This window comes from Callorhinchus milii, unplaced genomic scaffold (assembly GCF_018977255.1).
Source record: "Callorhinchus milii isolate IMCB2004 unplaced genomic scaffold, IMCB_Cmil_1.0 Scaffold1, whole genome shotgun sequence".
NCBI classification, from domain to species: domain Eukaryota; kingdom Metazoa; phylum Chordata; class Chondrichthyes; order Chimaeriformes; family Callorhinchidae; genus Callorhinchus; species Callorhinchus milii.
This window is the reverse complement of record NW_024704742.1, coordinates 108,215,045-108,338,443: the sequence shown is the minus strand read 5'-3', so window position 1 is coordinate 108,338,443 and position 123,399 is coordinate 108,215,045. Positions and strand designations below refer to the sequence as shown.

The following is a 123,399-nucleotide window of genomic DNA, read 5'->3' as shown; positions in this document are numbered from 1 at the left end:
CAGCCCAGCCTTGCCCTGCCCGCCCAGCCCTGCCCAGGGAGGAGACCTCCACACTCGCACACTCACACACACACACGTGAGTGAGGGCCTCGGCTCGCTGACAGCTCGTAACTAACGTGTAACTCACTCGAGAATGTTCTCCAAGAATAGGAGCCCGGACCTGCCCCAGGTACAGCTTCCTGCGCCCCCCCATCTCTCTCTCTCTCTCTCTCTCACACCTACATCTCCTGCTCGTGTTTAGCTTATTTATCCCATTAATAACCCCCATTATTATTTGGGTGAATTTGTTGTTCGGTTAATCGTTGAGGGACGCGATGGTTGTTGCTGAGTGAGCAATGACGTTTGAGTAATTTAAACATAGGTCCTGCCAGTCCTGGGGGGGGTTATACCCCACCCGAGTCTCCACCCATTCATTTACTCCCTTCCAGAACCTTCTGCCTGCGGGTGCTTTTGTACACAACTGGGAAACGTTTTAGCTTCTAGTGGATTTTCACTCTGTCCTTTCGGTATTCCACGCTTCCTTCTGGAGGGAGATTGGTTTGGGAACCAGTGTCGGTTATCCCAGCTTTCAGAGGCAATTCTCACTCCAGAACTTCAGAAGGTGGATGGAAAGAACCTAATGTTTGGAGTGGCTAACCCGTTACCCTGTAACACATGGCTGTGGAAGGGAGCCCACATTTAGGACCCAAAGCCAAAAGGAATCTCTCAATTTCATTCGTAATTGGGTCAGAAAATAGTAGGCTTAAATTTCGGTTGGAGACTTTGAGCTTATGGTCCTAGACTGATGGACATGTTTCCTGGATGTGGGGGTATATAAGCAGTGGTCTCCTTGGAGTTGACCTGGCTATAAGGTGACCTACTTGGCAATTGAACATTTGAGTCGAATCAACCCTCTGTGGTTGTCTCAGCAGTCCGGTTTCTGAACCAGGCAGTTCCGCAGTACTTCAGGGTATTACTGATGACACACTGGGTAGTCTAGCTCTTCGGCAGGACTTGGATAGGTAGACTGGGAGCGGGGATTCTTCCCATTCAACTATCATCCCTGCAAGTCAAAGCATTAATGGGTAGCATTGCCCTAGCTGCACAAGCCAGTGGGATACTTGCCAGAGGGTGCTTTCAATGGCAACCACACAATCGGTTCAGATGAAGAAGGTCCTTCGGCTCATCTGACCTTATCCTTCCAAAAAGCCCTTCCATCTCAGCATCAACCTTTTTTTTAAATGAGTCCAGTGTTCTGACCTCTGACGTCCCTTTCCACGCAATGTTTTCCAATTGTTAATTACCTTCAAGGTATGCAAATAGGACTCTAGTTTAACGTCTCATCTGAAGGATGGGCATCTCCAACAATCTAAAACAAAAACGTAAGTCGGAAGGCACACTCAGCACGTCAGGCAGCATCTATGGAGAAAGGAAAGTGAGTCAACGTTTCAGATCCACGACCCCATGTGGTTTTAGCTGTTTGAACAACAACAGAACCCCAACACACATTCTGGAGTTCCCAAGCAATGGCTCTTGCCAACCTGTGCCTAATACTCTTTGTGTTGGGTAAGCAGGGTGTGTCCCTCCAGGAGAGGATATCCCATTCCAGACAGGGAAATTTCCATGTAAAGGTCGTGTACATAAGTCGAGCTCTCAGTCTGTTTTAGGTACTCTTAAGCATGATGATGGGTTTCTGCATGTGTCAGACACCTGGATGACAAAAACAATCTAGGCTGACAACACACTGCAGCATTGGATTAGGGTTGACATTGTTGGAATTGCCATCATTTGAATGAAAAATTAAACTAAGGTCCCATCTGCATGGTCAAGGACATTAAATAACTCATGGAACTATTCAAAAAGAGAAGAGTATTTATCCTGGCTAACAATCGTCCAGTTAAATTGGTAATTCACTTCTTGGTTATTTTTAAGGACATTATTGTGCACAAATTGGCCACCCCATTCACCTGTAAATACAGTCATTACCCTTAACACCAATTACTGTGAGGTGCTTTGAGACATTTTGGCGTGATGATAACAGTGATCCTTACATTTGATATAGCATCTTTCATGTTGGGAGGACATCTCAAAAGGCTTATAAGGTTGTCTATAAAGTATAGTGACTATTTTAACAAAATGTAGGCAAATGTGGCAGCCAGTTTTGCAGTGCACTTCAATGTCCCACACATATCAATGGAGTGATAAGGCGCTCTATATCAAATGCAAGGATTATTTATTTTATCTGATTTAATCTACTTTGTTATCTACTGGCTTTAATTAAGACTAAATTTATGAATTTCACAATTATAATAACCTTTGTATTTGAAATAGCGCCTTATCACGTCTCAAAGCACGTCACAGGATATACAGTAAAGTGGATTGACTGTATTTTGCAGGCAAAATGCAGCAGCCAATGGCACATAGTGATATCCCACAAACAGCCACGGAGTGAGCAACCAATATTATTGCCCTAATGATTGTTGATCAGGACACCGGGAGAAACTCCTTTCTCTTTTTGAATAGTGCCATGGGATCTTCAACATCCACCTGAATTGCTTAATATCTCATCCAAAGGACAATTTCTGAATGCTCTGAAATGCTAAGTAAATAGTGCAAATCTGGACTCAAGATGACATTTCTTCTAGGTCTTATTTCTTCGAATTTGAAGCAAACGTCATATATCGTTGGACCATGTTATAAGGTGCCTTTTATAAGGCAGGTTTGCTTATAAGCTGGATGCCCTGTTGCCTTCGATTCACAGACCGGCTGCCTTCACATGTGTTGGGTAGCTGCTAAAGATTGGACGACATCCATTGTCAGGGTGCAGATGATGTCAGTTACATTGCGCTGGAATTTTATGGATCGCAACTGTAGTCTTATACAGGGATTCTTCTGTATCGTGTTCCTGCCCTTCTTCCCTACTACAGGCCTTTATTTTATTTGCAAAGAAGGCGACCTTTGTTGTATCTCATGCAGTTCAAGGTCGGAAGGTCAGCTGGTCACATCTATGGCATGGAAGGGAAGAGGTCACATATGTGACCTCTCTGCTTCAATGACATCAATGTTAAAACATCTGAAAGAACCTCAATCTTTCATAATATCTGTTTTTAACCCACAAGAAAATTATTGGCTAGGGAAATTCCACTGTTACATGAAAGATATGTATACAGTATTCAAGGATTTACATAAATTGGTAACCTTTTTTTCTCTTGTGAATTCCTCCCCCTCACCCCACCCCATTTTGTTAGATTATTAATATTCTTGCAGGAATTTAGCGATGCAAGAAACAGCATCTTGCCCTTTCCCTTTCTCTCTCATAGGTAGTTAGGTAATAAAGTTCCCTTTCTGTTGAGCGCACGGTATAGGCAGTGCAGTGCTGGAGAAGGTGTTGTAAGGATGAGATGTTAAAACCAGGTCCCATTTGTCTATTCTGGTGGACACTAAAGATTCCATGATACTATTTGCAAAGAGAAGGGAGGTTCCCCTGGTATCCTGGCCAACAGTACCCCAGATAAATTAGTGATTCAATTCAAGGCTGATTATAGGACACTACTTTGTAGAAATTGGTTGCCACTTTTGTGTACAAATATACAGTCACTTCACTTTACAGCAATTGCCTATGAAGCACTTTGTGACATTTCAACATTATAGGTGTGATATCGAATGAAAGGATTCTTTTTTGCTTTAACAGGAAGGAAATTGGGAAAATACTATTGTCACTTTTCTAGTTGTACATTACTTATTTGTACCAGCAGAGGGAGGTATGACGTTTGCATAATTATCAACATCCTCTGGTGGGTGAAAGCACAGATTGGATTTGTCCATTTTCCCTAGGATTTGAATATTTTCACAGTGATAGATCAATATACAGAATCATCGACAGACCTCTTCAGTTTTGTAAATCATGACATTTAGATTTATTTCACTTGCTAGTATGAAGTAGGGATTGCAAGGCAACCCACTTTCACTAAAAAATAGTAGAAAACAAATCACAAGGAAATTGACACAGATCTTGAGTATAGTACTCATTGTTATCCAATTGAAACAGTGAACAATAAATCAATATATTATTGTAATGTACACAGGGATTCTTCATTAAAATGAGTTGTTTGAGAGACATTGGAGTTGGAAAAGAACCCTTTAGGAAATGAGTAACATTACTGACATCTCATCAGTGGAAAAGGCACCTTACAATGTAAACTGGGAATGTGATGTAGGTCACTCTGACTTATGACAACTCAACTCTTAAATTGGAGCTGAGATCTTGAGAGTTGACGTGACTTATGGATTTCCTATTGGGAGCTCAGTTTACGTCTCGAAGCACCAGTAGAATTATTATTTTCCTGAGGAATACCTTTTCAACTTCATCGGAAAAAAGACTGCATCTGCCAAACAAGAGATTAATATTTCTTCAGTTGAGTATGTTTCCTGACCTTCGTAAATTCAAGAGGACCAACAGGTATGCTGAAATCCAAGCTTTAATGATTTGATGGATTTGTTATAGATATGGGTAGGTCTTTAATTCCAGGCTTGAGCATTTGAGTGGATTTGAAAGAAAATGGCTTTGAACAACTACTTATTTGACTAGAGAACATAGATTATGGTTGTCTAGTGTGGTTCTACCTAAATTTATGATCTTCATTCTATTTATTGAACTCAATGAGTATAATAATCTTTGCATTTGATATAGCGATTTATCATGACTTTGAGACGTCTCAAAGTGCTTCAAAGAATATACTATAAAATGAATTGACTGTATTTTTTGTGAACATTCCCATTATCACTGTATCCAGTTTGGAGATAAAATTAGGAACAGATTACCTTCCCTCAATTACAATATTCACTCATGCAAAGATTTAAAAAGTGGGATAAAAAGATAGAAAAAGGATGAGCAACATATGAAAATGTTAAACGTGTCGAAAGCAGTTTATTAGATATGACCTGGCATTCTGCCCATTTTGTCAAAGAGAAACTGTCTGTAGGAGTTTTTCTTTGTGATTTTGAAATAAATCATGAGTTGAAAACTAGACTTTTGTGTGGAAAGCAGGATTTGCCAAAGAGAGCAGTATTTACACTGAAATTGCTTTAAGTAGATCTTATTTATGCACTTTAGCCATTGTTTTCTGCAGCTGGAAAGAGGAATGTAGCAGTCTTGTGTGCAGGATATGAATGCCCACTTGATTCCACCCAGTACAGGATCTCTTTTCTCTGCTTGTCCCTCACAAACCTTCTGTCTGTTCATAGTTGGGGGGGGTAGAAGAGAAGGAATACAGACGTGTGTGTGTATATACCTTTTTCTATGACTCAATGCACACAAGGGAAAAATTACCCCTTTGGTATGGAGGCTGTATTAATTTTGTGCTTTTTTGTATTTGTAGTTAAATATATTAGTTAAAATACTGGGAAATTTTAGTAATTTATTTGGCCACTTCTTAAATGGCCCATGCTGACTTTTGTCTTTACAGTATTGAGTATATATGTCAATTAAACAAGAGATTCGTTCTGAGGGTGCGAGAGACCTGGGTTCGATTCCCGGTAGGATGAAACCTTGGGCAAGTTTCCTTACTCTACACTCTAGGTAGCACAGAAACCCGACTGGATGGGTTCATGGAGGGAGTGGGAGGAGAGGAAAGAGCGAAGCTGGGAGGCAATGGCTCTCTCAAGGACTTTGGATAGGAAAGGGAGATTTGAGATGGGCCAGTAGCTGGATAGCTGTGATGGGTCAAGAGAAGGTTTCTTCAGGGTGTGGGTGATAAAGGCTGTTTTGAGGGGAGAAGGAACAGTGCCAGATGACAGGCAGAGGTTAATGATGTCGGCGAATAGTGGGGCAAGGAGGTGGAGCTGGGATTTAAGGAGAGGGGTTGGGATGGGATCCAGGGAGCAGGTGGTGAGCTTCATGGAGGTGACGGTGGTGAAGACAGAGGAGGGGGTGGAAGTTGGGAGGGCAGTGGCAGCTGAGCGGATTTCCTCGATTTTGGACTCGAGGAAGTCCAGCATTTTCTCGCAGTGAGAATCAGAGGAAAGAATCTGTGAGGCGTGAAGGAGGGCGGAGGAGTTGGTTGGTGGTGAAGAACAGGAGCCTGGGGTTGCCCTTCACCTCCAGGATTAACCTGGAATAGAAGAATGATTTGGCTGAAGCGAGAACGGAACGGTAGGTCTTGATGAGGTCCAGCCAGATGTGGCGGTGGACTGTTAGGCCGGATTTGAGCCAAGTGCATTCGGCAGACCGCACCTGGCCCTTAAGCGAGTGGAGGTGGCTGGTGAACCAGGGTGAGGATTGGGAATAGGAGGCAGTTCGGGAGGTGAGAGGGGCAAGGACGTCGAGTGTGGTGGAGAGGGTGCTGTGGAGAAGAGTGAGTGTAGCGAGTGGGTTGGTGCAAGAGGTGGGCCAGAGATAAAGGAGATCAGAGGACTCCAGGGAAACGGAGAGGGATTGCAGGGAGATCTTCCACGGGCGGTAGAAGGTGGTGGTAGGTTTGAAGGCAGTGGGGAGAGGGATATGGGAGTTGAGGGAGATGAAATAGTAGTCAGAGATGGCCTTGTCAGTGATGGTGAGGCCTGGGTGATAATAATAATAATAATAATAATAATCCTTGCATTTGATATAGCGCTTTTCACGTCGGGAGGACGTCCCAAAGCGCTTCACAGAATATACTGTAAAGTGAATTGACTGTATATTTGTGGGCGAACGCGGCAGCCAATTGCGCACAGCAATGTCCCACAAACAGTCGTAGATTGAAAATGACCAATTTATTATTGTTTTTGGTTTTGGAGGGATTATTATTATGATTATTATTATGATCACCAGGTTGAGCGCGTGACTGTGGGTGTGGGTAGCAGAGTGGATGTGGATGTGGAGGGAGAGGTTGAGGGAGGAGAGGAGAGAGGAGAAGTCTGAGGAGGTGGAGCAGGAGGGGGTGAAGTGGAGGTTGAAGTTGCCTAGGATGATGAGGCGGTCAGAGCAGAGGCAGAGGGAAGCAAGGAGGGTGGAGATGTCAGAGATGAAGGTGGGAGAGGATTTTGGGGGCGGTAAAGTAAGAGAATTTTTAGAGAAGTGGGAAAGATGGCAGAGGGTAAGGTGTTCGAAAGAGGGGAACGAGCTGGTGGAGTAGGGGGATAGGGCAAGTGACGGCCTGGATATGAGGGCCCCACCACCGCCACAACGGTCGGGGGTGGGATATGGAGGTAGGTGTAGCTGGGTGGTGTGGCCTTAGTGGGGGGGAAGGTGACACCTGGGGTGATCCAGGTATCTCATCGAGGATGAGATCATTGACAGCCAGGGTCTTGTTGGAGATGGAGCGGACATTTTGAAGACCAATGTGGAGTGGACAGTTGGCAGGGGGATGTGTGGGATGGGAGGGGGTAGTGGGTTGGTTGGGAGGGAGGGTGGGGATGCGAATGAAGGAGGAGAGGTTAGCCCCCGGGGTCAGGGTCCGGGGTGGCTGTTGCTGGACAGCCAACGGCGAGTGCCGCGATGAGACCGGCGAAGAATTCCCAGGCTGGAGCAGAGGGAGGTGGTGGGGAGGCGGTCAAGCAGAGATAGGAGGCGGGGAGGGCGGGGAGAGAGCAGGACAGAGGGGTAAAGTTGCAGGGAGGGGGGCATTTTAAGGGCAAGGCCAGCTAGGGTCAGGAGCAGCAGCCAAGATGCGCACGCTGGGACAAGAGGGCATGGTCGAAGGCACGGTCGAAGAGGAGGGTCTTGAGGTGGTCTTGAAGGAGGCAAGGGAGGGGGCGAGGCGGAGGGACTGCGGGATGGATTTCCAGAGGGTGGGGGCAGAGTGGCTGAAGGTTCGCGGGCCAATGGTGGGGCGGATGAGGCTGGGGACATGAAGCAGGCTGGAGCCCACTGAGCAGAGGGAGCAGGCAGGTTGTTAGGGGGTTAGGAGGTCACAGAGGTAGGGGCGACCAAAGCCATGGTGAGGACCAGGATCCTGAACTGTATCCTCTGTGTGATGGGAAGCTAGTGGAGTTAGGCAAGGATGGGGATGATAGGATCACGGAGTCTTGTGCAGGAGAGGACACGGGCTGCAGAGTTCTGGATAATCTGCAGCCTACGGAGGGAAGAGTTGGGAAGGCTGACAGAGAGTTTGCATAGTCAAGCCTGGATGTTATGAACGGTTGTATGAGAGTTTCGGTGGTCTGTGGTGCGAGACAGTGGCAGAGCCGGGTGATGCTGCCGAGGTGGGGGAAGGCAGAGTGGGTCATGGCGCGGATGTGGAGTAGAAAGGATAGTTGAGGGTCAAACAAGACTACTGGCTTAGGAAGGTGAAGTGTGTATCCTTGGATGGTGATGCTCTCAGCACCTGAGGTGAGGAGGCGCTGACGGGAGCCAATCAGGAGAGCCTCGGTCTTGTTGACGTTCAACTGAAGAAAGTCATCTCTCATCCAGGACTTGATATCAGGACAGCAGTGGTCCTGGAGTCAAGGGTGAGGCAGAGAGATAGAGTTGGGTGTCATCCGTTTTGCACGCTCAACTATTCCTGGTTTCTCATCACACTGCCTCATCAGCTGAGGTCTGATTTTCTGTCAGGCACTGTAATCAGTGTATTACATTTGAAATTGAAGTTGGGATTGACAAGGTAAAGAATCTGACTGTTGGAGAGATGCAGCGTTCTGCTGATGTGTGTTATTACAAGATCAATAAATATTAAGTAGAATTACTACTGTAAAAAACTGCCTTTTCAATTTTAGAAAGCTTAATGATAATCTTAAAGATTCTTTTGGGTTTAACAGATAAACCCATTTGCAATTACTATGTTTGTGCCTGACCAGATAATTCCTGGTTCGAGTCTAAACTATGAGTACTAATTTCTAGTCTTTAAAGGGACAATTTTAGCCCCTCAGGCCAAAAATGTAGTTATCAGATATTCAATAATGGTTCCATCTGCAGTGGCAAACAGATCTGAATAATGCGTTATTCTGCTCATGTTTGCTGTGACAATTTGGCTATCCGTCACCTCCAGTTATGATCTCATGCTTTAAAAATGCAGGTCACAGGCAGCCTGGGATATGCATTTTGTTTAAAACTCCATTTGATGAGAGCTCGAGTTTTGTTCCAGTTATTTTATAAATGTGAAACACTGTCCAACGGCCGCCATTCCCATGATGTCACTGCAGGGATTTCTGCAGAGCATGTCGTTCCCAGGCTGCTTTTAACAAGCAAATTTGAAACATAAAGCAGGAACAAACGGTGACTAATAGCAAGTTTATATTTTTTGCATTTTGCCACTGACAGCACCTCTGAAATCAGAAGCTGCATGTTCCACCATAATGGGATCTCTTGGCCCGCACTTCTGACAGAAGCATTGATGAGCAGCTTGCAGTCAGAAGAGAGGGCAGTGCTTTTTGACTACTGGTGGACTGACCAGCTGAAGCACTCCAGCTTGCCTCCTTACAAGCCAGTGAAATGATTTTGCTGTCATTGGCCAGTACACATCTTCTCCAACATTGAGGAAGGTACTGAATCCCAAAAACCATTATTTTTTCTGTAAATCCCCAATTTGGTCATCATTTCGAGTCTAAAATTGCCCTCTCTATAGTGCAATATTCGCAATTGTCTGCCGGGTTTCGCCCACAAATATACAGTCTGTGAAGTGCTTTGAGATGTCTAGAAGACGTGAAAAGCGCGATTTCAAATGGAAGGATTATTATTTATTATTATTTTGTTCAGGTTACAATACATGCTGTGCACATTACTGTATTGTTATGATTAAAGCACAGTATTTAAAAAGTTCATGCACTTTTAATTTATTACTTATGTGTCCAAGGCAATTAAGTGGGTGACCAAATGTTAGATTAAATGTTAGAAAATGTTATGTGGAGAAGGTAGTTTTTTGGCTAGGGTGGTTCCATTTAATGATTTTGCCCCATTCAGAGGTAGCTTGTTTTTGAGCAGTACAGTACTGTTTGACGTTGATTTTATTGTGTATTATAAGTTGTCTTTCCAAATTTCCATTGTGCCAGGTGCACTGCATGGTTCAAAATTGTCCTTAAAGCTGCTTTCTGTCAAAAGTGAATAATGAAGTGTGAAGGTGGTGAGCTGTTTGTTTAGTCTTGTTACATAACTTTGGCAGCAGTCTGGCTTGTTCTGTTGACATCACTGATCGAAGCCAATTAAAACATGTCACAGCCTTCCAGGGTGCAACAGGGTTATTCTTTAACAATAAATTAAAATGATTTTAAAATACAGATGTTAAAATACAATTGTGGCCACTTAAAGGAACCTCCTGAGAGCAACTTGGGAATTCTGTTAAACTTTAGTGGTTGTTAAATTTTGTAAGACCCCACAATTAGTGACTGTTTAATTTCTTTAAACTACTTTTTACAAATGTGCAGAACGACAGCTGGATCCTGTTGGTAGATTTACAGTATATGGAATCTTTAATGTAAGTAAAAGATTTGGAGAGTTACATTTACTCAATGGTGCATTGCAAATCAAATACAATACTCTGTTTATCCTGGCAATCAAAGGGTAGAGTGGATCTTGCAAATTCTGACCTCCTACTGACAATATAAATATGGCATGTTCTGAACTGTGAATAAACTGTTGAGTCTCAATGTAAATTAAATGTGGAGTAAGCTTTGTGTTGGAACCAATTCAGAGGCAATATATTGTAAACTCTTTAACAGATTTGCTGTTGCATCAGCTTAATTCTGGCCATGGCTTCATTCTGCTTACCACATAAACTGAGTAAATGGTGGAGAGAAAAATGCACAGAACTTTTGATGTAGGAGCTGCTGAAATGTGTTGATGTGTCACTCCTTCCTCCCCCACCTTGGCGTCTGTGGTGATGGAGGTGCTTCACTGAGTCAGCAGTAACTCCACTCCAGTTACAGGTTAACTCCACTCAATATAGTCTCATAAATTGAACTACTGACTACAGATGACGGCTATATTAACATGTTGCCTGAGACATTATCACTGGTGTATACATTTTAGACGGAATGCCTGCAATGGCTCATTCTGCACAATTCTTAATGGAAGTGTTATATTTGTAACCTATAATTGTTCTAAAAAAAAGTTTGCTTACATCTGACCCAATGATCTAAGGCTGCTTTATCTTTCTCTTTTAGAAATGGAATTGACCTATGAATTTGTGATACCATGTAAAGTTTGTCCCTGATATTTTACATAGAAAGAAGAGTACATGTTGTGACAACCAATTAATATTTAAAATGTTTCCTAACTTCTTTAGTTTAACAATGACAATGGCAATTAACAGTTACTAAAGAAACCAACTTTACAAATGCGAATTTTGAATAAATACTGTAATTTCATAGTGTATTTGTTAACTCCATTCCATTAATAAAAGGTGCCTTGCTTTTTAGTTTTAATGCTGTTCATAGATGGAGATTTGTTGCAAATGAAGCATAATGATTTTGCTGCAAGTTTTTATGATTTTTTAAAAACAAAGAAATCAATATAGTACAATAACTAAAATAAGCCAATAATTTTACTTCATAACATATCTATTCATCCATGTGTTACCTATAAAGACAGTCATTTACCTTGGAATATTTTAGCAAGTACTATTGATGTGGATTTTGGCTGTTCCAGTATGTTTAATATAAATATTGGGCTTTCAGGAGTTACTAAAGTTCAAGTAAGTTAAGAGCTTTGTAAAATATCTGAAAGACTGAAGATATTTTACATTTTAATTTTTTTGCAATTTACAAACTGTTTTGCATTTAATACTGTTTCCAAGGTAAGTTTAAGAGTTGTGGTGGCCAGTTCTGGCAAAATTCTGTTCTTTCAGAGCAGAAAATCTTCACTCAACACCTTGTGAGAGTGTATTACTTTCTAGTTTTGGCCATCTGAAAAACAAAGCCACTCAGCAGGTTGTGAGTAAACATTTTGAATTTATGTCTTCATTTTTTCTTTCCTTGCTTACCTTGCTGTGCCTGATGCGCTATGCTCTCTTAAGACTGCTTTCATTCTTTATACAAAAGATAAACGCTTAAACTCAACTAGAATTCTACAACAGTATTTTCTTCCGCACAAGGTTCCACTATTGACCCTCATCCTCATCAACTTCTATTGGCCCTCAGTACCTCAGAGAATCAAATTCATGATCCTTGTCCTGGACTTCAAATACTTCCATGGTCTGGGGCCCACACAATCTTTTCCACCCTTACACTCCTGCCACTCTTCCAGTCTTAAGGTTTTCGCTTGTTCACCACTCAGTGTCGTCAACCATCAGTGAATGAGCCTTACATAGAAGGGTTACTCAGCCAACATGGCTCTGTGATGTTGAGCTCTCTTAAGTTCATGAATGTTAGCTGAAGTTAATTCATTTGTTGAATGGAAAGTAAATTTTAGGTTAGTTCAAAAACTTCAGTAAACATTACTGAGTAATTTTAGATATGTTTAAGAATTTTAAATAAACCTTTAATTTTGTATTCACTTTAACAAATCAGTTATTTTTATAGTTGTCTTGATCCTGTGTTTCAAAATCATTGACAGAATTGCTAAATCTCCAAAATGTGCATGTTGGTTTCCTAAAATGTTGTATTGTTGTGACATGTAAGGTTCTGTAGGTGGCAGAAGCATCTAAAAATAATTCAATGTAAGCATTTACCAAATACCAGGAAATGGTCTTGAGCTTCTGTGATTTTAAAATGTTTACATACTTTATATGATATGTGGTTTTAGTGTAAGTTGAGCCTTCATAGTTTTGAATCTATAGAAAGATTCCTTAAATGATCAAACATAATCCTGAGATTCCTTCAATATCAAATAGAGGAGGGTTCTTTGCAGAGGATGGTTGGAACGTGGTATATTCTGCCACAAAATGTTGTTGAAATCAATAGTTCACAAAGTTCAGAAATTCTTTTACAATGCAGTAAAATACAAATTTACATTTTGAAAAAGAAATTGGATAGTTGCTTGATAAATAATAATATTAAAAGGGAATGGAGAGTGAGCAAGATACTGGGATTAATTTGCTGGTTGGTGCTAAGAAAAACATTGGGTGCAAACTTGTTGGACGAAATGGCTGGATTCTGTGCTGTAAGTGAACTATGAAATTGAATTATTTGAATGTACTGGAGGCAATCCTCCGCCCCCCCACCCGTGCACACACGATCATTCTCAATGGCGACTTCCTGAAGACAAGTTGGGCATTGTTTGTGGATTCAGGATTTTGATTGCTGGCTTGTAGGATTTCAGCTTACGTTAGCTACGTTCCCGCTAGCTGCCAGCGGACAGTTGAAAGATGACTTCATCTTCTCCATTCTAACCCCTGTGCCTTTAGCCACTTATACCTGTTCCACAAACTTGATAAATATTCAGCGTGTGGTTCATTTGCATTTATATAGCACCTTTCACATTGGAAGAAGGTCTCAAAATGCTGACACCTATTCATGTATTCAACAATTTTGATTTTCTCTTTCAAAAACATTTTCTCTCACTTTTGGCCCTTTTGGAACTTGATTCGAGTATGCCCTTAGGCTTCTTTTTAAACTCAAAGCCAGAAATTCCAATTCTGAACAGGAGTCTATCAGCAGTTTTTAACACCTCTGGTGTCCTATTATTTACATGAAGGATAACTAAGTGCAGCAGCACAGAAAAGAGAGCATGCCTAAAGAGAAACATTTTTAAGTGAGTTATAGTTTTGATCTAGTTTCAAAATACAGTAGAAGCAACCAAACCAGAAATGTAAGCAAATATCTAGGACAGGCAGAAGTGGTTGCATCAACAAGCAAGGATGTTGGCAGCCCCAACAGAAAGATGTGCCTAGGCAAGTGAACTCATCTGCAGATTCATGCATTAAGAATAATTGTTCATTAGTATGTAGTACAGTCTATGTAGTGTATCCTACTCCAATAATATGATAATATTATATCATAATATGATATATTATATCATAATATTATTTGTTTAAGTACCAATATATATCATAAATTTAAACCGCTTTTTATTGGGCAATGGTGTGTTTTATATACATTTATTTAAAAAATATATAAATATTATGGAAAATCACTTCTAGGAGTTCACTTTATTTATTTTGTCTCATAACATGACATCCCATTGGGGCTTGAATCTGCAACTTAAGCTTGCAGGTTTTCTGTGAAAGAGTTCTGCTTGAGAGGTAGACTTCAATGTAATCTGAAATTAGTTATTCAGCATTTATGGGTACCATTTTTGAGATTGTTGTCTGGAATCATCTTTACTGAGAATGTTTCATTCAGAGAAACAGAGGTAACTAAAGGAATAAAACTTTGTGAAGAAATCCAAGTGTTGATGCACTTCAGCCTTATTACATTTTTACCTGAATCCTAAGCACCTCCAATTTATATGGCTCGGATTTCTTTCATTACCAAAATGTGTATTGTTAGAGACTGAATCCCCAAATACAGGTTCAATATGTTACTCATATAAACAAATTGTAGGGATTTAAAGCCTTGAATGCCAGATTTGGTCTAAGACCAATGGATGACTGTGGTAAGGTCCTGCATAATTAAAATAAATTTTAAATCATGTAAATGTGGTGAATAAAAATTTGGTTTTGGACAAGATTCTGTTATGCACTGAAGAACAGCACCTGTGCAAGATATGTTTTGATGTTTGGCACCAATAAAACCACTTCATCAAGTTGAACTCTGTATTTATCCGAAGTAACCATAGAGGCTAGACAGGATGTTCTTCAGCATTCACCGCAGTGTAAACGTTTCCCCAAAAGAGTGTGGGCTCAGTCCAGTTTGTTTTGTGTACATTTCAATTCCTTTCGTTTTGAAATAACACAACATAGCAATTTTCCAGATGTATTTTCAGTTATTTTTAAATGTCTTTTACAGTGTATCAAAACTACTGGTACTACATGAAAGTATTGCTTTTTTCAGCACAAATTGACATGCCTAGGAGCTTAAAAAACATGCAGTGCAAATTACTGTGTAGGTATGACACTTGGGTGTAATAACTAACAACTCAATGACCTTTCTCTGTAACTTATTGCAAGCATGCAATGTCTGTTGGAAACCTTAGTTGATTTATAAGAATATATTCTATAATCATGTAGTCTTAATGATAGGATATCAATTACTGAACTTGTATGTAGGTTTTTGGAAACATTTTAAAAAAGTAACTAAATGTTATGGAATTAGAGAAAACTGTTTGTTTTGTGTTTGCAGCATCTGTTGATGTGTTTTTTTTGCTGATCAACATTGAGAACTCTGTAATTTTATCAATTTAGGGTTTCAGGGGCAAATTTCTTGTTCAAAATGTTGTTTTGCTAAGAATATCTACTGATGTGGAAATGTCAGCTTTGTAACTATAGCTGTCGATTCAGCTTCCCTCGTCCAAATCCTGCACAAAAAGAGACAGATCTTGAGGTCAGACAATCCTTGGTTTGCACTAAACAATTCACTGCACAATGCCAAGTGTACAGTTCACAGCTCGGTCACCTGCATCCCTCCCGCTTAACACGTCTAAATCAGCAATCAGCACCCTCCTTGTTCTCGAAAGCTGCAGTTTGAGGCACCAAACATTGCCTGGCTCATTATTCTGTTTAAGGGTCAAGGCCCTGACTGTTAGACCGGAACTGCTTACTAATTAAGACCCTTATTTTGGCACTGTATGTGTCATGTCAGGAAGCCATCCTGCTGGGATAAATAGTGTGTATGTTCACTTTCATAAATAACAAAGGAGACTACAAACTTTATAGGAAAGAATGTTTTTAAATTGACTGACGAAAATCTGAGCCTGTACTTGTCCATAATACAAATGATGTAGATATTTTACTATGGTAAACTAGCGAGGCCTTAAGGAAGCATGAGGGGAAATAGGTGAAAATCTGGTTAATATTTTTGGGAACTCTGTAAACACCCGAGCTTGTACCTAAGGCCTGGAGGATAACAAGCTTTATCTTGTAATTTTGAGCCTGAACATTGTAGAGCAGTTAGCCTGACTATCATTAGTGGAGAAAAACTTTAAGGACTTTGCACACAGTGCTATCAATGGTCATTTACCAACAACAACAAGATTACATTTGTAAGGAGAAAAATGCTATAAAAAGTACTCAACATGGATTAAAAAGTAACTGGGCATGCCTTCGCAAATGTACTGAAATCCTTTAAGATAGTGGGTGAGAATTATCAAGTTATTTACTTGGATTTTCAAATGGTGCTTGATAAAGGTCCACATCAGAATTTCTATTAAAACAGATTAAAGGTCATCGAAAGCAATGGAAAGTTTCTGATTGGATTATAATCTTTGCATTTTTGATACAGCGGCTTTCCACGTCTTCTGGATGTCTCAAAGAGCTTCACAGAATATACTGTAAAGTTAATTGACTGTACATTTGTGGGCAAAACGCTGCAGCCAATTGCGCACAGCAGTGTCCCACACACAGTTGTGGATTGAAGTGACCAATTTATTATTGGGTTTTTTCTTGAGGGATTATTATTAGGTGTGTGGAGTAAGGAAACTTGCCCAAGGTTTCGCCCTGCCAGGAATTGAACCCATTTCTCTTGCTTGCAAGGCAGGTGCTCTAACCACTGAGCTACAGGACTCCACAACTGGATTAAAACTGGTTTTAATATCATATAATATACATACCATTTGCTGCTGATGCAAGGTTAATAACATCAGAATAAACAGCAGATGCTTAAGTGGAGTATATCTGCTGCCTACAATCTAAATGAGATGTACAGTCTGGTGTATGTGTACAGACTTCTTGTAATTCTCTGCAGTATTGCACCAAAAATTGTAGAGAAAATTCTCCCCCGCGTACAGCGCTGGCTGTCCTCTGGATGCAAGTTGGTTCAAAACATTTGTGCTAAAGTCTCAACATCCAAAACTCCTTGCTTCAAGAAGTTGAGAGCATATCTGACTCCATTTACCTGTCCAAATTGAAGAGCTCTTAACAAATGGCATTGATTAGTCCATGTTGTGCCTACATCGGCAGACTCTCTCTGATCTGGTATCAGTCAAGATTGTTGTCAATGGCCCCAGTGGAGACTTGGGACATGCTGTCCCAAAATTATGTGTGTAAAATAAATTCAGTTGGCACAGGGAGTTATATTGTCAGTACAGATCCTCTTGTGCTGATCCGGTCTGCCTTGTTGCATCCCTATTCTATGACATGCCAGTAATCCCAACGGATGTGGTTGAACCACATGATGGCACTTGGTTTAGCATCTACGCAGGGTGAACAATGCAATAATTGATTCATTAAGTTTTTCAGTGGTTGATCAGCATGAATGGATGATCAAGAATATTTTCAGGACTTAGGGTAACACACAAATAAACATTTTGGCATTGCTGGAGAATTGCTAACATCCACAAAATACACAGTCAATCCAGTTGACACCATATCATGTGAATTGCTTTGAGAGTCTCAAGTTGGCCTTTTGTTGAAAAATATTCTCTGGACCCAGCTCTGCCTATCCTCCGATTTGCAGAATCGGAAATCTTCAAAATTTTCAAAATCTAATATCAAGAAGTTTGACAGTACATACTTGATCTTGCTTCACCACAGGAATGATCTCTGACCCAAGTGTCAGGTCAAATTTTTCATCCTGATACATTTGAGTGGCTGTTTCGATTTAGGTTGGGAGAGAGGAAGGAAAACATCCTCTGGCCTCAAGATTTATAAAAACAATTTGGATGTTTATAGTAAAATTCTAGAACTCTATTACGTTTTGCAAATACATTCATTTGATAACTATAAACAATAGAGATTATAAGGTTTGTATATGCAGGTGTATAAATATAAAGTTTCCTATAAAGGCATGGTCAATGGTGCATGTTATAAAACCAGATGTTACTGGCAATAAACATTCAAATCCATGAATGAACGTTTGGGAAAAAGCACTAGGTTTCAGTGAAATGTCACTGTTAAAATCAAGAGGGCTAGATAGTAATCGGGGTGCAGTAATGTGTTGTGCCATAAAATAATGGAATGGAATTTTGATTCTCTCACTCCATCCACATGGGAGTAGAGAAACTGGGAATAGAATGGGCCATCATCGAGTGCTCTAACCACTAAGCTACAGAAATATACAGTGGAAGCCGGTTAAGCTGGACGCATCGGGGCCAGACATTTTGTCTGACTAGAAAGGTGTCCGAGGTTAGCCGAAATACCATTCCTGCCCAGCAGAGGAGCGTCGCCGATGCTGTAATAATATGTAATAATGTTTCACTTGAAGCAATGTTAACCAATTAGGTAAAGCTAAAATAGTCTGACAGTATTCAGTAAAATACATTTACCTTTGGTCGGCTGCAAAATACAGTTCAGTACTTTCCCTCCCAGCCTAGGAGGGTGGGGCTTCCTCCCTCCTCTTGCCATTCCCATTAGATCAGAAGGGGCCCAATTAGCGCAACACTGAGGTGATTGGTAGCCTCCAGGCGCTTGTGAATGGATGAATATAGACTGGTGTCCTGCTCCCAAGCTCTGCCAATACAATCAATAGTTTGCTTTTGGAAGTATTTGACTTCAGATTGGGATGGTTTGCTATCCAATTTTTTGCTCCATCCTTTCAGCCTCAGCCTTGCACTTCTTTGTGATGACATGGTCAGATTAGAACATCCCCATATATGGAAGCACAGAGGTGATCATCTACTACCATTTAGTTCCTCAATGAGTTTTTTGGTCAGCTGAGTGTCTGATACGTTTGGAAACCCATCACCATGCTTAAGAGTATCAACAACAACAACTACTTGCACTTATATAACGCCCTCCACACAGGGCAACGGCCCAGAGCGCTTAGCTTTGGCGGAGCCTGATTCTACGCCGGGGGGTGGTGGGGGAGGTGACCTTAAGCATGGTTGAAAAGGAAGGTTTTAAGGCGGGAGTTGAAAAAGGGGAGAAGGGGGGCAACGCGGAGGGATTGAGGGAGAGTGCTCCAAAGTTTCAGGACGTAATGGCTGAAAGCACGACCTCCAATGGTGAAGTGGAGGATGCGAAGGACAAGCAAGAGGCCAGTGCCAGTTGAGCGGAGGAGCTGGGTTGTGAATTGGGGAGTGAGGAGGTCGGAGAGATAGGGAAGTGCGAGGTTCTTGAATTCAATCTGTTCAGTGATGGGGAGCCAGTGGAGCATGGCCAGAACTGGTGAGATGGGGTATGGAGTTTGGTCTGGGTAAGTATGGGGGCAGCAGAGTTCTAAATGTTCTGTATTTTTTGAATAGTGGAGCTGGGGAGACCGGCGAGGAGTGTGTTTAAATAATCCAGGCAGGAGGTGACAAATGCATGGATGAGTGTTTCGGCTGCATTTGGGGTAAGGTATGGTCGGAGGCGGGCAATGTGGTGGGGGTGGAGGAAGGCTATCCTGGTCAGGGACTGGATGTGGGGGAGGAAGGACAGCTGGATGCCTAGATTGCGCACTAGTTCGGTGAGTCTGAGGAAGAGCCCAGGGAGTTGAGTTTAGATCAGCAAAAGTGAAGAAAGCAGTTACTGAGATGAAATGGAGGCGGTTGTTTCGGTAGGAGTTGAACCATACCGGTGCGGTCCCACTAAGGTGGATGAGGGAGGAGAGGCAGTGGATGTCGATGCCGTGATCGACTGTGTCAAACACGGCATAGAGATTCAGGAGGATGAGGAGGCAGAGGGAGAGAGGACGTCGTTTGTGACTTTGACAAGCTCTGTCACTTTGCTGTGGGCAAGGCGAAAACTCGACTGCAGGGGCTCGAGGAGAGAGACTGGTTCACCTTATTGGCCAGCAGGGGGAAGAGGAGGGGGAGTTGGGTGACCAGCAGCTGGGTGGGGAGGGGATCGAGGCAGCAGGTGGGTGATTGTAGTTGAGAGGGAGGAGGGAGAAATGGGGCCAAAGGAGTGTATGGAAGGGGGAGTGGCAGGAGCCAAGGCAGAGGGAGAAGGCAGTGTGGATGGTCTGGGTGAGGTGGAAGGAGACATGGGGGTGGGGAGGGTGATGCAGCCAAGTGGATGTATTTAATCTTTGAGGCGGAGAAGCCGAGGACCTCTTCGTACTTTGCGTTTGATGTGAGGATAGAGGGGGCTTGAAGGGGTGCATGGAAGAGGTGGTGGACGGTGGAAAACATTGTCTTTGGATTGTTGTTTGCCTCCAGGATGACTTTGGAGTAAATGTCAGTTTTAGCTTAAGAAAGGGAGAGACGGTAGGTGCAGAGGTGCTCAGGCCACAGCTGACGGTGAATTGTGAGGCTGTATTTCTGCCATCTGCGCTCGAGCATCCGGGTTTAAGTGAGCGGAGGTGACTGTTGTACCAGGGGGAGCGGGTGGATTTGGAAACAAACCTGGATTTCAGGGGAGCCAGGGAATTAAAGGTTGTGGAGAGATGGTCATTCAGCAGCTTGACGGCTGCATCAGGATCACTGCGGGTGGAGGGCCAGAGGGAGAGAACGTTCACAGAAGAGAGAGCATTTGTGAGGGACTCAGGGCAAAGCTTTTTCCAGGGGCAAAAAAAAAGGTTGGAGCGCTTGGAAGATGGGAGGGCGATGCGGGAGTAGTGGGAGGTGAGGAAGTGGTCCAAGATGGCCTTGTCCGTGATGGACAGGTTGGAATTGTCAAGGTCATGTGTGATGGCCTTGACATTTGGTATCCAAACCAAGCTGAGAATTCTATGCATTCCACCTACACATGGAAATCCTAGAGATATATTGTTAGAATGGAATGTGCACTCTCTCCCTGGAGGGACGTTGCTTTCCTAATTCTGGAAAGTATTAGGTGCAGGTTGTCAAGAGCCAAGGCTTGGGGACCCCAGACTGTGGTTGCGTATTGCTGGAGTCTAACCGGGCTAAAACCGCATAGCTTGCCATTGATATCACTGTCTGGCAAGCTTTCTCACAGGACAATTCTACCCATTAAGGCTATGGCTTGTGGGGTTAGCAGGAACTGAGTGGGATGATTCCCTGCCCTCCAGTGCCTGGTCTGCCCTTTCAAGTCCTGCCAACGTGCCAAGCTGGTTGTGCTGTCTTCAGCAGTGCCCTGAAGTACTGTGGACCCGCCTGGCTCAAGAATCGGACTAATGAGACTGCCACGAGGGCTGGCTCAATTCCGATATTCCATTCCCAGGCATGTCACCTTGGTGCCAATTCAGCTCCAAGGAGACCCTGCTTAGCCTCCCGCGCCCCCACCCAAAGGAGGATAGCTCAATGAGTTAAACTACAAACATGCTCCACCACTCTAAAACATTCTTATTCATTTCCATCTTAGACATCTTTTCCAAATCTTTCTTTTAAAGGTATATTTTTATTGTTATTTTAGCATTTTGCCAGTGTCAAACATTCAGCAGTGTTTCATGATCTATAGCAGATGTATCTGGACTTATTCTTTTATTATATATTGATCCAAGTGTAATCCTATTCCTGATCCTAGCATGCAGTGACACGCCTTGGCAAAACATTGCAGTTATCCATTTACTGTGATTCAGCTGAATTACAAAGGGATAAGTGTAAATGTGTGGTTTGTACAGGTGTGCAGCATAACTGAGATGTTTTAGTGTCGGCAAGTAAGAACTTTGTGAACTTAAGAGGTACTGTTTATCCAGGAGGATGGAAAATGAAACCCTGCTCTGCTGATTGTGAGACATCTTTATTGAAGGCTCAGTTATGTTGCTTCTGCAAATTTTGCTGGATCTCTGTCGCTTATTTTGGAGTATGCACTTAATCACCTGATCATTTCTGATGGATTGTCATCTAACATGTTTTACAGAGGTGGCATTTTAATTTTGTTGCACTGCAGTGTGATTATGATTTGCCTTATTAGATCCAATCCTGTGGAGTTGAACACTAAAGAGATTTGAAACATAAAGCATTTGTTTTCACACAAGTATTTTTGCCCATTTAAAGATATCAAAATTGCATAGAAAACTGCTAAGTCATGATTGCAAAATAACTGGTTCCAGTAATATACATTTTAGTGAAATTCATTATTTCATGGTCAGCAGGTTACCATAGTTCCATCCTGTTTTCTTGCATGCCTGTATCCACACAACTTCCTCTAGGGGTCTCTGGATGTAGATCAAGAGCATGAACCATGGTTGATACTTTTTTTCCCTCTTACCCAAGGTTGCCCAAACAGCAATCCAACTGAAATCAATTTAGCATTAACTGGAGTTAAAATCTGCAAAGTTCGAGTCTTTATTGACCAAGTGCTCACTGGGTGATTCTGTGGGAAGAGGGAAGATTTTTGTAAAAAAAATCCCTGATCTAAATTTAGTCTCTTCATTCAGTGGCCCATAACACATTCAAAATATCATATTTTATTAAAGTTAATATTTATTCTGTTGCTTGTCTCTTACTGTAGACAAGCAACACAAAGGATGACCATATTTCAAAAGGTATTGTGCAAAAACTGATAAAATAAAGTATGAGCTAAGGAGTTTTTTTTATTTTTACCTGAAAAACATCCTCTGTTTACTTTGCCATTACCACATACTGTACTAGATTTCTGGATTTACTTGATGAAGAACCTAAAATGAATCTAACTTTTTAACATTCAGAAATGGGGTTCTGTTCTCTAATAAGAGATGTGTAGTAGAAATCTAAATGAGTTCAGAGCATTTTTTCATAAAATATAATGTCCCATTATTGTTTTTTTTATTTCTCCTTTTTGGCATATGTGTGAGTGTGCAGGGGGAGAAACCACTAAAGGAGACAAAGTGGTGATGGAGGGCCAAGTAGAAAGAATTAAGAACCTCATACATCTGCTGGAAGTGTTGGAACTTGCCAAGCAGCTTTCCAGTCTCAAAGTGGAGTAAGAGCTGATACGATCCCTTAATTTTAACTGTGCATCATAAATACTAAAGATATTTGAGGATAAGCAATATGTGTTCAGCTATTTATTCACCACACAGAGAATCATTTTTCCATTTGGAATCAAAGGATTATTATTATTAAGCTTTAATGAAGAAAAATATGTTGATAATATTTCAGAGAAATAGATCTAGAATCTGAACTTCTGAGGAGCCAGACCATCGACCTGAATGTAGATTTATCTAAAATAACTATTTTTGCTCCACTTCAAGAAACAAATAGTGTGTCTGAGAAAATAAAACCAGAAGAACAGCTGTGTTGAGGTGACCTCTTTTCTGATCAGCAATATTTTTTGTGATCCCATTATTTAATAAGGATTGTAAGTGCCAGTAGTAATGGTGGTGGTTTGTAGGAACCAGATTACACACACTGAATACAAATATAAATAATATACATCAAGTATAATCACGTGTTACAATTAGTAGCTTAAAAGACGGCATTATTTTAAAAAGCTACCACCTCCCATTAGAACTGCTGACCTATCTATTTCACAAATGAAAGGCAAAAGACAGACTGGTTTAATTCAGTCACACAGCATCCTTGTTTTTGATTAAGGTTGTCTTTTTTTTGAATAATGGAGTGCTACACCCCCTCCCCCATTATGTCTTTAGCTGCGGTTGATGCTGAATAACCAACAGAATGGGCAGTAGGGGCAAACCAGTTTTAAGTCTCGGTCTTAACCCATGGAAGACCTTTAGAATTTATGCCTATGTCCTCTGATTCAACTTGCTCTACCTATGAACAATGTTAGCGCTAAGTTTATGTGAATTGAAACATTGATTTTCTTTGTCTTGAGAAATACTTTATTTTTCTATATAAAAGAATCATATATCTTATAGCATCATAGGATCATAGAATATTACAGCTCAGAAGGAGGTCATTCAACCCATCGTGCCTGTGCCGGCTCTTTGGAAGAGTTACTCAATTAGTCCCACTCCCCCGCTCTTTCCCCATACCACTGAAAATTATTCCTTTTCAGTACCTATCCAATTCCCTTTTGAAAGTTGTTATTGTATCTGTTTCCGCCACCCTTTCAGGCAGTGAATTCCAGACTGTAACAATTCTCTGTGTAAAAAAAAATTCCCCTCATCTCCCCTTTTGCCAATTATCTTAAATATAATAATAATTATCCTTGCATTTGATATAGCACTTTTCACGTCTTCTAGATGTCTCAAAGCGCTTCCCAGAATATACTGTAAAGTGAATTGACTGTATATTTGTGGGCGAACGCAGCAGCCAATTGCGCACAGCAGTGTCCCACAAACAGTCGTAGATTGAAAATGACCAATTTATTATTGTTTTTGTTTTGGAGGGATTATTATCAGGCGTGTGGAGCAAGGAAACTTGCCCAAGGTTTCGTTCTGCCTGGAACTGAACTCAGGTCTCTCGCTTGCAAAGCGAGTGCTCTAACTACTGAGCCTCAGGACTCCAATGGAAACAGTTTTTCCCTATCTACTCTATCAAAACCCTTCATCCTTTTGAACGCCTCTATTAAATCTCCCCTTAACAACAACAACAACAACAAGATTATAGTTGTATAGCGCCTTTCACGTTGGGAGGATGTCCCAAGGCACTGGACAGAGTACAGCATTTCAGACCCGGGTTGAGGGGTAAGGGAGTGGAGGGCAAGGGGTGTGGCCGATGGGATGGTCGAAGAGAAGGTTCTTGAGGCGGGACTTGAAGGAGGCTAAGGAGGGGGTGAGGCGGAGTGACTGGGCGATGGAATTCCAGAGATTGGGGCAGAGTGGCTGACCTTCTCTGCTCTAAGGAGAACAGTCCCAGCTGCTCCTGAACCCCCTTTAAAACTGTACCATTTATTATATATTGTCTCTCCTCATTCTTCCTCCCAAAATGCATTACCTCACCACTTCTCTGCATTAAACTTCATCTGCCATGCCCATTTCGCCAGTCTGCCTATGTGCTCCTGCAGTCTGCTACCATCCTCCTTACTGTTTACCATGCTCCCAAGTTTTGTGTCATCTGCAAACTTTAAAATTTTGTTTTCTATACCCAAGTCCAAGTCATTTATGTATATATCAAAAAGAGAGGTGGATCTAATACCGACCCCTGAGGGTCACCACTGTATAATGCCCTCCAGTCTGGAAAACAACCATTCATCACTACCCTCTACTTTCTGTCTCCCTGCCAATTTCATATCCATGCTGCCACTGTTCCTTTTATCCCATGGGCTTCAATTTTGCTAACTAGTCTATTATGTAGCACCTTATCAAATGGCTTTTGAAAGTCCATGTACACTACATCAACTGCACTACCTTCATCAGTCCTCTCCGTTATATCATCAAATAACTCAATTAAGTTTGTCAGATATGATTTGCTTTTAACAAATCTGTGTTGACTGTCATTAATTAATTTCCAGGCAAAATCAAATCCTCTTCCTAGGAATTTGGTTTTGAACTTAAATTTTCTTTCATAAAATGATGGTTCAGTAAAGGTAACTTGTTTTTCAGTGAAATAAGTTAATAAGCTATTAAGCATGATGATGTTCATGCTGAAGAAGAGCATGAATGGAGATGTCATTGAAGGTTGTAAAGATAAACTGAATCCTAACACTTTTGTCCAGAAATACAGTCACTGTATTTTAAATCACTTTGAGATAACCTCCTGATGTGAAAGGCACTGTATCAACAACAACAAAAACAACAACAACAAAATTACATTTATATAGCGCCTTTCACGTTGGGAGGACGTCTCAAGGTGCTGGACAGATAGAGTTTCGGACCCGAGCTGAGGGTCGGGGTGGGGGAGGGCAGGGGGGAAAGCACAATTGAAGAGGAGGTTCTTGAGGTGGGTCTTGAAGGCGGTGAGGGAGGGGGGAGACGGAGGGACCACGGGATGGAGTTCCAGAATGTGGGTGCAGAGTGGCGGAAGGTCTGCCTGCCGATAGTGGGGCGAGCAAGGCGGGGGCTGTGAAGCAGGCCGGAGCCTGCTGAGCGGAGGGAGCGAACAGGATCATAGTGGGTTAGTAGGTCGGAGAGATAGGGGAGAGCAAGACCATAGAGGGCTTTGAAGGTGAAGACCAGGATCTTGAACTGTATCTCCTGTGTGATGGGAAGCCAGTGAAGTTGGACAAGGATGGGGGTGATAGGGTCACGGAGTCTAGTGCGGGAGAGGACAGGGGCTGCAGAGTTCTGGATGATTTGCAGCCTGTGGAGGGAGGAGTTGGGAGGCCGACAAGCAGTGAGTTCGCGTAGTCGAGCTCGAAATAATGAAAGCGTGTATGAGGGTATCGGCGGCCTGCGGTGTGAGACAATGTCGGAGCCGGGCGACATTGCGGAGGTGGGGGAAGGCAGAACGGATCATAGCGCGAATGTGGGGTAGAAAGGATAGTTGAGGGTCGAACAAGACCTCAAGCTTCTGGACTGGCTTAGCAAGGTTGAGTGTGCAACCATGGATGTTGATACTGTCAGCGCCTGAGGTGAGGAGGCTCACAACATTCTGTCAGGACAGCAGTGGTTCTGGAGTCAAGGGTGGAGGCAGAAAGGCAGAGTTGGGTGTCATCCAGATACATGTGGAAGTTGACCCCATGTCTGCGGATGATATCACCAAGAGGGAGCATATAGATGTTGAAGAGGAGGGGACCAAAGACAGAGCCCTGAGGAACGCCGCACAAGACAGTTCGGGGACTTTGAGGAGATGAAGTGCAGGCGGTGTGAGAGGTACGATCTGAACCAATCAAGGACAGTTCCGTTGAGGTGAGAGGAGAGGCGGTGGATGAGGATAGAGTGGTCGATGGTGTCGAAAGCAGCAAAGAGGTCAAAGAGGACGAGGAGGCAGAGGGAGCCCTGGTCGCAGATGGACAGAATGCCATTTGTTACTTTGACCAGAGCGGTTTCTGTGCTGTGGGCGGCACAGAAGCCCGAGTGGAGGGGTTCGAGAGGGGAGTGGCGGGAGAGGAAGGAGTGAAGCTGAGAAATAGCAACTAGCTCCAGGACCTTGGAGAGGAAGGGGAGGTTGGAGATGGGGCGTTAGTTAGAGAATAGAGAAAGGTCCAGGGAGGGTTTTTTAAGGATAGGAATGATGACAGTGTTTTTTAAAGGGGTCGGAACAGTACCAGAGAACAGGGAGAGGTTAACAACGTCAGTGATTAGAGGGACAAGGAGGTGGAGCTGGGAGGTAAGGAGGGGGGTAGGGATGGGATCCAGGGAGCAGGTGGTAGGTTTCATACGGGTTATGGTGGTGATGAGAGAGGAGGGGGAGACTGGTTCAAAGGGGTGGAGAGAGGGGTGGGTAGGGGCTGGGGTGAGAGGAGGAGATGGGGCAGAGGTAGCAGTTGCAGTGGCAGAGGCAGCTGAGCGGAATCCCTCGATTTTGGATTCGAGGAAGTCCAACATCGCCTCGTAGTTGGCATTAGAGGTGAGGATGGGTGAAGAGTGAGAGGGTGGGCGGAGGAGTTGGTTCGTGATGGAGAAGAGGAGCCTAGGGTTGTCCTTAGCCTCCAAGATTGTCTTGTAGTAGAACAACGATTTAGCGGAAGCGAGGTAGGATTTGGTCCACTAAATCTGCCGGTGCACAGTTAGGTTTGATTTGAGCCAGGTGTGCTCAGTGGAATGCACCTGGGCTTTAAGGGAGCGGAGGTGACTGGTGTACCAGAGTGATTTGCGTGAATAGGAGACGGTTTGAGAGAGGGGAGCGAGGGAATCAAGAGTGGAGGAGAGGGAGCCTTGGAGAAGGGTGACTGAGGAGGATAGGTCATTGCGGGAGGACGCCCAGAGGGGAAGGAGTTCAGATGACTCCAAGGCAACCGAGTGGGAGGGTGGGAGATTTTTTTCCGGGGGGGTCTGAGATGGAGTTGGTTTGGGTGGCGGTGGGGAGAGGGATTGAGGAGTTAAGGGAGATGAAGTGGTGGTCTGAGATCACTTTGTTGATGATGGTGAGGTCTGAGACGGTGAGGCCCCGAGTGATCACCAGCTCGAGGGGGTGACCGCGGACGTGGGTAGCGGAGTGGATGTGGAGGGAGAGAATGAGGGAGGAGATAAGGGAGGAAAGGTCAGCAGAGGTAGAGCAGGAGGGGTGAAGTGAAGGTTGAAATCGCCGAGGCTGAGGAGTCGTTCAAATGCAAGGATTATTTTAATTCTGGATTATTTTAATTCAAGGATTATTTTAATTAATTTAATTTTCAGTGCTTTGGGACGTCCACCCGATGTGAAAGGCAATCTATAAATGTAATTTTATTGTTGTTGTTGCACATTCCTGTGTTCCTAAGCATAGCATTGTAAAACAAAAACAAATTATGTGCTTTTACAGTTAGGTGCCCAATGAAGAAAATCCATTGCATTGAAGTTCCTATCGATGCCAGAATCAAGACCGAAGGATGAATCGCCAGAGTTCATGGTGTAATCATACAAAGCAATTCAATACTCGCATTAATGCCTGCCATGAATAGTTAAATATCTTCAAAACAGAAGTCATGAGAAACAAGTGTTTAGCCCTTTTTAGAATAGATGGAGGGATGAATATTGTTAAAAGGCAGTAACAAAATTATAAATCAAATTTGTTTTAGCTATTTCCAGGTTTGCCTTTCTAGTTTGAACCCTTTAAACCCATGCTTTGAACTGATAATGAATCCATTAACTTTATTAATAATAATCCTTGATTTGATATAACATTTTTCACATTAGGAAGGTATCTCAAAGCTCTTCATAGGGTTTACTGTAAAGTGTAGTACATGTATTTAGTAGGCATATTAATGTAATTTTGGGAGCAGGACAATACTACCTTGAGTTGAAATTTGGTTAATGAAAACAATAGGGATATATCATCTTGAATAACTCAGCTCAACTTGTAGTATTTTGAAAAGCAACAACTTTGTAGACAATTTTCAAGATGAAAGTACTACAACAACAACAAGATTGCATTTATAGAGCGCCTTTCGTCCCAAGGCACATTAATAGTACAACTTCTCACCATTGTATTTAGTTTCTATTTCCTTAGAATATGTATGTATGGAAAACATGGTTGGCATACAAATACAAGACAAATAACTTCATCCATTTCTGATGTTAAGTAATGAATGACTTTTAGTTCAACATTGTGATTCAGTGGAATGCCTTTGCTTCAGTCTTAATAACAAGTTTGATAAGGATTGATTTCTTCAATTTTTTTATGATGCCCAAGGGTGGTATTATACAAACCTTTGAACACCGTTAAAAAAAATGTGGATTAATTGACTCATTCCCCCTAACTAGAGCAGCCATTGTAAAATTAATTTAATTTTCCAATTTGAGTGGTTCCTGAAAAATTTTGAACTAATTTTTATGATGGACATGAAAATGCTCATGGACATGAAAATGCTTTCAACCATAACTTCAAAAGTGGATGTTATTTGGTAATTCTTGAAGTCTCTTCCCTAATTACATATCTATCAAAAGAGTTAAAAAATAGGTCAGCTGATTGTCTGACACATTAATTGATTCTCATTCCCCTTCACTAGAACAGCAGTTAGTAGCCAAATCAAACAGAGTTCCATGCATCCCGCCTATTAATGGAATTCCAGAGATATTTATTGGAATGGATGCACACTCTCTCCCTGGAAGGATGCATCCTGCTTACTTAATTCCGTAAAGTATTTGACATAGGTTGGCAAGACCCCCCTGAGTCAGAACTGGACTACCCAGACCGCCACACAGGGTGAGCTTGATTCTGACATTCCACTGCAAATATGTCACCTTGGAGCTAGTTCAGCTGCAAGGAGACTCCGCTTCTTGATAACCAGCTAGTTGAAGTTGTAATTCGATTAGATTATATTGAAACTGTTAGTTTTCATGTAGCGCTCTATCTAAACATCTGAAGAACTTGCTAAACTATAACATTGGCAAGTTTGAGTAGTTGTTATAGGATTGAGCCCCACAACCTCTTGGGTGATAGTTTAGAACTGGACCATTTCAGCTGCTAGCCTGTGTTATTTTGAATTTTTAAATAAAGGTAAAATTTGTTTTTTTGACAATTTTTTAAAAATACAGTACTTCAAGTATATTTTAATGGTTACTGTAGTCAGTGTTGTAATTAACAATTAGAACAGGTTGCCTAGAAGAGTGGTGGAAGCTTGAGGTCAGGACATTGGACTCATTTGAAAAGCAGCTTGGATGGTATGATGGGAGGGAGGATGGTAGGGTGATTTTTTCTAGAGGGATGAGATCAGATAGGATTCTTCACCCCAACCAATCTTGTGGTTCATGTGTAAAATTTCACATTGCTGTGGTAATTATTTTGTTGAATCTATCAAGAAACATTGAAAATTCAATTCTGGAAGCAATTCAGTTATGTTTCCATGATTGGAAGCAACTGTTACAAAGAATTGGGATTAGAATTGTTACCTCCAATGGATAAACTAGTACCTGCTCGGTGGCTGTGCCTTCAGTCACTACACCCCGAACTCTGGAACTCTCTACCAAAATCCCTCCCCCCCCCCTTGCCCCCTCCCACCCCACTTTCGAATCCCACCTAAAGACCTTCCTTTTTGATTGTGCTTACGGTCGCCTCCCTCTCCCCCTGCAAATAACAAATGCAAGTTGTTATTGTTGCTCTGGCTTGATGGGCTGAATGGACAGTCTCTATACTGTAATGGGAATCTTATAGTCAGTGGTTAGAGCACTCGCCTTGCAAGCGAGAGACCTGGGTTCGATTCCCGGCAGGGTGAAACCTTGGGCAAGTTTCTTTACTCCAAATGCCTGATAATAATCCCTCAAGAAAAGAAACCAATAATGAATTGGTCACTTCAATGCATGACGTCTGTGGGACACTGCTTGCGCAATTGGCTGCCGCGTTTTGCCTACAAGTGTATACTTTACAGTATCTTCTGTGAAACACCTTGAGCATCTAGAAGATGTGAAAAGCTCTATATCAAATGCAAGGATTATTATTATTAATGTTTACGATTTTACCATTCTATTGCACTGGAGTTTTAAAGGGTAATCAAATTATATTTTTCTAAAGCTGGTCAAAAACTTTGGGAATAGAAGTTAACTGAATGTAGCTACATATTGCTGTAGCAATGTTTATCTGTTATGAACTCTATTTCAGTAATTATGACAATCATAAAGACTGAAATAGTGTTTCAGCTTTCTAAGATCTCTATGGTTTTAATTGATGATAATTTATTATTTAAATCTACATTTTAGGTGGGAAACCATTTACCAAAACAACTTGCAGGGAGTCGGCTTTCAATGAGTTCTAGCTGCTCCAGCAAATCGTTTCTGAAAGGTGATCAATACAGAAAGTCTACAGAAGCAGAGAGAGAGACACAGGTATGTGAAAACGTCTGAAGTAACATGATGAAATTAATTCATGACGCCACATAAACTAACTTGACATGTTGGGATAATTTTTATTTTGCGATTATTTATGTTTTGCCTAATATTCAGGTTAATATTCATATCTCAGTTTATCTATTTCCCCTTGTTATTCCCTATTGTAGCAAAATGGGATACATTTATATGCTTAAAAAGGCTTTATGGTTGCCTTTTTAGCTCACATTTGATAAATATAATCTAGACTCCAATCCATCCACTAGCCATATTTGATTTTTTGGTCAAGTAAATTGATTTTTTGGGTGTGGAGGTGCTCTGTAAAGGCAACATTCTCATACAAAAATATTTGGGAAGATAATAGTGCTACTATTAATAACAATAATAATCTTTGCATTTGATATACTACCTTTCACTTTGGGAAGACGCCTCAAAGCATTTCACAGAATTTGTGAAATGTAATGGCTGTGCCTTTTCTAGGCAAATGTGGCAGTCAATTGGTGCACAGCATTGTTCCACTAATTTTATCTTGGGAATTGTTGGCTACGATAGCAGGAGAAACTCCCTTCCCTTTTTGAATAGTGCCATGGGATCTTTAACGTCCACTTGAACAGGCATGAATGAATAGTGTATAGAAATATATTGATTGCACCCCACAGGGCATTTGCAACTGACTAGATGGGATGGGATTTCCTGATGTAATTATTGTAATTAAAATGTAAGGTTTGCCTTTGCTCCAATTCTAGAAACTGAAAGAAGAGAACTTGCAGCTAAAATGTGAACTGGAAGATTTAAGGTAATGGCTTAGAGATGTTTTGAATGAATGTTTGTTATTTGCCCAATAGTGGTTTTGACAATTTCAAAAGTGGTTCCAATTTATTCCAGGGTATCTTTGGATCATGTTGTTTCTTTTCTTCCCACACCTTCCCACCAAAAAAACAAAAAGTTCTGTTATAAACAAAATTATCCACATTCACTTAAAAATTAATTGTTTATCTTTTACTTGAAAGGTATCAATATCAGCAACTCCTTGAAGAAGGGAAGTATCATCATTATGATGAAAGACGTGTAACTCTGCTGAAGGCGCAAGTATTGCAGCTGGAGAGACAGGTAAATCATTTATTTTAAGAGAATAAAATGGTTATGATTGGTTTCTTTCTTTGGGGCAGATCTTTGTTTCTGTTTCTCTGCTTACCATTTGACCTCTTCACAAACAGGGGGAGTTTGAGCTCAAGATCCTCATCCTCACCTTTAAATCCTTCCGTGGTCTCTCTCCACTCTACCTCTGCAACCTCCCTCAATAGGTACCAACCCAGCCACTCCCTTCGCTCAGCAGGCACTAGACTGTTTCATGTCCCCCACTCTTCCCACCATCATCGGTTGGGCTTTTAGCCTATCTGACCCACTCTGGAACTCCATCTCGGAGTCCCTCCAATTCGCTCCATCCCTCACCTCTTTCAACGACCATCTCAAGACCTGTTTAACCATGCTTTTGGCCATCTTCTCCCTCCCCACAACTTTCGCCTCCCAACCCACAGCTCGGTTACCAAGCCACGATTGTTTTGTGCCTTGGAGCATACTCCCAATGTGAAAGGTGCTATGTAAATGTAAGATTGTAATGTAAACGGGGAGAAATGGATAAAATCTCATAACTAGCTCTAGGGTAATTTGTATCTTACAATTGGTTTCTGGACTTTTGTATAATTTTAATACAATATTCATGTGCATTGCAGAAAAAACAATTTCATACTGTTTGCTGGAGCTTGGATGCATTTTAAGATATTTCTAATGCTATGCTATATAGCAATTATGTGCAAAAATCTGATTTAAGTACAAACTACTGCAGGATATACGTGATATTTATAGTGGTCCTAATCTGATTAAGAGTTTACACTGTAGACATGGAAACTAAAGTCATTTGCGAATAGGGTTTGAAAAACTGAGCTATTATACTGGTATGATTTAGATTAGAAGGATTTACATTGGAGATTTTAAAAATAATATCAGAATTTATATTAGTATATTAGATTTATAGAGTATGTGAAATAAATTAATGTTTCCTTTTTTTAAGTTTAGTGTGAATCATTAATTACTTTGTCGCTGAGAAAATATGATTTCCTGAAAGTAGTATGTAAAATGTATGCAAGCAACTAGTCAATTGAACCATTAGAAAAATGTTATTATGTCCTTTGTTATTATTGAATATTAAAGAAAGGATGTGCAGAACATTTGATGTAAGTGAACTGATCATTAAACTGATCATTAAATCAGTAGTTCATATGCCTCATTTTACCTAAGGAACCTCAATTATCAGAAGCAAAACAACAGAGTACCTGTATAAATGTAGCCTAACAAATGTCATCCCTGATCTACTTCAGATTTTTTTGATGGGAAGAATTCTCAAATTGACAATGGAAAACCAATGTGTAAGTGAAAGGGTGCCTGGACCTCCAAAAAGCCATTGATGAAGTACCACATGAGAGACTCCTTTGGAAACCGCCAGTAAAAATATGAGGCATGACTGAGATAGAATTTGCTAAAGAGGAAGCTGAAAGAGATCTAGGAGTATTAGTTGACTTATTGCTCACCATAGCCCAAAACAACAACAAATTACATTTGAATAGCACCTTTCACGTCGGAAAGATGTCCCAAGATGCTGGATAGTCAGGGATTTCAACCCGAGCTGGGGTTGGGATCGGGGAGGTGGAGGGTAAGGGTAGGATTGTGGCTGAAGGCACGGTCGAAGAGGAAGGTCTTAAGATGTGTCTTGAAGGAAGCAAGGGAGGGAGAAAGGCAAAGGGACTGTGGGATGGCAGTATGGTTCCAAAGTGTGGTGGCAGAGAGGTTGAAAGCCCGATCGTCGATATTGGAGGACGTGGAGCAGGCCAGAGCCTGCTGAGCAGAGGGAGCAGTCAGGTTGATATAGGGTTAGCAGGTGATCGAGGTAGAAAGGAGCAAGGCTGTGATGGGCCTTGAAGGTGAGGACGAAGATTTTGAATTCTATCCTTTGGGAGATGGGGAGCCAGTGGAGCCATGGACGAGGGTGGGGACGATAAGGTCAGGGAGTCTGGTACGGAAGAGAACACGAGCTGCAGGGTTCTGAACAATTTGCAGCTTGTGGAGGGAAGAGTTTGGAAGACCCGACAAATGGAGTTGGCGCAGTCAAGCCTAAATGTAACAAGTGGATGAGGGTTTTGGTGTCCTGAGCGAGCGGCTGTGGTGGAGCCGATCGATGTTGCGGAGGTGGGGGATGGCAGAACTGGTTATGGCATGGATGTTGGGTGACAATAAACAAAGCAAACAGGATGCTGGGTATATTGCTAAATAAGTTGAGATGCAGCAGAAGTCATGCTGAAGCTGTAATAGCCGGTATGGCTGCATCTGAAGCTCCATATTGTACAGGTTACTGCAACATAAGGGGGCTGCCCAGGCCCTGAAGGCTGTGCAGAGATGAAAAGTGAAAGTGATCGCTTGTGTTATAGGAATGAGTAACAAGGGATTACTAGATAAGCCAGAATTTACAGTCTTAAAACAAATACTGCAGCAGCCCACAGCCCCCCTCCGCCAAGCAAATATAGACACACAGATTCACAGCTCAAACAATACAGGTTCAATCTCTGAAGGTGAGGAGATCTTAACAACAGCAACAGCCAAGACCTCATGGCTCATTGCTCCCTGGTTTCTCTGTGACTCTCAATAACTTGTTAATCATCCTTGTTATCCTTCTGTTAACCCTCTGCAATATATCAGTGCCTTGTTGAAGGTAAAGTGCAAAATTGGGTAGAACCTGATTAAGATTTGTTCTCCTCGTCCTGACAAGTTTAGCGATACAATTAGTCTCTACCTATTATTGTCAGTTTAGTAAGAATGACTAACGATATATTATTTTAAATAGGTGTTGCTTCTTGCAGAAGGATTGAGTTCCAGAGCTGCTCAGATGTTAGAAATAGAAAATGCTTTAGCATCTTTGAATGAACAATTCAGGTAAATGCAAAATGTATGAAAAGGTCTGTGTCTTGGGGAATGTAGTGTTAGTACATTGTCTTTGGGTTCAAATCCAACTCAAGACTAATGGAGTGAAAATAATCTGTCTTCATCAGCTATGAGTTCTATTCAAAATAAGATTGGGCACCTCAAATTCAATTTCTAGTGGCTTAGAGTTCAGAATAGAATGGTACAAACAAATTGGTACTAAATTGGCAGTTTAACCAGTGGGGACCAGAACTCCCAGGGATCCTCATTCATTTGCTTAAAATACGCCCTTCATAAGGCTAGAATTTCTTTTAAAAATTGCAAAAATATATTGTTCTAATTTATTTAAGTCTTTCTGCAGTCTCTGGCCATCATCCACACTATTTACTATATTTTGACGCTATATATTAGTTGCTGTCATTAATATATGTAGAAAAACTGGAAAAGCACCCTTTCATCTCTGTCCAAATCGATACATTTCCTTCTATTCAATGTGCCCTGAGTTTCCCCACCAATCTTCCGTGTGACACCTTACCAAACACCTTTGGTATAGCAAGGTGCAATACAAAATAACAAATGCAAGGATTTTATTCTTTTTTATCAAAGATAGAGACTAGGGGATCAGAAAGAGAATTTAGGAGGAACTACTTCACGCAGAGGGATTGTGGAACTTGCTGCCTGAAGCAGTGGCTAAATTAGATAGTGTAGATGCATTCAAGAGAAAGCTAGAACTTCAGCTGAGGCAGAGGGGAAGAGAAGGGTATCGGGGACTGGTTGGGTTGAGTGGCCTGTTTCCTTGCTGTACATTCTTTGTAAGTCTTTGTATTCTCAATGCCTTTATCTGCACTTTCAGTTACTGCTTCAAAGAATTTATTGATCAAAAACAAGCTGCCCTTTACAAATCCATGCAGACTATCCCTGATTAACTTAAACCTATATAAGTGATCATTAACCTGATCCCTTATATTGTCTCCAAAAGTTTACCCACAATTGATTAAGCTTGCAGTTTCACGGCTTATCCTTTTGTACCTTTCTTGAAGAAAGGATCTTTGGAAAATCACAACAGAGCTTCCACTAACGGTTCACTCAACTTTCTGAGAAGCATTCCATCGTAGCCCTGTGAGTTCTCAATTGTAAATTCCCCTAACTTTTTTGGTATCCAAATTATGCTGTACTCTCTCCAATGCTACAATATCCTCATGCAATATGGTGATGAGATTGCACATAGAACTCCTCATGTGGTTTAACCAAGGTATTGTATATATTGCTTCCCAACTTTTGTACTCTATTCCTCTGGGCATAAAGTTTCAGGCCAATCTCCCCAGTTCGGACAATAAAGAATGTGTGTATTCTTTTGATATATCCCTCAATGGGAATGCTCTAAACAGAGATGAGCAGTTATCTTCCAAATGGGAGCTCCAAAATGGTCAATTTCCAGTGGCTAGTAATACAATTTGTAATTCCTCTTCATTCAATATTGAAAATGGATATAAGGTTGTGGTTGCTGCAGAAATGTATTTTGACAATTAAATCAATTTCTAAAAATTGTTTGGGCTTCTCAACAGATCCTTGCTGAGCTCTGAAAGTCAAGCATCAGAAGTACCAATTTCACGAGCTAAGCTACTGCAGCTCATTGAAATGTGTCAAGTCCTTCAATGGAGACTACAGGCACGCCACACTGTAAGCTGTAAACCAAACAAAAGATGAATTGTTCCACATTCCTGATGCATTCACACATGAGTAGTGGTTGAAAGCTGTTTAGCTGAAATGGCATCCTCAAATTTCATTTCAGTATAGTTGAGATTTAAGATGCTTCACTGACTGATATATGGCTGACTTACAATAATTGTATTAAGTAGGTAAGCAGCTGGGCTGCATACAATAGTTATGTCATAATGTTTTCCAAATTAAATATCCTGTGGCTATTACTCTTGATTATTTAATGGCCTGAATACCACTCTACGTTGATAAGTAGAGGATACACAGCACAATATTAACAATGCAATACCAACTTTTGACCACATGAGAATGACCTCTAAACTTACCAATGATTTTAAGTCACAAGAACCCGATAAAGATCTTCCTCGGTTGCGGAATTATTATTTCACTATTTCTCCATGGATATTCTGTAATAATGAAGCACCAGATTCAGAAATAAGAATTCAATATTAAGAACTCAATATTCAATAGCCTTATAGATTAACATTCTGTTCATGATATTTAGGGGAAAACACAAAATATTGTATTCTGTAAATTTTATTCAGATTTTAGGTTTGCATATGGAGTGGTATAACACAGGATGAAGGCACGGTCAGCTATGACAAGGATAAAAGACTCATGAAAATCGTCTTAGTGGTTGGCAAGAACAGAAAGACCTGGAGAATTTGTATTGGAGGAAAGTGCAGGGGTTAAGAAACATAAAGTCAATAGCTTTCCCATGACCTTTTGCATGTTTCAAGCAAATTGTAGTTAATTCTTAATATAAGATAGATTCTAGATCATAAGAGAATTTCATAATATTGCTCCCATCATTAAAAAAAGTGTTTTTTGATACAAAGTTGTTAGGACATAGGGGCAGAAGAAAATCGTTCAGCCCATTGAGCCTGTTGATAATATAATAATAATAATCGTTTCATTTGATATAGCGCTTTATCACGTCTTCGAGACATCTCAAAGATCTTGATAGAAATGTGGATTCATTGCATCCATCACACAACAGCTCAACTTCACGACAGACACCAGGAAGGATTTTGTTTTACTCAGCGGGTAATTAATAACTGAAATAGGTTGCCAGGAAGGGTGGTTGAGGCCAGGACACTACTCATTTAAAAAGAAATGATTCTGGGATTTGGTCGGGTGGGATTTGTTTGGGTGAAGAAGTCCCTTCAGTCATCTGATCTCACCCCTCCAGAACATCCTACAGGTAATGCCTTCCAGCTGAATCATCTCAAGCCTCAGTTTCTTTATCTGCAATTTGATGGGCATCTACTTTAACGTAGTGAAATAACCTATACAAAACAATTTGTGAGGTCACTTGAATGCTCTGGAGATCCAAATCCAATTCTGTAGTCCTGTATTACTCAACATTAGCTGCTTAATGCAGATCTTCATGTGAGAGAACTTGGCAAAGAGACTTGTCTGCCGATGCTGCCTCCACAAAGCTGCGAGACAGGTGAGTTTAGGCTTGAGCCCTCCCTTCATTCCTCTTTTTACCATCAAACCCATCTCACTGCTTGGTTTTGGACTTTGCAAAAGGATTGATGAAAACCATTCTGTTGCATGCTCAAGAGCTTGGAACCATGAAGGAGAACTATTTGGACATGAGGTAGAACAATCAGAGAGAGTATGGTGAAGCAGTGGGACAAATCCAAATACAAGGCACAGGATCACAAAAGGGATTCCTATATATGTCTGAGGAATGCTTATTCAACAACAACAAGATTACATTTGTATAGCGCCTTTCACGTCAGGAGGATGTCCCAAGGTGCTGAAAACAATTTCCCATTATTCTTCAGATCGAGTCCTTCATACATTCACAGTTGTCTGAGTTCTGAAACCATTGATGAAGCTGACAAAGCAATTCTTTAAAGCATAATTAAGCTGTAACAATTTAAAACCTATGTGATAAATTCTGGATCAAATTGAAGTTAAACCAGATGAAGTGAGATCAGAAAGCATTCATGCACAGGATTGAGAAAATATGGAATCCATTATCCTTGAACCATAGATGCAGAATTGATTGGAATACTTAAAAAGGAGATGGTTAGATACTTGGATAGTAACGATATTAAGGGTTATGAAGACAAAAAAGTAATGAGATTAAAACATTTGCCATGATGTAATAAAATACTGTAATGGAACAGACTTGATGGACTAAAATCTTTTCCAATTCATGGTTGATTATCTTGCTGATTCCAGAACACAAAATTTGTTGTTAAAAACTTACTTGGAATAAAAGCGGTTCAAGGTTCAATGGGACATAAGCCAATGATCAATGAAGAGATATGGATGAAGGTACAATTCCATTTGACTGATATCTGCTGTTCTTCCCTGGGTAGTAGTTTCTACATGATAAAAGACAAATAGAATTTGCACAACTTCAAAGAAATTGCTTTCTGACATGTCAAAGAGACTTAAAAGAAATTGCTTTTTGACATGTCCTAGTGCTTTTAGATGGATGGTACAAAGTATTGTAATTCATGCCACTTTAGAACTATTTTTGTGAACTAGACAAATTGAGGGCTACTATCAAGGAGTGTTTACTTTGATCGTTGATAAGTGGGGAACCATTAAAAAAGGTCCCAGTTTGCTTTCTTCCTTGAGAACTCTCACTGGAAGTATCATTGCATAATTTCCTGTCAGAAATTTTAGCAGTTAAAATTGGTGAATAGAGTTCATTTAAATTCCTCAAATATTATAATCCAATGGGGTTAGGAAGTACAAAATGTTTATTAATATGTTACCTTTGTAGGTTGTTAACTGGTGCTTGAACAACTTCATGCCATAAAGTGCTGGACTGTTTTGCCATCAAAGTGAGCCATTACACTCAGTTTGATTGTGAACTAAGAGCAGCTCATGAGAGAGCACAGCTGGGAGACTTCATTATTCAGCCATTTTATAACTAGGAAATGTTACATTCTCACACACCTGCTGTGATGCTGACATTTGTTAAAGTAATTACTGCTTCTATTAAGAAATTACATTTCTGGACAATGTCCACTGTTGTGTTAACATTGTCTGGTTATTGCAAATTCTGGGTTTAATGATGTGAACGCGAATGCTAAATAAGAGCAAAAACTGGCTCAGCATCATTTCTCTGCACGATTTGCAGGTGAAACCACATTCCACTGAGAGTAACAATTTAACACTCATGAGTATATAACTTTCACAATGGCCAAAGGACATGTTTTTTGTGATCTGTGTGCTTTATTGTCCCTTGGACCAATCATGCCATGGTAGTAGATTTATAGCTAATATTGGATATCTGATTGTGATGAGTGGTAGTTATACCACGTAGACAGTTTACCAGGACGAGAATGTACCTAGTTCATAGTTTCTACCAAAATCGAGAGTTATGCCTAAAAGTGACTGATACTGATGCCTTCAGTTGCTGAAGTTGATCTGGCAAACATTTTGTGTGCATCATTACAAAGCTAAGCCGCAGCCATACTTTACAACATTTATCACTATATATGTGCTGTAATGGTTACCACAAATGTAACTTGTACACTGCAAACAGCTTTTAGGCACCTAAATGAGACTTTATACAATACATTGTAAATTTTGGCTAAAGTCACTACTGCTTTAGGCCGAAGAGCTTCACAATTAATTCTGTCTGATTCAAGTCAGCAGCAAAGCTTCTTTCAAGTTTCCAAGTTATTAAGAGTCCAAGGAGTCGACTACAGCTTTGACTGCAACTTTTCAGTCATGGTCTTTACAGCAATTTCTTGTAAAGCACTTTGAAATTTTCTGGCGTTGATCATAATGTGTTTTATCAAATACAAGGATCATTTTTAATGATCTCTGGCCATCACTGCACTTGTTTTTGACATCAAAAAGATTAATATTATATAAATGTACAAGTCATATCAGACAGTTTCAGGACCATGCCCATCAGTGATGGATTTTGAGAGATTTTTCTGTGCATTAACTATGTGGCTTAAGACCCCCATGATAAATGCTGAGACAGATCTAAAAGATGTTAAAACGAGGATGATGCATCAACAAAAGTTGTAATAGAGGATGTCTGTGATATTGAAGCAGAAATTTAAAAAATTGATTGGGAGGCAATCTGCAATGTGCACAATTAAAAACTGCTAAAATAATGTTAGCTTGGCTGTGTGCTACATGACATAGCTTGGGAATTGAGATTTATACTTGAGGACTTTGAATCTTCAAAAAAGACTTGTTAAGAATGTACATGGATGACAACCCTCTAGATCCAAATATCCCGCAGGGCGATCTTGCTATCGGCCAATATCTTATTTTTTTAAAATTATTAAGGAAATTGCATTTGTTTACTAGAAAAAAGATTAAAATGTTGCTTTCAATTTTAGCCAAAGACATCAAACTATTCAAATGATAAAATCCTTTCTAGGATTTGACAGATGTCACATTTATAATCAAACTACTAAAATTGTATTTTAATTAAAAATATTGTTATTTACTTATATTTTCCGTGCCTGTGTACATGTAATGTCTGCACTATTTTCATGCTTTCACACTTTTGATAGCATATCTGCTTATTTTTTGATGTGTAGATTAATTAAAAGATAATCTCCCAATAAAAGGAGAGCGAGGCATAAGTGGAGGGCTGACTGGATGTGACAAGTGGCCATTTTAGTCCGAATGCAGCCTCAATGGCTACCTGATGGCAGAGGGTGCCCTAGTCACAAAGAGAAAGAGGACATAATTTATATCTCTGACAAGGACTTTGTTATGTGACTTTAACTCAGCTGTACCTCAAGATCTCCCATCAGTTTATTCTCAGAATGGGTCAGCTCTGGTGGTACCCCTCCTGTCCTTTGTGTATTATTATACACATGTCTTTTGTGTGTACATTGTGAGAGATGAAAGAAAGCTTAAGTTTAAACAAGATCACATGAAGGGGGAAACAAGACGGTTATGTGATGATTATCATTAGGACAAAAAATGGTATTAAAACATATCTTTAATTTTAATCCATTATCTGGTGAAGTAGTATTCAATCACAGCTCACATAACTGGGAATATTGGTGGGAAACTTGCTCACTGAAGAAAAAATAATGTAGCTAATATTAAAAGTTTAGGGACTCGGCAAAAACTTTTTCCCTGAAAAAGGGGTAAGGGAAAGGGGTTGAGTGTTCTATTCCAAACTCTGACATTGCAGAGACTGCATTCTCTGCCCTTATAATAAATATCATATTATCAAATCACATTTGTTTCTCCCAGGGCCATTACTTGCTGATATTTCAGGACTACACCATATTCAAATAGAGAAAGGAGTTTCCCCAACAGTCCTCCATATGTTGTAGTCATCTGAAATATTAACAAGTAATGGACTTGTCGGAAAAATCAGTATGTGATAATTAACACAAGGCATTAATATTTTTGGAAAAATCCTGCTGGCCATCATGTATTTGTCATTTTTAAATTGCTACTTTAAATGCTCTGCAGTGTTGAAATGTATTTGTCATGTCATTATATAACCATTGGAAAAGATTAAAGAATGATAACACGTTGAACTTGTAAAGCTTCATCTGGATGTCCGGCATGTGTTCTCCACAGCGTTTACTCCTTACTCTGCTGGCCACCACAACCATCCCCTGCCCACGAAGCTTTGGCTTCTCTCCATTACCACATCTATTAGGAATTATGTCACTGTTGTTGCTAAAGCTAGCTTTCCTTTGTGTCAGTTTGCATTCTAATTCTCCACAGCTGTATTTCCTCATTTATATAATTTAAATAGCACTTAAGCTTGTCTACTTGTTCGGTAGACATCAATGATCCCATGATATTGCTTGAAAAGAGTTACTTCCCAGTTTTCTAACCAGCAGTCCTCCAGAATATTTGGTCATTCACAAGGCTGTTTGTGGGGTCTTGCTGGTACAAATGACTGCTGTATTTGCCTATAAATGCAGTGCTACATTTGACAGTAATTTTGTGTGAATCTTTTTGAGATATTTTGATGTTATAAGGCATTAAAAATGAAAATTATGTTGTTCTTTGCATCGTATTTAGGATTATTATTACTACTTGTCTTTCACTAGCTGCTGAAGTTTAATTTAGATCCAATGAATCTTTAATCTACTGGACATGCTTTCTGATATGCGTTGCATGATCAGTTTGCTAATTAGCCCGTATTAATTCTGGGAAAATTTAATTTTACTCAGTCAATGCAAGATAAACCCCATTGTCTTGTTGAAATTTCATAGAATTCCACCAGGTGGCTGCTTAGACTGTTTTTTTTGTTAACATGATTTTCAACCATAATAAAGGAAAAGCTTCTGACCATAATTATACAAATTAATTTATTTAATGATTTTGTGGGAGGGAAATTGCAATGTTATTTAATGCACTTTTCTTAAATAAAATGTTCTGTCATCTCTCCTATAATCAGTATGTCCTATTTTTATTCAATAGGCTGTTCTCATTTGCGATTTAATAGTGTCACCTTGTTTCTTAACAGTTTCTGCCAAGTGGGACTTCTTCACGCATTTTTCATGTACATATAGACTAATTTTCTTGTCACTTGAGGTTAACCACATTAAGGAGTAGACAAAAAACTTTAATGGTAAATTTTTCAACTGATTAGTCATTTTTAAATGTGGATCCTGTTTTGCGTGCAAGGCTTGTTAATTAAGGTTTGAAAATTAATGGCATCCACTTCATATTGTGTAAAAATGTATTTTGCTACACAAAATAATTGTAATTTTCATGGGGATGTTTTAATTTTTATATTTTTAATCCCTTTTTCTTAGATTGTCTTCGGCCTTCAAATCCCTTCACAATCTTGTCCCACATTACCCTGTTACCTCTGCAATCTCCAGTTCTATTTTCATGCTTGTGCCTTCTATTCCTCCAAATTTTGCCTTCTACTCATTCCTCCCTCCTTCCAACATTAGAAGCAGAGCCTTCAGCCTCTATGCCCAGTCTCAGGAATTCTCTTCCCAAATCCTGTTGCCTTGTACTTTCTCTTCCTGTCTTGAAAACCAGGGAGTGATTATGTCTCCCTTGATCAAGTTGTTTGGACTCCCCGCTTCTCCTCTCCCTGCTAGGTGATCCCCATTATAGTTGTGAAGTACTTTGAGATGTTCGTCCTAAGTGGAAGACATTACTTAAGTACAGATTACTGTAAATTGCTTGACCTGGAACCTACAGCCAAGAAAATGGACACAGGACCTATTCCAATGGCTGCCATTAATGCTCTCTATAGCCATCCACCAGGAGGCAGCAGAGGTTGCCCAAGTGCAACTCTTTGATCGGTTTTCCCCGTTCAGCTTGGAAACTTAATCTGCATCTGTTCTCCTCCATATCACTGAGCCTTATTGTGCTAATAATTTTTTGGATGGTTTTAATTCCTCAGCCACCCCAATTCATGTGTTCAGAATTGAGTCTAAATACATATGGTAACAATTTCAAGCACCTCACTCTCACTTTCAAATCTCTTCATGCCCTAGCACCTCCCACCACTTTCGATCAGCTGGCTTGTGTCTTCTGCATGTCCCTCTTCTCTTCAGCTCCACAATTGGTGGCCCTACTTTCAGTCACTATGCCCCAAATTTCTGGAATTCCTTGCCTCAACCCCTCTGTTTTGCCCCCTCTTTGCCCATCTTCAAATCACACCTGAAGACTTTCCTCTTCGACTATGCCTTTGGTCTCCTTCCCTCTTTACCTCTGTGTCAAGTCACATGCTGTTGTATCTGACTAAAAATGATTATTTTTAGTATTTTCATTACATAGTGGTTCATCATTTTCTGTGATCAACTAATGACTGTCTTCCTTGGATGGGAGCTAATTGAGGTCTGCTAAGGACTGAGCTGGCTCCAAGGTAACACGGTTAGCAGCAGACTGTGACGGTCTCTGTAGTCTGTTTCCTGAGATAGACAAGTTTACAACACTCCGAAGAACTGCTGATGAGACTAACCAAACTGGCTTGTCAGTAGGATTTATAGGTGCAGAACAGGGCAGAGATTTTTCACACTAAAATCCTGTTCATCCTTAATGGGTGGGGTGGACAACCAACATAACATGGATAACAACAACAGCAGAAGTAATTGACATGTATATAGCCATTCACATCAGGTAGAGTCTCAAAGTACCTCATATAGCTGACTGGGAGCCTCAGCTGAGGGGGAGGGGGGCATGTAGGAAGGAGAGGGAGAAGATGGCTGAACGTAGAGTTGAAGAGATGGGTGGAGAGGTTGTGGGCAAGGTGGAGGGATTCTGGGATGGATTTTCAGAGAGTGGTGGAAGAGCCTGGAAGCTTGTTCATCAATGGTGAGGTGGAGTGGTGGGGAATTAATCAGGCTGAGTTTTCCTGAGCGGAGGAAGTTGCCAGGGCAGTAGGGTTGCAGGAGATAGGGTTGGATGAGGCCATCGGAGGCATTTGAAAGTTAAGATGAGAATCCTGGTCGATCTGCTGGGGGAAGCTTATGGAGCTCAGTTTGAATGGCTTTGCAGGGCAGGAGAGGACATCAGCTGCGGTGTTCCAGGAAACCTGGAGACAATCCTCAATGGCAAGTTATGTGGTGTTAGCTCAGGGAGAGAGTGCACATTCCATTCCAGACACAGGGAAATGATCTTACCTAGGTGGCTTGCATATGTTTCAGACACCCAGCTGACCAAACAAAAATCAAAAGCTCCTTTTAAATGTCATTTATTTTGGTTGCCAGACTGAGGGTGGCAATGAAAAGGCTCTGTCACAACTGTTCATATATATTATCCTACATTAACATTAGCTAGTCTATTAACTTGCTGCTGAGAGGTTATTGCATTTCGTACACTGTCTTTGGCATTACACATATTTTAAGATTTCCTGTTGTGTGAGTTTTGATTTCAAGGATTGCTTCCTATGAGGCTAAAATTAATCTATTGAAATGACTGATTTAAAAAAAACAGTGAGTGGGGTCAATATTCTCCCTTAGATTTTTTGAGTAACATAGAGAGATACATTTGCACTTGCATTTTATGTAACACCCTTCACGCAGTCCAGAGTCTTGGAGCTCTGTATTGTAAACTTAAACAATCCTTACATTCTGTAGATTTTGTGTTGACATCATTGACAACTTTGCAACCTTGACAATGAATTGTTTAGGTAAACTGATTTTTTTTGTGGGGTTGCATCTGGTAATGCTACCAACTAAAAGATTAATTTGGGGGAGGAGAATATTTAAGATAAATATTTAGCATTAGGGGAAAATAAATAGAGAATTATAAATATCTGTGAGTGATTGTAATCACTTGAAAGGGTTCAGATGACAAATTGTGAGTGCAAGGATCAAGCATTTTATAAGCTCCAGGACATATATTCTTTTTAATGTTTGTCATGAGCTTTGTGAGATATTTTTCATTTATCTTTGGGCTCAGCATCTTTTTAAATACTTAAAGTGCCGCAAATATGAGCAAACAGCCCAATATGAAGATGGCTTTAGCCGAGGATAATTTGTTCGCTCTCTAGTCCTTTTATATTATTTCTGACCTAAACCACAAGGCTGCTTTATTAATGATATCTGAATTGTGATGATGTGTAACAGCCTTCAAAGTCAATGTTGTAATTCTATATAATATGTAGAATAGTATTATTTCTCAGTAGTCCATTGCAACAATGACTTCAGCAATTTACTGCTTCAATAATCATGTCAAACCATCTGAATGTTATCAATATTACTGCAAGTAGAGGGTGGGAGTGATTGCACTGAAAGTAATCTTATCTCAAGGTTCAGATGACAAACTCTAAGCTTTGCTCTGACATCATCTGAATCTTCCCCACACCATGAGTGTTTTGTTTATCACTTCTACTCACCCATTGTCTCAGTTGGTAGCGCTGACTCCAAGCTTGTACAGCATCAGCACATCACGACTTGAGCTCATAATCTAGTCTGACTCTCCAGTGCAATGTTGAAGGAGCGCTGCATTGGTCTTTGAGTGGACCATCCTCCACTCTCCCCTCGGGGCATGCATAGACTGTAGTGGACTGAAAAGTTGTATGGTGGTATAAACAATGAACTGCCATTTTGAGTGGTGCATCAGAGTGAGGAATCAGGTGGGACTATGTCAAATGGTAATAATGCATGCTGACTTTGAAACTAGTCACAATGAATGACATCGATTCTTCCCTGAGGTAGAGGGATCCGTTGCAAGGCAGGGATCACTTTAAAATCAGAACTGAGACCATTAGAACTGAGGTCAGGAATCATTTCTTTCTACTGAGGGCTTATGAAGATGTGGAATATTCTGCCCCAGAAAGCTGTGGAGACAGAATCAATTGAGGTTTAAAAGAGAGTTGGATACTTGTGCAGTAGAGGAATAAAGGGGTATGTTGAAAGGGCTGGGCGTTGAGCTGGGCCAACATCTAATAAACTGGTGGAACAGGCTCGATAGTCTGAATGGCCTTTTCTTGTTCCTTTTTTCCTGTGTTTCGTGAAAACAATTCCTCCAACTTCAGTTTCACCAAATGGTGTTTGGAGCACCGTTTTCTTAAAGAACTTAAAAGAATCTCACAAAATGTATCGTTTTTTTGTGTCTTGGCTAAATATTATTTTGTTCAATATTTGCAAAGTAATTTCCTGTATTTATTGCATAAAGTGCTCCAAGATGCCGTCTGGTGTGACAGGCTCTGTATAAATGCAAGCTGTTGTTGTTGCTCCAGTGGTTAAAGTAAAATATGTTACAAGAGGTATGACCCCATATAATTTTTTTTCAGAACCTTTGACCTGGATTTCTCCTACTGATTCTCTGCTCCAAAATGCAAGATTTCCATGTCTCCTCTGGGATTCTGGTTTCATACTGCTTATTAATAGTTCTGCATCTCTTTTGAGGTCTGTATCTCTCGCATAAAACTATAGAAAATATGTTTTTTTAATTCCTGTAGTGGTAAATAAGGGACGAGATGAATCCTTAAGATCAATATTCATATTCCTTATCTCCCATCAAGGGATGTTTAAAAATAAAATATTTATTATAAAATGTTATTTACCTCTACCAATGCAAATGAATTATTACTGAGGAAAAGAAAATATTTATAAAAACTTTATGCTGAAAGAGACAAACCACAAGGAGGACTTTATAGAGATGAGTCAGTAGGAATGAACTGAACTGTAATGATGGATTGTGGACAAATTCCTTGCTTTATCTGCCTTTTAGTTTATTTCTGTCTCTTTCCTTGGATTTTTTCCCCATTGTTTCTCTCTACTACCTTTGAGAGAGCACAGTACAAATGGAGGCTGAGTTTAAGGGTTATTACTTGTAAACCGCTCCAAAAAGGAGGGTAATTGATGTCACTCTTTCTCAATGTATGGGACTCAGTGCATGTGTCACTACAGTGTAGTTGTGTAGTGTTGCTGGTGTGGGTCTGAAACATTGATGTGGTGATAGTTGGATTCAGAATATGGTGGAGCTCCCATGATGAATGTATTCTGAGACCGGTGCATTGAATACTGTTGCAGAATGGATTTCAGAGATAAATCAATCAGACTGTTTTCTGATAATCCTATTAAAATTAATTGTACAGTCCACACCCCCACCATCACATGTGGCTATTATTTTTGTGGCATGTTTTAAGTTTTCTGAGGTGCAAAGTTTAGTCTTTAATGTAATGTAATCCAGTTGTTATGGAGAGAAAGCTAATGATGTCTCTAACATCTGTTTCGAAGCTGCCGTCTTGTAATGTAGGAGAAGTGTTGACTGGTTTCAGAAGAAAAAAAATATGCCAAAGTGTGTTCATATTGGCTATCATTGTGTGTGAAAATTAAATAATCCATGGATATAGAGCCTTAACACATCGTCAAAATGTCTCAGAATACATCACTGGTTTATTGTAAAGGGTAGTGACTGTGTATTTTATAGGTGACTGAAAATAGGATCATTGTGGAACAAAGCTATGTTACTGCTTTACCTGTTGTAAGATCAGAAAATAATTTAAATTGATTGGTATTACTCTCCGACATTAGATTGCTTGATATGTTTTAAACTAGCTGGTGCAGATCCATGTTAATTTTGACTATTGTTAATCCCATCATTTATTGGAACATATTTGGAATTTAAGTACTAACATTACTTTTTGTCTTTCTAGGTCACAGCTGGGTTTGAATTCCCCAGAGGAAAATAAATAAATAAATAATGAATTTGGTTTCAAACATTTTAGGAACTACTATTGAATTTGCATGAAAAATTGATTGTTTCATTATGAAGCCCCCCTTCAGGGCCTTCCAACAAAATAGGCAGAATATTTTTATGTTGCCATTGGACAACTTGTCTCCAGTAATTAGTAAATGCATTACACAGTTCCTTTCTCTTGATTGTTTGAATTAAAATGTATGTGTTAAAGGAGAAAAAATGGTTTATCTATAAGGCTGATTAGTAGAATGGGCCTCATAATTTAAAACTCTTCACTTGGAACTAATTTAGTATGCATTGAAAATATACACGTGCACATGGTGTTCATGTGTGAGCTTTTTCAAGGAGATTTGTGTAGCAAGCAGTGGGGAATAGGTCAATATAGGGGGTCAGGCAAAGGCACAGGAGGATTGACAGTGCAGAGATAATTGCCTGTGATATGCATGTAGCCTTTAAGACCTTATGAAATTCAATTGCTTGGAATAATTGTAGGCAATGTATTTGCAATATATTTTTGAACAGATATTAAACCTAGGTTAGTTTTGGAAATTGTAAGGATCATCCCACCTATATTTAAGTTGATCCAAATGTCCTTAAGTACTATAAACCAAGTTGTATGTTTCCACTTATATACTTTTTGGAAGGGGGTTGTCTGCATTAGTTTATAGCTGTATGCAACTGAAGCATGAATTCAACTGCTACAATTCAGCAAATATTTAATTGGAAAATAGATCCAGATTTTTTTTAGAAAGAAATACTCATCAAGCATTATCTTCCTGTTATTTAAATCTTGTTGATTGGACCCTTGGAGTTCTGGCACATCCAGGAAGATTCCTGTCTCTAAGTAAAGACATCTCAGTTGTGAACTAAGATGCTGATGTTGAGGAAATACTAAAGTAATAAAGATACTCACTCACACATCAGAAATACAATACTATTAATCCCAACCCACTAAAAATGTACAAAAGTATAAATTAAAGTTAAAAATAAGCTGTTATAACTTTACAGACATTGTCATCACTATTTATGCTCTTACTGTATTTTCTCAAGGTGGTATTTTTCAAATTTTTTGTTACCAATACTATTTTCTTCCTATTCTAACTTTTTTTCCAATTATCTAAATTTAGTTTAGTTCTTAGTTCCTAGTTCCAGCTCTCGTCTCTTTGTTGTGTAAAATGGGAGTAACCTTTTTTTAATGTTTTTAAACATTTGACTTAAACCTGACAGTTAAATGAAAGTCAACAAAAAGACTGACATGGAATCATCCACACTAATGGTTTGTGGGGCATGAAGTGAATGATACCCCACAAACAATCATGAAGCCAAAAGATGACTGACTTCTGGTTATTAGGTTGCCTCTGATGTCAGTTCCTGCTTTGTGCATTTCCACAAGCACAAAGTTGTTGTCAGTGATCCGATGACCTAGAAATCAGCCATCTTTTGTTTTAGCAAGAGAATCAGCTGGCACTCAGGAATGAGCTGTCCGGCTGCCAGCATATGCAGTGAAACAGATATTGTGCTTCATTGTAATGTGGGTTGGAATATTATGGATCCCAACTTGGGTAATAATGAGGCACCATTGTGTAACAGTATTACATTGAAACGTCCCAGAGGCTTTCTGTGAAGTATAATGACTGTGTATACCACAGCAGTCCATTTGCGGGCAGCAATGCCCAACAAACAATCACAAAGTGAATGACCAAATTTTTATCTATAGTATTGTTGGGCAGCGTTCAGTTTTCAAATAATGTCAATGATGAAATCTTTAAGGTCCACCTGAAAAGGCAGATGGAACCTGAGTTTAGATGCATTTGGAGTTGCATTTATCTTTGTAACATAGATTTGTTCTTGTACAGTTCTGTTGCAATACCAACCAATTAAAAAGGTGTGGGCCCTAATTAAAATAAACGTAGTAGATGATGTACTAAGAACTAAGAACTAAACAAATTGTACTGAGGATGCCCCTTCCAGGCATTAGGAAATATCATCTGCGGAAAATAACTGGTCAGAGTTGAATAATGTGGATGGTAACGTTAAGCGGATACTCTGGAGTTTCACTTGATTACTCTTGAGGGCAGGGAGAAAACTTGGCAGAATTTTTCATCTTAGGAGCCTAAATATGTTGGGTTGACTCCATGATAGTTCAATGATTATAGTTTTTTTTAGATGGAATGGTGGATTAGATGGAATGGCTTGATGGATTCAAAAATCTTATTGTAATTCATGCTTTTTTATATTCCCAACAAGCCTGCATGATTCCAGCTGGAATGAAATGCTACTGAGATCGAGTCTTATTCAAATTATTGGCTAAACCAGCTATTTATGTAAATCCACTTTGCTCATTAGAAGTGACTTAGCTTTGATAAATTTATGTCATACAGAATTTTGGAAAAAATTCAGTGCCATTTTAATTCGTAAGCTGCCAATCTTAAAAAGAGTAAACCTTAAAAAGCACAATAGAAAACTAGCTTCCAAAACAATTTCCAAATCTAAAAATTTTCCAAAATTCTGCATAACACAATCTTTACTTTTAAGACTTGGAAAGTTAAGGCCATGAGATACATGGCCTCAGAATATGAAAATTATTGCAAAAATTCCTCTTATCATTTTCTAATCTTCAGGAAATGTCAACTTGTCTCATGTCATCCTATTTATTTTGCTATAGATTTTGTTATAGCTTTGAATGTTTTTATTTTCAGAGCTATGATGAATGAAATTGTTCGTACCAGTCATTGCAAATATACCTAATTTTGTCACTGTGTAATCTTCAGGAAATGCCAATTTCTATAATCGCATCCTAAAAGATTTGATATTTTCTGAATCATCTTTGGCAAAACCATAGAATTGATAGTTGAATGTGATCATAAACATATTTGCACACATTGTTTGCAGTACAGCAAAGAGGTACATGGTCTCAGATTGTGAATATTATTGCAAAAGTCACTTTTTCACCGTTCAGTCTGCTGGAAATGTCAACTTCTATAATCACATCGTAAAAACATATTTTGTTGCAGAAATTACCAATTTATTTGAATTCTTTTATATTATGGGCTATATATAGAGTAAAACAAACTACTGTATAGCTTATTGCAGCATTATCACTGGCAAAACCATGGTATTGATAGTTAAGTAATTGAAGTTGAATGTTACTGGACACATACTTTTATATACTTGCAATTTGGTTGCAGCACAGATATAAACAGTGATGGTTAAATATTCTTAGTAATGGTGGCTTACAGCCAATAATTTTGGTGTATTACTACTGTAAAATTTGATAACTCAAGCCTTCAGAACACCAAATGATCGATTGTCCAGTCACCTTATCGGTATGATATTTGCTTCTTTTTGTGAATGTGTAGTGTTATAATTGTTTTTCAAAAATATTATCACCTGAATGACTAAAGCAATAAATACTATACAACTAAGTACAAAGATTCAATCTTTGTTTTGACCTCAAAGCCACACAATGGGGCTATTTAGTTATGATTGGCACACAGCAGGGTCTTCAATGTATTCATTATAGAAACTCTGATTGATGTTGAAGTACCAATGACTGTTAATAATCCCGAGCCAGGGAGTGAATATAGTAATTTTATATTACATTAACACACATTGGTATTTCTGTTACACACTTTGATGGAAGGTTTAATTTACATGATGGATTTCAAGTCTGTCAAGATGCAATGAAGTGTCCTGAATCCACAGCTGGTAAACATGCTTCCTTTTAAGCCCATTATTAAAACTTACTTCCTTTAAAAATAGAATTTATTTGAATAGATCATTGACTAAGGAATAATACACTCCCAATAATGATTGACCATTCATTATTTTTCTGATTCAACTTTCTTAGTTCTGTACGAGCATATTTATTGTTGGCTGCTGTATGGCAAGAAAAACTATTAAGCAAGAACAGTTAGAGAAATTTGAAGAGGGGGAAAAAGTATGTGGGGAAAAAGACAGGAGTAAGACTTGCAGAGAGCCACACAGGCACAATGTGTCAAATGTCTTCTCTCTGTGCTGAAAAATTCTCTTTAAGGTTCTTTAAGAAAAGCCAGAGCAGAAATTGTGCTTTTCAGCTTGAAATTAAACAGTTCACATCAAACATAAAAGAAATTGAATCAGAAATTTGACAGCTAAATCATCCATGTATTTTTTTTGAAACATTGATTTTTTTAAAAAATTGCATTCAGTAGGATCCATCAAATAATTCTCAATGCTTAATGTTTACCAAAATAAAAAGACGAATGGAAACTTGGAGAAAGAGGAATTATTTTGAAATATCAAATTTGAAAACCCCACAGTGTCCAGATCTCATAACAGCATTAATGATAAGATAATCCTGGTGAACAGATCAAGGATGACTGAGAGGAACCGTTGCATAGAAGTAATAGGTAGCCACTTCTAAAACAACTCAAGAAGGAGAATAATGAAGGAGATGTGTTTTGGTTTCGATCTTTAGATTTGATTATTGGTTCTTTGTATAGTTTTGTTATAATAAAAGTTAAAGCCAACAAAGACAATAACAAAAAAAACTTGCATTCCAAAACATTACCCCTTCATGTGAGGTGGCATTTTGGAGTGCTTAACAACGTTCGGAGCCTAATGTTGAACCGGCAAGAGTGGGGAGGTGACCATAAGAACGGTCAAAAAGTAAAGTCTTCGACCGTGCTTTCAGCTCCCCTCTCGATTCTCTACCACCTCCTCGCTCCTTCCCTTCCCTCATCCTGACCATTTCCCCCCTGCTCGGGTCCCGACCCAACTGTCCAGCGCCTTAGGACGTCCTCCCGACGTGAAAGGCGCTCTATAAATGAAATCTTGTTGTTGTTGTTGTGATCTGACAGTGGCGAAGGAGGAGACAAGGCTCAGGAATTGAGGGAGAGAGTTTCAAATAATGGGGCCTAGTTGCTGAAAGCACGGCCAACAATGGTGGAACAGAGGGGACGAGGGACAAAGCAGGAAGCCGGAGCCAGCCAAGTGGAGGTGCGGGTGGTGGAGTGGGGAGTAGGCAGGTCAGAGAGGTAGGGAGGTGCCAGGGCAAGAAGGGATTGGTAGTTGAGTGTGAGGATCTTGAAATCGATTCATTCTGTGATAGGGAGCCAGTGGAGCCTGGAGAGGGCTTGTCTCGTGTGATGGGGCACAGAGTTTAGAGCGGGTGAGTATATAGTCAGTGGAGTTTTAAATTAGTTGGATGTAAAATATCGATGTACAAGAATTAAAAAACACAATGCAAAGGGTTCTCGGTTAAGTGGGAGGAAACACCAGAAAATAAACCAGAAGAAATTTGTTTTGCTGTTAAATACCTATTTTAGAGGATGGGGAAAGGAAGTTTATTCACTGAGAAAAAAGGGAAAATCGAAGGTCACAGTGACTGAATAAACAGGTCAGAGGAAAAAAACTAAAATGTGGCAAAGCAGGTGAGGATCCAAATCGCATACAATTTTCCAAGAACAAAATAATTTGAAAGTAACAAAATTGGGGGGGGGGAAATATACAAAACATGTAAAACAAATGTAAGAAAAATACATATCAAATTCTTTAGGCAGCTTTGGGAGAGCAAACATTTCCATTTTATTCTATTTTATAATCCTTAATTGGTCCCCATTTAATGGGTCGGATTCAGAGCAGCATTATTTCCCTATTAAGTTTCCGATGTTTTTAACACCAGCATTAATGTGCTGATGGTGTTGGTTGGTATTAACAAGCTACAGTTCAAGGATTCATCATGATGGATTGCGCAGCAGGTAAAATGGAAAATCTGTTACTTTAACTGAAACATTCTTTAATTGCAACTCCTACTTTTTTCAGACTTAAATCACCTGCAAGATCCACAGTACTTTTGAGTGTTCAGCTCGAAGCAGTTCCTCTTATCAAAGAATTCTTTCAACTTAACCCAGAGGAGCTTTTTTACTTCAAATGATCTCTACTCAAAAGCCTTGAGAAGCTTTTCAATGGCCAGAGTTGTACCTCAGAACCAAGCTACTATTATAACAGTGTTTCATTGATTTATTTATAAACTGGGTCCTGTAGTATTTCTTCATTTCAATCTGTACCTATCTACTATCTATCTTCCAATAACTGTCTCAAGCAGTGAAGCAATTCATTTTTTGAAGGAGATATGCAACATACCATTGCCTAGTTTTAGTGCCAATATAGTTCACTTTTGCCTGTGGAATGTGGTTCAAATTTTGGGCTCAAGTCCCACATTGGGACTTCAGTTCATACCATCATTCATGTAGAGGAGCCCGATAGCTTAGTGGTTAGAGCGCTCGCCCCGCAAGCAAGAGGCCTGGATTTGATTCCCGGGCAGGGTGAAACGTTGGGCAAGTTTCCTTACTCCACACGTCTCTGTTTATCCAACAATAAGTAGGAACCCAGTGGTTAGTCGATTGGGGGATCGCTTTTCTGGGGTTAATAATTCCCTAAAAAAAAATTGGGCACTTCAATCCACGAATGTTTGTGGGACACTGACTGTGTGGAATTGGCTACTGGAGTCCTGTAGCTCAGTGGTTAGAGCACTCGCTTTGCAAGCGAGAGACCTGAGTTCAATACCAGGCAGAGCGAAACCTTGGGCAAGTTTTCTTACTCCACACGCCTAATAATAATCCCTCCAAAACCAAAAACAATAATAAATTGGTCATTTTCAATCTACGACTGTTTGTGGGACATTGCTGTGCACAATTGGCTGCCGCGTTCACCCACAAATATACAGTCAATTCACTTTACAGTGTGTTCTGTGAAGCGCTTTGGGACGTCCTCCCGATGTGAAAAGCGCTATATCAAATGCAAGGATTATTATTATTATTACTGTGTTTCACCCACAAAATATACAGTCAATTCACTCTACAGTATATTCTGTTAAGTGCTTTGAGACGTCTCCAAGATGTGATTAGGCGCTATATCAAATGCAAGGATTATTATTATTATTATCATTCCATTGGGGAGTGCTGCATTGTAAGAGGTGCTGGCTTGAACCAAGTTCCTGTCTCTGCCTGTTCAGAGGGATGATACTGTTTAAAGGAGAAGGGAGTTTCTCCTGGTGTTCTGCCAACAAGACTCCAGATTAATTAGTCATCCATCTCATGGCTGTTTGTAAGACCTTGTTCATGTAAATAACTGCTGTTTTTGCCTATAAAAAGATTATATTTGACAGTAATTATTTGTGCTTTTAGAGTTTTTTAAGTACTTTGGGATGTTTTGCCCGGCAAAAGCACTATAAAATTGCAGGTTCTTTCTTAGTTGGGAACATGTTCCAGCTATTCATTGTTCTTGACTACTAAGCTTGCTTGAGGCTTTTAATTGTAATTCTATAATAATGTTTATTTTATTTGGATGGAACTATTGGGAGAAGCGCCCTTCTCCTTTTGAACGGTGGCAAAAATCTGAACAGGCAGAGACAGGAAATTGGTTCATGCCAACACCTCTGACAATGCAGCACTCCCCAATACTGTACTGGAATGACCGTGTGAACTGAATTTGCAATGTGAAGGAAGAAACTATCCTGTTCTGAAATGAGTGATTATGCAGAACATTCGTACTGTATATTAGAGAGAATGCCATCAGAATATATTTTTATATATGGTAGGTAATTGGAATTAGGAATAATGGCATAATTTGAAGAGTAAATATCAGCATTAATAGAATGCATTAAATAGTTTTCTATTACATTGACTATTGTTTCAATCTATGGTCAATTTCAATGCTTTTTTTTTCTCTTTTGAATTTTTCTTGACAGCCCCCCACCACAATCCTTGGTTTAATCTTCAAGTGATGCTTATTAATAGTGCAGTGAGGGACTGGTGAAGAAATTAATCTTCTCAAGATGGTGGAAGTGAAAAAGACCTTGGGTGAAGCATGATTATTATTCAATGAATTAACACGTTGATCAATAGATAAGGATGGACAGTAGTTGTTATAAATGCATTGATTTGGCAGGACCAGATGTGCATACTGTTAGTTTCTGATTTGCACTTTGTACCAGGTTATTTTTTAACAGCATGTGATAACTGTAACAATGCAGTCAAATGAAAGGCTCAGGTGATGGTTGCCAGGTGGCATCAAAAAGGTTCTCCTGTAGCAAACTGACATATTTCTGGCTCATCCTTTGTCTACTGGGAACAGGAGTTCAGGAAATGAGTCTCCTGAGAAGCTCCAGCTCCAGCTCAGCACAGAGGAACATACCAGATGGTGATCTTGGCATTACGACAAGTCTTGGAATATAGAGACTTTTGATTCGAGTCAAGCCATCATCTATTGCATCTTACATGCCTCAGACAAAAAGCAAGAAACAGCTTCCCTGCTGTCTAATTCCTCGGGACTTTTAGAATCAACTCTTTGTTCACATTAGCAAAAGAAATGATTTTAGAGAAAATACTTTACATCAGCAGCAATGTGCTTACACCCAATGTGTTTTTTCTGACCAAATAGATTGTGTAATCTGTAAACTGAAGTTATAAACTTTAAGTACTTCACACCATTTACCATTTAACGTTTAAATCCTTACAGCAAAATTATTGATCACAATGCTGTGAGCAACTGGAACTGGTTATAAATAGTAGACTGTAGAGAATGCTGCTCTGGGAATGAATAAACTTCTTAAGTTTTTTTTGTTCCATGTTTTGATAAAACTATTTTTATAGGGTATTTTCAGTAACCATAAAAATAAGTTCTTTTTCCAGTGTTGGGAGGGGGTAGTAGTCTGAGGACTGTAGAAAAATTGCATTGACATTGATTTTCCTTTACTTCACCTCCATATGGAGTCCTGTAGCTCAGTGATTAGAGCATTTGCCTCGCAAGAGAGAGACCTGGGTTCGATTCCCAGCAGGGCAAAACCTTGGGCAAGTTTCCTTACTCCACATGCCTCTGTTTACCTAACAGTAAGTAGGAACCTGGTTGTTAGTTGATTGGCGGATCGCTTTTCCGGGGGTAATAATTCCTTAAAAATAATAAATTGGTCACTCATTCCATGACTGTTTGTAGGTCACTGCTGTGTGCAATTGGCTGCTGCGTTTCGTCCACAAAATATACAGTTAATTCACTTTACAGTATATTTTGTGAAGCGCTTTGAGACATCGAAGATGTAATACAACAACTTGCACTCATATAGTACCCTCCACGCAGGGTAGTGTCTCAGAGTGCTTACAGTGGTGGAGCCTGACTCTGAGCCAGCGGGAGGAGGGAGGTGGCCATAGGCACGGTCTAAGAGGAAAGTTTTCAGGCGGGACTTGAAAGAGGGGAGAGAGGGGGCAAGGCAAAGGGATTGAGGGTTATTATTATATATTTCATATCAACCCCATATTGTGGTAGAATTCATGACAAGTATAAGCCATGTAAAACTTTCTGCTGAAAAGGTTAATGTTCATTTTGCAAGTACAAATCTCAGGATGCCTAATTTGGTCACAGCCTTCATTTAGGAAATACTAGCACTATTAATTACATGATTGCTTTTGCAAATAAACTGAATTTCCATGTTTAGGTGGAAATCTGGTTTGGATACTTTTAAACATTGTGGTGGTTTGCTGCATGTGTCAGATACCCGGCTGACCAACAAATTGCTGCTGCTTTTTTTTCATTTTTGCCTCTTCCTTCTCATCTAATGAATGTACTGGCTCTTGCTTTCACTATCCGTGGCAGCCCTCTGCCTGCCTATCTAGCCTATTGTCCATTCTTTGTGAACAACAAAGGCAGCGAGCATTTAAAGATGTACACAAACTATTCAGGCCATCTTTACACAAACAATCCATAGAATGCTCTTTTGTTAACTCCACCTCAGCCACATTATTTTCTGAGCAAATGTTCCAATCACTGAGCAAAACAGTGCTTTGTGCAAATCAACTGAAGCAGTTTGAGACATCCTCTCAACATGAAAGCTCTCTATATCAAATGTAAAGCATAATTATATTAAGACTGCATAATATATTTGTTTTCCCCACAAAATATACAGTCAATTCACTTTACAGTCTATTCTGTGAAGTGCTTTGAGAAGATGTGAAAAGCGCTATTTCAAATACAAAGATTATTATTATTCCTCCATCCCCACATGCCTACCGTTCACCTGGATTTTTTCCCACTACAGATAACATTCCCTCTATTTCTCCGAACCAACCCGGCAATACACAATTTTGCCATTGTTCCATGAAGTATTTGTTACAATCTACTGTTGCATGCATCTTGATCAAGTAGATACCCAATTTACTTTTTTTAAATTAGTTGTTTGATACAGGATCAAGTGATTTTGTTGGGAACCAGTTGCACATATTACCTACTTTGACAAGAAAGAAAATTGTATGAGGGAAAGAAAATTAAATTTGAGGCTTTTCTACTTTATACCTGTTCCCTCTAATATTGTTCTCATGGGCTGAGTCAAATAGCCATCTTATATATTTACAGAACATATAAGATGCAGAATGCATTATCACCAAGCCTAATCCTGTTCTCATCAGATGTCCACCAACCCCAAACTTTCCAGATTTGACGATCAGGAAAAGGAACCCTTACCCTAGCCCCACACCACCCCCACACACATAAACACCATCCACACACACTCTTCTCCACTGATGTCATCAGCTAACCCAAGCAGAACTACAAATCAAACTTGTGGCATTCTGGCCTAGACAGTTTAATATTACATTGAGCAGTGCCTTTATCTAAGCCTTTTAACTCTATGACCTATAGTCATGTTAATTTTCTTTTTGTAAAAGAACATTAATTTTAAAAGGACATTAATCATTCTTATTTTTATCCTGTTATTTGAATAAAAGTACTTTGAAAAATTGTTTCTTGCAAGTTGTGTCCTGTAAACCAAACTGATTTGACTGCCAGAAAGACTATGTTAATTGCAAATGCAAAGACAAAGTGTTCTATTAAAAGTATTAGGTTTGTAAATTTTCATAAACTTATTCAGAACAGGGATTTTTTGCATTCTTCATTTTTTGTATTCAGTCATTGTTATAGTTGATATTCTGTTGTTTTGTGGCATTTTTATCCACATCTCAGGATGTTAACATTTGAGAAATTCAGTTCTGTTTGTAACCTGGCTGCTTTCTCAGAATGAGAACAATACAAAAGTTGTTTTAAATTCTACGCAGAGGTTCAGATACAGATGCAGCGAATGTTTGTTTTAATGAGTGACTTTTTGCTGAATACTACTGCAATCCTTCAACTTCAGTTTTCTCAATGGACTGATTGGTTTACATTTGCTGCTGTCACTCTGCCATGATATGTGTGATTGTTTCAAAAAAAATCCAAAGTTCAGCAATAATTTGATGGCTGAATGAACAGAGAAATACTTGCAAAATTTTGTTGACCACTTCAGAAAAAAATAATTTGACTTTTTTCCAAATATTCAGTGGTTGAGGCCATTTTTACTTACAGTACATTGGAATCTATTCTTACATATTTAGTTCATCAATATTTGGATGTAGATTATAATATAGACATTTTAATTAGTTATTATCGGCTTAAAATATCCTGGGGTTGAAATCTGCATTACTTCATAATGGTTTGTGATGATAAGTTAGAAAATAAGCATTATAAAATAATGATCTTTGCATTTGATCCAATGCCTTATCACATCATCAAAATGTTTCAAAGTGTTTCACAAGGTTTTAGTGTAAAGTCTGTAAGAAAATTTGTAGTAGCCAATTTGATCACAAACAGCCATGAAGTCATAGAATCATAGAATTATATATTGCAGAAGGAGGCCATTTGGCCCATCGTGTCTGTGCCAGCTCTTTGAAAAGAACTATCCAATTCAATCCCATTCCCCCACTCTCTCCTCATAGCCCTGCAAACTTGACCTCCCAACTAATTATCCATTAACTCTCTAATAAAATTAGCAATTGACTTAATTATGTACTAAGTCAATTGCCAATTTTATCCGGTGAATTGTTGGCCAGGACACCAGGAGAAATTCAATTCTCTTTCGAATAGTGCCATGGAACTGCGACAGGATCGCAGTTTAATGTTTCATCCAAACAATAGCACCTTTGATAATACATCGTACTCTCAGCACTGTATTAAAGTGTCAGCTTAGACTATGATCCCGACAAGGTGCTTGAATCAGTGAAGAGAGTGCTACAAACCGAGTCAACCTGACACAACAATATAAAGCTAAAAGTGAAACTTTTTTAGTGTGAATGCAAGTGCTAGAAAGAATCGGATTTAAATGTGTTGATTTATTCTTTTACATTCTCTATTTGTGTTTCAGTTGAACTTGTTTTATTATTACACTGTTTACATAACCAAAAGGATGTTAGCACAGCTTGAATTTACTGTAATTCCATTTCCAATTTTAGTGAACGCTGGCCTGCTTCGTGTCACCCACTCTTTCTGCCCCACCATAAGGCGAGCTTTCAGCCTTTCTGCTCCTACTCTCTGCATCCATCCTGGAGTTCCTCCAACTTGCTCCCTCCCCTCATTGGAGGCCTATTTCAAGACATCTTCTTTGAGTTAACTTTCGCCTCCCCACCTTCTTTGGCTCCCATCCCCAGATTGAGTGCCCAACTAGCAGCGTCAAGCGCTTTGAGACATCCTCCTGATGTGAAAGGAGTATATTGTATTCCAAATATAAATGTATATTGTATTCCAAACAAAATTCAAGCCTGTTCAAAATTCTGTTTTTAATATTTAAATTCTTATTTTAGGCAACGAGTATCGAGAATCTTTCCATGCCATGGCTGATGTCTGGGAGGAATCTGACAAAACATCCCTTAACTCTTCTAGACCTTTGCTACGGCAAGATGGACAACCTTAACTTTCAGCAGGTGGTAAGTGTCTTGGAAGCAAATGCAAACAGAGGCAGCCAGGGAGGTCAATATTGAGCTTGTCTTTTTAATCTTGAATTAATTGGTGAAATACGAAAACTATTTAGCTAAAAAAAAATTAAGACTCAGCCATAAAATTGATATAACCCCTTATGTTTATATTTATGTCTGGCAGGTGTGCTTAATGCCTTTTTTAAACTGCTGCATTGGGCATTAGGAGAGTTAGAGAGTAACGGTATTTAGTAAATGATATTGGTCAGAAGGACCCTGATAATCTATTCCTTTTTGTATATTTCTCCATTCCTATTTTTCTGTAATATTAACCTACTAAACGTGCACTTACACAATGTTAAAGAAAGAAAATAATGTTCTTAGTTTATGTAGGACCAAATGTTTGTGAAAAAGACAACTTTGCCCGCCAGCAAAAATGTGAATTTTTTTTCGCTTTGAATCTTCTGAAAAATACAACTACCTTATAGCAATCTAAATGTTCAGAATTGTCCCCATGAAAACACCTGCATGAAAGTTCACATCACAAGAATTCAGCAGGGCAGTGATAGTGAGTGTGGGATTGAGCCGATGACAATAATCGCAATTGATTGCTGGAGATGCAGTTGAAATTGTGCAGCTGTGTGTGTATGTGTGTGACCTTTATGGCTGTTCATTATTATAGAATCCAATTTTTTTGCAGCTATATTGTATTTACTAGTAACAGCAGAGTCGGTGACACAGAGGTCTCTGATGGAAAAAATATGCTGTATGTCATAGAAATTGGGGAAAGGTCACATGAGTTTTTCCGTGTCAAGACAGTGACCTGTCAGATACCGAGTGGAACAAATGTGCAGTGACAGTTTCTAGTTTACACAGATTACACTTTTTGAATGCACCATTTCAGCCTGAATTTTGACTGATTAAAAATTGCTTCTCTTCTAAATTATTCATGAAGTTCAGACCATTGTACAATCTACCTGCTATTGAGTAAATGTATCAGCAGACTTCAGAGTTCAACCCTGGATACCTCACAGTTTTGTGTAAGTTGCTTGACAAGGCTTCAAAAAGAATGCATTATGCTTTTAAAAAGAAGTGTCCCAACATTCTATCAATTGAGCTGGGTTTTTACTTTATATTCCTCACTCTAGGGTTAAGCTTCCTTTTCTTTTTGCCACACTGGCCACTAATGCTTATTGACATTGATGCTTTTATTTTCTTTAATACTTTTTGCAGTTGCACTTCTGAGATTTTGTACGTGGTGCTTTGATAGAGGTGGACCATTTGTAATTGGAGGGCAGCTTGTGCTGCTTTGCCGCACACACAGTAGTTTTATCAATTTCTGTTGATTTCTGAAGCACTCTTGCAACAACCGAAGTTCCCACCAACATTTTTATTTTATTTTACTGGGAAAAGGCTCTGGTTCATGATGTTCATGCTCTGGAATCCACTCGACCAAATTCCAAATAGTCTTACAACACTTTAAAAAAATTTGAAAACCACCTTGGGGATTAGTTCACAAACTTACTTGAGCTGTGGGCAGCTGTTCTTCCTAGTGCTATGCATGTAATGATGACTTAAACACTTTAGTGTGTCAGAAGTCATGCTGTACATTAATAATAGTATATAATATGACATTCCTAATCTCTGTGGTGCAAATATGTATGCATTAAGAACTTAGCATTTGACTGCCATCTGTTATCCATAGAAAATGTTGTGTTTTACTGACAAAACGTTCTCATATACATTTTTTCCGTTTACAATCACGAAATTACATTCTGCTTGTGTTTATTAAGGTAGTTTGAATATTAATTGTTTGAGATCTGGAGTTTTTATTTTTAGATTTGCAACCTCAAAAATAATCTGCATAAAAATGATTACTAAATGTTCCAAAACTAAGTAATTTCTATTGAAGAACAACAAGTTGTATTTATTTACTGTCCTTCCTGCAGAATAGTGTCTCAGAGTGCCAAATATATTAAAGAAACAATACAAGCCTGACTCTTGTATAGAATATTAGTGTATAAGGGTATTAAAGTGATAGGATATGTTTCCCCATTTATTTTAAGCAATGCTAACGATGGCAAATCCAGTGCCAGCATTGGAAAGCTAACAAGTTGATGCTGCAGCCTCTAAAGTATCTGAGATCCATCTAACAAGGTGAAATATTTAGTTGTTCATAGTCAGCCATTGTTTTCTGGCTGCTGGTGGACTGAGCATCTCACACTGCCTGTACAACGCAGCATAGTGCTTTTGCTTGTTGGCCAGTGAATGGTATCCCCAACCACAATCATTGGGAAGATCCTGTGGTCAGAAATAACCCCAAATTATGTGTACACGCTTCCACATGCAGTTATTTTTCTATTCTGCTGTCCACTAAATATTCTCTGTCCTGTGGGAAATCCTATAAAGTAGCCCAAGCGAGTATGAAGATGGCACTAGAACTTCACAGCTGAGAAGACTATAGTTGTGTGAATAATAATAATCCTTGCATTTGATATAGCGCTTTTCACGTCTTCTAGACGTCTCAAAGCGCTTCACAGAATATACTGTAAGGTGAATTGACTGTATATTTGTGGGCGAAATGCGGTAGCCAATTGCACACAGCAGTGTCCCACAAACAGTTGTGGATTGAGTGACCAAATTATTATTGTTTTTTTTCTTGAGGGATTATTATCAGGCGTGTGGAGTAAGGAAACCTGCCCAAAATTTCACCCTGCTGGGAATCGAACCCAGGTCTCTCGCTTGCAAGGCATGTGCTCTAACCACTGAGCTACAGGACTCCACAAATTATAATAATTCCCTGCAAATACTAAGGCACACACTAAGACACAATGAAAATAATATCCTAAAAAGATCTAAGTGAATGCCACTCAACTATGTGATGATCCATTCCTGTGCACACAATGTAAAACCACTCTTAGAAGACAGCTACACTAGCTGCTTACATTAATCACTTCATTATACATCGTTTTAAGTTTTAATTTTTAATTTTTTTTACGATTAACAGTATTCCTGAGCCACATAATTATCAGAGGGAACAGAAATTATACTACTGCATATTTGTAATATCACTGTTATTGTGTATCAACAGACAGCTCTCCTAGGAGACAGTGGGCAACTTGCCAGATTTGCTCAAACTGCAGGGACAGTGTAAATTATATTGCACCAAAGTGGTGGGAAGCAATTTTCTGAATACACATGGGGGGCATTACTTCATAGTAACTTCCAACAGCTTTGGGATACTTGAAAACATATGTATTTCATTTTGTCCCATCTCTTGGATTTACAGGAAATATTTTGTTTGAAAATAACACATGGGATTGGAGATGTATCACCAATGCTTGGAAATTCCTCCAGAGGTTTGCAGGCAATGGGGCTAATTGTGCAACATTACATAACAAATTTGATGTGAGAATTATCAGAGCATATCTGTCATGAAATATCACAAATTCCCTCCTTATATTTTGTATATATTTTTGTTGCGCAGCTTGAACAACAAATGCTTTCACATTTGATCAAAGTCTACACAGATATAAATCAGCCAATGGTTAATAGTGTCAATTCAGGACACTGTTCCTTATTAAGTGTGTATCTCATAATATGTATGGCACATGATCTCCTCCATCTGTTCTATGCAAGGGTCCCCATTCATGACAAATTCTAAACCCACATCCAAAGTTTATTTCTTCTCCCAAAGTCATGTCTGTGTTTAATTTATTTCCAGAAATTACATTGTCTAAATTCTACCTGCCACCACATGCTTTCTATCTTAGAGGAAATACCATGTTGTACAGATTTGTAGAGTTTTGTTTTCTCTATAAACATAATTATCCAGACTGATTATGTTTCTGTGTGTCATTTGGAAACAAAGCCCCAGGTATACTCAGTCATTACCTAGAAAGGTTAGCAGAGGTTTTTTTTGTTAGAGATAAGTTGGTCAACGTCCAGCTAGCATCAAGTCTTTCCATTCTTGTGTATCCTTTGGATGAGACTTTAAACTGAGGTCCTGTTCAGGTGAACGTTAAAGATCTCATGATAATATCAGAAAAGAAAAAGGAGTCTTTCCTGGCATCCTGGCCAACAATCCCCCCAAATAATAAATACAATTTGTCATTCACGTCATGGCTGTTTGGGGGATAAGGCTGTGCACAAATTGGCTGCTGCATTCACCTACAAAATACACAGTCATTCAATTTTACAGTTTTTGCTGTGAAGCGTTTTGAGCCATCCTACCTATATCAACTGTGAGGATTATTATTATTATGACCACTATTTGAATGCTTCTCTTAACAACAACAACAACAACAACAAAATTACATTTATAGAGCACCTTTCACATCGGGAGGACATCCCAAAGCGCTGAATAGTCAGGTGTCGAAACCCGAGCATGAGGGGGTGGTGGTGTAGGGGTGAGGGAAGGCAGAGAGGTGGGAGGGCGACCAAAGGCACGATCAAAGAAAAGGGTCTTGAGACCAGCCTTGAAGGAGACAAGGGAGGAAGTGAGGCGAAGGGACTATGGGATGGAGTTCCAGAGTATGGGGGCAGAGAGGCTGAAAGGCCGGCCACCGATAGTAGGGCAGGTCGGACGGGAGACATGGAGTAGGCCAGAGCCCACTGAACGGAGGAAGCGGGCAGGTTGGTAGAGAGTCATCAGATCAGAGAGGTAGGAGGGGGCAAGGCCACGGATGGTCTTGAAAGTGAGGACAAGAATCTTGAACTTGATCCTCTGGAGGATGGGGAGCCAGTGGAGTCGGGTGAGAGTGGGAGTGATGGGGTCATGGAGCCTGGTGCGCGAGAGTACATGAGTCCCAGAGTTTTGGATGATCTGCAGCCTGTGAAGGGAAGAGTTGGGAAGGCCGATGAGGAGGGAGTTCCCGTAATCGAGCCTTGATGTGACGAATGCGTGGGTGAGGGTTTCGGCAGCTTGAACAGTGAGGCAGTGGTGGAGTCTGGCAATGTTGCGGAGGTGGTGGTAGGCAGTGCCGGTCATGGCGCGGATGTGGGGGAGAAAGAACAGTTCAGGGTCAAACAAGACACCCAGGTTCCTGACTGGCTTAGTGAGGTTGAGTGTGCAGACATGGATGCTGATTGCAACTCTAATTGCAGGGAATGCTCCTAACACAAGTGGTTTGACCTACAGCCCAAGGTGACCTTTTGGGAGTTCTGTTCTGCTGGCTTTCAAGACCTGAAGTTAATAATAACAATAATCCTTGCATTTGATAAAGCACCTTATCACGTTGTTGAGATGTCTCAAAGCATCTTTTAATATTTAAGTTGTGTACCTTTCATGACTGTGCCACTTTTGGATGATTAGTTTGTTTGCAGAAGTGAGGAAGAATTTTAGATGAACATAATCTTCCTCTTTCTTTGAATCACTGCATTCAAAGCTTCCTCTCGCTACCCCTGTTTTTAGAGTTGTACGACTTTAGCACTGATGAATCCAAGCCAAAGTCTCACAATTTTGCCTCATGTACAAAGGATTGCCTGGGATAAATGCTGTTTACATCACAAGCGCTTTTGTTAGCTGGCCATGCAACAATTATACTATTAGAGGGACTTTTAAATGCATACTTCATTGTAGTTTACAGCTTGGGTCAATTGGCAGCTCTCTGTTAGAAGGTTTATGTTGAGACTTAGATTACAGTTCAGAGTGACAGTACACTACAATGCTTGAAAAGTGCTGCAATGTCAGAGGTGTTGTCCTTCAAATGGGCCATTAAGCCAAGCTGCTGTCTGCCTGTTCAGGTGAACATTAAAAGTCCCTGTACAGAAAGATAAGAATATTTTTCCTGGTGTCCTGAATCAAACAATCCTCCAAATAAATTGGTCTGGCTGTTTGCGGAACATAGCTGTATGCAAATTAGGTGCCATATTTGCCCACAAAAAAAGTTGACTACATTTGACAACAATTACCTGTGAAGCACTTTGAAAAGTTTTGACACTATAGGCACTGTATCAAATGCAAGGATTATTGTTATGTAATCAATCTTTTACTGCCATTTTCTTTAAAAGAACATGCATGTAATTCCATGCTTTTATAAACCTTATGGCTGTGGAGTTTGCGTGTTGCAAGGATTTACATAACCTCTTATTTTGTGCTTATATGGCATGTTTGGAGGGAGATTGTTAGTATTTTGTCAGTGGGTTGCTAATTAAATTCTCAGTATTAAGTGCAGGCTAAGGCAGTATAAATTGCCTCGGAGTCCCCCTCCTGACACCTCCAAGAGGAACAGGATTCAGGAGTACTGCAATTCACTCCCACACACTGTAAACTGATCAGGTGCTCATTGCATTGGACCCAGGTCCTTGTGCTCCATTAGTCTCTTGAACCATCGTAGAGGTAGCTATTTTTTAATGTTGTTAAAAAATTAGGTAAAGTTTTGTAATATGTTACAAAGCACCCAGAGCTCTGCCGATGTATTAAGCTGCAGATGTGCAAAACAACAAAATTGGTTGTTATGATTTGATTGAACCCAATTATGTGCGATATAGAGCTTTTGAGCTTCCCACTCCACAACCCTGCACTGCCAGGAACAAAACTATTTTGCTCCTGACAGTAAGAACCCAGCAAAAAGAATGGAGTTCTTCTGTTAGGATAATGGCCTTTTCATTTATAACTGAAGGCTGAACCACATTCAAAGAATGAGTTTAGACCATGCTGAAGGTAATTAGCATTTTTTTTTAGAAATGAAAACCTGTCATGACTGAAAGTCTTTGAGATAAGGACCATTATGAAACATCTGAGGTCCCAAACGAGAAGTAACAAAAAGGATATAAGTGCTGTAAACACTGAAACACTCGACCTGCCATGAATGTAAATATTAAATCAGTGAGAAGGTGAGTAAGCAAGCTTTGCCAAGTGCCAAGATTGCATTGCTGTCACAGTACACCGTTTAATTATGGTAACAATGTTATTGGCAATTACCGTGATTTTTTTGTGTTATTTATACATTTATAAAATTGTGTAATTATAGGGATCCATCTTCAGCAAGTATATATGGTTGCTGTTATGTGTGTATTGTGCACCAAAACGAATATGCTGTACAGCAGCATACTTCAATGATCCGTTTAACTGGGAATGATGCCCACTTTATAACCTGAAACATTCTCCAAGCCCTAAGAACAGATGTTGAGTTCGTTAAATTCCTGCATCCCTGTCTGACACATGCAACAAATGACAGGAGTTAGTTCCTCCAAAGGAAAGGAGAAAGGGAGCAGAGCCAACAGTGATTGATGCAAAGTCATAGTGCACTTGAAAACTCTCTCCTTTATCATTAATCAAAGCAGACTTGACTTAGCTGACCACCTCCTGTTTTTGGACTTACAAAGAAAAAAAAATTATGTATCAGAGTAAAAGAAGATAAAAAGATTTGCTATTGATGTATCATTCTGATGAAGAATTCTTGAAGGTTTCTTCAATATTTTAAAAGATACAACTTATAATTCTGTCAGTATCTCCCACTGCCTGGTTTCATTATATATGGTAAGCATTAATACACTCGAGTCTGATTAATTTATCCCCCATCGGACAAAATTGTAATCTTTTGCTTACTATAACTTTCCCTATAAACACTTCCATACTGTTCTGAAAGTCAATTAAAATTTCTGGATGAAAAAAAATGTAAAACAAAATTACTTTCACTTTAGTGTAATCATTTTTGAATAAAATCAGTTATTTTGGCGGTTTTATCTTCAAAATTGATTCCACAAAAATAACAGCCAATGCATTTGCTAAAATTTGCTACTAAGAGTCACTTCTCATTGAACTATCTGCCTTCCATCAACCTGCCCTGTGCTCTCATTGAACCATCCGACTGTCCCTCAACCCATTCCATGCTTTCATTGGACCATCCACCTTTCGCTGTGTTCCAGATTTTAGGTACTCCGGACCGCTCCACTACATTGCTGGGTATAATGTTATTTGATCTTTTGTTAATCAGGACCACAAATTGCATAGAAGATTAATTATGCTTCAGCCAGCATCAGCATCCACGGATGCACACTCCACCTCAAAATCCAGTCAGGAACCCAGGTGTCTTGTTCGACCCTCAACTGTCCTTCCTCCCACACATCCGTGCCATGACCCGCTCTGCCTTCCCCCACCTCCGCAACATTGCCCAACTCCGCCACTGCCTCACCGCTCAGGCCGCTGAAACCCTCATACATGCCTTCATTACAACTAGGCTCAACTACACCAACATCTCATCGGCCTTCCCAACTTTTCCCTCCACAAATTGCAGATCATCCAGAACACTGCAGCTCATGTCCTTTCCTGCACCAGGCTCCATGACCCCATCACCCCCACCTTTGCCCGGCTCCACTACTCCCCATCCCTCAGAGGGTAGAGTTCAAAATTCTCATCCTCACCTTCAAGGCCCTCCATGGCTTTGCCCCCTCCTACCTCTCTGACCTGCTAACCCCTTATCAACCTGTCCGCTCCCTCTGCTCAGCAGTGTCCGGCCTACTCCTTGTCCCCCGCCCGGGTCCCCCTACCATCGGCTTCCCCTCACTCTATTCCTTACCTCCTTCAAGGCACGCCTCAAGGCCTTCCTCTTCGACTGTGCCTTTGGCCACCCTCCTACCCTCTCTGCTCTCCACCCTCCCTGATTTCCCCCCACAGCTGCTCGGGTCCTAATCCCTACTGTTCAGTGCCTTGGGATGTCCTCCTGACGTGAAAGGCACTTTACAAATGTATTTTTGTATTGTATAACATTATACGGCTATAACAATACTCAAATGTGTACAAAACATACCAAGCAAGGCCCAGATTAGCCGCCAGTATAACATTATGCAGGTTATAACAATAGACAACATGATGTGAACTTGACTGAATTCTTTAGTGTGCTATATGTAAAGGGTGCTGTATAAATGCAATTAAGAATTTTCAAATGAATACATTTTCTCTATGATTGTTTAAACCTATCATTGAATACAAATGATTATGTCATGAAGGCTATTAGAATGTTTACAGCACTGAAGGGTATTAAGATATAATAAGAAAAGGTGAGAAAATGGGACAAACATTTGATCCAAGAAAATGGTGGAATAGACTCAACAAGCTTAATGACTTACTGTTCCTAGAAAGAGACTATTTGACCTGTTTTCAAATTGCATCATTGTTAAGCACTCTGAGATGCTACCCTGCATGAAGGATGCTATGTTAAATGCAAGTTGTTGTTGCGTTTCTGCCACTTTCCCCCACTGGAGATATCTGCTCTAATCCTATTCTCCTGCTTTTTTCCTTATGATCTATGCTCCTCCACTGAAACTATCTGCTTTTCTCCTAATCTTCTGCTTGTTTTGTGTACACTATTCTAATACCTTTTAAATGTTGTTAAGGATTCAGCTTCAGTGACCATTTGGTAAAGCATCCTATATTCTAACCTTTTGCACAATGTTTTACATATAGTACAAAGATATAAAAGCCATGAATAAGGCCATAATAAGGCCCACCAATGGTCTTAGCCTTGAATGTTCATCTCATGAATAGGCTTTAAAAGAAAATACTTATTTGCAAAAATGTATTTATTAAAATTGCTTTATTACAAGATAGCCAATCTGCTGAGTAGGGCTGCAGTCTTTGCATTTCTGAGGCTTTGGTATAAAAACATGATCTAGTATTCCATTGCTGACTCTTGCTGAAAGTACTGAGAGGTGAAAGTTTGGTTATAGGATATAAGATCTCTACACCCAGGCCTTAGAAACACATAAAAATGGAGGCCTGAAACAGAAGGCCAATCACCCGATTGTAAGCTTTTCAAAAAAAAGTTATTTCTAAAGTTATAACAAATTCCTAATGACTCATCACTCCAAGGGAAAAGCTCTCAGCAACAAGGTATCCAGAGTGGCTAGTTAGGTATAGGTCCTCCCGGACCACAAGTGCAGACACTCAGCAGAAGTTGGGTGCACATGCTTAGATGCACCACTGAGGCTTCTGATCTACTGGAGGGCTGCACTGTGGCTTTGTGCCTTATCCTATCACAGGTTAGGGGGGATACAGGACGGGAGGCCCTCCAATAGACCACAAGCCTCTGTGTATGAGTGCACAACCTCCGTTGGGCTCACGCACCAGTCACAAGATAGGGCAGGAGGCCTCTGCAAAGCCAAATATTTGTTGAAAACCACATTAAAGCTACTAAAAAAAAGAAAATGCCACACCACCAATGCTCTGACAGTAATGTGGGGTTTACTTTTTAGAATTTAGTGTTTTTAAGTAAAAAGGTTAAACAGACATTAGTGCCATGTGTGATAATTACACAGCTAAACTCATTCCAGACTGAGTGATAAAGATCAAATACCCAACCACGGAGGTCAGTGAGAGATGGCCCCTAGTTACAAATTGTTCACAAGTCTTCAGTAATGAAGAGCACATGAGTCTAAAATTTCTGCGCTTTCCTCTCTCACTGCTGCAAAGTTAAACAAAATACAGTGGTCCATGGGCTTTTATCCTTTTTTTTGGTTTGCATTCCTTCATATCTGTAAATATAATTCATCCTGAATCTGGTAGTGGATGGTTAATTTCAGATGGCTTAATTTCCTGAAGCACAGATGTGTCCTAAATCAACCTTTTCGAAATAAGCCTGCCTTCAAGAGCTTAAAACAAGAGTCTAATTCAAAACCTGCAGCTCTTGGTGTCTTAAAATGACATTAGAAATAGTGAGTAGGAAAGTATTAGCTATGAACAAGATAGATTACAGTTGTGGGTAAGACTCTTATCGAAGGTTGTGGGTAAGATGCTTATCAAAGTTAATTTAAAATCGCAAATCTAGCAACCTTTATGGATAGCACAAAGATGCCCCTTGTATTGATTAATAGTACCTAATTAGTAATACAAATACAAGAGAAACAACAAACAGCAAGACTCTGGAGTATGTGAGGGAGCAGCTGCTGAAAGGATCAAAAAACAGTAGGAAAAGTCATCCGTATTCATCTTCAAACTACATTATCATAAACTGACAGACAGAGTTGCTGATAATCATGAAATAACCTCCTGAAATGTTAAGTGCATGAACTTTTAAGCTGCAAAATGGGTCACCAATTAAATATTAGGGTTATTCTCCCATTGATGGTAAATATACTGACCTTTCACAGTGAGCGCATATTATTCTATGTTTATTCTATGCTTATCTATAAATTTAGTGACCACTTGCGATGTGTGCTTATAATTGGAATTCATGTTTTAAAAAGAAAATATTTTCATGTCTGTATTAATTAATCATTAAGGGTACACATGTCTATTCATAGTTGGCTCATGAAAACTTGTCGAGTGGTTGCTGAGGCGGTGATCCATTTTGTTACTCATCAAATAACAGCAACTCAGCTATATTGTCAATAAGAAATTTCAGCTGGAGCCAAAGGACTTGGCCTTTGCAGGCACCTGGTTTGAGACAATCTGGGATTGAGTTTTGGCTCCAGACCAGCCCCAGCCCTTCAAATTTATTTATGTTTCAAATAGCTTTACTGTTTTTTTATTTCAGAGTGCCCTGGAATCAAAACTCAGCAGGTTATACAGACACTTAAATGCCATCAAACATACGCTGAGTCTCATTCTTGCACCAGGTCAAGAGTCCCATGAGTATGCCCGTCACATCCTCCCAAATGTCATCTATGCTAGGCTGCTGAATCACGCGGGCAGATGTAACCAATCACTGGAAGAATGCTGTACGGATCTGTTGACCCTCACATTGATCATGCCATCTGCTCCATGGGTGAGTGCATTCTCTTTTGTGTGGACTCTTGCAGCTGTTTAGGAGTTGTTGAACAAACATCCTCAAATCAATTGTACATTGTTTGGGGTACAATATTGTTTTTATGCAAGAAGAGTTTCATAGGCCCCAAATTATATCTTCTCTTAAAGCAGTATATTTTGCTAGCTTTTGGCATAACCAAATCTGATCGATTATTTTACGGATTCTGTTTGAATTAAAATTAAAGCTACCTTGGGAGGAACTAATTTTTGTGTGTGTGTGATTTTTCTGCTTAAGCTAAGTACAAGTAAGGCACAAGTTGACCACAGAGCATAACCCCCTAATGCCTTAATGTTATTCACTACTATAGCAGCAATATGATATTTCCAGTTTCTATACCAGCTGGCATTGAAGTTCTCTGTTATACAATACCTCAGAATTGGAATACAGATTCGGAATTCAGAGGGCCAGTTTACAACAGCACGGTTTAATACCGTGTAGTAAAACCAATTCTGCAAAACAGTCTTCATATACACCTAAACATCGCAGATCAGATTTGTGTGTGGACTAATTATGAGTACTTTTGGTGAATATTTCCATATCTCCCACTTTTTCAGGCCTTACTCATGATTCTTTAATTTAACAAATGTCTATTTTTTCTCCTTTTCATCAACTACTTTTATTTGTTAATTTCCCAATCTCATCGTTTCATCGTATTAACCCCCTTATTTTTACCTCCCCCCAGCCCCCATTCTTTTACCCACTGTGACCTGGACTTTTCCCCCTCACACATACTCAATCCCTTCACTCCCTTTGCCAGTTAATACCTGCAGTTTCTGTTATCATCATCCTAATCATTAAAATGCACTAATACCTGATTACATAAGGCAAGTTATTTTATCAAAACTTCTCAAAGTGGTTCACACAATGAGTTATTTTTCAGTGTAGTTCAGGTTACAATTGGTATTTCACTTCATGATTTGGGGACATTGCTGTGTGATGTTTGCTTATAAAATACCGTCATATACAATTTGCAGTAAATTATTAGAAGCACTTTGAGACATCCTCCTGATATGAAAGGGGCGATATCAAATGTAAGGATTATCTGTTACATTTGTCTATCTAAAAAATAACAGATAATCTGCATCAGTAAAATCCTACAAAAAGAGTCAATCAGATGAATAACTAAATAACTATCTTCTTTTTGCCGGATTTGAGGGAGGCTGAGGGAGGAGTACTGGCCAGGATCTGGGAGAATTGATTGTGGCTTTTTGAGATAATTCCATGGGATCTTTAACATCCAGCTGAACATTGTAACAGACAAGTGGGATCTCAGTTTAGTATTTCATTTGTAGTGCAGATATTCCTTGTGCCCACTCTAGCTCACTCACACCCTTCAGACCTTTAGCCTATTATTATCATCCTAGAGCTGTGGAGCTGTAGCTCTCCTCTACCTCATTACTCACCGCTCAACACAGTTTCTTTGAGTCAAGCCCAGTCTGATGACTGTGCTTATCAAATAGAAAGCTGAGCAGGAACTTTTGAGTCTCGCCTGACTGATACCTTGACCAATAATCATAATATGCCACAACCAAACCCTACCCGCTCAACCACACAGAACTGAGTGAGTGAGTGGATGTCAATTCCAAATTGGGCTCTGAGTATATGCGAAAAAGGACAGCAAGACTTTGGCATTTCTGAATGCAATTTGTAGACTCTGGTCTAGAAAATATACTTTATTTAAAAATAATACTCCCTCTTGAAAATAGAGAGAATACTACAGCAACTACAGTCAAAATGAAATCCCTATCAAACACCATTATAAATAACAGATTTGGGGTCATTTTCTAAAGGTCGGTAAATTTACTAGAGCTTTGTGGACAAGAGGATTTTATTCTCTGCTGATCTGTAACTTCTAGGTCTTTGTCAGTGTGAATTTATAAGGGGATTTACTGAAGAAGAATAAATTGATGGAGACAACATATGTTGCTTATAACAAACTTGCATATAATGACCAAACTGGAAAAAAATTGAGGCTGGGCACCACTGCCTGATATTAGCTTAGAATCATAGAATTATACAGCACAGAAAGAGGCTATTCGGCCCATCGTGTCTGTGCCAGCACTTTGAATACAGCTATCCAATTCAATCCCACTCCTCCGCGCTCTCCCTATAGCCCTGCAAATTTGTCTTCCCCAAATAATTATCTACTTCTCTCTTAAAAGTTGTTATCGAATCAGCTTCCACCACCCTTTCAGGCAATGTATTCCAGATTCAAACAACATGCTGTGTGTGTAAAAAAAACAATTTCTCCTCACCTCCCCTCTGTTTCTTTTAACAAGTATTTTAAATCAGTGCCTCAGGTACCGACCCACCCACCAGTTTCTAATAGTTTCCCCTTGTTCACCATATTGAATCCCCTCATAATTTTGAAAACTTCTATTAAAGTGCCTCTTAACCTTCTTTGCTCCAAGGAGAATAATCCTAGTTTCTCTAGCCTCTCCTGATAACTGAAGTCCCTCATTCCTGGTACCATCCTGGTAAATCTCCTTTGCACCCTCTCCAATGCCTTGACATCCTTCCTAAAGTGTGGTGCCCAGAACTGAACACAGTACTTATTACGCACTTATTACTTACTTATCTGAACCCACAGGTCTCTCTGTTCCTTCTCCCCCTTTAAGATTGTACCATCAGCTTATATTGCCTCTCCTCATTCTTCCTCCCACATTTTTCCACATTAAACTTCATCTGCCACGTGTCTGTCCATTTTACCAGTCTGCCTATTTCCATTTGCTGTCTGTTACTGTCCTCCTCACTGGTTACTACTTTTCCTAGCTTAGTATCATCTGCAAACTTGGAAATTGTACTCCCTATACCCAAGTCCAGGTCATTTATATGGATCAAAAAGAGCAGTGGTCCCAATACTGACCCCTGAGGGACACCACTGCACACTTTCCTCCAGTCAGAAAAACAACTGTTCACCACTACTCTGTGCTTTCTGTCTCCCATCCAGTTCTGTATCGATGCTGCTATTGTCCTTTTAATACCGTGGACTTGAATTTTGCTTGCAAGACTCTTATGTAGCACTTTATGAAATACCTTTTGAAAATCCATATAAACCACATCAACTGCACTAACTTCATGTGTAGCAGAGTTGTGTATCAGAAATGTATATCAGAGTTGCATATATGCGAATTTTATTACAATCCAAATTGGTTCCAGAAGGGATTGAATACCAAAACTATTTGTGTAATTTTATGTGCTTTGCAACATTTACAGCTGTTGAAGAGCTTTCAGACAATAGAATTTACCCAACTCAATATGAGGTTTTATCTGATTATTTAAATAAGCATCTGAATTTCATGAGAAATTTAAAATGTACTTCAATGTTAATTATAATCAAACACAAAATTTACTATTATTGTCAATGCATTGTTACATTATTGTTGTGCACAGCTAGTGTTGGAACTTGTGGACACCATCTGCATTCTGTGGACCAGGAACCAGCCATATCATTTTTATTTGATGTGAAGAGAGCTGTGGGAAGGGATTTATGTTGAAAATGAATCCATAAATGCATGCTGTACCATGGGTAACCATTGAACACTATGAACAATAAAGGCCATATGTGAGCATGATATTTATATTCAGTCAAGCTTTGGGACATTTGATTCAAAAGAAAAATGTGTCTGTGTCTAGTGCTTAAAAACAGGGGCTTAGTTCCAATTCATCTTGTCATATCTCATCTCTAAATACTAGAGATCAGCTGTTCAGTATAATGTCATCTCTTGATCACTTGGTAGGGATTCCTAAATATGGATGGGTTTCCAATAATAATTTCCAATTGAATATAGTATTTCTTTAACTAAATTTAACTCTACTAGCACAAGTACAATGATTGAACCATGGTAGCCTATTGTAAAATAATGTAAATACTAAGATAGAACTGGGGGTATCTTGGTGTAACTGTAATTATGACCCTTTGTCATTGGTATAGGTAAAGCTTCTGTAGCTACCAGTCTAGTATTAGTAGTTAATACCATTAATGCCATTAATCCAAAAAGGACAGATGGTGATGGCAAGGGGAGTGTGGGGTTGGACTTTCCCAGGATCTTGCTTTATTTTAAGGCAGCTGGAGATGCATTTTCTGCTGTTTTAAGCCATTAGAATCTCTCTTTCAAAGTAGTAATTGATAGGCAAGAGATAAACTAAAACAAAAACCTAGGAAACATTCCACTAAAGCCGGTCGGACATGGATAAATTTGGCAGAGAAATCAAATTATTGAATTGCTTAATCTCCTCTGTTTTTATTTAAGATTTTGTTCCCTTTAAAAGTATAGGGTTAACTATTAGCCTGTAGTTTGTGTGATGAAACTCAAAAGAAAATGAATTACAACTTAGAAGCTAGGCTAGCGTCGTGGGCAGAATATTTTATCTGAACATTAAATTCACAATAGCAACTAATTTAAAACTGCACACAATAAATCAATTCTTTAATTAGCAGAACTCATACATATGCTTGTAGGTTCCTGGTTTACCATCAGCCTGTAGGATGTTGTATGACAAGCCAGTGACAGAAGTGGAAGCTGTATTGAATGTTTCAAGTACCTGATTAAATGCTGGTGTGCAAAAAAATGACTTGAATGCACACCTTGTTAAGTTTGCTGAGCTGTGACTCATTGTTTTGGTCAATATCACTGTATTCTGTGAAGGTGATAAATCTCCTTTTGGATTTGATAGTACATATGATTAGACTGTATTGATGACTTGCATTAAGCAGGGTTCAGCTGAATTTAAGGTGAGAGAAGAATTGTATCAGTATACTGTACAGAACAGCATTATTTATTAATACTTAGACCGCATGATTATACCTCTGAGAATGGAAACTGGTAAGCTTAATCAGCTGGATACAAGCTGAAGGAATGCTCAGCTGCAGTAAGTTCCTTGAATTGAACTTAAAAATGAATCATGTACGGGATTTAGCAATAATCTCATCCATATTTTGTTTGCAGTTGTGTTCTTTCCATTAATTTGGCACTTAGTAAAAAGGGATGTTTGCGACCGCTTTAAATTATAGAAATGAAAAAGAATCCTTTCTGCATTTTTTTTATTAAATAAACTGGTACAATGTAATGTAATACAATTTGGCTTTTATTTAATCATTTTCATACCATTCCTTTGCTGACATTATTTTGTTTCAAGAAACATTACCTTTTCAATTAACCATGACTGAGAGTATATGTTCCTGTGTAGTGAAATTATTATTAACATTATTATTAATAAAAATAAAAAATTAATATTAATATTATTAATAATTATTATTAATAATAATGTGGAGTTTCTCAACCTCTACACACTGCTGACTGCAAGCACTGCAAGCACCAGAAGGTAATGTTTGCTGGACATTAAAAAAAATAGTGCTAGGATATTGTAATGCTAAACATTATGCCATCACCCACGTGGTTCCTGCCTGATGGAAAAAGGCACTCATATCTTAGACTTGCCAGTTCGTAATGAGAGGAACTTAAGTCACACTGTTGTTTTTGCTGTCGTAGGAAATTGCCATCATTTTAGTCACTTTGGGGATTTTATGTTGTCCAAGTCTTTTTCAATGTCTTCCAGTAAGTGCAGGAGGACATTAAATATTCCATAGCAACTTTTTGAAAAGAGAAGGGAGTTTTTCCTGGTGTCTTAGCTAACAATTCCTTGGATAAAATTGGTTATTCACTTCATGGCTCTTTGTAGGACATTGCTGTGGGCAAAATTGGTTGCCACATTTGCCAACAAATGCACAGTCACACTTTATATAATACTTTATAATAATACTATCAATTGCTTTGAGATGCTTACATGATACGATATGCTATAATATTAATCCTTGCATTTGATATAGCGCTTTTCACGTCTTCCAGACGTCCCAAAGCGCTTCACAGAGTATACTGTAAAGTGAATTGACTGTATATTTGTGGGCGAACGCGGCAGCCAATTGCGCACAGCAATGTCCCATAAACAGTCGTGGATTGAAAATGACTAATTTATTATTGTTTTGTTATTTTGGAGGGATTATTATTAGGCGTGTGGAGTAAGGAAACATGCCCAAGGTTTCGCCCTCTGCCTGGAATTGAACTCAGGTCTCTCACTTGCAAAGCTAGTGCTCTAACCACTGAGCTACAGGACTCCACTGTCAAATGAAAGAGTTAAGTGTAAGCTATTTCTGGGAAAAAGTTGAGGGAAGGTCTGATAAAGGTGATGATGGGTTTTAATAAAATAGATAGGCAGAAATTATTTCCACTAGTTGGTGAGAGCAAGTGATCAGAGAGCTTCAATTTTAGTTAGCAAAGTAACAAAGGGGGAGATTAGCAGAATCTTCTTTTTTACATAGAGTTGTTAGGATGCTGATTGTTGTCCCAGGTGCAGGCATGGAAGCAGGATTCATATTAGCTTTCAAGAGAAAACTGGATGGATATCTAAATAAGAATAACATGCAATGGTCAGGGAAAAGTCAGTTATAAGGTACTGAATGGATTGTTTTTTCAAAACATGATGGGCTGAATGAGAGCCTTTTGAGCTGTAAATTTCCACGGTTCCAAATATTTTTAAAGATGCTCTTTATCTTGCATTAGCAGATGGATTGAATTTTAATGTGTTCTGTACCATAAAGATCTTTCTCTTTGAGAATATACCTTTTTAGGTCAGCCAGGTGTCTGACACATGCGGAAAGCCATCACCATACTTAAGAGTATCCAAACCAAACAGAGTTCCATGCATCCCACCTATAAATGGAAATCCTAAAGATGTTTATTGGAATGGAATACGCACTCTATCCTTGGAGGGAGGGACGTATTCTGCTTACCTAAATCCAGAAAGTATTAGGTGCAGATTGGTAAGAGCTAAATCTTAGGGACCCCAGAGTGTGCATTAGTTTGCCATTGAAAGCACTGTCTGGTGATCTTTCCCACTGCAGTTAGGACCAATCTATCTCTTAGGGCTTTGGCTTGGAGGGTTAATGTGGGAAGAAGTTTCCAAGTCCTTTGAAGGAAGGATGTCTCAAGTTGAACACAGTGTTCAACATGTGGCCTGACCGATTAGCTGTAGAAAGTTAGAATGACCTCTTTGACTTGTTGCCAAATAGACTCAAAATTAAACCTAGTATTTGATTATCTTTGATAGTAGCTTCACACTGACTGAAAACCTTAAGTGAATCATCAATAATCACATCCAAGTCGTTTTCCTCATTCATCTCTGCTAAATGGAAATTTGTTGATTTTTGTGCACGTTCACGGTTTCTTGTTTCAATATTCATTACCTTGCATTTATTTATAAAATCCATCAAGCAGTGCTTCTCCAATCTACTAAATTGGTCCAGGACTTCCTGAAGGATAATTATCGTCCTTATATTATTCACCTGCTCATATCAATTGATATTATTAGTATTCCAGCTTGTTAATATCTTTTATGGATTCAACTACAGCAGCTCAGAGTTTCAATTGTTGTCCCCAGATATCCATCTGAGAATTTTCCTGTTCCAGACAAGATGATAATACTTACATTTATAATAAAGCATGTAGCCTGACGCAGGGGTAGCACTCACACCTCTGAGTTATAAAGTTGTGGGTTCAAGCTCCACATGGGACTTGGAATCACATTGTCTAAGCTGGCACTCCAATGCAGTCCTGGGGTATGATGCATTGTTGAAGGTGCTGTCCTTCAGAGGAGACGACAAACTGAGGTCCCATCTGCCTATTCAGGTGGATGTTAAGTATCCCATGGCACAATTCAAAAAGAGAAGGGAGTTTCTCCTGGTCTTCCTGACCAACTATCCCCCAAATAAAATTGGTCACTTACTTCATGGCTGTTTGTGGGACATTGCTGCACAATCAATCCACTTTACAGTATACCTGTGAAGCTCTTTGAGACGTCTCAACAACATGATAAGGCACTATATCAAATGCAAGGATTATTATTATGTAGGTGAAAATGTCTGCTTCACAGACAATTGGTATCAAGTGTATGTAATTGTAAGCAAACACAGCAGCCAATTTGCCCCACTAACAGACGTGAGGTTATTGAGGAATATTGACCAGGATACCAAAAGAAACGCCCTTCTCTTTTCAAATAATGTCATGAGATCTTCACGTCCGAAAAGTCCGAAACCTCGGTTTCATGTGCCATTGATGAATGATATTGCAGCACTCTCCCAGTACTGTCCTGGAGTGTGATCTTAGACTGTGAGCTTAATGTAGGGCCTGAATGTAGCAGCCTTGCTCCAGATAGCTTCCCAGTAAACTCATCTATGGTCTGTATTTAGAAGTGCAAGTTATGTATCGAATAACATGCAAATGCCAGCTTTAGATATATTTCCCTTCTTCAAGCAATAGGTGCCCTTGGGACTCCTACATAGGATAATGAAAAAGCAACATTAACTAGTGTGGTTTATTTTTATAGTCATTTTTATGCTGCGAGGTCTGATGAGGTTATCCAAAACTCTGAATTCAGTTCAGGTATGCGATCACTTACAACAAGACTTGCGCTGCAGGGTAGTAATCCAGACTTGAGTAAGCTAAATAGTCAAATAAAGAATTAAGCTTCAACTTGTAAGGCAAGAATTTCCAACTAAATACCACTGTGCCTTATATCTAGTATTCAAGGTCATCATCTACCCATCTCTTACACACTTTGTAGTTTTGTCTCTTTGCTTTATGATTCATTGGTTGTCTTTTACTTTGTGTTCAATTGCTACTGAATACAATGTGACAGACAAGACAGATTACACCTCTCCAAAAAAAATGACAAAGCCTTTTGGGATTTTTAAAATAGGATATGGCTTTTATATGTGCATCCACTTACAATTCTACAGCAGTGAATATGTAAGAGGTACATTTAACAGACTATATAAGGCAGGCAATATGCTACAATTTCAAAAAACAAAAAAAATTGTATGCAAAAGAGTTATGATTATAAATGATTATTAATGGGGGGGCTCTAATATGTTCCAATTTCTAATGCGATTGCTAAGGAATGCGAGTTTTAACAGACGTTTACCCCACAAGTCACGTGACTCTTGGCATAATGCTGTTTTGGTTTCCTGAGTGAAGAATTTTGTTACAAATTGCCATAAATTAGATTATGTATGATTATGGTTTTGAAAATTTTACAATAAATTTACACTTTTTTAAGCAAGCTCCTCAAATGTATTTAATTCCTTGGACTGCCGACAGGTCTATAATACTTCCAGCTTCGCTAGGCCAGCATGTTTTTCCAATGTATTCCATACTTCTTATTCAACTCCTTTTAAAAAAACAAAGGCGAGTCTTGTAGAACACTTTCTCATGTGTCCCACCATCTATTTTGGAAGCAGTTAAATCCAAAATAAATAGCTGACGTTCATCTCAAAAGTCTGTTTTTTCAGCCAGTCGAAGCTAAAAATATAAAAATTGACCTGGTCATTGATGTGACCAGATCAGTCTTTGATGTGATTTTCTCATGTCCAATAGAGACATGCCCCCAATTGATGAGTTATTTTACCAATTGTGCCTTGATGAGATAATTCAGTGGTGATGAACCAAGAGTCACTTGACACATGTTTAATTATTGTAATTTAAATAAATATTTTATTGAACCAGTTAATTGAACCAGATCTCATAGAAGAAATACTAGGATGTTCCCCTACAATAAGCAGTCTCTTTCTCTAAAGGCTGAGCAATTTATAATAATATATTATCACGTTATTGAGACGTCTCAAAGCACTTCACAGAATATACTGTAAAGTGGATTGACTATGCACGACTCTGATGGTTGTGATAGTAAATTGTATTTAGTGAATCAGCATAATTGACAACAATGGCAGCTTCCTTTGTAGAATGGACATTATTTTAAGACTTGAAATTCCCCAACTAGTACCTCAGCACTATCCCTTGCCAAATCCCATCTAGGAAACACCACTTTTCCCAACGCTATCTCTAAACTTCATCGGACCACTAGTTTCTATTTCTTAATGATTATAATTAGCCCTCACTCCTACAGTCAGACATGGAGAAGTGTAAAATTAATGTCGCATTTAAGTTTGGAGCCTTTAATAATAATAATTAGAGGTTAGAGGATAACCAGTGACTATCAGACATCCATGTCAAATTGCTACCTCTTAGTGACCGTTTCATGTCTACTGGTGCTCACGTTACAACTTTCACTTCATTGCTGTTATTATTCACTCTTGCATTAATAGGAAATGTTATGGTGCAAAGGTCATATACCATAAATTCACTATCCTCTGAGTGAAAAAGTGTTTCCTCAACTCAGTGCAAAAGGGCTTACCCCTAATTTTAAGACTGTGACCCCTGGTTATAGTTTCTCCAACCAGGGGAAAAAGTCTCCCATTATCTATTCTGTCGTGCCCCTTTATAATCTTATATGTTTCTATAAGATCACCTCTAGTTCTTCTATATGCTAGAGAATATAGGTCTAAATTGCTCAACCTATCCTCATAACTCATCCCCCTCATCCCAGGTACCAACCTAGTGAATCTACGTTGTACCCCGTCCAAGGCGAGTACATCCTTTTGTGGAAAGTGTGGGAATGTAACATCTTAAATAAGGATCCTCCTCTGTCTAATCATATTGTGATCCTCTAAGTATCTCACTACAACGTCCTTCATTAAGGATTCTAGAATTTTCCCTACTACCGATGTCAGACTAACTGGTCCATAGTTCCCCATCTTTTCTCTTCCACCCTTCTTAAATAGTGGTGTGACACATGTTACTCCAAGGAGTCAGATTGCCCAGTCTTCACTGCATTAAACATGGCACTTTCCACCAGTACTTCTTCCTTTGTGTCCCACTGCTTAGCATATACATTATGGGATGGACATTTCTATGTTTTCTTTGAATGTTAGATTATTGAACACTCTAGTGAGTGTAAATTGCTTATTGCATTTGGAATTGAGTACCATCGCCACAGAAGCTCTAAACTCCATTTGGGATTCCCCAAGGTCAGAGATCTCATAGATTGACATCACGTAGGGTGGCCTCCCTTGAAAACCATACTATCAGTGACACCAACCTTCCCTGTGGATCCATAGATTAGGAGCCAGCATTCAGATTTGCTACTTAGGAAAAAATAGGTTGTGGCATATAAAAGATCGGCAAGTTGTTAGCAAAGTAGGACATGTTATCTCCTTGCTGCTTCAGTCAGGTATAGTATGTCCAGTATAGATAAATTAAAATCAGCAAATGTGTATCCTACCTAGGCAAAATCCTTCACTTTATCAAGGTCGGTACAAGCTTTGCCAAGCATATTGAAACAAAGCTCTGAAGAGATGGTAGACTTAAAAACATAACTACTGTACTGCACCTGTTCTTTGGTGCACTTCTTCTATCTGGTGTTTTCTTTGTGCTACAAGCTTCTTATCACTCTTGTTTTGACATTTCCAAATGGCTCTAGGCAATTAAAACTAACCATTTCCCACTGAAGACATCTACACCCGAGGATGACTTCATGTTCCTTTACATAGTGTCAGGTTCCACCAGGTTTCTCACTGTGCTTCTTTGTTCCTGTGACACGTACGTATTATTTAGGCTGTCATCACCTTTTGGGTGATGATCTGTACTGCAGTACCCGAGACCAGTTGATTTGCAGCCTGTTTTGCACATATTCCATATGTGGCATCAAGCCTACACCCTTCCAATATGTGGAACAATTTCCTACAAATAAACATGATCTAAACTCTTGCTCTCAGTGCAGAAGCCAAAGCTGTAATGGTAGACATTCGTTGATTTACTGTATTATGTAGAGACAATTAACAAACTCTAAATAATTAGCACAACTTCCTCATACCATTGCATACCTAGTAGCTGGAAAAACACTTCCAGAGCAGGCAAGTTTATAATACTCCATTTTGATACTTGCTTAATGCAAATAGGTATGAAATTTTTCAGACCCGGAAGTGAAATTGCTTTTCCTCACAAGCAAATGACAACAACAGCAACAACAAATTTACATTTATAGAGTGCCTTCCACGTTGGGAGGACGTGCCAAGATGCTGGACAGTCCAGAGTTTGTAGCCGAGGGGTAGGAGTTGAGGGAAGTGGTGAGTCGTAGAGACTCCACAGTGGAGTTCCAGAGAGTGAGGCTGAAAGCTTGACCACCGATGATGGGGTGGATAGGTTGGGAGACACGGTGCCTACCGAGAAGAGGAAGCAGGTGGGTTTGTAAGATTTGAGAAGGTCACAGAAGTAAGGGGTGGCAAGACCAAGGAGGGATTTAAAGGTCAGAATGAGGATCTTGAGCTCGGTCCTCTGAAGATTGGGGAGCCGTGCGAGAATGGGGGTGATACTTTTGTGAAGCCTAGTGTGGGAAAGGATCCAAGTTGCAGAATTCTGGATAGCTTGTAAAGGGAAGAGTTGGCTAGTCCGACAAACAGAGTTGGCGTAAACGAGCCTGGACGTGTTCAAGGCACGGATCAGGGTCTCATGACCCAAGGGGCGAGGTAATGGCAGAGGCAGGCAATGTTACAGAGGTGGGAGAAAGCCAAGTGGATCAGAGCACCAGTGTAAACATTAAAGCACAGTTGGGAACAAGACACTGAGGTTCTGCATTGGCTCTGTGAGGTGGAGTGTGCATGCATGTGGATTGAGGTGAGAAGGGCAAGGGAAAAGCCTCTGTTTTTAAACCATTGGCATCGAAATATTCCCATGATATGGAAGAAGCACAATATATGTAAATTCCATATATGTAAATTCAACATTAGTAGGCTGTTGTATTTGAGAAATTACCCATTACATGATACTGTTCTTCTGTTGTTACCCATCATATTGCTTCAAACCAATTAATTGTATAGACTTAATGAATATTTTTGGACTATAAATATTTCTCTGAAGTTCATCTATGTTTGTTGTGTAACCACTATAGTTGCATGGTCTTGAGTTAGTATTGATTTAGGTTGTATAGCTTGTTTTTTAGGAAGCTGTATGCAGTTAGTTCACATGTTGAGGTACATAATCTTAGCTCGTAGATGTTCAACATGGTTATTTCTGTCTGTGATATCCCAACCTATATGGCTGTACCTACAACACAGCATTTAAAAATTCTTTTGAATGAATGAAAGATACAGATCCTCATTATTATGCACTTCTTTATAGCACAATTTGGTTCTAACATAGTTGCATTGTGGACCCCATTCCATGTGTTAGTCAACTTTTGCACTAAAACGGCCAATTGATCATTAGATGACTACAAATGTCACATTCTTCTTTGCACAACAAATTGGAAGTGGTGTCACCAGCAACCTAATGCAGCAGAAGTCAGCCATTCTTTCAGCACGTAAACTGGCACAGAGAGTGAGATGGCTGGTTGCACACATGCTCAGTGAAACTGGCTAACTTATCATATTATAAGGTGGTTGGGATTATTGTTCCCAACCATCGCATTATGACTCCACTGTATAATTAAATATCAGGGATAGCCATGTATCACATTTACTTTAGCCAAGAGACAAGACCCATATGCTCTAGTTTTTTCCAATTACTTAAAAAAGAGTCTTGTCAGTCACTAACACCAATTTAATATTATTGTTCGGGCCTCCTTGGAGTGTTGGGCCTCACGAATCCACAGCAGTGATTGAAAATGGAGGAAGTGGGAGATAAGTCAACAAAAGGTTTTGCAAGCTGGAATAATTGACTTGCAAATTTGAGCTACCTTTGGAAACTCCCAATGAACATGAGTATGAATCTCAGGTCCCACTTATGACTATAGGAATTACCAGTGCAATGTGCATGCATTCGACGGAAAAGAAAACATTTTTTTAATTTGGGGACCATTTATTAGAAAATTCTGTGCAAATCATAACCTTGTGTGAAATTGTTTTGGAACCCCTCATTTTTTATATATAAAAAAATTAATTTATCTTAATACAACATTAAAAATTTTATATAGAATTTGAAATTTGTCTACCTTCATTTAAAAGTGTATTGTAAGCCAGATTCTGTTTGCAGGCTTTATCCAGTGCGATACTCATTTAAGCCAACCTGAAATGTGTTGATAAAAGGCCGTGAGGAAATCCAATTGCTTTTGGGAATCTCTGCGGTTATAAAGAGCAGCCATTATAGCAAACTATTCTGTAAGGTGCGATATACTTTTTCAGTTGATGTCAAACTCCGTTTATGAAATTGTGAACAGTAAAATTAACCAGGGTATTAAACCAAAAGGTAATTGAATGGAATGCATGTGAAAATAGCACTAATGCGAATAGAAATGCAACATAATGAACTTCTCTCTGAGATCCCACATGGTTCAGTGGGTAAAGGCATTAGGCTATGCATTGTGGCAGCCAAGTTGTGTTGAGTTCACTGATCACAAGCAGAGCAACAGTTGGGGAGCCACAACTGACTTCATTATGCCTGGGTTAGGTAGAGGAAAATCAGCCAGTCTTCCTGCTCCTGATGAATATTCAGAGACCCCTGAAGGTCTATGTCCATGAATACAGTTGGACCCAATTATAACATGGTACTGTGGGTCCATTAGATCAGATAGCCCCCGCATTAAGATGGGATGCACGACACAATAGCTTCCATTTAGAGCTTCCTGGTTGTCATATCGCTGCTGATATCACTTCCTGTGGGTTGCGCATGCATAATAATAATCCTTGCATTTGATATAGCACCTGATCATGTCATTGAGACGTCTAAAGCGCTCGTCAGAATATATATATATTTTATATATAAACCCCAAACAATAATAAATTGGTCATTTTCAATCTACGACTGTTTGTGGGACATTGCTGTGCGCAATTGGCTGTTGCGTTCGCCCACAAATATACAGTCAATTCACTTTACAGTGTGTTCTGTGAAGCGCTTTGGGACGTCCTCCCGACGTGAAAAGCGCTATATCAAATGCAAGGATTATTATTATTAGAGAATTGAATTTAACTGCAATAATAATAATAACTTTTACATTTGATATAGCGCTTTTCACGTCTTCTAGACGTCTCAAAGCGCTTCACAGAATATGCTATAAAGTGAATTGACTGTATATTTGTGGGCGAAACGCGGCAGCCAATTGCGCACAGCAGTGCCCCACAAACCGTTGTGGATTGAAAATGACCAATTTATTATTGTTTTGTTTTTGGAGGGATTATTATTAGGTGTGTGGAATAAGGAAACTGCAATGTTCCTACATGCAAATAGATTATCAACACTGACTGTTAAAGCACATTATGATTAATTACCAGTATTGGAGGTCAACTGGCACTTGTGGAACTAAAAGAATAGATGTATAAAGGACTCAAAAAATATCTTCTGAGAGAAGCCCTGTAGCGTATCAGTTAGAGCATTCACCTCACAAGCAACAGGACCCAGGTTGGATTCTCGGACAGGGTGAAACCTTAGACAAGTTTCCTTACTCCACACAACTCTGTTTATCTGGCAGTATGTAGGAAGTTAGTTGATTGGCAAATCGCTTTTCCTGCGGTAATAATCCCTTCAAAAATAAATAATAATAATTTGGTCACTCAATCCACAACTGTTTTTTGGACACTGCTGTGCACAATTGGCTGCTGCGTTTCAACCACAAAATATACAGTCAGTTCACTTTACAGTATATTCTATGAAGCGCCTTCGAGACTTCTCATCAACGTGATAAGGTGCTATATCAAATGCAAGGATTATCATAGGAGCAGTGGACTGTTGAAAATTAGCTGGAACATAAATTCTCTAGTTTAGTGATCATTATCAAGTCCTTTTGTATAATCTTCAATTTATCTATTTATATGTATAATGTGTCATTGAGAATTTAAATGCCTAAGTGAAATAAATGTAAACAATTTTCTGATAGTATTTCAATACCAGCTAATATCTTCCTGTGGCTGCATTAGTTAGTTTCTATTGTGAATTTCATTATATCACTATAATTCAGTTACACATTATCACTAAATCCTTCATGATCTTGCTACACAGATATAATACTATTATCTGTGAACAACAAAGCAAAAAGCTTTTAACCTTTAGCCTGCTAAGCGTATTTTAAAAGTAATCATCAGCCTGTGAACATTTTCTAATCAGTTTTACCAATTTACGTGACTTTTTTATTGACAGGATATATCTTTGATTGTGCTGAGCTGCTGAGCTTGAATTGTTTAAAAATCTTGCTTGAATCTTGTGTTACGTATAGATTACGAACTATCAGCCTCGAAAAAAATCTTATTGCAAGACCAGTGTACAATGTGCAATTATTCTGCACATGGCAAAATGTATTTGTCTACACTTTGTCTTCTCTTGTCTTAAATTTGGTGTGAATTATGGAAACATTAAAATGTTGAACCATGTAATCTTCTACAGGCAAAATTGGAACATGAAGTCTGCCAGGAATTCACTGTGGAGAATATGATTTCAGCATTGCCTACATTCCCTAAGGGCGCCCCTCAACAGCGAGCAAAGAGGGCCGTGGAAGCCTTGGTAAAGGCAGCAAACTACTCCAGGCTAATGGCTATGCAGCAGGTGGGCAAGCTAAAACCAGAGTCCAAAGGCAAAGAACACTGCAATATCCTATTAACACACTAAGAAAGTTCTAAAATTTGGAAATAATACTAATAATCCTAGCATTTGATACAGCCCCATATCAAGTAATTGAGACAACAACAACAAAATTAACTCCTTTCACATCGGGAGGATGTCCCAAGGCGCTGGACAATCAGTGTTTTGAACCCGAGCTGGGAGTCGGGAAGGGTTGAGAGCAAGGGGCAAGGAGGGAGACCAAAGGCACAGTCGAAGAGGAGGGTCTTGAGATGGGTCTTGAAGGAAGCAAGGAAGTGGGCGAGGAGGAGGGACTGCGGGATGGAGTTCCAGAGCAGAGTGACTGAAGGCCCGCCCGCCAATGGTGGGGCAGGTGAGCCGGGGTCGTCTCAAAGCACTTCACAGAATAAACCGTAAGGTGAATTGACTGTATATTTTGTGGGTGAAATAAACTTTCATTTCATATATTCATTTTCTATTCACTGTAATGTAGCCCTGGGAAGTCCTTTCTATGTGAAATACAAGTGTAATTTGTTGTTGATGATGGTAGTTACTACAAAATGTTTTGAGACATTTTGAAAAGGTAAGTGCTATATCAAATGCAAGGATTACTGCCATTATTATTTACAAAACAAAAATTCTCCTGCACTTCTCATTCCCTTTGTTATCCTTAATTTGAACCTATGATCCCTTGTTTTGGGGACTTTTCCACAGCATAAAAATGTATCAGCATCCAAAATTTCTAAATTGTTCTTTATCTCGCATATATCAAAACTGAAATAATACAAGAATTATAAGAAAGTTATCTGAAATGTTAGGTTGAGTACTGTCAAGTGAAAATTAATTTTGCGCATGCTAATAAAAGCCAAGGAAACTGAAAGAATGTAAAAACTAATGTTGTATTAAAGGAAAATATTCACAATCGGTCTGAAAATACACTTCTATGATGTGAATTCTACTTAATAATTTTCTACAAATTAGATTCTGATAAACTCTTGCTACTAATGATGAAAATCATTGCATGAAACTTGGATTGGTTTTTGGAATGCAGGTTATGGGGCAATTATGTTTAAATGCACTAATGGGACTGTAAGCATGATTATTCTGTTTAATTATGTGCCAATGCCTCTGCACTGCTTGTCTATAAGTGATAGCTATGTGGTATGCAAAAACAGACTGATTCCATCTGTGTTATTTGCAGTGAGAATACACTTAGCGTTCACTTGGCATCTCACCTTGACCCTTTGGTTGAGGTAGGAATTCATCATTTGGGTCTTGTTTTATTGTTAACTGTCCTCAGTAAGGAATAATTCTACATCGTCAGCAATATGATGCTGTGTTTGATATTTAAGCATGCAGGTGGAAGAAGTATATCATTACCTTATTTTTTGACGTGATTAATCTTATTTGCTTCTGTTATTTTTGTAATGCCATACCAATTTAAAGCGTATTAGATTTACTAATGCATACATGTCAAATTCAGATTCATTAGTGGTAATGCAAGTAAGGTATTCTGTAAAAATGCTGGGAAAACGTTATTTTTCTTTCAAGCAGTTGGACAATTGAAATGTAGCATTTGGGATAAACCTTTATTAACTAGCAGTAAAGCATGGCACTTTGATTCAAATGAGTGATTTTTACTGGTGCATTTTCTATTCATTACAAAAAATATTGTATGCCATTGTGTAGAACTATAAATCAACAAGATTTTTACATTTATATAGCATCTTTCAACATTGCCTTCAGAACCCTCCTTCAAAATAATGCCATCACATCCCAGTACATTCAAAATGAACAAATTTTGCAGGTTGTTAACTCATTTTCTGTTTTTCAATAAATTTTTTACAATTCTTTTTGCTTGTATGAGTGAGAAAAGCCTTTAGTCCCTGGTAAAATTAATTGCAACTGCATATCTAGAGCTCCAGATGTAATTCTTTTACCAAGTCTGAATGATGTTAATAACGTCTGATATAATTTTTAATTTAATGTACTATTAAAAAGAAGAAGCCATTTAGAATATTTTATACATTCCTTCAGGATTAAATTCTTTCTAGTATAAGAAAGGAATATTTTTACCTGACCGGTACTTATAAGTAATTAAAACACAAAAGCTGCTAGTAATTGTTCAGAATAATAGGAAGGCTTGAAAGTGGTTGATTAATGCATAGACACTTTTGTAAGTCTCCTGTATAATTTCCCAAGAATACTCTTGAAAAAAGAGAATGTTGGTTCAAGACAGAATATTAAAAAGAAAATTATTCCATACAGTTCCCAATTTTGTATGATCTAACATTTAAAATGACTTTATGCCTCACCAATTCAGTTGTTTCAAGCATGATTGAATAATAAAAACGTTACATCAGCAGTAGTTATCTTTTTAATATTTAAACTTTTTAAGTACTATGTTAACCAGTCTTCTATTTATCCGATGGATGAAGACGGGAATAACAAAGTATTTGAAAATTTAACAAATATTAATTTGATGTTAAGATTACTTTTGACCTTCTGCCCTCAGAGAGATTATTGTTTTAAGACAAGTGGCAAAGGATTTTAAAATAACAACTATGTGAATAATTAAAGCAAAATTAACTCAAAACACATACATATGGATTAGAAATTGTGTTTCCCTCACAAGAATGAATTCATTACTAGTGTTAGGGGGTCAAAACTAGTGGAACCCAAGAGGGCCTAAAGTCCGTATTTTTTTCCCATGCCCTAAATATACAAAAAATTGAAATCCAATATTTTAAATTACAAATTGTCTCATTGGAATATTTGTCTAAGGACCTCTGTTGAACCTGGTCTCTAAACGTTTTGTACTAGAACATCAATGTAGCTTTTTTGCACCTATTTAGGTTTTCATAATATGAGCAATAAGTTTCAATACAATAATATTTTGGGAGTTGTATTATCAGGGTTTGGATTTTGTCAGGGTTAAAATATTTTTCAGTTGAAGAATGTGTCACTTATTGAGTTTTGTTCATGCATTAAGAAGCACGGAATCTATAAATTCTTTTAAAAAAGAATTAAAATAGAATTTTGTGTATCTGTACTTGGTTTTGATATAGCACCTTATTACATCAAAATGTCTCATAGTGCTTCACAAAGTTTTCTTTGTGCCCATTGTATTTGTACACTATTTGTTATTACTACTGTGTAGGTGAGATAGTGAGAGAAAAAGAGAAAGTCAGAGAAACAGAGAGAAAGGGAGACAAACAAAGAAAGAGAACAAAAGAACGGAGGAAAAATGTTAGCGAGAAAAACAAAGACAAGAGAGGGAGAAGGGCTGATACCATTATGACAAATGGAAGACATGTTTGGGACACTGTAGGCAGTTTGTATTGTGCTTGATGACCTGTTTCTATATCAGCAACGGAGATGGTCCCAATTAGCACAGGCTCTCTATTATTATCAGAATAAATTATTCATTGCATTTGATATAGCACCTATAACACCAGGGATGTCTAGAAGCGCTTCAAAACGTTTCTGAAAACAATATTGCATGTAGGCGAACAATGCAGCCAACTGGTACACAACAATGTCCCACCAGCAGCCGTGAAATTAATGATCTATTTTAGGGAATTTTTGGCCAGAACACTGAGAGAAACTCCTTCCTCTTTTCAAACAGTGCCACAGAATCTTTGCGCACCTGAATAGGCATATGAGACCACAGATTTGTGTCTCATCCAAAGGACTGGAGATAAATGCTTGAAAAAGAGGAATATTAAAGAGTTTGAGGGAGAGTAGGATAAGATCAGGTGGCTCATGTGGCGACAAACAGCAGAGCAGACTTGATGATCATTACCTCTTTCGTACTATAGCATTCTATGATTACTTCCCCCTGCCTCATATGCACCATTTTTGATCCCATTGTACCATCTCCCTCTAATATACCCTTTCTTCTGCAAATTAATAAATAACATGGTCTGGTCTGTCTACTATGATAGTCATTTCCACTAATGGTTTGTGAGCAGACAGGCGATACAGCACTGTTTTCAGAGATCTGTGTAGCTGTATCTGTAGATTGTTCTACACAATCCAAAAAAAGTTGAGTTTTACTCCATAAATCTGTTCCACGCCACCTGCCAACACTTCCTGGAAGTCCATCTCAGAGTCCCTATGACTTGCCCCTTCTGTTGTCCCCTTCAAGGTCCTTCTCAAAACCTTCCTTTGATCATGCCTTCCTGCACTCTCAGCTCCACCTGCAGATCAGGTGCAATCTTTGGACTGGCTAGTGCCTTAGGACATCCTCCCAACGTGAAAATCGCTGAAAAAATGTAAATTTGTTGTTGTTGTAGAAAAGACCCAAACAAATGATACATAGTTCATGCATGTATGTATATATATATAGAACATATAATATATAGAACATAGTAATATAGGAATAGGAGTAGGTCATTCAGCCCCTTTAGCCTGCTCCGCCATTCTATAACATGTCTGATCTGTACCTCAATTCCAATTACCCACCCTTGCCCTATATTCTTTTAATACCCTTACCTAACAAATATCTATCCATCTCAGTCTTGAAAATTTTAATGGATCCAGCTTTTACAATCTTTTGGGGGAGAGAGTTCCAGATTTCCACTGCGCTTTGGGTGACAAACTGCCTCCTCATTTCACTCCTAAATGGCCTAGTCGCTAATTTTAAGATTATGCCCCTTGTTCTGGTTTCCCCGACCAGAGGAAATAGTTTCTCTGTATCTACCTTATTGAATCTCTTTGTTATTTTAAAAACCTCAATTATATCACCTCTCAACCTTCTAAACCGATGGGAATACAGAACAAGTTTATTTAACCTGTCCTCATAATTTAATCCTTTAACCTTCATTCTGTGAGGCTGAAAAGAATACAAAGAAATGACATTTGGGTTTATCCTTGCAAGAGTGATTCCCTTCTAAGACTTTATGGTGTCGCTAATAACAACATGTGCCCACACCAACTTGACCTTCCAATCTCACACAACAGCTCTACTTGAGAGCTGGGGTGGGGGGCAGGGGGAGGTTGATTGGATGATTGAGCTCTGGATTTATCTTTATTTAGATCGACTATATGTTTGGGCAATGGCTAACAGTCATTGGATTCCAACAGGTTCCAAATCTTCAGTGGTCACTCCCAATCCCTCCCTTGGCCTATTTTAAAACATCATATTACATTATGAACCATCTCATTGAGCTCCTCAGGACTAACTATACCGTGGGAGGATCACATTGACATTCTTCAGGGGATCAAACCCAACTCATACTTTTATTTCGACTAGTCCACTTTCTCAAGTTACTAATATAAAATAATTGATAGATTTAATTAATAATCCTTGCTTTCAAAAGGATTACAAGATAAACAGAAAACAATTACTTATTTTAGTGAAATTGCATTTGATATAGTGCCTTTCACATCGGCAGAACTTCAACTTGCACACAGCGATGTCCGACAAACAGTTATCAAATAAATCACCATTTTATTTGGGTGATTGTTGGCTGGGACACTGGGAGAAACAAGGCAAAGAATGTTTTCAAATTTGTCTTAGAACTTTAAAGGTCTAGCTATGCCTAGATATTTTATTCCAATTCCCCAGATATGCTACAGAAACATTTCAATTCAAATGACTAAACTTACTATAGAGCATCTCATTGGAAAATAAATCATAATATACTTTATTTTTTGTGTTGCAAAGCACATTTTAATATTCCTGTCATGAAATATTCTTTATAAACTTCAAAATTATTCTTGAGACTAAATGTTAATGAAATCTATTTTGAGAATAACATCTTCCTATTGCATTCTGTGTTTTTATATGAATTTATTTCTCGTTTTTTTTCAGCACATTAATTGTTCAACTATTTTAGGTATATTTAATTTAATTCTAAATCAAGCGTTCTCGTCTAACCAAGAAAAATGTTGCATCATTATTGCTAGATATTATTTTTATTGCTTTGAAATCAAAGCCGTTACTTATAACAGATTTTATTTAAACATAAAGTGCAGGTTGCTCATTGATTTTGTAATGCAGGAAGTATACATTAAGTCTGCTAGATCTACTGTCTTTAACTCTTAAAATATTAATGGGATGTGATATTTTATAGCTTAAGGACACACAATGAGGGGTGAACACACAGATTGACTTGTTTTTATATCTGTAAACAGTATACACTCATAGAATTGAACCCCAAATTTACAAAGTAGTAACTCAGAACTGGTAGCTTCTTGAAACAAATACATCCTTGAACATATCAGCAGCGGGTATTTGATGCCAAGGTAGACCTTTTTATTTAAGACACAATCTACTCTGAGATTACTCTGAAATAATCCTTCCGTGCTTCTGCCCATTTATGTTTCTTTGTTATATGCTCAACAATAGAAATGTGCAGAAAGGTGGCTTGCAACTCCACTGGGAGAGTATTAGAGACTTCACTGGACAATACAATACAAAATACAATGCAAAATTACATTTGTGTAGCGGCTTTCATGTCAGGAGTACCATCCCGCTGGACAGTCAGGGATTTGGAATGAATTCAGGTTGCCAACAGTCTCAAGATGAATTCACAGACAAATTTTTTTTGCTGGTGAAGTGCATTTTTACTGAGCTATATAAATCATTAGAAAACATAATTTAAGCCTTCCGAAATATTTCAAAAACATTTGGATTTATTTTTGTCATTTTTGATTTTTCTTAGATGATTTTCATTTTTAAAAAATATTTCTTACTTTTTTGTCTTTTGCTCTCCCTCTGTCTACTTTCTCTGTGCTCAGTTGTTCTCCCTCTGCTATGTGTTTTTCTCTGTCTTCACCATAATTTCAAAGCATGGACTTTGCATTATTCAAACTTCTGCCGCCTCCCCCTTCTCTTCCCATACAAATCACTGCTCATCATGAGTTATTGCATAGAACAAGTTCAACCCGGGATTTCATTTTAAATCCTATTGTGAGAGCTAAGGAACCAGGGATAATACTGGAACCAGAAGCATTGTGAGAACAGGGTTTCAAGGAGAAGACAGGCAATCATTTATACTGCCTTGCACATTTAGTTTTACTGATGAGCCAACATAGCAGCTCTTTACTGACTGCCAGTAAATTTACTGACTGTTGGCAACCCTGCTCTGTAGGGTTCTTGGCCTGGTAACTAGATGGAGTGTCTCATGACGGCATCATGAGACATTCTTTCTCAGGAGAAGAAGAAATCTTGTCAGGGAAGCTCTTCTGCCTTGCCAATCATTCATTCTGTCACTCAATATAGAGCAGCATTCATGACCACCAAGGGGTTGCAGATAAGACTACAAACCCACCTAAAGAAAGATAACTCACAGAATGGAAGACAGTGAAAGAGGAAAAAAGGAGTGTTAATTCCTTTTTTAATTGTTTAAATTTAATGGAAATCAGCCTTTTTGTAAACTGCAAAGGAACAATACTCACAGTATTCATTCCTACTAAATAGTTTAACCCTGTAAGTACTGAATGTTTTTATAACTAGCTAAATGTATACAGATTTTTATTATTATATAAATCAGTATTATCTGCTGTATATTTGTAATACTGGCAGTATAAATAGGAAATTATTTAAATTGTTCTTATTTATTATTTTCCCTCCTTTCCTGAAGGTACTTGACTTCTCTTCTTGCTAGAGTTCCATGTGTACATTACTGACCAATATAATGGCCAATATTCATATTTTACGCCTCTCAAGAGTATGTTGGCAAACCACTCAACCACAAAAGACATCAAAGTCAAGCTAAATACACCCCTCCAGCAGGGGTCTTTGGATAGCTGGAGGTGGAGTTTTTTCCCTACCATAGGGCACTGGAGCCAATGGAAGTACCTCCAGCTATTTTACTGGCTAAGATAACGGATTCCTCACAAACTTGGATTCAAACCTGTAAGTTGGTCTGTATGGGCCAGGGTTATACAACAACAAGATTACATTTGTAAAGCACCTTTCACGTCAGGAGGATGTCCCAAGGCCTGGACAGTCAGAGTTACGGACCCAAGCTGGGGGTTAGGAAGGGTGGAGGGCGGGGGGGGAAGCAGGGAGATCGAAAGCACGGTCGAAGAGGAGGGTCTTGAGTCGGGTCTTGAAGGTAGCAAGGGAGGGGGGCGAGACGGAGGGACTGCAGGATGGAGTTCCAGAGGGTGCCTTTAATTCCAGTGACATTTTTGTTTCAGGTTTCCAGGATCTGCAGTATTTTGCGTTTTGCAAGGATTATTACATTATTATTAAGGATTTTAATTAAAAAAGATTGAGGAGATCAAAGTATTTATGGCCCACATTTCCCCTTGTGTAGTACAAATACAAATTCTGATAAAAATGCAACACTAACTGTTTTCATTGTTGCTTGATCAGATAATTTTTCCTCAGTGGCAGAATTGTTTCTTAATTCGATGCAAAATGACTGCAAATGCAAACAGAAACTTTGCTTTTGGCACCTCTTTCTGTGTTTTTGTATAGAAGTACTTGTTATCGAAAATATTTGCCAGTATCTTTAAATATTGCATGGAGATTTAAAACAAAACTGACTTTATACTCTCTAATCTTAACAATATTGGAGATATTTTATTTGTTGTAGTTAGAATGAAGCAAAAAGTGAGTGCGGACAACGTGGGCAAATTTAAGAGTAAGCCAAATAGATTTTTTGGTGAATAACGAGTGCAAGATCTAGAGTATTGTATACTATTATTGAGATTGTGGGAACACCAGATGGACCATAATGTTTTTTCAGTTCTGTACGTTTTTATGTTCTGAGTGGGGTCAATTTAACATTGTATTAGATACTCATTACATTGAATGTACCCTGATGTGTGGGAGACAGATTTCTCCACTCCGTTGTCAATGGTGAGAGTGTGAAAATGAACCAGAGGCATTGGACTTGTGGATCTCAGCCTTCAATTTCTGGTTAAGTAAGATACCAGCTTGTAACTTAATAAAAATAATCTTGTTAAATGACAATTGAAAGCCACAATCCACAAGGCAACAAGGCAAAAGTCCAATGCCACAGACACAGCATCACAGACCTCACCACTGAGCACAGTTTGGGTGGGAGATGGGGGATGAAAATGTACCAGTATATCTGTGTGTATTGAATGCGATAAATACCTAATGTACTGCTAATTGATCCCAGTGTTCAATTCTATTCAGAGATTTTTCTGTTGCATTAGGTTACAGCTTTACAGTCTGAACTGGATTTCCACAAGTGCCTGTACAACATTCAGATCAAATACACAGAGTCACTTTTCCAAGGAATCAAACAGGCATACCATGCTTTTCAAGCAAATGTAGCTGAGATCCTATGTTTACCACTGCAAGGTCAGTACATGTTTATATACAGCATTTTATACATGGCTATACGTGCATCTGTGTCTATAAATAATGTATTTGCCTCCATGACAATATTCACTTCATTTCTAATCAATCTCATTCTACAAAATGCTTTGTGACATTTTACATGAAGAGTGGTATATGATTGTACTTATTTTTATGTGATTGCTGAATTGCTTGGGACAAAGACCAGACAGAACCAAGATGAAGCTTTCATGTTTGTTACTCTTTTAATTGTTTGATGTCTGTTAGTTGCAGGATGACTGTGAAGTTCATATTAGTGGATTGAATGCCACAAGCAGCTATCCAAAGTTTTATCCATTGTACAGCAACTCACATGGCTGTAAGTTGCATTAAAACAAAATGGTGACATCAATCATACAATGAATATGATAGTGTGGTCTCATGATGTACATCACTCCACACTTAAATAAAGCCGTGGAGAAAACAGCAAGATATTAACAAGCTAATCATTAATCTTCATGTTGTTCACGTACTACATACATTCTGCGTTCTATTGTTTGCAAAGTCCATATTGAAGATATGCAGAAAATACATTACCTAGTCATCGTGAATATAGCGCAAACATGTTGGGTATTATGCAGTTGGTTCTTTTTGGTGGTTTATTTTCTGTAAGTTGCTGTTTCTTGCTGTACATGTAGCTGCCTTATGTATTTTTAAAGATGTTGAGAATTAATTTAAAGCCCTGAAAGTGATGTGTACAAAATAAGTTCCCAAGGTTTGACTTAATATGTATTTATGGAATGCACTAAATATTACAGAGAGATGCTTAATTTAATACGTTTGTAAATTAAAAAATGGGGAGAAATAATGCAAGTTACTGATGAAAATTCAATGCCAGGATACATTTCATCCATAAATTAAGCTATTTGTGCCCTTAGCATTAGCAAATTCCCCAGTGTTCATTTTCTTGAAGATAGTAACACTTTATGCAGATCCACTTTAGCTTCAAAGACATTTTAATAGATTTTATAATGTAAGGCCACTTACTATTGAGGCTTAGTTTTGTTTGTGCTCATAAAAAGCGTTACTGGTATCACAAATTCCAAGCCGACCGTACAATCTGAATACATGAGCATAATATTGACTCTTTCTTCTGACCTGACTAATTATGGACAATATTTGCATCGGCAATTCCTTCTAAAAGGATGAGTTTATCACATAAAGCTTCTGCTTCCAATTACATCATCACATCTGCAGGAGAAGCCAATATTGCTATGATCTAATTTCCTGGAACAAGGAAACTGTCTCCTTAATAAGATATGTTTTAAAGAAAAATCATACCGTATTGAAATTTAATAAAGGAAACCTCTGCCATGAGTTCTAAAACATGTGGAGAAATCCAGCTTGAAACATTGCTTTTTCTTCATCACTGAAAGATGCCAATAATTTATTCCACTTCCTGCATTGATTTAGGTTAAGACAGCATCACTTTCTGTTTAGTAGCTCTGCTATTGAAGAGTGCTCCACAATATATTAGCTTATATTTTGGCTAATTTTACTTTTAGACTTTTGTTAATTATTTATTCAGCCCAGCGGACAGTTTCACAACGCAAGTAAGGAGGGCTTTGAAGGTGAGGACCAGGATCTTGAACTGCATCTTCTGTGTGATGGGAAGCAATTGGAGGTTGGGGTTTGATAGGGTCACGGAGCTTGGCATCGGAAAGGATGCAGGCTGCAGAGTTCTGGATGATCTGCAGCCTATGGAGGGAGGAGTTGGGGAGGACGGGAGTTCGTCTTAAAACACAGTATTTTTAGTTACATTAGTTAGCTTTGCAGGAACTAGATTCCAACTTGCCCAAGATCTAAATGTATTCCTGGAAGATCTCCAAGAGCACAGACATGAAGGCAGAAAGTGGGAACGCGGAGGTTTTGAACAAACATACTCAGAAACAAGTGAATTTAGACAACTGACAGCTTTCAGTTCCTTCTAAGAGAAAGAGTTTATTACCTAAAGCTTTGATTCAGGTTTACAATGTGGACCTGAATCAAAGAAGATACAATGTCTGAATCAGCATCATGAATTTAATTGTGCCTAGATCATGCATTTTGTATGACATGGTATAAGAGGTTAATGGGAAGTGATTAGATTTTGTCTTTGGAGATAAAGAAACTAATTACTCATTGCACAAGTGTAGTAGGATTACAGTAGATCAACAGTCAAGCATCTGATCAATCCATTATTTACATATGGAAATATCCAATTTCCTGGGTACAAATGTTATTTCATGGACATTTAATCCATCTGAATAACTAATCGTAAAATAATCTATTTAGCTATGAGTTTTTTTGTCTGTTTCCAGCAGCAGTTTATTCATTCTATTTACACTGAAGTCAAGGGACTGGATGTTTCAAGGCATAAAAGGGTAAATTATTAACCAGTGATGGTTCCCTTTGTTGTGTAGGTGGTTGTCACCAAGCATTGCAGCACCGACAAGTTGTGGTTTGGAGTAAAGGGATATGGCCTGATGCCTCTCTGTTTTTTCCCATCCTCATACTCTTGGGTTTCTGACGTAAGAAGGTTTTCAAGCAGAGACCAGAAGAAAGGGTTGAAGAAGGAGAATAATCCACAATTCACTTTCATGCAATCTCCTACCAGTTGGCTTCAGAGAAGTACTGCAAGGTCAAATATGTGACCTCTCAGGCATGAAGGGTGTGCAATATAGAAAGACCATGAACCCAGAAAGGGAAAACATTTGCTTTCTAAAAAAAAGTTAAGACCCTTCCCCCCTTCCCAAACCTGAGAAAAAAGTTTCCCTTTGCATGATCCACTATGATTTACTGCTCAGTCAACAAAGATTTCCTGTATAATGTTCTTTTCAGGTCATTTGATTCCCCTGAGTAGGAAATGCCCAGTCTTCACTAGTTTGTAGCTAGCACTCTATTATACATCTGAGAACACTTGGATGGAGTAATGAAAATTTAAATCTGCACTTCTGAAAATGATAGATTTTTGGGTGACTGCATTCATAGGTGACAAAGTTAAACGTTATCATTTACGTTGAAAAAATTGGAAAGAAGAATATTTTCTTTGCTTTTTTTTAATAGCAAACTACTTGTATGTTGGTGTCCTCACATGAGCAGAAGATATAGATTTCACCAGTTGTTAAATGCCAAACATCTATTCTTGTAATGAAAGTCAAAAGCTGGAAGCTATTAAAATAATGAAGTTATTAACAATAATGAACAATAATTGTTAAATACCATTGCAAGGATAATAGATGATCAGCAATGTGGTTATGAGACTGAAACTTGAAATCTCCACAGATGCAAGTGAAAAATACTAGTCTTTTCACAAGTGAAGTTCAAAAGGATTCTACTATCAATCTTCTTTTTGTTCTGCACCTGTGACTTTTTAAGTAATGTAAATGGGCTTTTTCCAGCTGTGTTTTCAGCTGGTTTTATTTTTGTTATGGAGAGTGAACATTATGGCATTACAATGATGGTGACAGTATGGAGTGTGATGCATTGACAATTGTTAGCTGATGTTAGATTTTGTGCTGGATTAATGAAAAGAACGCAATCACAGTATGTAGCAGTGGAGTGTTTTAAATTGCTTGCGTTCTTATTGTGGGAATGTTTTGGGGTACTTTATTTTATTTTTCACCCATACCAAAAATCTTGGAATAAATTTTCTGTCCAAAAATCTATCATTAGCAGTAAAATCATTAATAACTGAATTTACTACTCATGATACTCAGGCAAAAATGGATTAACTTTAAGACTATTTCTGTGTTGAAAGAACTTAGAAGTGAAAGAGAGTTGCCTGAGCAATCTTTGCCTCTGCTTCAGCCCTGCTATTTTAGAGCTAAGCCAGTGCTGGGAGCTGGCCCTGCTCTCTGACCCCAAATGCTTTGTGCAAAATTGAGCAGTGTTAGGCTTACTGCTGCATTTGTCCCTGGACCAGACCTCAAAGAAATGTATGGCTTGTCATTTGTGGGTATGCTACTATGATGCATTGTGTTTTAAAAATTGTACACATCGGAGATCTTTATTGCAATTAAATTGACTGATATCATTGCACAGGAATAGAGCACTGATGCATCTTGGCACTGAGTATAACCATTAAATATTTTCAGGTCAAAAGTCCTTGCAAATAATTCCCAAGAAAAGCAGCTGTTAATATATGAATATTGTAAAATATAAGGCATTGTGCTTGATTTACCTTCTGGGAACAACATAAAATGGGTTGAATAAATATTGGAGCAGATTGCACACGGAGGGATGGAACTGGGTTGATGAGCCAAGTGGCCTTTTCTCGTTCGTTGTATGTTTTGTTATGTTATATGGAAATAATTACCCATTTAAAAATCTGATTGAAATTTTTCATTGTTAAGTCTATCAGGAGCAATTGAATGCTCCTGACAGTTCAGTTGAAATCAGTGCCTCCAGTCATAAAGTACTTCATCTAAGTCAGTGAATTGACTGAATATCCTAATTACATAGAAAATAATGGATACCTGGGAGTGATTAGAGGGCAGCAATTTCATTGAATTGCTCAGACAACGTCTCTTAAGAACAGAAGTTGAACGATTTGTAATCTTCATCTAAAATGAGATTGTAACCCTGAAAACATGCAGCAAGCCTCTTGTTTTCTACAGTAGTTTGTGGGATGGCTTCATTCAGTTTGGGCTTTTTTTTGGTCAGCAGTGGACTTCGCAGGAGCCATCAACAGGCACTGAAATTCGGTGCATTTATATGTAAGGATGACTAAATTGTATGGTCAGAGATTGTAACACTGTTTAAATGGTGATTGACAGCTGGTTATTATGAATGCTATAGCCACATTAGGGTAAAACATGTGCATTTCAAACCTGATTTAATGTGATAATTATCACCACATGATAACATCGAACAACTTATCGACTCACCATATAATGATTTAATTATCACATTGAATTGGTCATGAAACACTGAATATTTTACCACTGTGTATTCTAGTATTTTTAAAGCATTCATTCTTCTTCATTTACACACATCTGACTATTTCAAGATCAAAACCTTGTTTATGTATAACATGGTTTCTTTCAAGCTTATAATTTGAAGAAACAGAAAATGAATAAATTCCAGCAAATTATGCTTGACAAAACTGTCTTTGATCACAAAGTGTTTCTGAATCTGTATACTACAGATAACTAATTTCAGGATTTTATTCAACTGTCCATAAACCTCAACCACTCAGCTCCTAACACAGCAAAATCTCATCTAAGCAAACTAGATTGTTTCATAGATTTCCAATGTGTTCATAGAAAGGTGGTGAATATTAATCCTTTCTTGCATGTTATTGATATGAATCTGAACTTTATCATAGTGGCATTGCCTGCTTGAGTTTTAACTGGTTCTCGATCACCACATAACAACTGTGGTTGCAAATTCCATTGTTTCTTAAGATTCAATATGATAATTACCACATCGATCTGATGAGATACATTTCAATATTCACTCAAATTAATTGCAGAAAACTAATTGCCATCCTGTACATTTTACATATTGCTCATTTATTTCAACCTATTTTGACAGTTTCACATAGATAGTACAACAACATTGTAAGCAATGATAAGAATCTCAAGGAAAAGTATAACTGGGTTTACCTCTGCTTCACATCGGAAGACTGGCTAAACAAAACTAAAAGAAAATAAACTATTACAATAAAACAGTAACTGTCTGTAAAGAACATATCTGGGACAAAACAATTTTTTAATCTACTGTATATACAACTGGCACCTAATTGCAAGCTGAAGTTTGAATGTTTAATATATTGTCAGAATTACAGCACTGTAGTAGACAAGTAGTTTTTAAGTATACAGAACACTGAAGAATACTTGAAGCTCACTATATTTCACTCTATTTTCAGATGCAATTACAGCACAAATTATGGGTAATTTATAGTAATTTGAAGATTAGTCTTTTTCAGGCCTTTTAATCAGTTATTTTTTTATCTATGATGCATAGTCACAAAAGTTTCTCTTTATTTTCAGATGTGCTCACCTCCTATACAAACCTCAAAGTGACAGCCTCGGAAACAGCACTGGGAGACTTTTTAGCTGTTTTTAAAAATAATGTCGAACAGATGCAAGATGCAGTAAGTGCACTGACGCCCTCCCCAATCCAACAAAATGATGGTAAAGAGCAACATTCAATATTGTAAATATTACAGCAGAAACTGTGTTTTATTCCTTATATTATTCTGCAAAGTACATTGAAATGTAAAAACTATCCAAATATATATTAATACAGAGCATAATTTTGGATACTGGTAGTTGTAAAACAAATCTATTTTGCCCATGACCATTCATAATAAATGGGGATATAACCCCTTTTTAGCACAATGCCTTTGGGTTTGCATTTGGGTTTTATCAATCAAACCAACAATCCATGTTACTAACTATTTAATTGGACATAGGACTCGAAAGACTACGCAATCCTGCATAGTCCTGATGGAAGCTAAGCATTTGTGATCATTTCACTTTAAGTAACTTATTTCTGAAGAATAGTGTAGACATTTATGAGCTGTTGAAACTTTTGCTAGAATTTGCAGTTGGCCTCACTTGACTGAAAAACATAATCTGTATTATGCGTTTCCTTTTAAGAAGTGGAAAATGTCTGTATTGAAGATAACTTTTTTTCACAAGGTCAAAAAGATTAAGTAGACCATTTGGGATACTCCTACAGTTGTACGGATGCCAGAGTTCTAATATGGCCAATAGATCAAAATGTTTCTAATCGCAATGATAGGTAAAGCAGAAAACTTTGAATTGTACCAGATTGATCAACGCCGTGAAGCTTCCAACAATGTTTAAGCTATGCACAAAGATAATTATTTTCTGTGCCAATTTACTTCAAGTATACTGCATCTCATGTTTCATGCATTTCTTCACGAAGTTAATTTCTCCATGATGTGTTTTTTTCATCAGCCGGGTGCCTGACATAAGCAAAAACCCATCAGCGTGCTTAAGGGTGTCCAAACCAGACTGAAAGTTCCATACGTGCCACTAACACATGGAAATTTTTGTGCCTGGAATGGAATGTGCACTCTCTCCCCCAAAGAATGCACGCTGCTTACCGAATTCTGGAGAGTATTAGGCATAATTTGGCAAGAGAAAAAGACTTGGGGACTCCAGAGTGTGAGTTGGGGTACTGCTGTAGTAAAACCGCATAACTTGCCATTGAGGGCACCTGCCTGGCAAGCTTTCCTGCTACTTATTCAGGTAGGAACACCCTAACATTAAGGCTTTAGCTTGCAAGGTTGACAGGAGCTGTGTAGGAAGAATTCCTACCCCAGTAACTGGTCTGCCCAATTCCTGCTGATTCAAAACCTAAGTCAAGTTGGACGGCTTATCAACTGCCCGGGAGTACGACGGTACCATCTGACTCAGGAACCAGGTTGCCGAGACCATCACTGAGCATTAACTCAATTCCAACTTTCTGCTGTTAAGCATTTCACCTTAGTTCAAGGAGCTTACCTCTCCCTCCCAAGGAGATTGATGCTAGCACCATCCTCAAACAGGGAGAATGGACACTAACCTTTCGTCGAACAAAGGGACATAATTGAATGAACAGCTTGCTTTTGAGAGTCTGTTCAGACTTGATGGGCCAAATGGCCTCCTTTCTGTGCTGTAAATTTCTACGATTCCATGAATTCATAAATCGGAGCTGAGCTGGTTAGAAACCTTCGACTGTATAGCGCCCTTCTGACCTGGAAGAAATGATAAAAATGCAATTTGTCTTTGTTGTTGTAAAGGTGAAATCAGAAATATTTCTTCACACAAACTGTTGTGAGAATGTGGAATATACTGCTCCAGATAACCAGATATAGAATAAGTTGAGGTAGTTATGATGGAGATGGAAAGGTACTTGGGAAGGATATTAATGGATATCAAGAAAAGGCAGACTTGCTATGAACTAATAAAATCATGGAGCAGATTCAGTGGGTTCCAATATTCCAACTTGGCTCCACAACTGTTGGTGAATGTGAGCAACATAGATTTTATTTTTGCTTCCTTCCCTCCGGGAAGAGCTTCATTCCATTCACTGCATCTTCAGATATCTCTGATTGAGATGATGAATCACCGCTAAAAATCACACAGGAGGAGTACACCAACACACTAACTCACTATATCATGGGACCATCAAAGATCAACAGTGCATAGAGTGAATGTAGAGATTCAATTTGATACATTCTGAACTAAGCAGACCTATCAAATCTCAACGCAAATCAAGCTACTAAAATTCCTGTTTCCAGTACGAGAGAAGTCGATGGGGAAAAAGCACAGATTTATGAATCGAATTGTGTCTGTCTATTTTAATTTCTCCCAGGCTTCTGTTTCTTTCATTTGTTTAGAATGGTCAGAGGAAGTTCTTGTTCGCCAGGAACAATAACTTTTTAAAAAAGATAATATTTTTTATAAAAGAAAATTAGCAAAGTCATATAGTTAACAGTAAACAATCTGTGTAATATTAAAACCTATTAGATCCTACCTCCAATGAGCTGCCTTGCTTATGTGTGAATATTAGTCTAATGAGACTGAATCCTTATTTATTCCAGCCTCACTGTCACAATTTAGCTTGGGCAAGTTAATATCCAGTAACTCATGGCATAAACATTTTCAATACAGAAGGCCATTCAGCCTATCGTGTCAGTGTTTGCTCTTTTAAGAGCTATCCTCTTTGTCCTATTTACCTACCCTTCCCCTATATCGCTGAAGTTTATCCTACAATGTACTCTGAACATGAACTGAAACAGTGAAGTGACACATCTCTTATAATACTAAAGGTACCTTGTACCTCAGTTGCACTTGAAAATGGCTACATCAGTGTTTTTGATTTCCTCAAGAAAGCTGATCGACCACACACTTTTATTTGGCCTACTGGAACTACATACAAGATTTTGAAATTTTAATTGGACCTTTTGATTAGACTCAATGAATTTAAATCTTTTCATTGGGTTTAAAAAAGGGATAATGTAAAATGTGCCTTTCTCTTCATATAAGATCAGTCTGCTGCCTGCAGAGAAATTGGTGCTGACAGTGATAGTGGAGCTGCACAAATAAACAATAGGGTTGCAAAAGAAGTTATTGGGAAAATGCCAGTGCAGATAACACCTTACACAGAAAAAATATAAGTGTAATGTATGAAAACTGCAATTGCCTCAGAGCCAAGTTCCCTTGAGTTGTTTGCGACTTACATCGGATTCTCTGAAAGAAATGATCTATATTCTGAACTGCTGCTTCTGGTGTGAGGAGCCATTTATTTTGTCATTTTTTTGAAACAGCGTTTGTATATTCCTGCAGCTCCATTTATCATTGCCGTCATTTATTTTGTTGCAGACAGCAGAACTGATCTGAAATGGCTGATTAGGATACAGGTATAATGTTAATCTATTTTCAGACTAAATTCCATTTCTCACCTCTGGATTATATTGTATTCAGGCAGTTGAATCTTTCAATCTGCCTCAACAAGTTCTCCTTAAATGGTCAAGAGCCATCAACAATAGAACCGATCAAACTTACTTGTAAATATTTTATTTCTTTATTTCCTCTTAAAACATTCTGACGATAACACTGATGAGTGTATTGGCAAGCAATTTCTGTCTAAATTCAATTCTCCACAGGATTATTGCATGTCATTGGCTGACTTGGCTGAGGGACAAAGTTGAGGATTAGCTCTTGTTCAAAGGTGTGTGTGTGTGTGTAAGTATGAGTGTGTATTCACTTGACAAAAGTTTTTTTTGAGTGATCTTGCTACGTCAGGCCATTCCCATTCCTCAAATAATGCATCATTCTTCTACTATGGTTCCTCTCAAAGAGCACCACTACTCCTCTATTAATGATAATAGATACATAGTTATTGTAATTGTACAGATACTATCTTTCATACTATTCTGCCTTGTCTGGGATAAATCAATCTCTTGCTCTTTTCAGCCTTGGGTATGTATTGTGCTATGGGCCTTGGCCCCTCATCTTGTTATTTCAAAGAAAACAAAGTTAGGGAAGATAACTTTAGTGGTAAGGCATGATTCCCCATGGATATAGTTTAGAGGGATTGCATTGTTGGGATTCTCCCAGTACAATCAGCTTATTTCCATGGTCTCTTTGCCCAACCTGCAGCATGGGTAGAATGTTTCATTCAAACCACAAGGAAGGTCCTGCAACTAATTCAGTGGAAATTATATATTTAACAATGTGTAAGATTTTGTGGACATTTACTGCAGGTTTCCCACCAAGACAAAAATCTAGCCCATATCTAATGTTGTTTTCCAGGATCTGCAAAAAGTAAATTGATGTCTAACCAGTTTCATCCATATCACTATAATTTTATCCATTAGAACAATAAATCTATTTGATCTACAGTACGGCATTTATTTTTATGGTAATTTTAAATGAACGTTAAACTGTGAATTTAGAGACTAGATGGAACATAAAATCAATAACTCGCCAGAGATTTATCCTGTTAAGGAACTGCCAAAGATATAGGATTCAGCCTACCCTGATAACAAGAAGCAAGGTCCTGTTGTTAGGTTTCACAATTTGCCAAATCAATGCTTTATTTGCAATGTTTGTGCATACAAAAAGGAAGCTTTAATAGCTTTACTGTAAAGTGTAATTTTATTTGATTTTTAACGTTGTTTGGGGGAGGGGGAGGGCTGGATAGTTTGCTTTCATAATTTACATGATATTCTTATAATAACAACCACATTGATGAGAATCCTTATTATATCCATTGGTCACATAGCAACTTAGGTCTCCAGGAACAATCATTTGACTTGATCTCATGAGATTCTAATGGAAGCTGAATGTTTTTACAAACTGCTAATAGATATGACATTCACAATTTCTAAAAAGCAAGTGAGAGATCTAGTGTATCGAAATGCTAAAGTGAGAATAGGTAATCTCGCTTGCTGATGCATATCGTGTTTTATAATCTTTCACAGATATTTCAAATTAGTCCATGAATAATCACCAAATTTCTTAAATGGAACCTACACTTTTCTCTTCTCCCACACTATATGGAATGAAAGAAAGGCAATTAATTCCCAGTGTATAGGGCAATCACTTTATAACAGTCATCTAGGCCCAATGTCTCAGGCCCTGGGTTGTAAAGAGGTTCGATAAAATGTCTGACTTCCAGGACATCAGGATACCATTGAATGTCACTTCCTGAACTTGGGTTATAGTGAGGCGCATTACAGTAGGATTGCCCTGTAGCTTTATCAAGCTGTTTTCATCCTTCTTTAAGTTTTTGGATGGTATATATATATAACTTTTTATATAACTTTTGTAACTGTTTTAATGTCAAAGCTAAAATAAATTATGCATTGTTCTACCATGTTAGTATTTTGTTAGAAGACTTGAATCAGCTCTTGGTATATTATAGTGCTACAGGGCTGATGTTGACGCAATAGTATTTAGGTTTTGTATGTTTCACTACAGTGCACACCACTACAGAATACTGCTGAAGACAATGTCGGTCTTATTTGATGACATTTCTTTCCAATATTTAATGAACAGTATGGGAGTTACAAATTCTTTGTCAATTCTTCTGTACTTTTACACTAAATTCCCAATTTTCTTCTCTGCAGATTACTACTGTCTATAAAAGGTTTGTTGATGAGAACCAGGTGACATAAAGTGGACAGAGATTTAAAAATATTCAAACACATTCCTACTGCTGTCAAACTAGAGCTGATTTATGTCTTTTTGTTCTTGATGTGACATATGGCGTTAGTAAATCTCTCTTACTGTTCCACTTGAGATGGAATGTCTGCTCTCATTTAAAATACATGAGTTGCCATTTTTTTTGTTTTCTCCTTAAAGGTGATGAGGTTCTGTCCACACTTGGGAAGGAATTCTTTCTTTCCTTGGAGCTTTGTCTAAAGGACTGTGCAGATCAACAAGACTCACTGACCCATGAGCTTGAAGCGTTAAAGGCAGAATTCAGCCTTGCATTTGAGATCCTCCAAACATTGAGAAAAGAGAGGCAAGAGAAGAGGGGCAGTGCCAGGAAGTCAACTCAATGTGCCTCTCAGACTGAGAGGGACAATTCAAGAATAAGAGTTAGTGAAACTGGAAGCAGACCATGTGATGAGTCAACAAGGGAAGAATTTGCATTCTCGTTACCCGCCAATATGACTGCAGCAACAACAGCTGCTTCTCTTGGACACAAATCTAGGGCGCTCCCACTCTCTATCTCTGGCAAGAAAAAGATAAGTGCAACTTCACAAACACAAGATGCTCCCTCTGAGTGTGGCATCTCTGAAACACAAATCATCAGCCACCTGAGAGCCAAACTCTCCCAGAAAACCAAGATCAAAATGAATCAGCCAAGGCCACCTTGGCAGGATTAATCAGTCGCTGGGGAGATAGTGCACTAGCATTTGGAACTTGGTAACAGTTCATTGTAATATATAAAATAAAATCTAGAGAGACCTGGGTTAATAGATTTCTGGAATGTCTTCCTGGATAGCAAGTGTACTGGGGCTTCCTCAATGGAAAGCACTTAGAAACTTGGTTTCTAGTGTCACTCAGAGTTCATGTCTATTTTTATCTTTCAACTATTCTACAAAAGGCTGGAGTTGTGAAAGAGTTCCTACTAAAATAAGTGTTAGCATTGAGACTACAAAGTCCCTGTTAGTAAGATAAATGTCAGTTTTGCTTCATGTCACCAATAATAGTAGCACTCTGACAGATTGTCATAAATGTTAGAATTATTTTGCTCTCTTGTGAATAAATTGATTTTTACATAAAGCCACAAGTAAATTATGGCAGCCATTTAAGTGCAATAGAATAAAATGTTCTCAATAGCAAATATGCATAACATAGATTTACATTGGAGAAAATGTTATAATCTTATAATATTAAAAATAGTTTTGAAAATTGCCTCAATGTCAAATTATTATGAAGCTAATCAAAAGCATATTTTTATGGGAAATAAAGATGGATTTATACAATACAAATTTACATTTAAATAGCATCTTTCACGCCGTGAAGATGTTTTAGAATTTCGCATCTGTATATTGTTGGTTAATTGTTATCTCAGGTTTTAGTATTAAATAGAATAGTCTAGCTTTCCACCTACAGTCTTTAGCTAACCAGGAGAGTCTGATCAATAATCCTTAATACATCGCCTTTCACGTCAGCTCTTGATCAACTCACCTGGTGGCCTTGCCTGTAAGAATGAAATGGGAAAGAAGAGAAAGCTCCCAGATAGTCCGGGTTCTTTCCCTTGTCAAACACTCGAAAATGGGTCAAGAAGCAATAGGAATATCACTGGGGTATAGGATTCCTCCAATGCAGCTCATGATAGCACCAAGTCAATCTGCTAGCTGAACCAGGCATGTACAGGTAAAGTACTCATTCAGTTAATCCAGCATATTTTAAGGGGAACTTTGGGTTTCCTAATGCCTTAACTTTTTCCTAATCTTATATTCTCCATGCATGGGAAGAATTGTTTCACTTTCTTGCGTGTGTGTGTGGGGGGAGGGGGCGGGGGGGAGATTGTGCGCTGCAGTACAGCCAAACCAATAGTCTAATGTGTAATCTACTTCGAGTAGTTGTCTCACGAGAATTGGAGATTTTTAAGCACAGCAAGGGCTTTCCAGGAGATGAAAAGTTCACAGTCATCCCGCAGAGTTTTGAAACTCACATTTAAGAGAAAATGTTCTTAAGTAATTCAGAAATGGGAGTTGGATCCAGTTGAGAATCCAATAGTCTAGAATTGCAGTGTAGATGCCAAGTCCACCGTACCACTCTTTATTTAAAAATAAGCCTAAAAGCAGGAAGCTTGTGGCACTGCTTGCCACCTATTAACAATTGATTTTCATATGAAAAACGCTTAAATTTTTTAAACCAAACTTCATGAATAATTTTATTTCCTCACACCTGATTTCTTATCAAAATAGATGCTCTGGAAGGTGTCTTGAGCTGGAGCTGTTGTAAGGCTTCACTTAACATTGAATAGGAAGCTCTCAAGCAGACACTGAATCATGAAAAAGCAAAGAACTCCTTGACCTAATTATCTTATTAATAGTGTTGTCACGACTGAATCTGTTTCTATCTTTTAAAAAAAACGAAAGAAAGCGCACTGAAAAATAAAACATAAAACTCAAAACCTTTGATATATAAAGTAAGAACTTTGACATTTCTACTGCTCAGTTGATTTGGATGACCTGAATATTGATCTTTTAAATAGTAATAATATTAATAATAATTCTTGTATTTGATATAGCACTTTTAATGTTTTTGAGACGCCTCAAACCTTCACAGAATATGCTGTAAATATGTATAGTGAATTGACTGTATATTTGTGGCCGAAACGCACACAGCAGTGTCCAACAAACAGAATAAATGATTCTTTAATAAAACATATTATTTCCTGCTCAAGGCCCAGCTCAACAGGCTAAATACTTAGTACAAGTGTGGATTTAAAAATCATCTTCAGAAATCTTATTGCATACGAATTCAACACAAGCAGCGTTACACCCTGTAGAAAATCAAATGTTTTTTTCCACTTTGCTTCAAATGACAGCATCGTGTATTCCTAATTCAAGCATGCTCTGGGTTGAATTGTGCTTCAACTCCAGCCTCAGGAGGATACTCCTTACTGAACAAATGCGACATTTACATTCCTCTCACATTATCCTTATGGCACCTCGCAGCAAAATTAGCAAATAAATGCCAATTACAGTAGTTAGTAATTTGACAGCAGTTAGATGGTTGGGACATATTTTTGCAGGCAATTTTACTCAAACTCATTTTACTAATATAATACAAAATTACCTTTGTATAGCGCCTTTCACATGGGGAGGACTTCCCAAGGTGCTGGACAGTCAGAATAGGTTGGTGGAAATCAAATTTTATTTTTTCTAATAATATTGGAGTCCTGTAGCTCAGTGGTTAGAGCACTCGCTTTGCAAGCGAGAGACCTGAGTTCAATTCCAGGCAGGTCAGGGCGAAACCTTGGGCAAGTTTCCTTACTCCACACACCTAATAATAATCCCTCCAAAACCAAAAACAATAATAAAATTGGTCATTTTCAATCTACGACTGTTTGTGGGACATTGCTGTGCGCAATTGGCTGCCGCGTTCGCCTACAAATATAGTCAATTCACTTTACAGTGTGTTCTGTGAAGCGCTTTGGGACGTCCTCCCGACGTGAAAAGCGCTATATCAAATGCAAGGATTATTATTATTATTTTATAACAATGATAAATAATACATGCAATTTTTGGGGAGGACCCAAAGCAGAGAGAAACTGATAACGTTAATGATAATGTAGCAGCATTTATCGCTCATATAAAAGTAGGCATTTTGGACCCATGTTTGTGAGTCAAACTACAAGCAAACATTTTATGCTCCTCCCCACCCCTCATCTTTGACATGATGTTTCCAGCCAGCCATTATTATCTCAATTCTTCGCCTTCAGGCATTCTAAATAAATGATTTTTAATCAATAACAATGTATCTGCATTGGATTGCATAACAGCGGCATCCACACTGTAGTGGAGAGAGCAGCAGGCTACGGACCAGGAGCTCTGTGATTTGCTGCATCAGGTACATCGGGAAGACTAAATTGCCCCCAGCTTTCCCAGGGTAAAGAAACCAACCCAGGTTTCCTGCTGCTGATCCCTCAACAACCTCTATTGGTTGTGTGCTCGTAGGAAGAGATCAATCTGTGCTGTGACACCCTCAACATTCGACACTGCAAGGCTCACATGAGAATAATGGGGCATTAGTGGTGTAATGTACCGGGCGCCAAGCAGCACCCATGGAACCGCACACCAGTGAGGGAAAGCCAGGAGCAAAGAGGCACATGGCAGAGGGGAAAAAATTAGAAAGGCAAAAGCTGAATGATATCAATGTTTATCGATTTTGATCAAATCCGGGCAAGCCTACTGATAATCTATAGAGAGGAGACCATTGGTGCTAATGAGCCCAAGCTCCAATTAACTGCCGTTTATATGTGCAAATATGGGTTGTGTTTTGGCATGTAGCTTTTAATTTTATTTCAGTCACTGCCCCTGTAAATTGTTGAAACGTGCACAGTCTTTGTGCACAGCATCTTTTTTCTGCAGCTGTAAAACCATCACCAAAAATGTTAATAAACAGCTATGCTATTTTGTAGTCCTACAATGAGAAAGCCAACGTTGAAAAGGTTTGTGTTTGAGATGTCAATAATGTAGTCCTGGCGCATGGAAAATAGTTCCTACGTGTCATTGATTGTACTTTTACATTATTTTATTACTGTACACAACATTTAACCTTTGAATGAAATGTCTGTACAACACTTGATGGTTTCTATATGGTAAAGGATGTCTGTCGGAAGTGAAATTATCTTTGCAGAGACTAACTGAAGGCTATGTCGTAATCACAAAGAAATCCTGTGAGATATGTGGTTTCAACACTCTAACCTTCAGTGACACTGCTGCCTAACCATAGTAGAGCTAATAATGAGCACAGCAAAATAACAAGGCTTCCAAAGTTAAGCAGAACAAAACCTTCAATCTTTATGAATTCTAGGCTGTAGCCACAGCTGTCTTTGTCATGTGTAATTGTTTGAAGCAAAGTCACTGGACTGGAAGCATTACAAATAGAAAGCTCACGAGACAGGACTGTGGCAACCACAGCCCAGCTGTGCTCCACTAACCTTGAATCAATCATTAGACTAATTACAAAATAAAGAGCTTTATACTAATATAAGGAATATTACTTTTAATTGTAACTCAAAGTCCTCAATATTTAAGTTGAGGATATCTCCTTGATGTTTTGATCAGAGCCATATCTCATTGAATTCATCAATGACTAATTGTTACAAATCATTGACACAAGCCTAAGTAAAAACATTATAATTTAACAGAATATCTTCAAACTACATTGTCTGTGATGTAAAGAAACAATTGAGTCCTTTTCAATTTCAATTGCATGAATTAAGTGAATTTCTGGCTCCGAGCTTGGTTTACGTTTTAATATTGGACAATGTTTGAATATGTGAGCTCTCCAGACTGGAGGCAAAGTAATTGTAACATGCAGTGTCATTCAGAGCAGAAGCAGAACAGCTGGTTGTCCATGCATTGCATTGAGGTTTAAGTTACATTTTCCACTTTCTTAGATTCAAATCCTTCTCGGAAACTCAAAAATGAAGCTGTACTTTTCCCTCAGACCTCTGTCTTCTCCCTGGCTTATAGGCCACAAGTACTGCATCTGGGACATTTCAGCTTCTACTTTGATTAATAATAATCAGATCAATTATTATTATTACTCGCCAACAATGCATCGTGGTGTCACCATGCAATTTCACACATCATTGATCCATCATTAACTTCATGTTTTTCTTTATCAATAAAATTAAGTTATACATAGATGTGAACGGTTATCAGGGTGTGTGTAACCATTTCATCTAGTACTAACAGCTGTAGTGTTGGTGGTCAGGTGTGGTTATTCATCACTTATGGAGCTTCACAGTTTGATACTTCCCAATGCTTTTTTTTGACTTCCTAAAATCAAGAGTTTTCCATGGTTTAAGTTTGTTGACTTCTAAAACTTTCCCTACATTTACAAATTAATTCTTATAGACAAACATTTTCTGAATTGTTCTTTACTTTCTACCCCTCTAAAAACCCACAGTTACTTATGCTGCTGAAATATGCAGTCTACTATGGCAATGAAATTGCCTCTTTCAAGGCAATGTCCAAATCTTTGTTGAACACAAGGTAACTGATGCTTGTTCGGTAGATGGTTTACATGGCCTTCCTCCTCTTCTTCACTGTTGTATCCTCTTGGGCTACTTTCCTATCATTAGGAATTCAGGAAAAGCCCACTGAACCCATTTAATTTGTTTATTTGGCCACGATATGAGACCTACTCAGACCATCTCCATCTTCCTTCAGTCTTGACACCAAGCATATAGCTTTTTCTTCACATCTGGATCAAAGTACTCTTTTTCCTTAAACACTCCCACCTTATAGGCACCCTTACAGTGGCCTTTTCCTCACAAGAGAGCTTAGAGGAAATCTTATGAGCAGCCATGAGGTTGTAAAGGATCCCCTTTTTGTTACTTCCCCCATGATTAATTTGGTGGATGATCCTTAATCATTGTCATGTTGGCTAAGTTTCTTCATTCCTTTTTCCTCCCATCACATATGAAAGATGTCTTTGTGCAGAGAGAGAGGCCCTCTTTCACTCTTTGGGGCCTCTTTTAATGTCTTTCAAAGAGGGGGATAATTGGCTGACTCTAGCTTTAACACAAATGCAGAAAAATATCTAAAATGGCTACTCGGCCTTTCTTCTGAGCCTTGTGTTCAAGCATTTTGTGGCATGCATTATGTCTCTCACAGTTTCTTATTGTAGCCAACTTGAAAAATCTTCTCAACTATTTGTCTGAAGTAGATTCGACAATAGTTATTTAAAGAACTTTCTATTACTGTACATAGATATAACGAAATGTGGGCAGTTTATGTGGACTTTTGGTGATGATGCTTTCTGGCATTTCATGGGAGTTGTGCAGTGAGATCAGTGACAAATATTGTGTATTGTTTGCAAGGTTCTGCTCAAAATTAAGATTAAGGATGTAAGGAATCCATTAAAGCTCAGACCTGTTCAACATTAGGCCATTCAAACCACCTTCAACACTATGGTAAACCTTTCCACACACAGGATAACATGGAGTGTAAAAAAAAAGGTCTTAAAGTATTAAGGCAGTAAGATCCACAGATCAGCCTGTGTATGTGTTTTTTTCCCCCCCGAGCTTATCCTTCCTCCTGTTCACTGTATCCTTAGCCTCAGGAGACGATAAAAACAGCAGGCTGATCAGCAGGACAGCTTGAGCTGAAACAAATGGCAGTGTGATTTGTCACTGATTTGCGTTTGAGTTATATGGACCTGCTTTCACAGACAGCTGCACAACTGAAATTCATTATGCTGTGATTGGTGCATTCTTCTTTTTTGGCAGCTCAGAAAAAACCTCTTTTGAGTCTTTCTGCCAGGGGCTCTTACTCAATTTTTAAAAGACTTTGTCCCCGAAATTCCACGGTTAGCTGTGAATAATTTATAAACTTAATTTATTAGCTGCTTTCACATGTAGATGGCTTTCTGCCAAGTATTTCCTCTGAATTCAATTTATGTTGATTATTCTCATTTTCTGTTTTAATGTAATATCCTGAAAGTTGTTTACTTACAAAAAATATATAATCTGCTAATGACTTCCTAAGCCATTAAATTATCGTTGCAAGATTTTATTTGGTACATATATAGACGGGACTGCTCTGGCTTGCCCTGTAAACCGTGCTGGTGCTTTGTGAAAAACAGATAAATGTGTTACTAAAGCTCTAGGTTAAAGCAGCAGAATTTCTTCCTTTTATGTAGGTTGTATATTATGAGTGTTAGAACTTCTGCAAACATAGAGGTGAAGTGTGAACCAATTCAAAACGCATTCCTTGTGGGAATGTCATAAAAACGATTTCACCTCGTATTCTTTTATTTTATTTTGTTTTCTCATAAGCTTCATTAGTTCCAACAGGATGTAATTACAAATAATGCCAATTATGGCAGCATAAAGACAAATTTTAAACAGAATTATACATCATGCATTTTCAATTTGTGGAAAAGAACCTTGAAATGAGTTGTGAATATTGTTGAGTATTAAAGTATTTATACAAAATGATGTGCATTTGAAATCATTTATAGAAGTAATAGACATCTATAATGATCTCTTTGTGAGAGCTGTGTTTTAAAGAATTAATTTATATGATTTTTTTATTTGTAACAGCTATTTTGTAGCACAAAGCTACTTCAGTTCTGTTCAGTTATTTTAGACAAGTACCAAGGAAGGTTTTTTTTATATAAAAGTACCAACTGTAATACATGTAACCCTTAAGTGACTGAAACAATTGATCTTCTAAATGATTAGAGGAAGAAATTATAAAAGAACAAATAGCTACTTTATTTCGAGATGTTAATGTCTCTATTTTACACTGGTGCATTATTTATTTTGTTATTTCAGCTATGCACAGCATTCCTATAATATTTCTGTCAGTTTAGAATGTAACAGGCAGCTCCATAGTATGAAACCTGTCAAGTTATTCCAGTTGCCCTGAGCAAAAACAGACAACGTGATCTCTGGTACATTTTTTTGGTCAGCAGACGAAAAACCATCACCATGCTTACGAGTCTCCAAACCAGGTTGCGAATTCTGCATGTGTTGCCACCTACTCATGGAAACTTCCCTGTATCTGGAAATAGTGCACTCACGCTCCCATCGAAGGGCGCACCCTGCTGACTTGATTCTGGAGAGTACTAAACCCAGGACAGCAAGAGACAAGGCTTGGGCACCCCAGAGTGTACATTAGGGTACTGCTGGAATTTAACCAGTAAAAACCACATAGGTTGACATTGCCAATACTATATGGCAAGCTTGTTGCTGCTTATCCAGCTAGGACCACCCTACCTGTTAAGGCTTTGACTTGCAAGGTTAATAGGAGCCAAGTGAAAACAATCCTTGCGTCCAGGTAACTGGTCTGTCCATGCAAGTCACGCCGGTGAACCAGCCTAGCCGGTCTGTTATGAACAGTGCCCTGGAGTACTGCAACCCACCTGACTTCAGAATTGGATGATCTAGGCTGCCACAGAGGATTGGCATGATTCCAACATTCCATTGCCAAGCATGTCACCAGCTCAACCCCAATGAGAGCCCACTGACCTCACCTTCCCTCCAAGGAGGATAGTCATTCATTGGTTATTAGACAGCCAACTATTGCAGGTGTGAGCCAGGACTAAGTGGATAGCAGGCACCAGCAACTCATTGCAACTCCCCTGGTGAGCAGCTCAGCTTGAAATGCGTGAAACATCACCAATTTTCTACTGCCACAACTCGGACACATACCACCATTGAGAGACTATGCCAACAGTTAGCGAATTGTAGAGCTTCAGCACCAGCTGCTTACCCTCTCTCTCTGCACACAAATCAAGGGGAATACAAAGCCTTAAATATATGAACAAGTGTTTATGAACCTGGATTCCTTCCAGCAGTTGATGTCCCAAGCCTTAGAGTTTCTTAGTGTTTATTTGACACACATATGGTTTCACCGTGTTGGATGGAACTATTCGGGACAACTTGTGAAATGCCAGCTCCCTTAATGTTCTCGAAGTCCAAGGCTAATGTTGTGTACCAGGTTTAGTCAACACCAACTGCTTACTTCAGTTCTCCTGTGAAGAGTTGTAATGAACCATTATGAAGCTGACTCCACCATTATGGTTTGAATGGCAGGTCAGTGATAAGCAAAAGCACTGGGAAATTTTGCCCACTTTTTCTTCAGCCTTGTACTCCACCTGAATCAGCAGCATTTTCTTGTGGTTATTTTGATGTCAACCTGGCTCAGTTGGTAACCCTCTCACCTGAGTCCGAAGGTGTGGGTTCAAGCCTCACATTGGACTTTGAAATCACAAGTCTAGGCTGACACTCAAATGCAGCGCTGCACTATTGGAAGTGCTGTCCTTCAGATCAGACTTTAAACCAAGGTCCTGTCTGCCTGTTCAGGTGGACTTTAAAGATGGGATCTTGCCACTGGCTAAGAAATTATCACATTTCTAATTTGTTTTGATTTTCCGGCTGAACTCCATCTTTTTTGGACAAAATTGTGACATATTATCATTGTTGATTTCACATCCACCAAAAATGTGGTCAAAGACACTCAATAGTAGTTTTAGGGTTGAACCCTCCTTTTCCCCTCCTACCTCTTCCCCAACCTGTGCCCCACATATTGATTGCCTTTGACTAGTTTGGGTTGATGATATACCACTGATGCTAATACAACATGTTGCAGTTTTGACCTCTTATGTGTCATAAATGCACTTTGGCAAAGTGGAATAGGTAGAAAATAAAGCAGTATATCTTCACTGCGGTTATTCTGAGACGGGCTGACCTATTCTTGACTCGATACTTTGAATCTACACAGGCAGACTGAATGGAGCTGCTTAAGTAATGTTTCATGCTTTATAGTAGGGCAGCTACTTGGCAAGAATCAAGTTCTTTTAAGTTTTGATTTTAATGCATGGCCAATTGTTTAACTGGAAACCCAAACTGTGCAACAGTAGAAAAGCAGGTGAATGGGGCTTACCATACTGGGAAGTGCAATGGACTTATTGGAAGAGAGGGAAGGATTCAGTTACAAATCAGTCACCAGCTTTACATTATTATTTATAAGTAGCATGAATGACTGCAGCCAGGACACCAGCAACAAGGGCAGGTACCTAATGCAATTCTTGGCAAGACAGAAAGAACTGAAGAAATACATTTCTCACAGTTCTATGTTTGCTCTTACAATAATTGGTTTATCCAATGCTGTTTAATGCTGTTCATGCACTTCTGTGGACAAAGGATGAAGTCCTGCATTGATGCAGAATATTGAGTGCATCGATAGAGACTGTAATGTTATTGCCAAAAACATGGAGCTCTGGGTTCTGCTCCAGAAATCACAGTGTTGCTGGAGGCTTTGCCTGACATCACAGATACTCTCACTGATACTTCAGAAGGTAGTGTCTGGTATGCCACGCTATTCAAATCCATCAGTCTGCACTGTTTTAGATTACACAGATGGCATGAGCAAAGAGTGGCTTTCTCTATTAGCTAAACAGTCTTTAACATTCAACTGCGGAGCAGATATAGGCTTTGTAGAATACTGAAGTTGCTAAGGAAAGGAGCGGGTTTCTTGAGAATTCCTAGTCTTCAACGAACTTTGCAAGCCAACCTCATCAAATATTTGACCAGTGAAAATTAGGTATGGTTTCCACAACAAATGAATGTATTTGCATGTGACTGAAGAGAATCTTAATTCTCATTGATAATAAGACGGCATAGTAATATAAAGCAGGAAGTCAGATTTAAAGTGTTTGATCCACAACATTCAATTGGCCTGAAGCAAATAACCCTTCAGCATTTTGGCCTGGTTTGAGAGTTTGCACATATCTGGATTAACACAAGTGCCGAATACCAAAAGAGACTTCTGTATTTAATTCATCCATAAAGAGCCTATTTTACAATCAGCTGCATAATAATGTTAAAAAATCCTCTGTCCAGAAGTCCCTAGAGCTCTCCTGTGCTTTATACTGTTGTGGGTGTGAATCACACTACTCCTGAAATTACTTCCTCCAGATTCATTCTGTCTGAGCATCTGTATATTTTATTCCAGTTGGTGGTGAATCACTGACCAAATCATTGCATTTACCACCAAATGTGCAGCATAATTGGAGCATTAGGGCACATGTGGTTGGGCAACACCACAGTCAGAGTTATTGACTTGAATTACAGGCTGTTTGCCCACCCACTATTCTGCTTTTATCTGCCTGCGGTGATTCAGTATGCACCCATATCACCATTAGCACGAAACCCCTTAGGTAGGTCTGATTTACAGTGACAGGACATAGCAGACATAAATCGGGACGATGTACTGCATTTCAGTATGGTCAGCTTTCAAGCCTATTTCTGGATGGGATTCAATCTCTGAAATATAACCATTGTTTTGGTCACAGATTATCTGGGAGTGTAATAGTGAGGATTTACTGTGCTTTTAACAAAATAGAATTAACTTTTTTGGTGACCTTTAAGTCTGGAAATCCTGACAAGAATCCTTTGTCTGTTAGCTGCCACTATTGACTCATTTGAAGCGACTTTGAGGTGGTTACCATTGTGAGTGAACTGGTTTTGTTGCTGACTAACACTCAAGCAGATGTTCAGATACTTTTGTGTTTCTAGAAACAAATTTCACAACTAGCTGTTAAGTACCTGCAATTCTAACTTCAGAAAAAAATAATTGTTTTCTTGGATTGGTTGTAGTCTGATTATACTAGATATAATCAGATATGACTAGATATAATATAGTCAGATATGACCACTCACTTCACGGCTGTTTGAGGAGCATTGCTTTGCACAAATTGGCTGCTGCATTTGCCGAGAAAATACAGTCAACAACAACAAACAACATTTGTATAGTGCCTTTCACGTCGAGAGGATGTCCCAAGGTGATACACAGTCAGGAATTTTGACCCTGACCCAGTCACTACAGTTTATAGTAAATCCTGTGAAGTGCTTTCTCCCGATGTGAAAAGGTGCTGTATCAAATGCAAGGATTATTATTATTATACACAACTGGGAAACATTTTCCAGGAATAATGCTTTGCATTGAACTGCTGTCAGCAGACGTATTTTGCACAAACCAAAGTGCACCTCTATCATGTCTCACTCACTTGGAATGTGATTTGCTGGCTTCACTTAAAAAAATTCAACCCATTTTGATATATACATCTCTGGAAAATAAACACAGCTCCCAATGTTTAACTGGGTCTGAAACTTACCACACTCATTGCAATCATAAATCTCGCCCCTAATATTTC

General features: G+C 38.8%; 1 protein-coding gene across 1 annotated transcript; it reads left to right on the top strand.

Annotated features, from left to right (window-relative positions):
• The first annotated feature begins 38,703 nt into the window (after positions 1-38,703).
• LOC103178424 lies at positions 38,704-105,953 on the top strand. The gene is made up of 8 exons (XM_042346963.1): positions 38,704-38,754; positions 38,863-38,958; positions 61,401-61,523; positions 72,989-73,219; positions 89,524-89,682; positions 98,842-98,989; positions 105,001-105,144; positions 105,937-105,953. The coding sequence occupies exons 1-8, from the start codon at positions 38,704-38,706 to the stop codon at positions 105,951-105,953; spliced, it is 969 nt and encodes a 322-aa protein (XP_042202897.1).
• Positions 105,954-123,399: the final 17,446 nt, after the last annotated feature.

Coding starts and splice junctions, on each gene's coding strand:
- LOC103178424 (XM_042346963.1), top strand. CDS start 38,704: ATGGTTAGATACTTGGATAGTAACGATATTAAGGGTTATGAAGACAAA. Junction 73,220..89,523: donor TCATGCCATCTGCTCCATGG/GTGAGTGCATTC, acceptor AATCTTCTACAG/GCAAAATTGGAACATGAAGT. Junction 89,683..98,841: donor GGCTAATGGCTATGCAGCAG/GTGGGCAAGCTA, acceptor CTGTTGCATTAG/GTTACAGCTTTACAGTCTGA.